Source organism: Eptesicus fuscus, chromosome 9, assembly GCF_027574615.1.
Source record: "Eptesicus fuscus isolate TK198812 chromosome 9, DD_ASM_mEF_20220401, whole genome shotgun sequence".
In the NCBI taxonomy this organism is placed as follows: domain Eukaryota; kingdom Metazoa; phylum Chordata; class Mammalia; order Chiroptera; family Vespertilionidae; genus Eptesicus; species Eptesicus fuscus.
In genome coordinates this window covers 30525807-30636392 of record NC_072481.1, presented here as the reverse complement: position 1 = coordinate 30636392, position 110586 = coordinate 30525807, and the positions used below count along the sequence as shown (strand labels likewise).

Sequence of the window (110586 nt, the reverse complement as noted above, 5' to 3'; positions counted from 1 at the left end):
GGGGAAGCGGGCGGTCAGTGCGGGTTCCGGCGGCCCCCAGGCTCCGAGCGCCCGCCCCCGGCCCCGGCGAGGCCCCTGCCCGGACCCTAGCCCCCGCTGCCTGCGCCCTCCCCGGGCCGCCCCGCCGGCCTCGGGTCCGAGCCATGTGCCGCTAAGCGCCCCGCGCGCGCGCCCCCGCCCCGACCGGCCCCGGCCCCGGCCCCCGTCAGGCGCCTTCCATGGCCGAGGCCCCCCCGCGCCGCCTCGGCCTGGCCCCCCCGCCCGGGGACGCCCCCCGCGCCGAGCTGGTAGCTCTCACAGCCGTGCAGAGCGAGCAGGGCGAGGCGGGCGGGGGCGGCTCCCCGCGCCGCCTGGGCCTCCTGGGCAGCCCCCTGCCTCCGGGTGCGCCCCTCCCGGGGCCGGGCTCCGGCTCGGGCTCCGCCTGCGGCCAGCGCTCCTCGGCCTCTCAGAAGCGCTACCGCCGCCTGCAGAACTGGGTCTACAACGTGCTGGAGCGACCCCGCGGCTGGGCCTTCGTCTACCACGTCTTCATGTGAGTTTGCCGACCCGCGCCCCCGGCCTTACCCCGCGCTCTCGCTCCACCCGGCGCCCGCGGGAGCCTGGACTCCCCTGGGTCCGCCGCCGGACCCTGGCTCCGCCTTCTGTCCCCAACCCCCACGGCCGACCCTCATTTTCACCCGGTCCCCTAGGCCTGAGCTCCATGACTGATTCCCCCAGCCTGACCCTAACCCCCAATCTCCAAGCCTTGATCCCGACTTCAACTCGCTTCTGACCTCTCCCACTGCAACTCCTTATTTCCATCTTGACCTCCACCCCCCTGCTCCTCTGTCCCAGGTGCTCCCACATGCAGTTTCTTGTCCGTCATCGTCTCTGCAATCTGGAGCCGCTACAGTGGGGCTCCCCTTTCCTCGTCCTCACCTCTGTCCCCGCGTCCCAGACACAAAGAGGGCCCTTTGGCCCCCACACACTTCCGGTCACCTTCTCCCCAGCTCTGTCACTACACTGGACTCCCACCTGGGCTCCCCTTGGAGATACCCCTCCCCAGGGAAGGTGTCCACCCTATCCCAGGGCAGGCTCCCGATTATAGGTGTTTGGGGGTCCCGGTGAGCCCCCCAGCCCTGACACTCATGTGTGCTGTCTGACTTATCTGACTCTTCACTCAGTCTCCCCCCCCCACCCTCAACTTTCCAGCAGCAGCAGGCTGCCCTGTCTGCCTGCGGCCTGGCTGGCCAGCCTGCCCAGCTCACTGGCCGCTGCACCAGGCCTGGCTCTGGGCACCCCAGGGGAAAAAGAAAGAGGAGAGGGGTAGGTTTGGAAACACTGACGCTGTTGCCTCCCTCCTCCCCCCCTCACCAGCTCCTACAACTTTCAAAAACACTGACCCCTCTTGGATGTAAAGAGTGAATTTTGGCAGCTCAGAGCGCAGTCTTGGGGGACGGCCTGGCTGGCCGGGAACATGAGAGGCCCCACCGATATCAGTTGAAGGGCCAGGCCTGGCTCTGGGACGCTGGGAGGTGCCGGATAGAGACCTCCGGTTCCTGGAAAATGTGCTGCTGTTAATCCCTCCTTACTGCCCCCAGAGAGGACCCGTTGGTCTTGGGGTCTCCTGAGTGGTCTCCTTGCCTGTCTTCCTGACTTCGGACAGTTCTGCCTGCCTGGCTGTCCCTCCGCCAGACTGAGTTTCCACCTGTGTGCGAATTGGCCTGTCCATTCATCTCTCCACCCAATTGTGCGGCAGTCCTTCTCCTTGTCTGCGTCCCTCCCTCTGTAGACCTGTCCAGTTATCTGTGTGCCTGTCTGCCCATCTGTCTATCTGCTTGTCCACCTGATTATCTCGTTCTTCTACTTGTCGGTTCCCATCATCTTTCGGTCTGTCTTCCTTCCTGTCCCTGCTTGCTGCCTCTGCCCAGTCCTAACAGAATTTCAAAGGTGGAGGGGAGAAATGCTGGCAAAGGATGCCCTGTCCGCAGGGAGGGTAGAGGAAGCTTACCCTCAGCCATAAGCTCCTGGGGTGGCAGCCTTGGCTTCATGCAGCGACCCCTGCTAGGCTAGGCCGGGGGCAGAGAGTTAAGATTGCGGAGGACCTGAGGTTAGACTCGGGGTCAGGGTCACAGTTAAGAGAAGCCTGACCCCCAGTGCCCACTGAGAGGCCTTGGATGAGTATCTTTGCTGCCGAGAGAGCTGTGGGAGTGACGGGGGTTCTGTGCTGGGATAATGCGAGATGGTGGGGTTGGGGGTGAGGGGCGGGGACTGCTAGTAAGAGTGGCTGCATTCTGGTGCCCTTGCCCACACTGCAGCCTGGGATGCCCAAGAAGGGTGAGATACCCCGCAGGGAGCAGCTGCGCCCTCCGTGGGACCCTCTTGGGAGACGACATTTTCCCAAGCCATGGCTGGGCCTGGGGAAGCCGACAGGGACTGAGGTGGGGTCCTTAGCCTTCAGGCCTTGTCTCTCAGCCCTCACAAGGATCACTGAAGGCGAAGGACCCGCCTCATGGCCCCCAGCCGGCCACGGTCTTCACCTCCTCTGGAAGGGCCTCTCCTTCCTCCCTAGGAGCTAAATCCGCTGGTACCTTTGCCCCACATCCTGCCTTACTGGATGCCAGGAATGCCCTGGCCAGGGGCGTGCTTGTTCTGACCACTTGTCTCCAGGAGCCCGGAGTGGAGGCATCTCTGAGGAGTTCTGGGGGAGCAAATGCGCCGAGATCTCAGGGGATTGGTCACTTGTCTTAGAGATCAAAGGAGTTGGGGGATCAGGAGCCCCACCTCTTGCGTGCTGTGTGATCTTGGGCTGATCACTGGGCCTCTCTGAGCTCTAGAACTCTAGGCCATGAAAGTAGGAAGCATCCCCAGCCTTGTGTCCTCCCTCTTGGACGAGGTAATGGGTGGGAAAGAGCTGGGTGAGCGGCAAGAGCCAGTTGGAGCCCGAGGGATGGGTGTTCTTCAAGAGCTTCAGAGGTGGGGTTTCTCGGTCACGCATGGCTGGGTCATGGGTGAGCCAGGAAGTGCCTCCTGCCGTTGGACTTTAGTCCTACAGGGGCACTTTTGGTCAAATCCTTCCCCCTTCCCCAGTGACGCTCAGAGGCAGCCCAAGTGAGGGGAGTCCAGTGAGCACAGCTAGCGGACCCCCTTCCAGAGCCTCTGGCCCTGGTAGGAGGGGCCCAACAGAAAAGCCTGGTAGAGAAGGGCAGAGGAAGGAGGGAATTGGGGTGAGCTGGGTTCATTCACCCCAGGAGACACCTCCCTCACACCTGCTAGCCAGGTCCCACTGGGCCCCCACAGACCTGCGGCTTTTCTGGCACCGAGGTGTGGGAGATTGCCCAGAGGACAAGTCCTGAGTCCACCTCTCCTCCCAGCAGCTGCGGCTCTGGCAAGTGGGAACCACTGACTCCTGTCTTCTCCGTGGTGAGGTCTAGAATGAGGGATTGCTGGCCCCTCTCCGAGCTCTTCCTCCTCTCGGTAGGCCCTTCATCTTGTCACCGAGCCCCTGCCTCCTCCCTGTACCCTGGCCCCTGATTTAAGCCCTCAGCCCTTCCCCGGCCCTCTTTCTCTCTGAATTTTGAGCAATAGCACATCGCTGCCCATGATGCTTTCCAAGCCTTCGGAGGAATGCTCACCTTGCTGCACCCTGTCAAGGGCCACCCTGCCTTCCCTTTGGAAGTCAGAGGCTGAAAGGGGCTGGGATGGAGCACAGCCCCAGGCGCCCCGTCTTCCTCGAGCCCCTGTGAGACTCTGCGGCTCCCAGCCCCCAGCGGCCCAGCAGACTTTCTCTATGTGAAGGTTTACGCTCTGTAAACATCCTCCGTCAGCCTTGTCCCTGGGGTCAAAAGCTGTGGGAATGGGGAGGAGAGGAGGTGGTGGCTGCTCCTGGGCCCTCAGGCTCCTAATCCCGGCCCACCAAAGCTCCCCCTGACCATCTGTGGAGGCACATCACCTGGGTTGGAAATAATCCAGCAAAGGTACCCACAGCCCTCAGGCATCCCTGCTAGGTGGGTCCTCACCGGTGACAGCCCCATTTTGCTTCTGAGAAAACTGAGGCTCTAGAGATCATAGTCGCACAGTAAATCAGTGGCAGATACAGGACCAGACCCGAAAACTCCTGACTCCCTGTCAGGGACCTGCCCTCTCCCTGCCGCCACCTGGGTTGGCTCCTGAAGTTTGACCTGCAATCTCTGATGGCGCGTGGAACGTCAGCCCTGTGCTGGGCACCGTGCTGAGTGCTCTGTATAGACCACGCACGCGTCCTTCAGCAGGGCTGAGGTGGGCGCGGTCATCCTCCTCATTTGCAGGCGAGGAAACTGAGGCTCAGAAGTCTCCCAGTGCGCTTGGCGGAGCCCGGCACAGAGCTGGGTCTGACTGGGAGCGGTCTTTCTCCTGCACCTCAGCTTCAGCAGCACCCCACCTCCAGGCTCCTCAGGAGCCGCACTCCTGTGTCATTCGTCCTTCTGTCCCCAGCACCCAGTGCACAGGAGGCAGGTAGTGGCAGGATTTTGTGGAATTGAGTGGAAACTGCCCAGCCTCACCCAATGCAATCACACTTTTGCCGCGCAAGGCTTTGCACACACACACATCCCTCCAACACACCCGTCTGTCTGTCTCATGCACTGCAACGTGGACACGCATAGCCGTGAATGTCCCAAAGGCCCAGAAATCTAATGCACGGCTGCTCCCACGTTTTCACGGACTTCACACACATACTTGGTTCTTGGCCCTAGCCTCGACTTTTAGGACAGAACGGAGTGGGCCATTCCGTGGGTGTGTTGCCTTCGCCTGTCCACACTGCAGGGTTGCCCTGCAGCCACCTGGGTTGGCTCTTAAAGTTTGAACTGCAATCTCTGCTGGAGGGTGGAGCACCAGCTCTGTGCTGGGCACCGTGCTAAGTGCTCTCTACCAACCCCTTCCTGCGTCCTTCCGCAGGGCTGAGGTGGGCGTGGCTATCCTCACCTTGCGGGTCTGTGTATGCATCCACCTCAGACCGTGTGCGAGCCGGGTGGCTGGCTTCCTAGAACTTTGCTGGTCTTTGCTCCTCCTGAAGGGCCCTCTGAGAGCCTCTGTCCAGCCCTGTGGTGGACTGGTGGCTGTGTCCAGGCACAGAGAGGGGCAGATCCTTAGCTAAGGTCACACTTGGTGGTCAGGGTAGAACTGTGTGAGGAACCCAGGCCTTCTGCCTCCCAGATCAGGACTTTTGATAATATGTTTCCTCACCCCAATCAATGGAGAAGAGGGATGCTCCAAGAACTGGGCCTTGTGATGGGAAAAGTCTCGGAGTGTGACGCAAACTCCAGTTTCGTGCTGCCGTTTTTCAGCCCCTGACCTTTTGTTTGTAAGAAAGCGTGAGTGAAGAGACCATCCTGCCAGCCTTCTAGCCCTTTCCCTCTCCCTTACACCCCTTTGCTCCCCGCTTCCTGAGTTCTGCTTTGGGGATCACTGGAGCAGGTTAGACTTCTCATTGTGGGTCACCCCACCCCAGCTCCATAGTACATTCATTCTGGCCATTGAGGAAGCCCTGCTGGTGTCTGACTTCAATCCCTATTGCTGCAGAAGCCTCTGTTCTCAGAAGGCTGGAGCCAAGAATGTTTCAAGACGTGATCATTCTTGGGCGATGGCAGCACCTTGAGTGGGTGATTAATTGAAGGTTCTCTGAGCCAGTCAAGGGAGCAGAAAACGCAGGGAGCGGGGCGAGAGCAAGGCTCTGCAGGTCCCTAAGGCCCTGCCCCTGTCCCCACCCCCAGAGGGAGGCCGAGCTGGGAATGTCCCTGGCTAGAAGTTTCCTCCCCTGCACCCATGTGGGTGGGCCTTTGGCCCTCTGTGGGCTAGGGGGCCCAGCAGGGAATTCTGTGTGTCTGACCTGGCGGCAGCGCCTCATTATGGCCCCTGCTGTGGGATTTGTGGGGCTGGAGTGGAGGAAGAGGAGGGACTTACCATTTCTCCAGAGACTGCCCTGCAGGGGGTTAAGCGCATGGGGTCCGAGTCTGACAGATTTGGGTTCGTTTCTGGTTCTACCCTTAGTAGTTACGTGCCCTTGGGCAAGTTACTTAAACTCTCTGCGCTTCCGTTTTCTCATCTGTAAAAAGGGAATAATAATAGCCGCCTCTAGGATTGTCAGAGCTAAATGAGTTAAAGCACCTGACTCAAATGCTCGCCATCATCATCATCACCATTGTTATCGTGGTCGTGATTGTCATTCCCTTCCCAGGCAGCGGTCTGCCGGTGTCCTTGGCTCAGCACAATGAGGCGAGTGTCTGGGTGTGCGGGAGAGAGTAGGGGCTGTGCGCTGGGTGAGCAGCTCTCCGTGGGAAGCCTGGGGATGCGGCTTTGTGCACTTCTGAGGAGCATCTAGAACGTGCCGCGCCCGATAGCAGGCGGGCATGATTATTACCCTAATTTCACACGTGACTAAAGCGAGGCTGGAGTGTGGTCCTCACCCACCTGCCCGAGGTCACACAGCTAGTGCATGGCGGCACCAGGACTCCAGCCTGGGTCCTTAGGACTTTATTCATTTACTCCTTCCTTCATGTGACAAATATAAAGAGCGTTCACTGTGTACCAGGCCTGGGGAGGCAGAGGGAGGTAGACCGTGCGTGGGCCCTTCCTGGGAGCGGGGAGGGGGCACAGCGAGGAGACTGCTGAGCCTCTCCTGCCTTCCCTCCCAGGCACTTGCAGAGAGGTCCGGGCGTGGGCGTGAGCCTGCCGGTGTGTAGGGGAGGAGCATGTATGTGAGAGTGTCGCTGGGAGGCCAAGGTGTGGGCCTTATTGTCAGATGGTGCGGCTAGCGTGGCCCCAGGGAGGTGGAAGTGGAGCCTTGGGGCTCGGGGACAGCCAGGGACCCCTGGGAAAAGAGGGCAATCCCCACTCTCTCCTGGGGAATGGGGTCAGGGAACCCCAAAGGAGATTTAGGGATCTCAGTCCCAACACTTACTGAAAAGGTGCCCCCTCTACCCCAACCCCAGCCTCACTATCCCCTCTGTCAAGTGGGATAAACCGGGGAGTGGACACGCAGGGCTGCTGGCCACAGAGGGACTCTGGATGAATGGGAGCCGATGCGGCCCCCCTCTTGTAGGACTGGGGGTAGGGAGTTCTTTCAGCACCTTCTTCCTGGCTTTCTCAGAGATCAGGCAATACCCAGAGGGCTGCCTGCTCCCCAGCCCCGGCTCGGAGGGTTTGGGGAGAGGATGCAGGTCAGACCTCTGAGACCCCCCAGAAAGCCCCCCACCCCCCCAAGACTCCAGGCTTTCTGGGCAACTCTGTCCCCAGGGCAGGATCTGTGTGCCCTGGGGGTTGGCACCTGGGAGGTGAGGAAGGAGGGGCAGCCCCAGGCAGCAGACTAATTGGGCTGGGAATCCGTGGGCAGCGCCTGAGGGAGGGAAGGAGGCAAAGGGAGCAGGGAGCTCAGCGATTCCTTCTCTCTTCCCTCCCTTCTGGAGATTTGGGCGACAGTGGGTGGAGTGGGGTCAACCCCAATCCCTGCAGGAAAATCTGGGGCACTTTATTCTGAGACTCCTTGGACATCTAGGGCAGGCTGGTAGGACAGGGGGAAAGCTTGCTGGAAACAAATGGACCAAAGTTCCCACTGAAGCAAAAGGGATGGAGGTCAGACAGCAGGAGGGACTGCCCAATAACCAGGAGGTAGAGTGAGATTCCCTGGGGTACTCTTTCCAAAACTCGGGGGCTCGTGTCCAGCGGGACTGGACGAGAGTTACTCTGACTACTGTCCCTGTGAAGTGAGTGGCACCCTGCCCTTACACTAGGAAGGATGGGGAGCAGATAGAGCCTCCCAGGGAGGGGAACGGATCAGATCAAGCACTTGGCTTTGGAGGGTGGGTGGGCACGGGCTGCCTCCCCTCCACCCTCCCTTCCCTGTCCTCCTCCCTGGGAGCCTCAGCCCGTCCAGGTCATCGTCTTCGGGTTTATTTTTTGCTGGGCTCGGCTGTCCCCAGGGAGGGGAGGGGGTAGGGAGGAAAGGAGGGGAGAAGGAACAGCTTTGTCAGCACAATCCCCAGCGCCTCTGCTCTTGCCCTCCTTGGCCTGGCTGCCACCCTCTTCCGGAGGGACCAGTCCCTGGGCGCAAAGGGGACCCAGACCCCTGTGGGACCTCCTTCCTTCAGGCAGGACCAGCAGCTCGGGAATACCCTCACCCCTTTGCCATTCGTACTGCTGCAGAGCCCAGAGCCAGAGGGGCCTCAGAGCCAAAGCAGATCCACAGCTTCATTTCACAGATGGGCAAACTGAGGCCAGGAGAAAGGACATGTTGCCCAAGGACACAGCACACATGGGCTTCTCCACCTCCCTTTCTCATGCTGGAGTAGCCGAGAGCCCAGGAAAGCTGCCTCCCACTTCCGCCCTGATCTCAGCGGGAAGGAGCAGCCCCCTGATTTCATTCACTCATCCAGTTCTTGTCCTCTGGGGACTGGTGGCAGTCTGCTGGGAGAGACAGAAGATGGGGGAGGAGAGTGTGGCCCAGGGATTGGCAGAGGGAGGGAGGCTCAGCCTGGGGATGCTGTCAAGGCCCATGGAGGGTGCCAGCCCCTCCCCCTACTTCAGCCTCCTTTTTTGTTACAAAATATTAGCCCTGCCCTAGCCGATTTGGCTCAGTGGATAGAGCGACGGCCTGCGGACTGAAGGGTCCCAGGTTTGATTCCGGCCAGAGGCATGTGCCTGGGTTGTGGGCTCGATCCCCAGTAGGGGGCGTGCAGGAGGCAGCCGATCAGTGATTCTCTCTCATCATTGATGTTTCTCTCTCTCCCTCTCTGAAATCAATAAATATATTAAAAATATATATTAGCCCTATTTTACAGATAGACAAATTAGGGCCCGTGGTTAACGTAGTAATAGTTGTATAGAAGGGATTCAAACCCAGAGTCCCCTGGGCTCCCCATTCTTGAACACGCTCTTCCCTTGACTCTGGTCAACTTGTCTGGCTCTTTCCATTCAGTTCTGTCAGCAACTCTGCCTGCTCTTTCTGCCCCAGGAATGTTGGGGCTCCTCAGGCCTCTGTCCTGGGCCCTCCTCTCTCTGCAGTTTCCATGGAGGGGGTTCTCATACACTCTTGTGACATTCGGGGTCACCTCTGTGACGACCTCCTCCCTCTCTGCAGTTTCCTCCCTGAGCTTTACCGTGTAGTTGCCTGTGGACACCTCACCTCCTCACTCCCTTCCTCAAAATCATCATTGCCTTCCAACCCGCTCCCCCTGCCCCCAGTGACTCCTCCACCCCCAGTGCCCAAGTCAGGAACGCCCTCCCTCAAGTTCCTTTTGCTCTTTCCCTAAGAAACAACTTGTGGTGCCCCCAAATGTGCTACTTAAGGCTCCAGGTACTTTTCCTTCTGCCTTAAACTCCTGCCCCTCTCACCCACCCCATCATCTAGCAAATCTAGCAAACTCCTATTTATCCTTCAAATCCCAGTTTGAGCATCACCTCTTCATGGATGTGCTCCCTGCCCACGCCCACTCTGGGCTGGATTGGGAGCCTTCGGAGTCCCCAGAGCTCTGCTCAGCCACCCCTGTGTGCTCCTCGGCGCTCTCTCGCATCAGATGATGAGGTCTGAGTGGTGGGGGTTGAGCACAGTGCTTGGCACATGGCTGGTAATTAGTGAGTGTTTGCTGAGCCAGGAAATAAAGGTGGCATTGGAGCTGGCTGTTAGGATGAGAAGGGTTTTGCCAACTAGAGAGAAATCGGATAAAGGACCCTTAGGTCCTCTGCGTGCAGGCACTGAGCTGGCAGCTCTCATGGTTTTAGTCCTGAGTGCACTCCGGGGGGAGGCAGAAGCTAGAACATCGGCTTTGGGGTGGGACTCTCTTCCCCTACCCTCTTCGCTTCAGGATCTGCAGAGTCAGAACAGGGAAGTGCCACTGGCTGGGAAGCAGAGCCTGACTGATCTCTTCCCATGAGCTCATGCTCTACAAACACGAGGCCATTTAGTTCTCCCACCACCTCTGTGTGGCAGGCCCTGTTATTGTTCCCATTTCGCAGATAGGAAACTGAGGCTCAGAGGAGAAATAATGTGTACCAGCTTGTCCAAGGTGGAGCTGGGAATGGAATCCATGTCAGTGTGACTCCCGAGCCCAAGCTCCAAGTGGTTCTCAGAGGCGTCAGCAGACCCGTGGCAGTTTTCAGTGGCCTAAGGCGAAACAGAGGGAAATAAGGACAGCAGGATGACTCTCAGAAAGCTAAATTTATTCCATTTAAAGGACTGTCTTTTCGTCTGAGATTATGTCCTTTCTTTTATGAAACGATGGGGCTGGGAGTTTTTTTAAATGTCCTTACTTGGCAAAATAAAAAGTTGACAACCTTACGCAGTCCCCAAAGTGTTTTTGAAAATTTTACCGGTGCGTGAAATCCCTGGGCTTGGGCGCCTTCCTGCCTCCTCCCTCCAGAGCGCTGGGGCCAGAGTGGGAGGAGTCTGGCTGGGAATGGAAGGATTAAAGGCATGGAGCCCCAGTCTCCACTGGATACTCTGAGCCTTGGGGCCTGCCCGCCCCGGAGTGCACTGAGGACCAGCCTAGGCAGGACTCTTATCAAGGGGGTAGAGTCAGCCAGAATCAGCGCTCACCCCTCACTCAGTTAAAGGAGCACCGGACGGGGAGTCAGCAGGCTGGGGTTTGGTTCCCGCCTCTGCTTCCTAAAAGCTGTGTGACCCCAGGCAGGTGACTGAACCTTTCTGAGGCTCCAGCTTCTGTCCATGTAGAATGACGATTATCATCTCTGCCTGCCCACCTCACCAGGCTGCCTCCTGCATCAAGTGCTTCCTTAACTACAGGTGCTGTGAAGAACAGAGGGCTTAGTGTGCTTTTGCTGTTCGTATCTTCCTCTTCTCTTGGGTCCTGGCCTGAGGTTTGAGCCCTGAGGAAGGGACTTTGTGGGCGTGGGTGGGGGTACAAGGCCCTGTAAGAGCACCTCGATCAGACTGGCGAGGCCTTTCCTCAGGAGTCCCAGACAGGCCGGAGGCCTGGGGACCTCCAAGGCAGCACAACGCTCCTGCCGGGAGCCAGGCTCTGTTCTAACAGAGCTCTCATGCAGTGATAAGATTCATGGTCCAATCTGTACCAGGTATTGTGCCAGGTGTTCTCCACATGCCACTTCATTTAATTCTTGCAAGAGCCTTAGGAGGTAGGCACTGTCATTACTCCATTGTACAGAAGGGGACACTGAAGCCTAAAGGTTCAGCCTGTATGCTGCCACACAGCCAGGAGGCAGTGAATAAGCCCGAGCGTGCAGGGAGTCTGTGGTGTGAGGGGCCTGAGTGTGCAGGGAGTCTGTGGTGTGAGAGGCCCTGAGTGTGCAGGGAGTCTGTGGTGTGAGAGGCCCTGAGTGTGCAGGGAGTCTGTGGTGTGAGAGGCCCTGAGTGTGCAGGGAGTCTGTGGTGTGAGGGGCCTGAGTGTGCAAGGAGTCTGTGGCGTGAGAGGGCCCGAGTGTGCAGGGAGTCTGTGGCGTGAGAGGCCCTGAGTGTGCAGGGAGTCTGTGGCGTGAGAGGGCCTGAGTGTGCAAGGTGTTTGTAGTGTGAATACCTGAGTGTGCAAGGAGTTTGTGGTGTGAGAGGGCCCGAGTGTGCAGGGAGTCTGTGGCATGAGGGGCCTGAGTGTGCAAGGAATCTATGGTGTGAGAGGGCCTGAGTGTGCAAGGTGTTTGTAGTGTGAAGGACTGAGTGTGCAAGGAGTCTGTGGTGTGAGAGGGCCTGAGTGTGCAAGGAGTCTGTGGTGTGAGAGGCCCTGAGTGTGCAAGGAGTCTGTGGTGCAAGATGGTGGGAGCGGATTTGCAGGGCTGCAGTAGGCGGGGTAGCTGAGGGCACCCAAGGTATACGTGGGGGGGAGGGTGTGTGGGGGGTGAGAAGGCAAAAGACACCTTCCTGCTGGGTGGCTTCCAGTGTTACCTCCCTCTCTTCCTTCTCTGAGTCTCCCCTCCCCCTCTTGCTGTGACTCTCAGTAACAAAGATAATAGCGAATGCTTATTAAGCCCTTACAGTGTGCCAGACACTGCTCTGAGAACGTGCCAGGCCTTCTCTCACCTTTTCCTCTCATCAACCCAGTGAGGTGGGTACTAGTGTTATGCCCATTGAGGAGACCGAGGCAGAGAGGTTGAGTAACTTGTCTGGGTTTAGATGTGCGGCCAGCGTTTCGACTCCAGAAGTCCAGCTCTAGGGGCTATGATCTCACCTGCTATCCTGCACCATATTGCACCTTATTTGCCTTGATGGGCCTGCCTACTGGGGGGCTGATATGAGGACCAGTTGAGGCTTAAAGTTCAAGGTCCTGTCCCCCACCCCAAATTTACTCCTCTTTTCCCTTTAAAAAAAAATTTTTTTTTTATTGATTTCAGAGAGGAAGGGAGAGGGAGAGAGAGATAGAAACATCAATGATGAAAGAGAATCATTGATTGGCTGCTTCCTGCACTGGAAATCGAGCCCGCAAGCAACAGCAACTTGGGCATGTGCCCTGACCAGGAATTGAACTGTGACCTCCTGGTTCATAGGTCAACACTCAACCACTGAGCCACGCCAGCCGGGCCATTTTTTTCCTTCTTGCACTCTCTCATTTGGGAAGCCTTTCCTTCAGTCCATGCTCTATCCCAGATGCCGGGGACAGAGCGGTGAATCCGACGCTCCCCTGCTCCCTGGAGGAGATGGGCCGGCAGGTTGGCAGTGTCAGGGCACCATGGAGACCTGTAGGAGCCCAGCACAGAGGGGCCAGCCCCAGCCCCCACATGGACAAGGTTGGGAAGGTTTCCCTGAGAAGGTGGTTTAAGTTGAAACCCAAAAAATAAGAAGGAGTAGGAGTCGACCCTGCAAAAAGGAGCAGGGAACAGCATTCCAGGAAGAGAGACCAGCATGGGCAAGCCCAGAGGTACGGCCGAATGTGGCATTTGCAGAGATTTTCAAGACGTCAGGAGATGGGGAGCCTAGAGGGGCGAGAGGGGTGCCAAGAAGAGGCTGGGACATGAGCAAGGCCAGGCTGAGGAGCAGTGACTTCCTGGAAGACCCCGCGTTCAGGAAAAGGAACTGACGGTGGGAGTGCCGTGGGCATTTTAGTGTTTTAGAAACAGCTCTCTGGGTCTGGCAAGGAGATAGGGGAGGGGACTCTGGCAGGGAGCTCTGGGAATGCCATCCACTTGGCCTCTTCTTCCCTCTGCCTTCCCCTCCTGGCCCAGCCCTCTGAGCGGCTCCTCCGGAGCTGCCCACTAACCCTGCCAGGCCTGGCTGGACCTGGCCTGGAACCCTAGGACTTTGCCTATAGGGAAAGTACAGCTGCTTATGCAAAGCCTGGCCTGGGAAAGGTGTGTGTGGCTGAGCTGAGGGGGCCTTGGAGGCAGAGGGGGTGGGTACAGGCACAGAAGCTGCCTGCCAAGGAACTCTAGGGGATACAGGCCTGGGGCCTAGGGGGATCGCCAGAGTAGTGGCCTTAGAACTGCCCCATGAGGACACCCAGGGATTTGGCTCAGCTAATGGTGGGGTGCCCTGGGCAGCGGCCAGGTGGCTCAGCCTACTTCAGTTTCCCTCTCCCTCCCTCTCTCGCAGCTCAACAGGGAATAGAAGTCACCGGTCTCACCCAGCCCCCTCATTCTACTGATGGAGAAACTGAGGCCCAGAACAGGGCATGGACTAAGGTCCGGTGACAGAGCCCGGACTGGAACCCAGGCTCAGCCCAAGAATCTCAGTTGTACCCAACAACAGTAAACAACAGTGGAAGCCCTGCCATGGAGCTGGCAGTTCTGGCCCCTCTGGGTAGTGTTAGGCAGTCTCTTCACAACTCTGAGCATCAGCCTCTGGATCCAAAATGCTACCTCCAACTGGGAAGGATGTCCCCTCTCCCACCTGGTGGTTCACAAAGCACTTGAAGGCATGCCTGGCCCAGGATGGGGCTTAATTGTTTGCTCAGTGAATCTCACTGAATTCTCATAACTACCCTAGAGGAAGATAGCATGACACTATTTTACACTGAGGATCAGAAAAGAGGAATGACTCGCCCAAGGTCGTTCAGCTGAGAAATGACCGATATGGGGCTGGAGCCCAGGTGTCTATTCACCTGTCTAAGACCCTGGACCAACACAGCCTCACATATGAGCCTCTGCTCTCGGTGAAAATCAGCTGATGCCCCAAGCAAGACCCATTCGTTGGCTGGACAGAGGATGTTTGTGTGTGTGTGCAGGTGTGTGAGCAACCTGGCCCGCAGCTCACATCAACCCCTGTGCCTCAGTGCTCCCGAGGCTGCAGCTGCTGCCCCAGGGGAAGGGGATCTTCCCGCTTTCCGTCCTGCTTTGAGGGTTTTTTTCTCTTGGCTTGGCTGGCTGGGACAGAAGCTGGCTGTGGTGTGACCAAGGACGGGGTCTGGCCATCTAATACCCTGCACATGACAGGCACGGGGTGGGCACCAGGCTGGGAGAGGGATTTGCACTCTCCTAATCCGGGGGCTGCAGCCCTCCTCTGTCTTGGCCAGGGCCGTGGGAGAGGTTCGTCCCTGCCCCCATGCCCAGCAGCCCCAGCTCAGATCCCTGGCACACACCCAGCTCCTCTACTTGGGGCCTTCTCCTGCCCTGCTCATGCTCCACACCCTCCCACGAAGTGAGCAGCATTGGGACTCATGGGGGCAACACTGGGCCATTTGGATCTGATGAAATGCAATGCTGTGCAGCATTTGGGCTGAAAAAGGAGGGCAATGTCAGGCAGGTTGAGAGCCCACGCTGGAGCAGAGTTAGGGGGGAAGACCTGGTAGGGGTGCAGAGCTGGAGTGTTTGGGGCTTATCCTGGGCCACCCCTTCTGGGAGAAATTTGGCTACAAGTCAGGGAGGCAAATGTGTGGGCCATGCCCCCCTTCGCTGGGCAGTAAACACACAGCCGTCTCCCAGGAGACAGCCCAAACATCCCGGCCCCCCACAGTTATTTATACCAGGACTCCCTCTCCTCCTGGGCCTGGTCTGGGCCTCTCAGTCCCCTCCTCAGCTGGGCGACCTGAGTTGAGGACGCAACCCTGTCAAGGCTGGAGGCCTCAGCAGCAGGCCAGCTCTGGACTGGGCACTCACTACCTCCCCATGGCCTGTCCATTGGAGGCCCTGGATCAGAAATGTGCTCATGGAGGCCAAGGCCTGGGCGGCAGGCAGGAGTCTGAGGCTTGAGCCCTGGACATGCTGTCATCGGCTACAGGACTGTGGTTCTTGGCACCCCTGTGTTCAGTAGGAGGGAAAGGTCTAGACGAGTGCTTTGCAAACTGTTTTAAGCAGCAGATCTGGTTCTTTAAATGAAAAGTGACACGGGAGCACAGTGTATAAAACAGACCAAAACACCCTGACTGGTGTTCTCAGTAGTTAGAGTCTCGGCCCATGCACCAAAGGGTCACAGATTTAATTTCTGGTCAAGGGCACATACCTGGGTTGCAGGTTTGATCCCCTGCCCCGGTCAGGGTGTGTGCAGGAGGCAACTAACTGATCCATATGTCTTTCTCACATCGACGTTTCTCTCTCTCTCTCTTTCCCCTGCCCTCCCTCCCTTCCACTCTCTCTAAAAATCAATGGAAAAGATATCCTTGGGTGAGGATTAACAAACAAAACAAAACAAAACAAAACAAAGCAGGGTTGCTCTGGGTGGAGTCCAGGGTGAGGGCCCAGAATTCTGCCCACTCAGCCTGTGTGGCCCCGTATACCACCATCCTGGAGCCTGTACATGGCCCTTCTTATTCTAGAACACATTCCAGGTAGCCCTGGAGTTCCCTGGCCAAATCCCATGCCTGTTTCCAGGGCTTTCACAGGCCTCTTTCCTGCCTCATCGGCCCAAGGGTCACTGTCGTGCGCGAGCACTCACAGGCTCAAGGGCAGCTGTTGGCAGCCAGTGTGGATAAAGCCTGGATGAGCAGGCTGGCAGCCACAGAGTGTAACCAAGGCCCCTCCTGGTGAGGATGAGCCCAGTGTGGGAACAGAAGAGGGACACCGTGCAGCTGACCTCAGCTTCCAGCATGGGACTCCAGGGTACCCAAGGTTTTAAATTCAAACTTGGCCTTCCAGATCCTCCGAAGGTATATGTGTCAGGAAGGATAGGACACATTTTATTTAATAGCTTGTTAGCTTGATTTAAACTTTTGAATATTTAGACTTATAGTATACTAGAGGCCCGGTGCACGAAATTCATGCATGGGGGGGGTCCCCTCAGCCCAGCCTGCACCCTCTCCAATCCGGGACCCCTGGGGGTATGTCCGACTGCCAGTTTAGGCCTGATCCCTGGGATTGGGCCTAAACCATCAGTCAGACATCCCTCTCACAATCCTGGACCTCTGGCTCCTAATCGCTCACCTGCCTGGTCGCCCTAAATTGCCCCCAACTGCCCCCTCCCTGCCAGCCTGGTCACCCCTCAGCCCCCCACCCCCCCCGCTGGCCTGGTCATGCCTTACTGCCCCCTCTGCCGGCATGGTCACCCCCAACTGCCCCCCTCTGCCGGCCTGGTCACCCCTAACTGCCCCCCCCTGCCGGCCTGGTGGCCCCACACAGCCTGCTTGTTCAGTCGTTTGGTCATCCCTCACTAACCCCCCTGCCAGCCTGGTCGCTCCACGCAGCCTGCTGTTCAATCATTTGGTCGTCCCTCACTAACCCTCCTGCCGGCCTGGTGGTAGGCAGCCATCTTGTGAGGGTGTGAGGGTTAATTTGCATATTACCTCTTTATTATATAGGATGGGTCTACATTTGTATTCTTCCCCAGCTCTGCCAGTGTTTGGGGTGGGCTCACATCAGCCCTCCCTTCACCCACCCACCTCTGTAGCAACCCTAAGCAAGACGTCCTTTCTCAGAACTCTTGGGGTTCACAGGACAGTGGGAGAAATCCAACTCACTAGTGCTCAAGGCCCTCGCAACCTGGGTCTTTCTGTTCCCTCCCAGATACTGTCTGACTATCCACCAGGCCAGCCTGGGGGACGGGAGGGGTACAGAGTTGGCCTTGCCCTTGGTGGATGGATCCCAATGAGATGGTGGTGGGTGGCAGACGGAATTAGAAACAGCCTCAGCATAAGGAGAGGGCCAGGAGTCTCAACCAGACTGAGAGCACACTTCTCGCCAAGGCAGATCAGAGATTGGGGCGGGGCCGGGCAGGAAGGGGGGGCCGCCCAAGGAGAGGAGAGAACAGGAGAGTCACCAAGGTGGAAATGCACAAGGTATGGAGGGGTGCAGTGTGGCTGAGGCTTAGTGTGGGTGCACCTCATGCTGAGCCGAGGAGCTTGGTTTTGGGGCTGTAAACAGCAAGGGGCCACTGTAGGACTGTAACGAGGAGAGGGGCACTTGGACTGCAGGGTAAATGGACTGGGGGTGGGGATGGGGTGGATCTGGAATCTGGTGGACAGTGAGGAGGTGGCTGGAGGAAGGGGGAATGGAGTGAGTCCAGGGCTGGACAAGAGTGGGAAGTAAGGGTCCAGGAAGAAAAGGGTGATCTCAACTCTGCCTTCTAGAACATCTTCTATCTCCTCCTCCCTTACTCTGTCTTGGTTCTTGTCTCCTCTCATCATTCCATTGCCTGGGTCTGCAGGCTGGGGAGAGGGGCACCCCGCCCCAACAAAGCAGTCCATTTTACATAGGTGGTGGAGTGGGAGACCACAGCTGTATGAAAGAACCTGTTCATTCACTTTTCATTCATTCATTCACTCAACAAATATTTATTGAGAACCTACAATGCACCAAGCCCTATTCCAGAAGTGGGAGAGAGAGTGGTGAACAAGAGAGATGAAGTGGCTGCATTCAAGAAACTTATATTCTGGGGGACCCAGGCTGGGCAGTATCCACCGTCTGGCTTTCTGGTCCATGCCCCTGGGTGCCTGAGGGTGGAGACCCCTCTGTTACTCATTTGTTCCAGCTGCCGGGGTGTTAACGCTCATCTCTCAGGGCACTAAGGACAGGGGTCCAAGGCCCAGGGCCTCAACCCCAGGGACCACCTGTCTCGATCAGAAGAGGCCTGGGCTCAGGCCCTCGTTCTTTTCACTCACATGTTCTTGAAGCCCCTTACTTACCTTCCTGGCCTCAGTTTCTCTGCCAAGCGGGACTTGGGGGAGCCCTAAGGAAGTGAGGGAAAGGCAGTCCGCTCCAGCATTGCCCACTGGTGGACAGCTCCTCTGTGCGTGGAGATGCCAGGGACAAGGTATCATCATCATTATCAGCAAAAGATAATAATAGCCGCTGCCTATTGTGTCCACTGTGGGTCAGCCTCATGCATCTTCTCACTTAATTTATTCCTCCCAAGCAGCTCATTATGGCCAACTACCTTCCCTCCCCGCTTTCCGGACGAGGAAATTGAGTCTCAGGGAGGTAAAATGACTGGCTTGGGGTGCGATGGCTGGCTCAGTAAGGTGAAATGACACGCGAACCTACCCGACTCTGGGAGCCCTTAAGGACGGCGCTGTGAGGGTGCTGCCTGGCACCTGCCCCTCCTGGGCATTCAGCCTCCAGAGTGGTAATCCAGCCTCAGTGCCTCCCGGACCCCCTTTGGGGGCTGGCACCATCCTGAGCCTGGGCACTGGGTGCTGCGACACTGGCCAGGGCAGCACCAGGGGCCGGATCAGGCCAGGACCCGACTTAGAGGCTAGGTGCCCCGGACCCCGGGGGCACTCCGCCCTGCACCCAGCGTGAGTGGGTGGGCGGACGAGCCCTGGGCAGAAGGGCATTGCGCCCCCTTCCGCGCCCCCGTCCTCGGGACGCGGCGGCACCTTCACACTTTCCGCTTGGCCCGCTGCTCGCCTTTCAGGCCGCCGCGTTTTCAATTGTTAATTTGGAAACGGAAAAAGAAGCCGGCGGGCTGGGGAGGCCGCGGGGAGGTAATCGGAGCCGCGGCGCCGCCCGCCCCTCCAGCGTGCGGTGCCGGGTGTCGCCGAATCTCCGCCCTTCCCGGGCCCGGAGCCCCGCCCACCACGGTGTCCCACCCCCGTCGTGCCCCTCCCCTTCCAGTTTGCCCCTCCCCGCGCCGAAACCTGGGGCCAGCCTGGCAGACCCGGGGGCGCAGACCCGGGCGCAGACCGCGGCGCCTCCGCGGGAGAAGAGGGGCCCCTGCGGGGAAGGAGGCCGCGGCCCTGCCGGGGGAGGAGTCCCCAGGAGCCCTCCTCTCCAGGATCCCCTCCCTCTCCGAGGAGCCCCGCCTGGTGTCAGCCTCCTCTGCGTCCCCAAGTGAACCCAGGCCTTTCCCCAACCCCTTGGCGCGGGAGTTCTTCCGGGCCAGGCCCCTGCCTGCAGACTGCCGCACCAGGGCTCCTGGGCTCCCTTGACAGAGAAACTGAGTCCCAAGGAGGGACAGTCCACTTACTCAGGGTCAGGCAGCCTAGGCTGAATTCTTGAGCCTGGCAGGGGTCAGGGTCAGAGCTGAATTCAAGCCAGTTCTTTTGGCTCCGAAAGGGGTCTGTCTCTCTCAGAAGAGGTGGGGGCATCAGGACCAGAGGTGCAATCGGTCCTCTTCTCCTGACCCCCAGCAGCCTTTCTGTGGTTAATGAGCTATTGGAAGTTCTGCCTTGGTCTACCCCGACTCCTCCTTGCTATCATTTATATATTCAATTATAGGGGAGTTTTGGAGGTAGAAGGGCTCTCTAGACTTTGCAGACACACAAGGAGCACCATGCAAATGAAACGTAAAAGACCCTCCTCTGGAGACTGGAGAAGTCCCCCGGACTAACAGCTTCAGGAGCTGCCCATTTGGGAAGCTGAAATCACCAGTCCCAGAGGGATCAGCGAAAAATAGGGCCCTCCTTTCTCATCCCTTCCTTAGGCTGAGGAATAAACTGAGACACCACTGTAGTTTCCCAGCTCCTCAGCTGAGTGCTGACAGAGTCAGGCTAGAGGGCCCATTGATGCAGAGCCCCGGCTCTGCCCACATCCTGTGCCTCCCCTTCTGCTGTCGCCAACTCTGACACCTCTTCCAGAGCCACCAAACAGGCTGCTGCCTTTTAGAGGACTCTGAATCAGCTGGGGCCTCAGGCTGGGCAGCCTCTCCCCTTAAAGGCCAAAGAAATGGAGAGGGCCTGCGAGTGTGCTTCCAGCGTCCAGCCTCAGACCCTCTTAACCAGCCTTCCACCTTGGCTGTGAAACAGGCCCAGAGAAGTTGCTCTCCTGGCCCAAGGTCACACAGCAAGCCTTTCCCAGCTGAAAGAGTACATTAGAGTCAGTCTTGCTGGATTCAGTCTGGCTGGTCCTGGACTTGGGGTTCCAATGAGAAGCAAGGCTCTAGGGCAGCTCTAACCCACTGCCCCAGGTGTGGCCTGTGAATTTGCATGCTGCTTTGCTTGTTAGTAGCAAAGGCATCGAAATGCCCCTTTCCCATCATGCCCCCTAAACCTCCCACTGCCGGGGATCCTCAATGGCTGAGTCTGCAGGACTCCCAGGCTGAGCTGTCTTAGGGCCTGCACTCTCCTGGGGGCCCAGCCCTCCCCGCAGATCCCGTTCCACCTTGTCAGCTCTCGGTGTGCCCTCTCTGCTCCTGGAGTGCCGAGAACCAAGGTGGGGGACTAAGCTCTTTCCCTGTTTTGGACGCTTCCCTCCCTCCTCCCTCCCCTCTTTGCACAGGTTCTGCTGATTCAGAGCATAGAAGGCTCCTTAGAGGTGACCCTGACCCCTGCCAGGCTCAAGTAGCTGGAGGCCTGGTCAATCCTCGAACCCAGTGCCACCCTGTCACACGCAGCAGGGAGGGCAACAAGAGGAGGGCATTTTTGAGGTGGGGGTGAGTGGCAGGTGCCTGGGTCCTTCTACAGAAGGAGGAAAAAAATCAAAAGAAATGACCATAGGAAGTGGGAAATCTGGGCCCAGGCCCAGCTCTGTCTCTGGTCTACTGTATGATCACCGGTAGGTCATGTCCCTCTTTGGGACTCCGTGTCCCATCTATATAGTAAACAAGGTGGTTGATGGACTAAGGGATTTTTCAGTGCCAAAGTGTAGTCAGGATTTGATAACCTCTTGCCACCTCCACTTCCCCCTTGTACAAGTCACCATTATCTCTTACTCGATTTATACTATTAGCTTCCTGACAGATATCATTGCCCCCTCCCCCGCCCCCGCCCCGCCCCACTCAGCAGCCGGTGTGATGACCTGCTTCCCACCTCCACTGCCTCTCTGCCCTCGCAGCCTCCCCCCCCCCCCCCCCTTGCTTACTCGCTCCGGAGCACTATGGCTCTGGAACACACCAGGCACCCTCTGGCTCGGGTCTCTCATACTTGCTTCTCCCTCTCCTCCCAGATACCCACATGGCTCACCCCCCCATTTCCTTCAGATCTCTGCTCACATGTCACCTTCTCAAGCCTGTGTTCCCCGGCCACTCTCTGTACGGTGACCTCCCTTGACTCCCACACCAATGTTCCTCCGTCCTTTCTTCCCACCTAATTGTTCTCCATCATCCTCTGGCACTTTTGTCGATGTAAGAAACGTCCAAACCTATAGAGAATTTTATTCGTTTATTTGATCCAAACTGATGACATGTGCTGAGCTCGGAGTCCCAATGACATCTTAACGCCCAGCTCAGCACGTAAAACTGAGGCGCCCAAATCCGTATGAAGCTGGTCAGGTGGAACTGGGGGGACGGCTTCCATTGGCCATCGTGTTTAAGGTTCTAAAACCCCGGCTGCCCGTATTCCACCCCTTAGTTCACTCCTACTTTGCTGGCCTCCTTCTTGGTTTTCCCGCGCTCCGTTTATTTGAGGAGGCAGCACCGTCTGACCAGCCCTGAGCAGCTGGACGGCCCCTGCTCCCCCTTGGTCCCGCCCTTGGCTCCTGTTGAGGAGTTGCTCAGCCCACTTACCTGATACACCAGGTAGTCTGGCTGGCATGGCAGAGGGAAGCAGTGAGAACCAAGTAGGAGGGGTTGGAGCAGGTCCAGGTGAGCAAGGACCAGGCTCTGGCTCATTAAACACCTGCTCCAGAAGACACCGCCTTCCATGCCTTAGTGGGACCGAGACCATTCACCCCCAAGGAAAATGGGCATGTGGTGGCGAGGCTGCCGCTGCCAGGAAGGGGCAGGCTTCCGGAGCATCCGGGCAGGCGCACATGTGGGCTTCATGGAGTGGAGGAGGGGTGATGGCTCTGGAGCATCAGTCTCCGCTCCACTTCTCCGCACCCCTGCCAACTTTCCTCTGTGGTTCTCAAAAAGGCGGTCCGATTCGCTGAGCCTGACGGAGGGGGGCACCTTTCTTGGGTCAGTGTCCAGTTCTAGACGAACCAGTGGCAGCAGGAGAGGAGCGTGGAGCCCTGTGGTACCACATGAAGTTGGCCTTTCCAGGGCTGGGGTGGCTGTCAGGGCTGCCCCAGGGCTGCCCTGGTCCTCGGGCATCCTGTGCCTGCCAAGGGCCTGGCCGAGAGGATGCCAGGGGTGCTGAAATCGAGACTGTGCCCAGGGCTGGGTCAGCCCAGGGGAAGGGCCATTTCTAATGGGGCCGTCGAGAGGAGTCAACTTTGTATAATTTTTCAGGCGAAAGAGAATGCCTTTTTCCAGCTGGTCCTCCAAGAGGGGCATTTTTTTCATAGTTTGTATATGTGCTGGTGGCTGCTGTCCCTCCAGGGACATCCTCAGAGAATCTGGAACCCAGCTGAGGGACAGTCCTCTCCCCTCCACCCCACAGCGGGAGGGTCGTAAGGCGGAAGGGACTTCATCCCGCATTGAGCTGTCCCTCACCTTCATGTTTCAGCCAGGGAAACTGAGGCTCCGGGGAGACCTCATCCCTGACCCTGAGCCCCCACGCCAGCCCCTGGCCCAGAGGAGCTGCGGCCGCACAGCAGCCCTGGTGTGGGGCCCTGGGTCACATGCTTTTGCTCCCTTGGCCATATTTAGAATCGCTGGATCAGGGGAAACTTCTGGTCCCAGCCCCTGAGGATTCTTGGAAAGAGCCTTGCTCTGAGGCCTGGCTGACTGCCCCTCCCCTGGGCCCCCCTGCAAGAGAAAGTAAAGCCCGTTCTTCCCAGAGGAGCCCGGGCCCTCCAGGCCCCCTGCACCCCATCAGGAAGTGCCTCTCAGATCTAGCTGAGGTCCCGTCTGTCGTATCAGCTCTGGTTTGGGGCTTACGAAGCCCTTTTCCACCCAAAGGCGGTGAGGGCATGGCCTCCGCCCTCCAGGAACCTTGGCTGAATGGAACAGATTGGACCCACCTTCCCCCCACCCCGGAGGGAAGACAGCACCTTGCCTTTGGGGTCCTGGTCTGGGGGCTGAGGAAGGGGCCACTTCCTCCCAAGACCAGATGAGGGTGCCAGCTGGTGGCCAAGCAGGTGGCAGACATGGGCAGGGCTGTCTGGGAGGAGGGACACTGGAGAGAGGGGAGGAAGGAAGGAGCAAGGTCTGGTTCTGCATTCACTTTAGCCTGATTTGGGGGTGGGGGGTGGTCCCCTCATCCTACATAGTCTGCTTCCCCCTCGAGATCATCAAGGCTTAAAAACAAAAACAAAACCCAAAATCCTCTAACCAAATAAAACCAAAAATGTATGTGAGGAGCACCTACGATATTCTAGATCTTTCCTCCCCCTTCGCTGTGGGGGATAATGGTCCTGTGTTCCCAAGGGATCCCTCTCCAGGGCCTGGTCAGTTCCCCTCCCATCCTTGACACAGGCTGACTCGAACCTCTTCAGACCCTCCCACCCACCCTGCTCTGTACCTCTGACCAGTGGACCTGACCTCCTCTTCACAGAGCAAGTCAAACCCCCGTGGGAGCTCTCTGAGCACCCCCTATCCCCCACCCTCCTCTCCCACCTCGTCTCTCCCCCTTCCCGCCTGTGCCAGGGAAGCTGGCTAGGTCCTTTCTGCTCCACACTAGCCCTTCGTCTCTCTGGGGCAGCATCCACTGACACTCCCGCTCTCCCCCACCTCTCAACTTCTCCCTCTCTCCTTCCATCTGCCTCTCTCGTGTTAAAAAAATAAAATAAAAAATTCCCTGTGCTCTGTATCCTTCTCCAGCTTACCGATCTCAGCCACTACTCTTTGCATCAAACTTTTAAAATAGTTACACCTACACTCTCTGTCTCCACGTCCTCACTGCCCCTCTCCCTTCCCCACCCGCTGGGCCTGCTCTGGTCCTTTCCTCCTCCGAGGCTGCCCTTGCCAAGGCACCCAGTGACCAGCTTCCATGAGCATTTTTCAGGCTTATCTCGCTTGACCTCTTGGCAGCATTTGACACTGTCGTCCATGCCCTCTTCCTGGAAACACTTTCTCCTCCTGGCCTGGCACCTCTCTCTCCTGGTTCCCTCCCAACTTGTTGGCTGTTCCTTCCCAGTCTGGGCGGAGGGTCTCCCCTCCCATCTGGAGTTCCGCTGGGCCCTCCTCTAAATTCACCACATGCTCGCTGGGCTGTCTCAGCTGCTCCCGTGGCCTGTTACCACCTTTACCCTGATGTCCCCCAAGTCTGCATTTCCGGCTCAGGTCTCTCTCTTCGTACCTCCTGAGTGTTTGCTCAGTGTCCCATGGTCCTCTCCGTCTCAGCATGTCCACCGTGGAACTCGCCACCCCCACGCCCCACCTCTCCTGGGGTCTCCCATCATAGTTTGCTCATGGTGTCTTCACCATCCTGGTGCCCACTCAAATATGAGTCCTTCTCCCAATTAATCACGCAAAAGTTCTACTTCCTAAAACATTCTCCAGACCACCCACTTCTCTCTAGTGCTCCCACCATCATCTCTGTATAATCTGAATTATTGTAGAGCCTTCTACTTGCCTTTCCTCTAATCCACACTCTGCACTGCCCCTGAGTGGTGATCCCGAAACACAAATCAGACCTTGTCCTTCTCTCTCTTAAAATCCTTCAATGGCTCCCCATTGCCTTTAGGATAATGTTCATAATGCCTAAGGGGGCCACTCAAGGCCTCTGGGTCTGGCCCTGTCTGGTTTCCCCAGAGACCCTTTATTTGGGGCCATCACCATCCAGAACTGCTGACTGCTGGCTGCCCTGGGCTTGCACTGCTTCCTGTGCTTGGGGCACCCTCACTCCTGAACTCGTCACCTCCTGCAACAAGTCTTCACTGATCCCCCCACTTTGTCTCTGCTAAAGCTGCCTTGGGTTCCCCCCACCCCCTGGGCACACTGTCATCACCTTGTCCATCATGTCACTGCTGTGAGAGACTTGGTTAATTGTTGAGGGGCCTGGATTATTCATTTCTAGCTTCACAATACACCTGGCTGTGCATAGATAGTGATTAAAGTTTCTTAAGTGAATGTGGCTCTGAGAGGCTAGGCGATAACCTCTTTTCTGCTGTGTACCCCCCCTCCACACACACACACGCACACACCATATCCCCAACTGTCTGGCCTCCAGCACCTGTTTCTTCAGGGAACATCTCAGAGAATCTGGAACTGAGCTCAGGGCTGACCTTCTCCCTCTACCCCATTGCTGGAGAGTCATAAGGCTGACACCCCACCTCATGTGGCAGACATGGAACTGAGGCCCAGAGTGGTAGTATGGCTTGGTGGTCCTGGTGGACTTTGGTTCGGGTTCAAGCCTTATGACTTTGGACAACCTAATATAACTTTCTTCCTGTCTTTTTTCCTTTGGAATAACCTACCATAACCCCCCCCTTTAAAGTGTATAATTCAATGGCTTTAGTATATTCGTAGAGCTGTACAACCATCATAGCACACCATTCTGAGCCTCCAGGTCCTCGTGGGTCTGCCTTGGGTAGTTACAAGACTGCCTTTGTGGGGTGGTGAGGAGTGATGAAGAATATGCATGCAGAGGGCCTGGCACGGCCCCTGGCAACAGGAACCCTGGGCCAGCAGGAGCGGTTACAGGGTCACAGGGGAATCAGGGGAAAAGCCAATGTTGGCAGGATACCCGCCTCCCCAGCACGGCTTCCCTCGCTCCCCTGTTCTGTGGCTGCTTCTGGACAAAGATTTGAGCTAGGCTGGGAGTGTTGGGGGAAGAGAGGCAGATAAGGCAATGAATACAGTTGTTTAAAAAGCCTTGAGGTAGCTAATAATTGGTCAACCATAACCACTCCCATTAGCCAAGTCAGTGGTTTTTCAAAGTGTGGTCCCCAGAGGAGCAACATTAGCATCACCAGGGAACTTTGTAGAAAAGCAACTTCTCAGGCCCCACTTCACACTTACTGAAGCAGACACACTAGGAGTGGGGCCCACACATCAGCATTTTACCAAGCCCTCTATGTGATTCTGCTGCCTGCTATAGTTTCAGAAAAACAGTTCTAAGCAAACCATTCGCTTGTTCCTTGCTGCCATCCTGAATGGCTGGGATAGTCACAGGATGGTGGGGTTTGGGGTTAGGGAGGAGGGGCTGTGATCAGTCTCACTATAAGCCCCAGCCAGGGAGAGCCAGCCCGGCAGCGCCCACCTGTCCCAGCTCTGCCTCGTGGGCTGGGCAAGGGCTCCACATTGCCAGACACGATGGGCAAAGATGCTCCAGAAAGTGGCTGCCAGTTTGGCCTCTCTGCTGGGGCGGTTATAGAGGCCCAAGTCAGCCAGCTCCCGTGTGCCATCTACTCTTGTATAGATGGAGAAACTGAGGCCCCAGACGGGGCCAGAGACAACCCTTGCAGACCTTATTTGTTGCATGAATGAAGTCACACTCTGGTTCTGGCAGACACAATCACACCCCAGCTCAGGGCTCCTTCCCTCATCTCTCCCTCCCTAAGCTCCAGACATTGATCTCTCTTCTGCTGTCCGAAGAGTGGGTGTCTGTGTGAGCACCCCCTCAAGAAGGCCAAGGCAGCTTGGAGGTCAACCTGAGCTGGGCTTCTAGCCCCAGCTTGGTCACTGATTCACTGTGTGATCTTGAGCAAGTGTGTCCCTTCCTGGGCCCTGTTTCTTCATCTGGAAGGTGGGAACAGTTATGCAGGTGCCTGGAACACACACGGGATGCTCTCTCTCAGGCCAAAGGCATCTGCTTGGCTGTATTGAGCATCTAGGTTGAGGAAACTCCCACCCAGTGCATAAAGGCAGAGGGAGGTGAAGTTCAGGGGCTATTTATTTCTTTATATTTTATTTATTTATTTTTAATATTTTTATTTATTTCAGAGAGGAGGAGAGAGGGAGAGAGAGACAGGAACATCAATGATAAGAGAGAATCATGGATCAGCTGCCTTCTGCACGCCCCCTGCTGGGGATTGAGCCCAAAACCCAGGCATGAGCCCCTGACTGGAATCAAACCTGGGACTCTTCAGTCCACAGGCTCTATTCACTGAGCCAAACCAGCCAGCAGGGGCTTTTTAAACAGCATCTATCAAATGGAGCTGGTCAGGGTCAGAGGACTGCCTTCTCTTTCCTTCTCATGAAGATGTTGGGGAGACTGACGGTTCAGAGATGGATGTGCTAAAAGCTTTGGGTACCTCTTCAGCGGGTACAAACTGGGGGCTTTGGTGACATGGTGTCCTGATGTTTGTTTAACGTGCAATTCTGCTATTCATTTACTCCGTCTTTCAACAATGCTATGAAAAATAAATAAAGCAGGGTAAAGGGAGAGAGAGTGCAGATGAATTGCTATTTTGGAGGGGGGGGGGGGGATTGGGGACTCCAAGGAAGTGATGTTTGAACAGAGAGCTGGATGAGTAAGGAGCAATAAATAGGCAGAGAAAACAGCTAAGTAAGTGCAAAGCCTGGAGGTGGAAATACGTTCGGTGTGTTCCCGGAAGGGCAAGGACAGCAGAATGCTGGAGCCCAGTGATCCAGGGTTGAAAGGGGAGATCAAGTTGAAGAGGTGGGGGTGCAGGCCGGATCTCAGAGGGCCTTGCTGGACATGCTGAGGGGGTGGACTTCGCCCTTGAAGTGCCAGGGGAGGTCAGTGGAGGCTTTGAGGAGAATGATGGCTTCTGGCTTTGTATCCCAGGAAGATCACTCTGGCTGCTTGGAAGAGAGTGGTGACAATAGGGCCAGTGTGGAGACAGGGAGACCAGTCAGGGGCCAGGAGGTGATGGCTGGTGGTGAGCCGTGGCCTCTACAGGAATATATTTTGAAGGTAGAGCCCATAGAAACTTCTAAAGGACAGGATGTGGAGGGTGAGGAAAAGGAGAATCAAGGCTTCACTCAGATCTGCAGCCTGAGCCCCTGGGTGGTGCCATTATTGAAATGGGGAGACTGGAGAGGAGCAAGATTTGAGGGCAAACTGAGAGTGTGTTTTTGGACACATTTGGTTTGAGAAGCCATTAGACATCCAAGGAGAAACGTTGAGTAGGCAGTTGGACATGTGAGCTGGACTCTGGGGAGAGGCTGCCCCCACCCCCACCCCTCCCCTCACATACACACACACCTGCTTGATGGCAAAGACTATTGTGTAAAGGGCTGGGGCAGGATTCACAGAGGGTTTTCCCCCATTTGTATTTTTAAGGAAATATATTTTAAATTTTATATTAGATTGTGATTACCTCTTTCTTTCTTTCCTTCTTTCTTTCCTTCTTTCTTTCCTTCTTCCCCTTCCTTCCTTCCTTCCTTCCTTCCTTCCTTTCTCTCTTTCTTTCTTTCTTTCTTTCTTTCTTTCTTTCTTTCTTTCTTTCTTTCTTTCTTTCTTTTCTTCCTCTTTCTTTCTTTCTTTTCTTCCTCTTTCTTTCTTCCTAGTATGTGAGGAGCCCCTGTCAGCAAATCCCTGCTAGGCTCTTATTTATGAAATTTAGACCCTCCATTGACCATGGGAAGTCCATTTCAGCAGATCAATTTCTTCTCAGGGTTCACATCAAATGAATGTTTCTTCTCGGGTTCACAATTTTAATATTTAATGGCTAGAACACTGTCAGTTTTTGAATTTACATTAATTCAAAACTTGATAAAGTTGTTTACATTTTAAATGTAGGGATACAGATGAGTCACCCCAAGATGTGCTACTGTAGCAGGCAGGTTCTTTCAAGCTAAAAACATTAAAAGCCCAGAAGGCTCAGGAAGAACCTTTTGACCTTATTGCCTAAAAGGAATTTAGACAATGGACTTGCTCCAGGAGGGGAGCCATCATCTTAGATGAACGACTGTATTTTAATATCTAAAATATTAGGTGTAATTGACAGGGAAGAGCCTAGCAAGACCCTTTGGTCAAAGTCCTTTTTGTGACCTATTGTTTCAAGATGGCTCAATGTGCTAAACAATAACTCTTTCCGTCTCCCTGTGGATTACTTCTCCCTCCTTAGCGCTGAATGACATTTATACCTCATTTTGTTTTACGTCTTTGGAATTTTCATGCTTATGTGAATTCCCCAAGTGCATGTGTTGGCGGTGAAATGGCACCAGGTGTTAAACTGATGGAGTCAGACTAGACCTCAGTGCTTGAGTTCTGGCTAAGAAATAATTCAGAGCCAAGACTCAAACCATAAGAGAAAGTTTATTTAGAAAGTCATAGAGGTAGAAGTGAGTTGGAGAAGAAATGGGCTCAGGAGACAAGTTACAGAGGCAAGAGAATACCCATGTTTATTCTAAAAAATATTAGGAAATGCAGAAAAGCAAAACGCAAAACAAAAACCAAGTTACTCTTAACTTTGCCACCCAGAGGTAACTCCCACTGAAGCAACCAGAATGACCGGTTGCTTTGATGTGCACTGCGGCTGCGATCAGGCGCCCCCCATCCCTGTGGCCAGCCCCGCCCCCGATCGGCCCCCTCACCCTGATGTGGGGGCAAGGCTAGCTGGTCGACCTCCCGCAGCCCCCCGTCCCCCATGCTGGCCAGGCCCCAGTCAGCCCCAATTGGCCCCAATCAGACCGGGCCAGCCAGACCCCATCTGTGCACGAATTCATGCACCAGGCCTCTAGTACAGTATATAAAAGACACCTGCATGTTAAAAATTTTGATCACACTGCCCTTAAGGTTCTATAAACTACTTTTTAAAATTAACCTATTGTGAAGTGGACATTTATAGATGTGTACCTATTGGCATCGAAAGAAAAATGTTGAGAAAAAAAATTTTTTGAAACAGCCAGTAGGCAGCCCCTAGAGTGGCTGAGCAATGGGGACTGAAGGATTACTGTCCAGCAGTGGGATAAAGGCCCATCAAGATTTGGCTGCAGCCCTTCCCAGAGGAGGGGGCTGGATGAGAAGACCTCAGGGAGGACCCTCTGCCCTGTGTCTCTCTTCCCAGTGGACGTGGCTGCTGCGTTTTCATTGGTTAATTATTGAACAGGAGGAGCCGGTGCGGGAGAGCACCGTGCCTTCTGTCTTCGCTGACTTACCTCTTGTCTGGAACTGGCTAAGGAGGCCTCCTCCTCCTTCATTCATTCAAAACTCTTTATTGACATCTGCCACCTACCTCCTCCACCCAGGGGCATGTGCTGGGACGCAGCCCTATACCTGCCCTCCAAGCAGGCCGGGAGCCCCTGTCCAAGGAGGTGTAAGGGGGTCAGGGTATAGCCATACCCTTTCCATGTTTCTGTCCTGTCAGTCCTGCTTTACAGATGAGGAGACTGTCTCGGGAAGGTGGGTGACTTTCCCAGGGCCACACACTTGGCAAGATTGGAATTCGGACCCAGGTCTCTCTGATTCCTAGCCCATGCCCCTGTCACCAGGAAACATGAACACAAAGCTATGTTGAAAGTGATTTGGGCCCCATACAGGGAGACCAGCATTGGGAGGGGGCGGTGCATCCAGAGGGCTCCTGGGAGCAGCGAGAGTTGTGTGGGGGAAGGGAGCAGTCTCAGCAGGCTACCATGGTGAGGTATTTTAGGCAGAATGCAGCATCAGCAGACCCGGGTGGGGAGACTCTGGGAACATTTGGGGGAGGCTTGTGGGTCAATCCACAAGGGATGTGTTTCCAGAGAAGTCCATTCCCTCAGGTGTATCTTCCAGGGCACATGCATGTCCTGTAACCACTCCCTCCCTCCTACCCCACCCCCAAAAGGAGAGCTTCCGGGAGTCCAGCGTTCCCTGTTGCTGCATCTGCAGCCCTGCCCCTCATTCTGCCTCCCTCACGCACTCACATCCTCCGGGGGCCACCAGCTCCTGTCCTCATGCCCTTTCCCTTCTGCCCATCCACCGAAACATTCGAAACCTGGTTCTAACCTCATCCTGGACACACTGAGCAACCTTTGGCCGTTTGTTCTCTGGGCCTCAGTTCCCTTATGTGTGAAATTGGGGCTGGGGGCGTGGTGGGAGAGTTGGGTTCTAAAGTTCCTTCCTCGTCTAAACATCTGGCTCTGGGCCACTCAGTCGCTTCCCACTTCCTTCAGGGGAGTTCCAGGCCTCCACCTCATGGCTCCTGGATGCCTGAGTCCCTTCACACCCTCTCCCCCTCTGCACTCTGTATTCTTCTCTCTCTACCTGTTCTCCCTAGTCCCCTTTCCTCCCATAGCTATCAGATTATTTAGTTCCTTAAGTGCTCACAAAGGTAGAGGCAACTGACCCCATTCTGCAGATGAAGCCATGCTTCTGGCACCTCAGGTGTCATAGGGAATCGGGGTCCCTCCCTCCCTCAGCTGCTGACCTTCCCTTTCCCCTCCCCCAATCTCTGGAGCACTTCTCTCAAGACAACCTCTGAGCCAGGGGCTGAGGTTGTGAATGGCTGAGCCTGGAGGTGTTCCTGACGGTGGGACCCTGGGCCAGTCCAGATCAACCTGCCTCTCAAAGCTGAGTGACCACCTCTCTGAACTGCAGCCTGACTCTGGAGCCTGGGGGCTCCTCCCTTTGGTGTTCAGCACAAGCCACGATTCCAGGGAACTCTGATTCCGAATCCTCTCTCCGCTCTGCAGATAACTCTTCTCAAACAATGCTTCCCTCCTCTGACTCTACAGCCCCCTGCTGAGGCTCCTTGGCTGTCCTGCCCACCCAGCAGTCTAACCCTCCCCTTCATGCTGCTATTGCAGATTTTTGCTGGTGTTCACCTGCCTGGTGTTGTCCGTGCTGTCCACTATCCAGGAGCACCAGGAACTTGCCAATGAGTGTCTCCTCATCTTGGTGAGTGCTGGAGTCCCTGTCTGAGGGAGGCTGTGTCGGAGAGAGGCCTTTTATACCATGGCTCAGAGAGCGGCTTGCTGTGCTGTGTTCCCTGCACTGGTGGCTGCCCATCTCTGGGTTTCATCTCCTGCTTTATAGCAGGTGTTGGGGACCTCCTGCCTCTATGCCAGGGCTTATGATGGGCCGAGAGGAGGTGAGTAGGTCCCACTCCTTCTCAGGACCCAAACTGCTAACTCCGCCCTCAAACAAACATCTCTGAGGGGACAGCTGACAGACAGCCGCCCTTTATGTCACTCAGTCTGCTTTAGAGTCTGGGATGACTAGAAGTGGGAGGGTGGGGTGAGGAGAAAAACCCCGACAGCCCATGGGGACAGAGAGGACAGACTTGGATTTCAGTCTCTTTGGAAGGGGCCACCTGCCTTCGAGAATCCTCCTCGGCTCACCCAGGTGTAAGAACCTCCAGGAGAAGTGGGCCGAGGAAATCCTAGTACCCCTAACCCAGGGACTCCAGGCTGTTTCAGGGCTGGAGACTGGGGAGAGCTCAGGCCCCTGGCCCCACAGGAATTTGTGATGATCGTGGTGTTTGGCCTGGAGTACATCATCCGTGTCTGGTCGGCGGGATGCTGCTGCCGCTACCGAGGATGGCAGGGCCGCTTCCGCTTTGCCAGAAAACCCTTCTGTGTCATAGGTAATAAGGCCTGTCCCCCCTCTACCCCTTTACCTGACCTGTGACCCCCAAGCCCCAGGGTTGACACCCTGACCCCATATCTGACCCGGACCCTGGCTGCTGGCACAGACTCAAGGGACACACACACACACACACACACACACACACACACACACACACACACCATGGCCCCACTGTCTCAGGAATCCCCAACCTCGGGTTTCTGACGCGGGTGGGTTGGGTTATTGGCGGTGGCCGTGACCGCACCATCCCCGCCCCTGCAGACTTCATCGTGTTCGTGGCCTCGGTGGCCGTCATCGCCGCGGGCACGCAGGGCAACATCTTCGCCACGTCTGCGCTGCGCAGCATGCGCTTCCTGCAGATCCTGCGCATGGTGCGCATGGACCGCCGCGGCGGCACCTGGAAGCTGCTGGGCTCCGTGGTCATGGCGCACAGCAAGGTGGGCGCGCGGGGCAGGAGGGCGGGGCCGGAGTGGAGCCCGGGAGGGAGGCGTGGCGGGGTGGGGACCTGGAAGTCCGGACCCACCGCCAATGGGCGGGACAAGGTGAGGCCGTGGCTGGGTCCGGGATGGATCGAGGAGGCTTGACCAGGCTAGGAGGCGGGGCCTGAGGGGAAGGGCCTGAGGGTCTCATTTAGAAACTTCTGGTTGCAGGGTCTACGTGCACAGCAAAGTGGGGAGCTGGGGCGAGGCTAGATGTGGGGCCAGATCGAAGCCTAAAAGTGGGGTTTGGGGGCGGGGCAAGATGGGTCTGAGGGCGGAGGTCTGAGCGTGGAACCTGGATGGTCAAGGGCGGGGGCGGGCGTGCCCTGCGGTTTTAAGGGCCTGGCCGATTCGGGAAGGAGGGGCAGAGCCTCCCTGAGGGGAGGAGTAGAGAAAGGCGCCTGGGAACTGCAAAGGGTGGGGTACTTTTTATCCCCTTCCCAACACCTCTCAGGGGCCATTCTGGGGCCTCCCACCTCCCCACGTCTCCCAGATGGGCTCAGCGCCCCCCACTTCCCCACGCCTTTCCGCCTCGGTCCCACCGGTGGTCTCACCTGTTGCTGCTCCCGCAGGAGCTGATCACCGCCTGGTACATCGGGTTCCTGGTGCTCATCTTCGCCTCCTTCCTGGTCTATCTGGCCGAGAAGGACGCCAACTCTGACTTCTCCTCCTACGCTGACTCGCTTTGGTGGGGAACGGTACGTGAGGGTCTGTGTGAGGCCGCCCTTCCCCTTAGGGCCCTCTCTCACCCTTGTGGCCTCCGATTCAGGGTTGGGCGGGCCTGTCCCTGTTCTCTCTGCTACAGCTGGGACCCCTATGACCAGTCTGTATGCTAGCTCCCCAATTTGCCCCAGTGGACCTGCTTGTGCCCCCATCTAATCCCAGATGCCAAGCCCTGTGGCCTGTATCCCTGCATGGGGCTGGGGGGTGGTGGGGTGGGGCGGGATTTGTCTGTGCCCCTAGCCAATCCCCATGACAAGTCCTTGTGACTAGCCCCTGATGGGCAACTATGGGGGCCCTTCCCTCACGATCAGGCCTTCATCTCTGTGCCCCCAACAAGTTCTTGTGGGTGGCCACGGCGACCAGCCCTGTGGGTGACCTATTTGTTTTCCCAGATCACCCTGACAACCATCGGCTATGGTGACAAGACGCCTCACACGTGGCTGGGCAGGGTCCTGGCTGCCGGCTTCGCCTTACTAGGCATCTCCTTCTTTGCCTTGCCTGCCGTGAGTCCCTCTCTGCCTAGGATTGCCCAGCCTGGGATAGGGGTCCTGGGGCCAAGCCTGCTAAGTCCCTATCCCACACGGAGAGCGTCTCAGATGGGCAGAGACTGCCTTTTGTTGTCCCCACGACCACGTTCCCCCAACCATGCCTGTCCCCTAGGGCATCCTCGGCTCTGGCTTTGCCCTGAAGGTGCAGGAGCAGCATCGGCAGAAGCACTTCGAGAAGCGGAGGATGCCGGCAGCCAACCTCATTCAGGTACCGGCTGCCTAGGAAGCCCCTGAACTGAATTGGCGTGTCAACACGGTGTGCTGACTCCTGTGTCCCAGCTTCACAACGGTGACTCCGCTTTGAAGCTCAGAGAGGAAATGTGACTTTTCTGGGTCATATGCCAAGCCAGGAACAGAGCTGGGATGCTGACTCAGATTGTCGAAAATGTCCCTCTGTACCAAGTGCCCAGTTTAGGATTAGCCAGAGCTGCCCCACTGGCCGACTCCGGTCCCAGCGCGGCATGGCCTGAAGTGGAAGACAGGCTGGCTGAGAGGCCCGAGGTGCTTGGTAGGGACACCCATCAGCTGTGCAGCCAGCAGGGCGCTTGTTCCACTCCAAACACCTTCATTCATTCATTCATTTTACAAGCACTCACACGAATGAATATTGTAACTACAAACGGAGATCGATGTCTTGAAAGAAATAAATGGTTCTCTGAAGAGCTTTTAACAGGGGACCTTGAAGGGGGATTCAGGCAAGACTACCCTGGGAAAATGATACTTGAGCAGAGAGCTGGATGATGGGCAGGTGTTAACTGGTGAAGAGGTGAAGGGGGTAGACTCAGGGTAAGGGGACAGCAGGTGCAACGGTCCTGGTGTGTTTGACGAGCTTGAAGAAAGCTAGCAGGGCCAGCCCAGAAAGCTGAAGGAGGCGTGGATAGTGGATAGGTGGGCCAGGCCCAGACGCGGGGCCAGAGGGAGGAGTGTAACTTTTTCCTAAGAGCCATGGGGGCAGGTCTGAAGGAGGGGAGTGGGTGACATGATCAGATTTGTGTTTTGAAAAGTGGTGAATGGATTGGACGGTGACTCGGGTAAGTGTGGGAGACCAGAAAAGAGACTCTGGCAGCAGTCTGGGCGAGGCAGGTTGCTGGGTGACGTGAAATAGGTGAAATGGAAAGAAATGGGCAGATTCTGCATATTTAGGAGGTGAGATTAGTGACATCAGGAGTGAGGGTGAGGGAGATGGCAGGATGACTTCCAGGCGGGGTGACACCTCCGGGTTTGCTCAACTGGGTGGTGAATGGCCCTGCTCCCTGGAGTGGGAGCAGATGTGGAGCCCGAAGAATGCGAGTTGGCCTGGAGCGTGTGGAGTCTGAGGGTCTTCTGAGCCCCTGGAAGGCGATGCTGAGCCGGCAGCTGGATGTGCAGATGTGCCTCTGAGAGGAGAGAAGTGGGTGGGGCAGAAGTGGACAGCTGTTGCATGTAGACATAACAAAGCCCTGGGCCTGGACGAGCTCACCTCGTGGGTAAAGAGGGAGCAGAGAAAGATGGTCCAGAACTGGGCTTTTTGGAGCCTCAACATTTCGTGGCTGGGCAGGCAAAGTTGAGCCAGCCAAGGAGACAGAAGCAGCAGCCAGAAGAGTGGGGTAAAACTAGCAGTGTGTGGCCTCAGTTTCCGCACTGTGCTGAGGCCTTCTGATGGGGCACGGGCTGAGACAAGGACTCTGATTTGGGTGACTCGGTGACTCAGCCTTGGCTTCTCCCTGGTCAAATGTGTGTGCAAGAGACACCCCTGCGGGGAATGTAGGCACAGCCCACATCGGCGTCCCCTCCAGCATGCCACTCTCTGACCCCTCCCACCCCCAACCCAAGTTTGACTCAACCCCTCCTTATCTCTCCTCCCCAGGGTGGAATTCCGCTCCCCATCCCCGCTATCTCCCAGCCACCAGCCTAGCCTTTCCCTTTCTGTGTCCCCTGGGGCACAATGGACACTGTCCCCTGGGAGCTGGCCTTTGGAGGGGCATTGGAGGGGCAGGCAGCTGGCACTTCCAGGCCGAGAGACAGCTGGTATTGTGGTGCCCATAATTAATGAGACAGTCTGGCAGCTGCTCCCCACCCTACTATGCCAGGGGCCTAGGCAAGCAGGAAGTAAAAATATTCCTGTCCTGGGAGGGTGCCCGGCTGGTAAGTTCATCAGTGGGCAGTCCCTTCAGGACAACAGGCACCCAAAAAAGGGGGGCCTCCAGGGCCAGTTCTGCTTTGTCCTGTGTAACAGCTTCCATGCCTCCCTGCCCTCACGGATCGCCCCGCTCAGTCCCTCCCCGGCTCTTCTCCTTCCTCTGGTCTGACCCTCATTCCTCCTGCTGCCAGGAAACCCCGCAAGTCCATGAATGCTGAGGGAGGTGATGCTTTGTCTTCCCCTCCTCAACCCTTGGGCAGTGACAGGCAGCTGGGAGAGAGCGGATGGGTTGTTGTTAGTAATAATGATTCACTCAGTCAGCATTCATTCCTTGAACATTTGCAGAATACTCACATGTGCCAGAGGATGCCGTGGTGATCAAAACACAGCTTACACTCTAGGAGGAGAGAAAGACATTAATCAAATACACAATGAATAGATATCTATCAGTGGTAGTAAGGGAGATAGCAGGAGGCTTTAACAGAGGAACTTGGCATTAACTGCCAACTATATGCCAGGTACTACACTTGACATATCACATACACTCACCTATGGAATCCTCCCAACACCCAGTTAGGTAAGTAGTATTACGCCCATTTTACAGATGAGGTAACTGAGGCTCTGCAGCTTTACTTAACTTGCCCATAAGGGGCACAGCTAGGATTGGAGACCCGTCTACCTGATGACAGAACCCCAGCTCTTAGCTGCTGTACTCCAAGGTCCCTTGGCTTTGAGGCTGATCTGCTCATCACCTTGGGAAAGTCATTTCCCTCTAGGCCACCATTTCTTTGGCTGCCCCTGCTGATAGCTATGGAGTTGAAACTGGCTTATGGTTCTGCGTGCCCTTCTGCTGGCCCAGGCCTGGGTTGTCTCGGGGGCAGAGGGCTGGTGGGGGGCTGAGAGGCCGCACTGATGCCTTGTCTCCCGTTTCCCTTCCCTCATACCACCAGGCTGCATGGCGCCTGTACTCCACCGACAGGAACCGGGCTTACCTGACGGCCACCTGGTACTACTATGACAGTATCCTCCCATCCTTCAGGTAGGCCCTGGTGCAGGGGGAAGGCGGGGGAGGGGGCTGCCAGCAATGCCCCGTGAGGACAAATGGCTGGCATTCAGCCCTGGAGGGTGGGAAAGGGATGATGGCTCCTAAGGGAGCCTCTGGGCTGGCTCTGCAGATCCTGCCTTCCTCAGAGCCTGGAGTGTCTTCTCTCCCACTCTCTATGCCCCGGGAAGACTGTGGGCACTGAGCACAGGGTGTGGAGTGAGCCCTGCCTGCCCCTCTGGATGAACCCTGAGCCCCGGAGTGCTGGCAGTCTGCATGCTTCCCCAGAGTCGATGCCACCCAGGGTAGTGGCACAGCCAGCTCATCTCCCCTTGGTCTGAGTTGGGGGCAGTGTTAGCCTTTGCCAGCTTGACGTATTGCAATGGATCGAGAGAAATTATGGGCTGGGCCTGAATGGGCATGCTGGAGTTGGGTGCAAGGGCCCACATAGTACCTCTGTGTGCGAATATGTACCTACTTTTACTATAGAGGCAGCAGCTTTAGGGCCCAGCAGTGAGTTCACCCACTGACCCAGGTTGGGGTAAGAGTGCACAGGGTGGCTCCATGCAGGTCTGCATCAACAAGGTTTGTGTGGCCAGGTGCCTGGCCAAGGCCTTAGGTAGGAATGAAGACCATGGAGCACAGCTCGGTCCCGCGGGCAGGCGGGCGTCAAGGCAGGCCAGGCTGCTGTGCTCAGCGCTTCTGCTGGCGCCTTTTTTCTTTTTGCCTCATTAGTTCTCCAAGAGCAGCTGTTGCATGATCCCACTCATCCCTACACCTGGCTGCCTCCCTCCCTACTTCCTCCCAGCCCCAGGGGGCTCCCAGGGGAGGAGCAGGAGAGAAGGGGCTGGGAAGGGGAGCTCCCAGAATCACACTGGTTTCCCCATCTCTCCACCTGGCAGAGGCAAGCTCCCGCCTCAGAGACCAGGAGGGTCGTTAGTTTAGGAGGAGCCCTAAGGACCCAAGGCCAGGCCTTGGGGAATGGCGCAGGGGCTGGTTTGTTAGAAATACTATGTGTGTGGAGGAGGGCGGGGGAGATTTTGGGTTGGGGTGGTGTTGGGACCTCTGATGAGAGGAACAGAGCTTGGGTTGGAGATTCTGGGTCGACTAGGTCTCCCACTCCTTGGACCGCAGTTTCTTCATCTACATAACGGGAAGGCAGAAAGGGGAGTGTCTTCCTTGGGTTACGGAAACAGGCAGTGCCTGGAGAATTATAAAGAAGCTGAGCCCCAAATCTGGTCTCCAATAGCCCAGAGCTTCAGGGGAAGGAACTGGCTAGCCACCCTGTCACGTCTCCCTCTTCAGCCTTAGTTTCTCCCTAAAATTCGGAGTCAACTCTGGAGGCGGAGGATTTCAGGGCTGCCGCTGGCCTCCGGGCAGGCACGGCTCCAGATCCCTGTGCACAGCTTGATGGGCAGAGTAAGCTGCATTTGAGCTCCCACTTGCCCCCTCGTGGGGGTGCTCTGGAGTGTGCCCAGCCTGTACAACCATACTTGGCATCCCTGAGGACTTCCCAGGAACTGAGTGTAGAAAGAGAGGGAGGGAGGCTAGTCTCGCCCGCACTGTACCCTGCCTGCTCTGGCCTGGCGTGTTTGCTGAGCCCCTGGAGAGAGGCAGGGCCCAGCTGGATGTGAGCTCAGGAGCTCAGTGCCCACCGGGTGAGGGGGTGGTGCCAGGGCCCTGCCTGCCGCTGATGGCACCCTCTCCTGCAGAGAGCTGGCCCTCTTGTTTGAGCACGTGCAACGGGCCCGCAATGGGGGCCTACGGCCCCTGGAGGTGCGGCGGGCGCCAGTACCCGACGGAGCGCCCTCCCGTTACCCGCCCGTTGCCACCTGCCACCGGCCGGGCAGCGCCTCCTTCTGCCCTGGGGAAAGGTAGGGGCCCTCTGGGGCCACCGCCTCCTCTTGCTTCTCCTCCTCTTCCATTCTCTGTCTCATCCTCTCTCAGACTTGTGTCCAGCCTCTACATGGCTGTCTGGGCCTGTTCTGGGGACTCCGAGGCCTTGTCATGAGGCCTGGGCAGTTGTCGAACAGCCTGACAGATACAGACTGAGAGCCTCTCTGGAGGGGTCAGGCTGGACTCGCCTTTTTTGTCATGTGGGGGATCTGTCCCCACCATCCTTTCCTAACTCCTCCTCCATTCATTCTGTTGTCCTTTCTTTCTCTGTTTCCACGCCGCCCCCCCCCTCACTCTTCCATCCCTGCACCCCCATCCCTCCCGGGAAGCTGGAGAGAGGAGGAGGCCGCTGGCCACAGGTGCTTACGGCTCAGGTAATCGTGGGCACCATCCTGGGGTGTGAGGGCAGGGGCCCCTCCCCCAGCATGTTCCTCTAGAAAGGGCTTGACACTGAACTCGCCTCTCGGGAACAAGACGCCAGCTGGAAAGAGAGCTCTGTGACTAAGAACCGCTGTAGGACCTACGTAAACTCAACCAATGACTAATGCTCTTGTCTTGTGTAACCCTTGTCCACAGCTTTGCTAATCCCAGAGGATCCTCCTGGGATTCTCCCACAATGCCTTTCTTCTTTTCTGAGGGACAGTTTGCTGCTCCCAGCAGTCTTCTACCCCTTGACCTGACTTGCCTGGAGCTTTTGCATCTTGAAATTACAAAGAAATAATGTTTGCCCCCCCTCCCCCCCCCGCCACATACACACACATAAATGTTCATAATAGTGGATTTTCAAGCCTATTTGGATAAGGGAAGCCCCCTAACTCACAGTATGGGAAAGTGGCTGCTCCGTGGAAGGTTAGCTCTGAGGTCAAGGATTCAATCCCCCTCATTTCTCACCTGTCCTCTACCCATCTCTTTGTTTTGTCGCATCTTCACACATCATCCCTGCATCAGCCAGCTGGGCATCTGGGCCTTGAGCCTCAGGTGTGGTGCTGAGCCTGCGGCCCAGAACAAGGGAGGGGAGAAGAGGTGAACCACTCTGTGGTCAGGAGGAGGAAGTGCGGTGCAAGCTCACCTACGCCACCTGAGGCTGTGTGTCCTTGAGAAAGCCATCAAGTCTCCCTGAGCCTCTCGGTCCTGGGCAGAAAGTCAGTGATGTTTTAGCTGATAAGGAGCTCTTGGTTCTCTTGGTTTCTGGGCAGAAAAGCTTGGGGAACCGGGAGGAGGTGGTTTTAGTGCAGGGGACGTTAGGAGCAGCATTTCTTCCCTGTACTGAGTAGGGACACTTTTTTTTGGAGGGGGGGGTGGGAAGGTGCTTAACAAAGAGTGACAGAGAGGCAGAGCCAGCCCTCCACGTCTGGGGCTGGAGGGAGGGGCCAGGCCAGGCTGGCAGCTCCCTGGAAGAGCATCCGAGGTGCATCGTGTTCAAATTCTCTGTCATGGCCTAAAGGCCGTCATTATTTCCCTGGCCTCCAGGAAGAAACTCAAAAGATTTTGGCATCGGTGCGACCCTGCCCTGCTAAGCCAGGGTTAGCTTTCAGTTCACTCTGGCCTCACCTTATCGAAATAGGGAGGCTCTGGGGATGGAGATTAGCCTGTGACCAGCACCTGTGCCACCCCTCACAGCTGCTCTGGGTCTCTAGGCCCCCCAAGGCCTAGGAACAGATTATTAGTGAGTGCTTGGCTGTCACTAACTCCAAGCCTTAGGTCTGTCTGCCCTGGAGTGTCTGCATGGCTGGGACTCGTGGTGCTGATGGTGGGGTATTCCTTCAACTAAGGGACCCCACGGAGCTGAGCTGTGACTTCTAGGCAGTCAGGCACCAGCCTCAGGCTAAATGGCCATATCCTTAATCTTGGCTGTCTGGGACCCATGGGGGGGCGGTGCCCCAGATGGGAGCACACACATACACTTACACACACCTGAATGCTCACACCCTCCGTGCTGCTTGTGGATGGACTAGGCCACGCACATTCCCAGGACTACAGGAGCAGGACTACAGGGGCAGTAGCTGCCCCATGCCAGGCCCGCACTAGGGACTCTGTGATGAATAAAACATGGTGCCTGGAGAGTTGCAGAGTAACTCTGGAGCACCCATTGTTAGGGCCAGAGCCTCCTCTCTTCGGGGTTGCGTGATGAGGTGCTAAAGCAGTGTTTCTCAAAGCCTGGTCCACTGACCTCTTGCATCGGCATCCGGTGGGGTATTTGTTGAAAATGCAGACAGCTGGATCTCTGCCCAGGTCCCCAGGAGGAGAACCTCTGGAGAACAGACACAGATTCTGCATATTTAACCTGCTCCCAGGAGATCCTCATGCAAAGCTTGAGAACGTCTGGGAATGTGGGCCAGAGGATGTCTGGGTCGGGGGGCCTTCTCTCACCAGCAACAGGAGGCTGGCCCCATCCTGGCAGTTCCCCGTGCTCTGCCCACCTGTCTCCGTCCCACTAACCTCTGTTTGTGTCTTGTTCTCAACTTTCCAGCCAGATGTTTAGTAATAAACGGAGTTTCTTTCGGATCCACGCCAGCTGGAGACCGAGGTACCCCTTACCTGCTCCTCCTGTCCCTACTCCTCCGTGCCCCACCCAGTTTGGGGGCTGAAGAGGGGGACAGGATGGGCCAAGGACAAGGTGCATGTGCCTGCCGCCTGCCATCTGTCTTGGGGCCCCGATGAGCCCCTCGCCTTCCTGGGGATGCCTCTGCCAAGTCTGGGGCCTGGGCCTGGCGCCCAGCCTGCCAGGAGGGACACTTACAGGAGGCTTGGGATGAGTGCTGGCTCTGCTGCTGACCCCTTGTGTGATCTTGGCCAAATTGCTTTTCTTCTCTGGACCTCGGTTTCCCATCTGTGGAATGGGCACATTGAACTAGAGGCTCTATGAGGGTCCCTCCCACTCTGACTTGGGTTTAGCTTCCCCACTGCCCACGAAGGGACCTAGCAGATGCCTGAAGGAGTGGGATTGGCACCTCCCTTGCTAACGCCAGAGCCCGGCTCTTTTAGCCACGTCACCACCACATTCCTTGGTAGCTGCCCCAGGCCAGGCCCGCACTAGGGACTCTGTGATGAATAAAACATGGTGCCTGGAGAGTTGCAGAGTAATTGCTATTCGGTGTGATAAGTGAAGCAAAAGAGGAAGCAGAGGGCCTGTGGAGCCTGGGTCAGGCACTTCACCCCCAGGAGGTCCAAAACACAGTGGGTGTGAGGGAGGGCATCATAGGCCAAGGAGATGAGGAGGCGAGAGAGAGAGAGCACAGCTATGGCAAAGGACCAGGTAGCCCAGCGTGGCCAGATCTGAGAGTGGGAGATCAGGAACTGAGGTTGGGGGCAGAGCGCGGCCATGAAGAACCCCAAAGCCCAGTGTGGGCCTCATCCTCTTGGCAGCTTGGGCTCATGGAGTCCCGGGTTTCCCAAAAGTGCCCCTGGAGCCTTGTGGACTGGGGGCCCATGAGTAGGAGGTGAGTGCCAGAGCTAGAGGCGGTGCTTCTTAGAAACACGGATTCTAGGTCTGAACCTGGCTGCCACTCACTCGCTCAGGGACCTTGGACATAAGCCCTCTGTGCCTCAGTTTCCTCAGATGTAAACTGTGGATGATAATAGAATCTACTTCTGCACAAACTTCCTGACTCATAGGAAGTGCTACATGGATATTGGCCTCATTTGATTTGGCATGTCGAGCAGTCAAGACCTTACTTATTTTAAAAAAGAGTTGGGAAACCATGGCTGTAGGAAGGGTTAAGCTGAGAGTCTCCAGATCTGCCCTTTTCAAGATGACTTTGGCCCGGTGGGCCTGAGAGTCAGGAGGGGTAAGGCCAGGGCAGATGGGCCAGTGGGGAGGCTGTTTCCACAGTCCTGAAAAGAGGTGCTGTTTGCAGCACCAGAAAGAGTAGGCTGCCTCTCTTTCCCCATGACCTTGGCCTTGGGCAGGCAAAGGGTGAGCCCTTAAAGAAATCCCTTGTGGGAGTAAGTACAGGGGTTGGGTCCAAGCCAGTCAGAGGGCAGCCTGTGCTCAGAGCTTGCCCCCCTCCGTCCCCCAATAGGACAGCCCTAGTCAAGCCCACCCCGTCCATCTCCCAGGCACCAACAGATCACGTAGACCAGAGTTTCTTGATTTCAACAACATTGGCATTTTGGGCCCAATAATTCCTTGTTACCAGGAGCTGCCACATGCATCGCTGGCTATTTAGCAGCATCCCTGTCCTCTCCTCAGTAGGCGCCAGGAGCACGCCCCAGTGTGACAACCAGAAATGTCTCAGGCATTGCCAAGTGTCCCCTAGCGAGCAAAACTTCCCCAGTGTGGGTGATTGCTTGTCCCAGAGAAAGAACACAGTGTGCATAGCCAGAGAAGACTGGGTTCCAGGCCTTGCTCCATCCGCAGGAGCTCTGCCACCTCGGGCAAGTCATTTCACCTCCCTCTGCATCTATAAAACAGGGATGGAAAATACGGAACCCACCACGCGAAGTGGCTGAGAGCTGGAGGGCTGAGGCAGTGAGACAGGACCTTGCGTGTTCGAAGGAGCCTGGGAAAGGAAGGCGCTCTTTCCATGTCCACCGTGTGCCAGGTTTCTTTCCATTTTCTTTGAGCTTTTAGGCTCCAGAGAGGCTCACAGGAGCCATTTTCTGGGCCCTGTCCAAGGAGCTGGAATCTAGCCCCCCCCTGGGGAAACAGCCTTCTTACATCAAAGAAGAGCCCAGGGCCTCTGGCTCGCTGGAAAGTTACAGAACCCACAACCCACCAACCGTCACAGAATCAGAGCTGGAAAGGGACCTTTCAAGGCCTCTAGTACAAGCCCCCAGACCTTCCCTGGATAAATCCTGCTGAGTGCAAGCTGTCTTGCTTGCACACTTGTCATGACAGGGAGGTCCCCCCTTCCCCCAGAATACCACTGGAGTGATGTGTTGGGTGCAGAGATCTGGAGTTCCAGGCCCTTGGCTGAGTGTCAGGGTCTTCTCCAGCTCCCTCTCTTCCTCTCCCCATTGGAGGAGTGGAGGACAGGAGGAGGGGTTGCACGGCCCGGGGGGGGGGGGGGGTGCTTGCCAGCATGAGGAGAGCTCGAAGGAATGGCTCTGCAGAGGAAAGTTTGGGAGAGCCAACCTCAAACTTTGGTTGGAATTTTTGGGATGTGTTGAGGGGATACTGGGCCAGAAAACAGCATGCTAGATTGCGGGGGCCACCCCCCCTGTCCTTCACTTCTGATTTCAGGGCCCAAACCCTTGACCTATAACCTCTCCCCTCTGGGCAGAGGCCCCCAACCTTTAAGGATGGCTCTGTATCCTGGCTGCCTTCCTGCAGTTGCCTTTGGTTTCAAGATCTCCCTTACCGCAGTACCTAGACTCTGTACCCTAGACCCCATGTCCTGGGCATGGGGGACCCCGGCTTCCACCCAACCCTGAAACCAGAATCTATCCTCTGCCATCCCCTTGATTGGAAAGTAGGTGACACAGTCTTGTCCCCCAACTCCTGCCCCACCTCAGACTTCTCTGAGACTGGCTGATGCTCTCTGAGCCAGGGCCCTAGACATTTGGGGCAGAAGGGCCCCCAAACCTATCTGCCAGGGGCCCTCCAAAGTGGCAAAGCACAGCAGGGAGGCAGCCACAGGCATGGGATGGGGGACGTTTGCATAGGTCCTGCTCCAACAGCGATGACATGGTCCTTGAACCTCTTGGACACAGAGTTACTCTACCAGGTAATGGTTATCCAGGACCTGTTCTGGGGAACCTGAGCCCCCCAACCTACCTTCCTCCATGGCTTGGGGATGTGGTGGGGAATTGAGATGTGGAAAGGGAAGTGTGAGTACATGCAGACATGTGTGTGTGTGTGCTCACACGAGCATAGACGTGTGTAGGTGCTGTTCTCTGGGGGCTTAGTGAACGGCAATGGGTAGGGCTGTGGAGGGGGGATCCATGACCACATAGGTAGGTTATCAGCCCAGGTGGGCAGAGTTCGAGCAGGGGAGACCTCAGGAGAACAGGTTACAGACCTTCCCCGGGAGGGCAGACACCCTATGTGTCCTGGGCATACATGTGGGCCCAGCAGCTAAGCAGGGCCAAGGCCCTCAGCAGCCATCCACTGCAGGCCTCAGGCACACTTACACTGGAGTCTGTGTGGAGAGACCTCGGGAATTTTGCTACCTGTGCATCTGGACAGGTCCTAAAGCCCTGACTTGACCAGTATGGGATTAGAGAGTCCCACGAGTGGGGAAAGGAGGAAATATAAATGGACACATGTACACACACACGAACATATGTACACACACTGATACATGTGTACCCACTGTCACATGCGTGCATGCCAACACACACATACCCCCTCAACTCCGCATAGCCTGCCCCTGGGTACAGGCCCGTCCCTTGGAGCTGGAGGTTCACCTTGGTGAGCGTGGCCAGGCGAGCTTCTCCATCCTTTAACAGCCAGTCTGCCCAGGCTGGTCACCACCTCTACCCACCCACCCATCTGGGCCAGGCCAGCTCCCCTGTCCTCCTGTCCGTCTTTGACTTCCTTCTCGGGTTCTATCACTCCCTCCACTCTGACATCTGTCTCCTGTGCACCCCTTATCTGTCTGGGCACTGAGGGGTGGGATGGGGGGGTGGGGGGAGGATCTGCTCAGACTGACCCTGGATTAGCTTCTTGTAGGAGTCAGGGCCCCCCTCACCACACCCTTGTCCCATCCCAGGAAGTCTCCACTTGGTGGAGAACCATACCCAACAGCCACCCCCGAGCCCTAAGTCAGCTGTGTCTCTACTCATGCCCACCCCAGCTCCAGCTAACTTGACTCTCTCCCCCACCCGACTTGCCCTGCCAGCAGCCGAATGGGCATCAAAGACCGCATCCGCATAGGCAGCTCCCAGCGGCGGACAGGCCCCTCCAAGCAGCACCTGGCACCGCCGTCAATGGCCACTTCCCCGAGCAGCGAGCAGGTGGGTGAGGCCACCAGCCCCACCAAGGTCCAGAAGAGCTGGAGCTTCAATGACCGCACCCGCTTCCGGGCCTCTCTGAGACTCAAACCCCGCTCTTCTGCTGAGGGTGAGCCCTGGGGGCCTGGGGCCCCGGACCTGCTGAGGGTGGCAGGGTGGGGACAGAGTCCGAGCTGGGGGTGGAAAGACTTGGTTCCAGTACTGGCTCTGCACCTGATTGACTATCTTTGGGCACCTCTGGTCTGTAAAATGGGCGTCATGATACCTGCTTTGCAGGGCTCCAGACTGAGAATCGGATGAGGATGCGGAGGGTGCATCTGGTAGTGGTTAAAGGCACAGGCTTTGGAGCCTGGCTCCCTGAGGTTGAGTCCTGGCTTTACCATTTGTCTTGAGTAAAGTCCTAGAACGACTCTCTAGGACTCATTCTCGTCTTCTCCAAAATGGGGATGATAATAGTATCTACTTCCTAGGGTTATTGTGAGGATTAAAGGGGATTATCCATGGGAGGTGAACAGAAGGATCTTGGGAATATAGTAAGTGCTCATCAAAAGCTAGTCTAGCTGCAGTACAAACGTGCGTTGGAAGGAGCAGGCGTCCATACTTGCTGAGCCGGGACTGTGTACAGTCCCACGGTGGATTCTCTGCTTTACTTCTCCCGACCGCTCTGGGAAATCGGTTCTGTTTGTCTCCCCATTTCACAGACCTGGAGGCTGAGAGCTCTCAGCTAGTCAGTGGCAGAGATGTTATCCTCAACCAGGTCTGTCCCACTCCATAGCCCAGGCTCCACATCCCGCCCCTCTTCACCCGGCCCAGCCAGAGACACCAGGCGGTGGACCTGGTGGGGGGCACTTTTTAACCAGAAAGGTCCCTTTTGTGAGTCCTAGCTCTGCTCCTGACTTGCACTGTGACTTAGGCAAGATACTGCCCCTTTCTGTGACCCAATGTCCTCTTCCGGACAACGAGAGGGCTGGACCGAGTTCCCCGGAAGAGTTTTCCCAGCGTTGACATGCTTCAGACCCCTGGGTGCGAAAAGGAGGGGGTGGGTGAACAAGGACGCAGGATGGGGACAGGAAGCCCCTTTGACCTTGGAGGGAGAGGACTCAGCTATGCTGCCTCTGTCTGTGCTGGGTCAGCCCCTAATGCGCTGCTGGCTGACAACTCGGAGAGGTCTTTCCTGGATCCACACAAACCAGTCTTTGGGAGGTGCTGACCCAATAGAGCCTGGGCAAGGCTGGTGCCTGGAGCCTCCTTTCCATGCCCAAGAACATACCTGGCCTCCCACCACCTTGTGCCCTGAGGCCCAGGAGAGCATCCCCACTCTGTGCAGTGCAGGGCAGCAGCCTTGGAAAAGCCATGTCTCTCATCCGGAAGGAAATGACTTGATTTAGGGGGCCTTCCCCCGTGGCAGAGCCAAGCAGGGGAGCCAGCCCCTTGACTTCCTTCCCTCTTGGCTGAAGGATTAGACTGTGTGCATGATTGTGTGCAGAGGCCACAAGCCCCTTTTCTTTGGGACTCCCCATCCTGGGTGATGGAACTAGTGGGGCTTCCTCTAGGGCTCTGTGCCATTCGCCCCAGGCCAGACCAGATGTGCTTCCACCTGGCCCACCAGGTAAGTGTTCACCCTGTCTGGCCACAGGAAGATGCCGTGCCAGCAACTGGGGGTTTCCCCTCTGGGTCGGGCATTGAGGGAGGCTGGAATCTGGTCTGCCTTGTGCCCCCAGGAAGGTTCTGGGCCCTTTCTGGGCCTTGGTCTCCCTGCCAACACTTCTAAGCATAATTTGGCATGTGGTGGGAGCGGCCCCTTCTGCTGCCACCACCTGGGTCCCCTGACTTTCCAGAGGGCCCCTCCGAGGAAGTGGCAGAGGAGAAGAGCTACCAGTGTGAGCTCACGGTGGATGACGTCATGCCTGCGGTGAAGACGGTCATCCGCTCTGTCAGGTGAGACTTACTAAGGTGGGTCCTCCCCCCATTCACCTGCCACCCATTGCTGCTCCCCATCTGGGGCCTGCCCTCAGGGCCAGGCCTGGCCTGGATCCCGGGCACACCAGCTGCTGCCCGCCTGGCACCCTTGTGTGGGTGGGTGCGGAGGTGGCATATGGCTCCCAGCAGGGTTTCCGCATACTCTTACGATGGGAGGGCTGGCTGGGTGGGGCGGCTGGCTCGGCTGCCCATCATGGTCGTTCTCCTCACGCCCGCAGCATCCTCTTTGCTCCTCTCCCCAGCCTCTTGCTCGCTTTACGTCAGGCTCTTTTCTCTTTACTTCTCTCTCCCTGGCGTGCATCAGCATCTGCCTGCCTCGCCCGTGTCTGTCTTAGATGCTCTTTCCTCCGCCTGTGTCTCCGACTGTCTCTCTCTCCTTGTGTCTTGACTTCACCCTGTCTGTGCCCCCAGGGCTGGGCAATGGTTTTCAAACCACAGGTCACAGCAATTTGAAGTCAACTTAGTGAAATCAATTTAGTGGGCCATGGGAAACATAGAAAAAAAAAAAAAAGAATAGGAAATATCAGTGTGCGTCCTAGTAGTGAGGGTAAAAAATGTGTATGAAACGTGTGTTTTTAGTTATGTGCCTGTGAGTATGTGTGTACTGGTTTCTGAAGTAAAATATATTTCTTATGGTAGGTCTAGGACAAGAAGTTTGAAAACCCCTGCCCTCCTGACTCTACTGGCTGTCTCCTTGCCTCCACACTTAAGGGGTGACCAGAGTCTCCTGAGCCCTTTAGTCCCGGCCCAGCATGGATCTGGCCCCCCGGCTCCTTGGCGTGGTCTCTGTCTCCAGCCCGAGTTCCAGAGATGCCTTCACCCCCAGGCCTCCCAGACGCACTCCTCTTCCCTGGCTGATGCACCTGCCCACAAGCCTCTTCCCTTTGGGTTCCTTTAAAAACCAGAGTCAGCTGGATTCCTCCCCAACCCCCGAGAACCTGCGTTCTCTTCTCACCCTCTTTTTGCACATCCCATCTCTCCCCTCCAAGTGACTAGCTTCCAGAAAACAACGCCTGAGCTGCCACCTGGCCCGGGCCCACACTCCTTGGCCACCCACAGACTCCTTACCCCCAGCATGCCCCAGACCTGTTCTTCTTCCTGGTCTCCATTTCAGGCGGTGGCACTGCCCCAGCCACGGGAGTCAACTTGGTGAAATCAACTCAGACTTAGGAGTCTTTCAGTCCGGAATTGCTTACAGCTGTCCCGTATCTCACCCCACCGCCCCCTTCCAGCTCAGGCCCGTCCCTTGGAGCTGGCGTTCCTGCCTAAATTTCTTTTGGGGAAATAAGCCCCGGGTTCCCAGGTTCCCTCCAAGGCTGGCAGAATAGACCCTTCCCCACCACCCAACTTCCCATCGCCCAATCTCGGCCAGGGATTCAGGGCTCTGCGGAGTACCCTCCTCAGCCTCTACCTCAAGGCCAATCCCTTTCCGTCTTCCCATACTCCCCACCCCACCTCCCTTTCCTTCCCAGCTTGTTTCGGCTGCTTTGACCTGACTCACTCACACAGGGTCCTGCCTGCCTATGTCCAGAAAGCCTCCCTCCGTCCCCCTCCCAAGACTTGTCCCCTGACGCACCGGCCAATGCCTCCCTTGTCATGGCCCCCAGCCCTCTTTCTCTACTCCTTGACATGGCCCCGTCAGCCCATAATAGTTTATGTCCTCCGGCGTCCCCCTCAGACCAGGGCTCCTGAGGCCAGCAATTGGATCTGACACCCTTTTGGGTGCCCAGGGTCCAGCACAGCTGTGCTAACAAGCATTTGCTGAGGGATGCAAAAAATATCTTTGTCCAGCCCTAGCTGGTTTGGCTCAGTGGGTAGAGTGTCAGCCTGCGGACTAAAGGGTCCCGGGTTCGACTCCAGGCAGGGGCACATGCCAAGGTTGTGGGCTCCTTCCCCAGTAGGGGGCATGCAGGAGGCAGCCGATCAATGATTCTCTCTCATCATTGATGTTTCTATCTCTCTCTGTCTCTCCCTTCCTCTTTGAAATATATATATATAATGTCTTTGTCCAAGCTGTCATCAGCAAAAGTGTCACACCTCGCAGGGAGCAACCAGGTCCAGTCCCTGCCCTCCCAGGAAAATGTGACTGCACATATAGGCACCTTCAAGAATATTACCAAACTCTGGGTCCCGGGGCATGGTGGGTAGGGAGGGAGGCTGAGAGACTCAGCAGAGGCTGTTTGCTGGGGTCCAAGCAGGAGGAGCTTTGGTACTGGACAAGGAGGCAGCAAAGGGACGGTGACGGGGCTGGAAAAGAATTCCTCTGAGACACTCCCCCCCCCCCCCCCCCCCCGCCCCCCTTCCCTCTACAGGATCCTGAAGTTCCTGGTGGCCAAAAGGAAATTCAAGGAGACGCTGCGACCGTACGACGTGAAGGACGTCATAGAGCAGTACTCGGCAGGGCACCTGGACATGCTGGGTCGGATCAAGAGCCTGCAGACCCGGTGGGTGCGCCTGCTCCCAACCCAGGAGCCGGGCAAGGAGGCCTTGGCCCCAGATTCCGCGCTGGGTCCCAAGTCCAAAGCCGGAACGAAGACCGAGTGCCCCCTAGGGGCCGCTACGGAGGCTGGAGTTTCTGGAGGCTGAGGCCAGACCCTTTGCTTGTTTTGAACCTGAAGAATGAGCCAGCGGCAGGTCCTCTGTGAGAACCCTATTGGCCTGCACAATTCAGGAGACGTCTTTAGATGACTGTTTCCTGGTCATAAAATAATGGGCTTAAAATAATAACCTCCCACCTGCCAAGGGGACGGTCCTCCATACTGCCCACCTCTTACCTCTGGAATTCCCTGGCACTTTTCCCCACCCAGCATATAGGAAGAACTCTCATACCAAGACCCCAAATCACCTACATTTTGCCCTTCGGTGTCCAGAATTCTCACTGCCTGTTCATTCATTTGTTCTCCCAAGAAATAGTCATTGGTATTTGTTACTTGCCAGGCAGTGGGATATGGTAGAAGGCAAAACAGAGTCCCTGCCCTCTTGGGGCCTTCATTCTAGTGGAAGGAGAACAGACGGAGTATGTCAGACAATAATAAATGCTAAGAAAAAAAGGGGGCTAAATTTTGGTGTTTGCTATCCTATATAATAATAGACAAATATGCAAATTGACCATACCTCCGACACATCCACAGGCCACGCCCACAAGCCACGCCCACCATCCAATCAGAGCAAGCATGCAAATTAACCCAAACCAAGATGGCTACAGCCACAGAGAGCAAGGTTTCCTAGGTAACAGAGGAAGCCAAGCTTTCTGCCAGCCGTTGCAGGCCTAAGCCTCCACTCAAGCTACAAAGTTTCAATTATAGAAGGTAAACAAATTCAAACAAATGGCGGCAGAATGGAGCTTGAGAGAGCAGGCCAGGGTTGCTGCCGGCAACAGGGGAAGCAAAGCTTTCCACACTCCCTGGCCAGGCCCACCCGCTTAAGGCAACAAAGTTTCAATTATAAACCCAACACAAATGCCTGCGGGCCTTGGAGGGAGCCCCAGGCTTCGCTCTGCTCCAGGCTACAAAGTTTCAATTGTAGAAGGAAAATAAATTCCAGATACCAGGGCCTCTGCTTGGGTTGCCAGGGGGCGTGGCCTGCCTGCAAACCACCACAGGCCCCTCACTCAGGCCGACCCACGCCCCAAGGGTACCCCACCCTGATCAGGGACACCCTTCAAGGCAAACCAGCTGTCCTGCCCCCATGTGGACACAGGATGGCCACCACAAGATGGCCAGCAGGAGAAGGCAGTTGGGAGGCACCCGGCCTGCAAGGGAGGGCAGTTGAGAAGGACCAGGCCCCAAGGGAGGGCAGTTGGAGGTGATCAACCCTGCAGGAGAGGGCAGTTAGGGGTGACCAGGCCGGCAGAGGAGGGAAGTTGGGTGCAAACAGGCTGGCAGCAGAGTGGTTATGGGGTGATCAGGCTGGCAGGCAGAAGTGGTTAGGGGCAATCAGGAAGGCAGGCAGGCAAGCATTTGGGAGCCAGCAGTCCTGGATTGTGAGAGGGATGTCCGACTGCCCGTTTAGGCCCGATCCCAGGGATCGGGCCTAAACGGGCAGTCGGACATCCCTTGAGGGGTCCCAGATTTGAGAGGGTACAGGCTGGGCTGAGGGACAACCCCCGTCCGTGCACGAATTTCGTGCACCAGGCCTCTAGTTTTAAATAGGAGAGAAGGTGATGTTTGAGAAAAAATTGAAGGCGAGGCAAGCAGCCCTGTGGCTGTTTAAATGTTTTCCTGAGGGAACAGCAAGGGCAAAGGCTTTGAGATGGGCATGCGGCTGGAGTGGTTGTTCTAGGGACAGCAAGGAGCCTACTGTGCCTGAGGAGAGAGAAGTGGCAGATGAGGTTAGAAGGCTAATGGCACGTGGACTGTATAAAGCCCTGTAGGCCACAGTGAAGACGTTGGTGTTCATCCAAAGCGAGATGCAAGCATTGGAGGGCTTTGCGCAAGGACTGATGAGATCTGAGTTATAATTTAAAAGGATCATCCTAGGTCCGTGGTCGGCAACCTGCGGCTCGCCAGCCACATGCGGCTCTTTGGCCCCTTGAGTGTGGCTCTTCCACAAAATACCACGGCCTGGGCGAGTCTATTTTGAAGAAGTGGTGTTAGAAGACGTTTAAGTTTAAAAAATTTGGCTCTCAAAAGAAATTTCAATCATTGTACTGTAGATATTTGGCTCTGTTGACTAATGAGTTTGCCGACCACTGTCCAAGGTGGTGTGTTGCAAATGGCTTATAAGGGAACTTAGGATGGAAGCAGGGAGACCATTGAGGATGCTACTTCAGACATCCAGGCAAGTGATGATGGGGACCTGGGCCAAGGGTAGACATGGTTAGATTCTAGATATACAGTATTTTGAAGATATACAGTATTTTGAAGAGCTGACAGGGTTTTCTGATGGTGTGCAAGAGGGGGAGAAACGGTGTCCAAGATGAAGCCAGGGTTTTTGGGCTGAAGCAAGAGGGAAAAGTTGCTGTCTATTGACATGGGGAAGGCAATGAGTGGAGCAAGTTTTGATCAGAAAAATTGGGACATGTTGGGTTTGTGACGCCTATCAGGCATCAAATGGAGTGATGATCTGGCAGTTAGAAGGGTGTGGGGTTCAGAGGAGAGGTATGGTGCTGGAGATATAGATTTGGTGTGGACAGTGTGTAGTGGAATGAACATCTGGAACGGAAGACATCACAGAGAATGAGAGTTAAATGCATAGGAGAGGTTCCAGGAGTGAACCTTGGGTCCTGCAGTATTCAGAGGTTGTAGGGATAAAGGAGCCAGCGCAGGAGACTCAGGGAGGTAGGAGAACCAGGAGAGGGTGGTGTTTGGGAACCCAAATGAAGAAAGTACTGGAAGAAGGGGTGCTCAGATGTGCCCAGCGCTGCCAATAGGGCGAGTATAATGAGGACTGGGAGATGATCATTGAATCTAGCAACATGGAGGTCATTTGGGATTTTGACAGCAGTAGAGTTGATGAAGTAGTGGAAATGAAAGCCTGACTGGAGTAGCCTTTAGAACGGAAGGAGCGAAATTGGAGATAGCGGGTAGAGAAAACACTTTCAGGAATTTCGCTGTAAAGGAGAGCAGAAAAGTAAGGTGGGGCCAGCTCCAGCCTTGTCTACCTTATCACTCACATCCCCACTTGTGCCTCTTCCTCTTTTCCCAGTCCATTTCCCACCTGTCCGCCCACTAGGTGGCTGTGTCACTTGTCGTGCTTCTGTGTGCTGCCTTTGCTCAGCTCACTGGAACACCCTCCAAGCAGTGGCCAGTCCCTCCGTTTGGCAAGGCCCCCTCCCTCAGGACACCGGTGCAGGCCGTGTCTCCCCTTGCAGCAGGCAACCTCGAGATCTTGTGGGAAGGAGTGTCTGAGCCCTCTGACGGGAAGAGTGGCGTGTGTCTGAGCCCTCTGACGGCTCCCTTTCCCCCACAGTGTGGACCAGATTGTGGGCAGGTGCCCCGGGGACCGAAAGGCCCGGGAGAAGGGCGACAAGGGGACCTCGGACACGGAGGCGGCGGATGAAATCAGCATGCTGGGCCGCGTGGTCAAGGTGGAGAAGCAGGTGAGTGTGCAGAGGGCGTTTCATGGGTGTGGCAGACCTAGTCCTGCAACCGGACGCTCTGGAAAGCCGCGGGGACAAGCGCGCAAGGGGAGGGTGCGCTTCTCTAGAGCCGCAACCCTGACCTCTCACCAGCCGGGGAGGCCCGAGCAGGACCCTCGCGGCGGGGGCCCAGCGGAGCCCCGCCCCACAGCTAAGCCCTGCCCCCCAGTAAGCCCGCCCCCGAGAAACCCACGCGCTCCTGCCCAGCCCCGCCCCAGGTTGCTCTAGTCTCAGCTAAACCCAACTAAGTCCCACCTAACTTAATTTAACCCCGCCTGGCGTCTCTCCATCGCCCGGATTATTCCATCCAGACGCAATTTAATTTTGTTCGGAGGCAAAAGCCCCAGGTTCCAGCATCGTCCCGCCCTCCGAGCTCCGCCTTTCCAGACGCGCCCCTCCCGGGCCAAGCCCCTCCTCCAGCTTCCGGTCCCGGCCCGGCCCTCCGCGCAGCCGCGCTCCTCCCAAGCCCCACCTGTAGCGTCGCCCGGTCCCGGCCCCAAGCCCCGCCTCCAGGCCCGGCCCAGACCCGCCTCCACCCGCGCCCCGCCCCCAGGTGCAGTCCATCGAGCACAAGCTGGACCTGCTTTTGGGCTTCTACTCGAGGTGCCTGCGCTCCGGCACCTCGGCCAGCCTGGGCACCGTGCAAATGCCGCTGTTAGACCCCGACATCACCTCGGATTACCACAGCCCCGTGGACCACGAGGACATCTCCATCTCCGCACAGACGCTCAGCATCTCCCGCTCGGTCAGCACCAACATGGACTGAGGGGCTTCTCAGCGTCGGGACGCACTCGGCCAGCCCCTCGGCCTGGCGCTCGGACCCGCCCCCGGAGGCCTGGGGACTCTGCTCTTACTTGAACTCGCCCCTCGCGGGGAGAGAGGCCATGCGCAGCATTGAGCTGCCTGGGTAGGCGAGATTCGGGCTGTGGGCCCCACCTCAGGAGCGTGAGATGCCAGGCCGCACAGAGGGCAGCAGCAGCGCTGCCCCGCGACCTCTGGGCCCCCCGTGCCCTGCCCGTTCCATCAAGGCCCAACCCGCCCGCGGCAGGGGCACTGCTCGGAGAGTGGGAGCGGGTCGCTGGGGCTCTGGGTCTTGAACCAGCTTCCAGCTATGCAAGGTGAGGTCTCTCGGCCCGCCCTTCGGACAGAGCAGGGAAGCCCTCCCGCCAAGTCCCCGCCCCCTTGGGGGTGGGCCCAAGGTGCCCTCACAGGTACCCACAAGCACAGGACCCTGCCATAAGGCAGGTGGGCACCATATATGCAAACTATGTTAAATATGCAACTTTGGGGACCCCCATGGGGTCCCTCTGCCCATCCCTCATTGGGAGATGGGCCCCCAGCAGTAGCTGGTCTCAGGCTGCTTGGCCATGGTCCCCATTTCCAATCTTTGGCTTATCACCCCTCTCCACCCAGCATGGGGCCTGTTTCTCCCTTACCCCCTCCAAGAGCAGCATCTGGGCCTCTCTTCCCTTTTCAGTGTCCCCTCCCAGGAGCACCCTCTTCCTGCCAGGTGTCCACTCCTCTCTCTGGCCCTCCACTCACATTCGACAGCACACGTTTCTGTGTTCTCCACCAAATCTCCCACAGACAATGCTCCCACATCACACGAACATGTCTCTTTCGTTTCCCCAGACATGCAGAAAGTCTCTCACACTCACACTGACACACAATGACACACATGGAGACATTAGCACAGAGCCACTTAGCCTTCCCGGGGCCCCTGCAGCTGATGCCAGTGGACTGTCCTTGCAGGATGATGTCCACTAAGTGGTGCCCCCCACTCCATCCAGGTAGGAGAGGGAGCACTGAAGTGACCCCAGGTCTCTCTAGGCCCCACCCCAGAGCTTTACCAGCTCTCCTTTCTCAAGAAGATCTACTCCTCACTGGTCCAGGAGCCCTAACTGCTGCCTCTGCCTGTCCCCAAGGGCCCTCCTCGACGTCCCCACAGCACAACTCAGGCCTAGGCCTCTGGGGCCTGGATAGCACTGGAAAGACCCCAGGCCCCTCCCCAGATGGTTATCAGGCCCGCTTCTATCTAGGCTTGCTGCCTTCCTAGTCACTGTAACTCCCAGAGAGAAAAATAATGCACCTAGCAACCACCATTGTTCAGGCACCAACTGTGCATCCAGCACTCACATGCATTGTTTCCCCTCCTTCCATACCCCACTGTTCACTTTAATTGGCAGCCCCTATACTGGCATAAACCCCCATCCACTCCAGGCCCCCAGCACCTCTTTGGTATCCCTACTCTGTGTCCCTCTTCTGCAAAGCTATTGCAGGTGGCAGGAGAGTGATGTGTAGGGAGACCCTCTATGGGGTACCAGTGAACAAGGGGCTCAGGCCCAGCCACCTGCATCTCATGACTGGGGACCTGCATGCACCAGCGCCAGGGCTGGGGTTGGATCTTGCTCAGCCCCATGGTGCCCAGCCTCTGCCCAACATGCCCTCTGCATGTCACCATCATGCCCTGGATGGAGCCTCTCCTGGCTAACCTCACCTGCGCTGCACTGTCCCCAGAGAGCCACCCCTTGGCCCCTCAGAGACAGAGCTGTGGAGAGGGGCAGGAGAATGGGATTACCCTCCGACTAAGGAGACTGGGGAAGAAGCCCTCGCTCCTTCCGCAATCAAGGTTCTCCACCAAACCGGTTCTCAGATATGCAAGTACCTCACTTTGTTAACTTATTAACTTATTGGTTTCATTAAAGTTTTCTGTAGGATGTGGTTGGCCTTGGCTGTTTGGTGGCTGTGGTGTGGGGCACCTGGCCTGGGGATGGGAGGAGGTGATTTGGATTAGTCAGGACTCTCGGTTGTAACAACAAAAACTCAATCCATTATAGCTTATGCAAAAATGAAACTTATTGGCCCAGATAATGAAAAGTCCAAGGGCTGGATTTGGCTCAATGCATAGTTAGATCCAGGTAATAAAACACGTCAGCTTTCTGTCTTCTGTCTCAGCCTTCCTCTCAGGCAAGCTGACCTCTCATGATGACCCCCTGCACCTTCAAATTAACTTTCTTTTGGCTCAGCACCTCAGTGAAGAGTGGTGCCACTTTCCTAATGGTGTACATCAGTCAGGGCCCAGTCAGGGAAACAGAAACGATGCTAGGTTTTTCAGCAAAGAGAATTTTCTATAGGGAATGGGTTACACTTGTTTTACTCTTGAACACAAGAGAACACTGAGACAACCTGGAGAAAAATCACTGCAGAAAGCAGCTACTGCTCCTAAAGCAGCGACACAAGGGAGGAGGTGGGGTTAGCAGAAACCACAAGCTTGATTGGGGATGCGCCCTAAAGTGCTGGGCTCAGAGGTCTGAAGAGGGGCTGCTATCTGGTTGGTGATAGTCCCTCTTAGGGGATGCAGTGAAGATTGGGAGTGCAGAAAAATGCCGGAGGCTGCAATCAACTGTTGCTACCGGGCTGTGGCTGATAAGGTTGGTAAGCGAAGGAAGAAGGAGGTTTCCACTCCTCCTGCCTTCCAGTGTTTCCCTAGTGTCCCTTATTGTCAAGGGCAGCTAACAAAGGAGTAATGTGGTTTGAGGAGTCCCAGTCCTCATATGACAGACTACAGAGCCTGCATTTGGCACTAAAAGACAATCCTAATACATAAAAAGCCAGGATCCGTCATGACCTAAATGACTGGACAGACGACCAAACACCAGGCTAGGGTCCTGGCCAGCGTGGCGGGAGCGAGTCCTGGGTCCCAACCGCCCGTGGCGCGGCGCAGGTGAGGGAGCTGTGGGAATGGAGCCATGCTGCCATCAGACTGGTCTCTGAGTCCCTCCCCCTGCCCACAGGCTCTGGTGAACCAGAGCCATGCTGCCATGGGACTGGCCTCTTGGTCCCTCCCCCCCGCCCCCCACAGCCTGCAGGCCCAGGGAACCAGAGCCATGCTGCCATGGGACTGGACCCTACCCGAGGGGTCCTAGATTGTGAGAGCATGCAGGCTGGGCTGAGAGACACCACCCCTCCGTCCCCCCTCCCCCGCCTCCCCCGAGTGTAAGAATTTTTGTGCACCGGGCCTCTAGTAGCTTAATAACTGCTACAGTCCACCCCTTTGGACATTCAGTATACAAACACATCAATCCACACATATTTGAATCTGCATATAGCAACAGTAACTTCCACCTAATAAGATGAAAGCACTAACTCTCTCCCCCCAAAATGGGAAAAACACAAAGTCCCACTATCCAATAGATGTTTCCATCTCTAGGCGTTAGTTGTTGAATCCACATTTGGGTAATGTTAATTTCTCCCCTCCTGCAACTGAACAATAAGCTTTTAAGGTAGCCATCACAATCTATATAAAACAACAGGGGAAAAGAAGAAGGGAGGAAAAATAAATTAATACATAATGCACGTGTACACACACACACACACACACACACACACACACCAAGCAAGGAAGAAAATATGCATGCAGGCCTTTTGGTAACTCATCACAATGCCATGGTTGATCTATACTGTATATCTGTTGATCATATATATCTTTTTTTCTTCTACTGCCCTTCTATGTTCCCTTTGCCCTCAGCCAGGACCTCAGCTGCTTAGGGTTCTTTACATGGTAGAGTGACCCAAATAGTCATTCTTGAAGGTTCTGAATCCTCAATGGCCCTGCATGGTTTGGGGTGCCATAGCTTTCATTAACTTCTATTACTGTACATGGAAGCACTAAGAGGGACTGTAGAGATTCCCCTGGGTTGTAGACCTTGTCCTCCTCACCCTTATCCTCCTGCAGCAAGTTTCCCCTGGGTAATGAAGATCAGTAAGGCAGCCAATACATTAATTGTTCTTTCCCTGCTGGTTTAGTAGCATGAGGAGCCCAAAATGGCCAGTTAGAAGTTTCAACTTCCAATTCAATGAAAACTGTGTTGCTTCCCTTCCCTTGAGAACTAAGACCTCCAAACTAGCAGAGCCCAACATTGTGGGCACAAGAAGCAAACGTTTTGTGAGTGGGTGCAGTAGCCTGAATAACAGCCACCCAAAATATCAGGTCCCAATCTCTGGAATTTATAAAATGTTACCTTATAAGGAAAAAAGATCTTTGCAAATGCAATTAAGTTAATGATCTTGACATGAGGAGATTATCCCGGATTAACCAGCAAATCCGAAATCCAATTGCAAGTGTCCTCTTAAGAAAGAGACCGAGGGAGATTTCATACACAGAAGAGGAGGAGGCAATACGAAGACAGAAGCAGAGACAGGAGTCACGTGTCCACAGCAAGGGGATGCCAGCAGCCGCCAGAAGCTGGAAGAGTCAGGGTACAGAGATTCTCCCCCAGAGTCTAGGGAGGGCAGCCCTGTTGACACCTTGATTTAGGCCCAGAGAGACGACTGCAGTTCTGGCCTCCAGAACTGTGAGAGAATAAATTCTGTTGTGTTAAGTCACCAAGTAATTTGTCCCAGTACCCACAGGAAACTAATACTGTGGGGCTTTGTGTGTGAGAAATAATAGTGAGAAAACCACTCTCATGACCTCCCATTGATTCCTGGAAACATATTCTGGCTGTGTTAATAAGGACAAATCACTGCTCTCTCCGTGTTGGAAAGAATCCAGTGGAATCAACCTGGCACCAGGTAGTCAGAGGAACCCTTCTGAGTGGTGATATATCGGATAGTCAACATTGTCTCTGTGGATGGTAAGTCGGGCATACAGTAGTGGCATTAGCCAGATCGGCCTTGGTGAGGCAAGTCCATATTGTTGAACCCATAAGTAGTGTCCATTTTTCCCACCATCACCCCGTTGCTCAAGAGTGTGTTGAGGAAGCCCTGGAGGGACTACAGAACGAGGCTGACTGACGTCCCCAGGATGTGCCTTCTGGCTACCTGATTATCCAGAGCCTCCCCTGCCATGATGCCCTCTGATGAGACTTCACTTGGGTCAGAAATACCTTCACTCTCTGTGCCCATTTCTGAAAGTCCATTTAAGTACCTCTTCCTAAGTCTTCCTTATCACAAATCCTCCAATTCTGTGCTTTCTGAGTTCCTGAACATCCAGCCAAACCATTAGCCACTGCCCAGGAACCAGTGTAGATCTGTACTTCTTGTCATTGCTCAATCCAGGCAAAACGGACAACTGAAGCATGAGTAGGATTTAGCCACACGTGGAGATTGGGGTTTGGGGTGGGGGTAGATGTTCCAGCTAGAGGGCATAGTATGTGTAAAGGTCCAGAGGCACCAGAGAGTGTGGTACATGAAAGGAACTGAAAGAAATCCCTGTGACTGGGCCTAGACGGCAAGGAAGAGAGTGATGCAAAATGGGACTTGACAATTCAATAGGGGTCAAGGTTTGCTGGATGTCATAACTCCCTCCAAAGAGATAGGACTTAACTGTGAGGGCAGTGGGGAACCAGTGAGAGATTCTGATCAGGGATCAAACCAGGGTAGATCTGTATTTTAGAAAGTTTTCTTCCTAGGACGGAAGATGGATTTGAGGGAGCAAGTCTGGGTGCAGGGAGACCAGTTAGGAAGCAGGAGATGTTGGTAACCAAGTCCCATGGCATTTCACTAATTGAGTAAATGGCTGTGGAGCGCCTGCTGTAAATCAGACACCGACTCAGCATAATACACGGGAACAACACAGGAGACCCAGGTATGGCCCTGAGGTCATCCAGCCCCTGGGGAAAACAGATGCACAATTAACCAATGCACATACCACTCTACATCTTCTCATTTTGTCTGGCTCAGCAAGGAGGGTTTGCAGGTGGCTATGGGAGTCCCAAAACTGTCATCAAATGTGGTCTCAAGAGCAGATATGATTTTAGCTTAGTGTACCATTTATCTATTGCTATATAACAAATCACCCTAAAATTTAATAGCTTAAAGCAACCATTTTATTTACTCTTGATTCTGTAGGTCAGCGATTTGGGCTGGACTCAGCTGAGCAGTTTCTGCTGGTCTCACCTGGGATCACGAATGAAGTTGCAATCACCTGGCATCTTGGCTGGGGCTGGATGGTCTAAGACGGCCTCACTTACATGTCTGGTGTTTGGTGCTGGCTGTCAGCACCCTGGTTGGTCCACGTGTGGGATGGCTCGTCTCTGCTCTATGTGCCTTCCCATGCTCCAAAGACTGGGCTTCTTCCCACAACAAGAGGGCAAAGGCAGAAGCTCCATGGCTTCTTGAGGGCCCCGGCTCAGTGCTGTAAGGGGCTCAGCTTGCCTTGGGGTGGGGTGCTCTGAATCTTTCAATGTTTACACTCTTACAGGTCAAAGAAAACCATGCCGCATACTTCCCAATTTAGTGAACTTGTGTCACGTACTTTGGAACGTTGCTGTTGCTCAGACAATTTCTCTGTTTCCCCCCTGAGAGAGCGAGTGGCACCCCTTCCTTCCGTACCCACTTCTTGTGTGAACAGGATTGTGAAGGCTGCCACCCTGGTGTAGAAGTTGGCCGGAGCCCTCACAACAAATGCTACATACCGGGTGCCTGAAACCACAGCACATGATTTCCTCACATTCTAGAGGCTGGAAGTCCAAGGCCAAGGTGCCAGCAGGGCTGGTTTCATTCTGATGCCTTTCCTCTTGGCTCGTAGATGGTCCATCTCCTTCCCAGGTCTTCCCAGGATGGTTTCCCTGTGTGTAAACATGTCTGTTCTCTCTCCTAATCATCTCTTCTCATAAGGACACCACTCATATTGGATTAGGGCCTGCCCTGAGGCAGGTTAGAGAGAAGCTAGGAAAATTCCTTGGCAAGTGGAATGGGGCAACGAAGGCAGATAGCTGAACAAACTGGTGAGCAATTTACAGCCAGATAATAAACCCAAGGACTTATCTTCCCTGAACAAGGACACTTAGGAGCAAATAGTTTCCACATTCTAGACTGTGTTGGGACAGACCTGCCTGGTCCCGGTCCCTCTTCAGTGACATTCTTTGAAGGTGAGGCTGACCAGAACATGACCCAGTCCCTCTATGAGCTCAGTTTGGTACATCAACATATTGAAAAACTCACCTGGAAAACTGATGAATATTCTGCTGAGACCCTCCCCCGAGACCACCCTAGGATTCCCTCCTGCAGAAGACAGATACACGCCCCCCTCCCAAACAAAGGATTCTGGCAGATCTCTAGGAACCCCCTTGGGACTTGCAACCAGGGCAACAGTGGGCAGCGAAACCCCTGGACCTGCCTCCAAGGCCCTCCTTTCTCTGACTTCCCTGTGAGCTGACAGCAGCCCCACCTTGGCTCACTTCTTTCCTATAACATTCCTAGAGAGCCAGAGCCACCTGCCTAGGTCTCTCCTGTTGCTTCTTCTATCCTAGGCCCTTCCTTGTTTCACTGTCCCCAGCTTTCATAAACATCCTCTCAAAATCACCTGGACTCCTGTTGTGAAATCTTTCCTGCCTGAAGTCAAGAACCCACGCACCACTGGCCAGCCTGAGGTAGACCCGCTCTGGGCCAGTCCCTGCCTGTCAGGTAACAGCCCTAAGAACCCCCTTTTAACTTAATCACTTCTTTAAAGGCCATTTCTCTAAATGGTCACATTTTGAAATACTGGGGGGTTAGGGCTTCAACAGATGAATTTTGAAAGCCACAGTTCAGCCCATAGCACCTGGAGTGGAGTTTGACCGCCATCCTGGCCCCCTTTCTGCTGTAAACACTCAGGGCTGAGAATCCATTCTGGGGCTTGCTCATTCTCAGCTGTACAGACCTAAACACGTGTCTAGATATAACAGAACCAGGTGGTTTGGAAACCTTTCTCTAGCCCCACAACCTTTGCTACAACAGAGGAAAAGATAAAATCATCCCAACCAAAAACTGGTGGACTAATTCTCACCTTGCATACACATTGAGCACGTGTCTAATAAGTCAGATCTGTCTCCATGATACATTCTTTCATGATGGTATTAGATTGTATTATTCCTCTGAAGGCCTTCCTTCCTCATCGTTACCATGGCTACCTTTGGGCAGAGTGTAATTTCCTACCTGTCTTACAATGGGTTTCCTACAGACAGGTTCGGAGACAGACAGTGGCGTGCAGGTTTATTGGGGAGTGCTCTCCGGAGGCTGTAAGGCTGTCAGGAAGGCAGGACCCGGCAGAGGGAGAGGGGGATCTGTAATGTGATTTCAACCTAGGTATCTGCTGACCTTCAGGAGCTCTGGAGCTCAAATAGCCCTTCAGAGTTGTACCAAAGTGAGGGAAGGATGTTTCTATGCATCAGCTAACCACTGGCCACGGGATGGTCCTGACTTTGGCGGTTCCCTAAGGCCAAGCTTGATTCCCAGACTGTGGTGAGTCAGCAGCTGAGATCCCCAGCATGTGGGGAATGGGTGCACTGGCCCTGAGGGGGGCATCTGAGAACCACAGCATCTATTCCCCACTGACTGTGGGGCTGGCCATGGGATTTACCCTAGCCAGCGGAACGTGTGCAGAAAAACAGTGTGCTTATTCTAGGGTAAGGTCATAAGGGGCATGGCAGGTTCTGCCAGACCTCTGGGTGCTTCCTTCCTCCAACATGAGAAGACTCAGCTGTTGTTCCTTCATCCTGGGCCCAGAATGTAGTCATGTGAAGTAGGCCTGAGCCAGACTGGAAGTCAGGAAGGAGGCCAGCCTGGCCCAGCCAGCATCCGCTGAACTGCAATTGACTTACAGTTCAATTAAGCAGTGTGCAATAATATTTGATTTTCTTGGCCACTGAGACTTGGGGCTTGCTTGTTTCACAGCATTATCACAGCAAGACCTGACTAACACAGCTAGTCAGGTGGATTTTATTTGAAGCAGCGAGGTGGAAGGTTTCATTAAACATTACAAAGCAGAACATTCTTTTTACTTTCCTGAAACATCTTTGTTTTGTCCCAAGTGGCTTCCCTGGCACCAGACACCTTCTCTTCTCTTTTTTTCCTCCCCCCATCCCCTCCCCTTCAACTTCCCAACAGCCTCTAAAGTTGGTGGGAGATGTGCACGACTTCTAGGAGGGAGCAAACATTACTTTGGGAGGATCCTGAGGCCTGAGAGCCAGGCTGCCCTGCCTGCTCAGAACCTGGGTGGGCTCTGCCCTTTCCTTTTACCCTTACCCTCACCAGACTCCCCCTCAGCTCCTGTCCAGGACCTTATGGCTTGCCACCTCCCTTACCCAGGTGTCACTTCAGCTCCTGGGAGGCACGAAGCATCATCCTCTGCACATGGCTGGGCACAAAGGTGACTATCAACTGCTGTTTGGCAGAACAAGAGGAAAGCGGGGCCACCTGGGATCTCACCTCCCGCCTGGGAATCCTCCTGGCACCTGTTGTGTGAGCCCACAGCCACAAGGCGTCAGTAAATACCTTGGCTTGGTGTTGTGAGGCCAGCCTGGAGCCAAGATAGCGGCCTCTCCAACTCACAAAGTCCCTGTTCACAAGGGGTACACAGTGCATTACTGTCTAGACAGAAAAAAAAAAACACAAAACACAAGATAATTTCAGAGAGTGATACATGCTGTGAAGAAAACAGAATGGAAATGGGATGGTGACAGCATTGGGAGGCAACTTTACTGGAGCAGGGGATCAGGGAAGCTCAAGGGGAAGCAAAAGCTCTTATAATGGTCTGAGCTGCCAGGCTCCCAGGGGCTGGCTGTTCCAACTGCCCCATTTTGCAGATGGGGAAACTGAGGCCCAGTCAGCCAGGCCAGAGCCTAGAGCTGAGCCCACGTCTCTTGATCTTTAGACTTGTCCTTGGGTGACCTTCCTCCTCTCAGCTCCTTAATTTGCCTCTTATGACCTCCGGGGGAAAGGAGAAGATTTGGGGGGCACTCTCAGAATGTGTGGGCTAAGTAGGACCAGAGGAGAGGGACACCTTCAGAAGTCCTAAGTGCAGACAACACAAAACCACACTGTAGTGGCAAAGAAGTCCCACAGAGTTCTGTTTTCCCCATGATGCAACCTCAATGCTTCAAAAAAAAAAATTAAGCATCAAATTCTTTTCGACATTTTGGTTTTGATGCCTGTGCCTGTTTGAGGGGGGTGACCCTGGGAAAGTCATTTCCCCTCTGTGTGGGCCTGAATTCCCTCAGCTGCAAAATCTGAACCCAGTTTTCCTGACTTCAAAACCACTGCTCCATCCAACACCCCCTCCCCCTGGGAGGAGAAAAAAAGAAAAAGATATAAAAAAACTACTGCGCCATTAAAAAAAAAAAAGGAAAAGAAAAGAAAGCAAGCACTGCTTTGGCCAGTCCTTGTGAGACCACAGGCTGCCTCCTCGGGTCTGGATCCCTCCCTTTGCTTCCGAGCCTGTCCTTGCCACCCACCTCTGCCCTAAATATGCCCACAAGACCACCAGACACAACCACACTCGGTTAGAGACTCCCAGTGACCCGAGAGGTAGGTTAGGGCTTGTTATCCTCAGTTTGCCAACCAGGAAGCAGGGCTTGCTCAAGGTCACTCAGCCAGTAGCAACAGAGCCAAGATCTGAATCAAAAGTTACATCCCGTTTCCTCTGCCCAAGGCTCTCATGCAAGAGTGTGACTCCCCCACAAAAAGTTTTTATGTTGGGGAAACTAAGCTTCATTTCCCTGCAAAGATGTTTGTGTTCATTAGGTTGGTCCAGGAGGTGTCACTTGGTGTGGTGCTGCCACCTCCTGAGCAAAGGGAGGTGGTGCACCCCATCTCTGGCTGGCGCTATCTGGGCCAAACCCAGGGGTAACATCCCCCTCAAAGAAGTCCCAGACATGGGTCACTCCACCCACAAAAACATGGAGGTCCCAAAGATGACCGAAACAAGCCACTTACATGTGATGATCCTTCTTCCTCTTTTCCCACCTCCTGCTGATCCCTGCAGTTGGACCCACACCCTGTTCTCCCCAGAACTGCTCTGCATTGCATGGTTGCCACATTGAACAGCCTCTTTTCAGCCCTCATTTTACTTGACTTTTCAGCAGCATTAGACACTGCTGACCGCACCTCCTTCAGGAAACACCTCCCGTGGCTTGCACGGCATCTTCTTTGCTGGTTCGCCTCCTGCCTTCCCAGAGGCTCCTTCTCAGTCTCTGTCCTTCCTTCTCTTACATGTCTGTTCCCCCAAGGTGCTGTCCTTGCCCACCTTCATCATTCCCATGGCAATCACAGATATGCTAGTAACTCCACAACATGTTATTCTCAGTCCAGACATCACTATTGAGTGCTTGGCCCATTTACCTGGCTTGCCTCCACCTGGACATCAACCCCAGATGACCAACTTATTACTTCTGTTTTTATAATCTCTCCCATCTGCCTCACCTTGTCACCACTTACTTATCCTAGGCCCCTCGTGGCTACCTGAATCAGTGTGAGTCTTCTCAGAATTCTCCAATGTCTCAAATCCATTCTACTCACAGCAGTCAGAGTGATTTTTCCTAAACACAAATCTAATCCTTTTCCCATCCTGCTCATTACTCCATGGCTCTCCATTACCAACAGGATCAAGTTCAAGCTCCTCAACCTGCCACTCAAGGGTCGTCATCTTTCAAATATATCCTTTGCCCCTCTGAACATCCACCCTACATGCTAACCACACTGGACTTGTTGCTTTTCCCAGTCAAGCCTTATTCATTCATGCCACTTAGCCATTGCACACATTGTCACCTCCCCTGGAATTTCCTTCTTTTGTGTGCTCAAGTCCAGATTCTACCCCCTCCATTCCACCATATGAGTACCTAGTATGTGTCACAAACTTTGGTAAGTGCTTCCACAGCAGCAACCCATGGGTAAGTCCCATTGTTATTCCCATTTTACAGATAAAGAAACTGAGACTCAAAGAAGGGAAGTGAATTACTCAAGGTGCGCATTCAGAGTGATGAATGACTCATACCAATTCTTTTAAGTTCCAACTGTTTTCTTTATATAAGACTCAGACCTCTGACATCTTCCCCACCCCTACCAAATACCCAGAGGCATAGGAGACTTGAGTTCTAATCTCAAGTGAGCTACTTATTACTACTACTCACTGTGGTAGAGACTGCTGGTTGTTCACCAAAATCCAGCCTTCCCATCTTCCATAGTATCTGAGTTGTTGATGAATACATGGTTGCCAGGTAGAAACCATATTTCCCAGCCTCTCTTGCAGCTAAATGTGGTCATGTGATTAAATTCTTGTCAAGAGAATCTGAATGGAAGTGATGTGCATATCTGGTCCTAAAAATATTGGGTGTGCTCACCTCCTCATTCTCCTCTCCCTAAAAGCTGCATGTGTAGGTGTCCATGACCCAACTTTCAGTCCATAGAAAGATAGTTAAAAAAGCCACCTCAGACTTTGAGCATGTATGTTGGCTCATGAGGTCAGGGTCATGAATGGCAGAGCAACAAGAAAGGAAGGAGTCTGGGTCTTGGTGAGGCTAGAAAAAAATACATTTTGCTCTAAGCCACTTTTACATTTTCTGGTTCCCTTTGTTACAGCAGCTGAGCTAATACTTAAATATCTCTTGCTATGTGTACTATCCCAAGTACATTAAATATTTTAACTCAGTGAATTACTAGCTCTGTGGTAGTAGGCAAGTCACTTTACCTCTATGAGCCTTGGTTTCCTTGCCTCTACATAACATGAAATAATAATATATTAAGTCAGATCATTGAGAGTATTAGGTGAGATGTTATAAGTCAGTACTGAATAACTTACCTAGCAGACAGCTCAGGTAATTAGGGCACTAGCTGAAATTTTGAAAAACTTTGAGGTGAAGAAGAAGAGGAAGAGGTAAAGCATTGCTATTTCAAAAAAGTCATGGAAAACTGAAGATTTGGGGGGATTTCTTACATTAATTTTATAGTTTAGTATTATTTTATTTTGAATCACATATAGGGGAACAGGCAAACTTAGCCAAATTAAATGAGGGAGAGGTGGTTCCCCAAAGGAAATATTGGGAAACCTTCCACCAGGAGAAGGGCGATTGGATGTTGGAAGGCATGAACAGCAGTTGCCCACTTGTACTTTTGGGTCTCCCCCTGCAAGCTGAAGAGCCCCAGTCTTCTGCCACTTACAGGGGACGTGCTTTGAAGTGATCCTCCCACCCTGGACCCCTTTTCTGGATACTTTTAATAGCTTTCTCAACACCGATAGTATTAACGTTGGAAACAACTATCACTTATTGGGAACTTACAGTGTGTCAGGCACTGGGCTGAGCTCGTCAGATCATTGATCTGACCAGTTGGGTGTGTGTGTAATGGGATGCATTTTAGATCAGAATGAAAAACAAAAACAGAGGTTCAGAGTGTAAAGTGGCTTTGACAGATGTCATATATGTAGTTTGAGGTCAGAATTTAAACCCAGGTCTGTATGACCCCAAGATCTGGGCTTGTCCTTCAACCCCTGTGGCCAGTCTATTGACCTTGCTCTGAGTGAGGATCCCAGGTAGATGTACACTCTACTCATGTCTCCAACTAGCTCTGAGGTGAGCCAAACCATTCCTGTCCTTAATTTAAACCCAGAAGCTATGGAGGGAAAAAAATGGAGAGATCTGGTGACATAAAAATTGTTAACTTCCAAAAGGCAAAAGATACCATAAACAACATCAAATAAGCAGCAAGGGTTTGGGAGAGAATATTTGCAACATTTACAAAAGACAAAGGTTTACCATTCACAATAGAATATGAGCTCTTATAAATCAATAACAAAAAGACAAACAACCCAGTAGAAACATGGGCCTGGGCCAGGATGTGAACAAGTAATTCTTAGAAGAAATACAAATACGCAGTTAATGTCTTCATTGATAATCAAAGAAATAGAAATAATCTTTTTTCATTTATAGAGGTAAAAATTGAAGACATTGCTAATGTCTAGTGTAGTCAAGGGTATGAGCCAACAGCGCTGGCAGGAAGGTGGATGAATCAGCCACTCAGAGAACTATTTGGCAGTGACTATCACAATTGTATTTGCTCATATCTTCTAATCCAGCAATTCCCCTTCGAGGAATCGTTCTACAGAGATATCCCCACAGGTGTCTAAAGGTAAATATACAAGGAAGCTCCTTGTAGCATTACTGGTGACAGTGGAATTTGGGAAACAAGCTAAAGTTCCATCAATAGGAAACCAGTTAAGTAGATTATACACAATTCAGTCATTAAAAAGATTAAGGTAGAGCCATATTTACTGATGTGGGAAGATTTCCAAAATATATTAAGTGAAGTAAGTCCAATTAGATAAAATAATATAATCTCATTTATGTAAAAAAAGAGATGTATGTTATGTATATGCATATAATGTATGGTACATAATGTACACATCATATATGTGTGTGTGAAAAAACTTGAGGGGGGGCTCTGAAGCATGTATTTTATTATTTTTTTAAAAAATATTTTTATTGCCGAAACCGGTTTGGCTCAGTGGATAGAGCGTCGGTCTGTGGACTGAAAGGTCCCAGGTTCGATTCCGGTCAAGGGCATATACATTGGTTGCGGGCACGTCCCCAGTGGGGGATGTGCAGGAGGCAGCTGGTCGATGTATCTCTCTCATCAATGTTTCTAACTCTCTATCCCTCTCCCTTTCTCTCTGTAAAAAATCAATAAAATATATTTAAAAAATATTTTTATTGATTTCAGAGAGGAAGAGTGAGAGAGAAAAAAATAAAAACATCAAAGATGAGAGAGAATCATTGATCAGCTGCCTCCTACATGCCCCACACACTGGGAATCGAGTCCGCAACCCAGGCATATGCCCTGACTGGGAATTGAACCATGATCTCCTGGTTCATAGGTTGATGCTTAATCACTGAGCCACGCCAGCCCTGCTCAAGCAAGTATTTTAAAAACAAACGAATAATAATAGGCTCATACTCTGTGTTGGCCAGAGTAGGCTGAGGTGCCCAAGCGGGAGGTGCTGCCTGGATGTGCCAATTTTATGGCAGAGCCCCCAGCTATAGCTGCTCACTAGGAGGAGGCAAAGGAGAAAGTCCCTCTGCACACCACCTTCTAACGAGCTGTGTAGGACTCCCTGTCCTGGCCGTACCCCTGCTCTCTGTGGCATATCTGGACCTCTCTTCATCCTGAAAATAAGAACACCCTCTTCTGAACAGCCGTGTGTGTGGTTGAGTAGGTTGCTTAGCCTCCATAGTACAAGGCCAAAACCTACACCCAACTCCCAGAGCTACAGTGAGGACTGAAGGAGAAAATGCACGTCAGGCCTGCTGCCCTCACAGTGCTGGCCCACCGACATGCTAGGGAAGGGCTGTGTTTCCCTGCCCCCCTTCCTCAGCGCAGCTTCACTGCCCCCCAGCACGTGTGAGGGGTGAGGAATGTGGTCCTGTCTACAAAGTTTAGAGAGCTCACAAGTTCATGGTTGAGCTGGGACTAGAGCTCAGAGCTCCCAACTCCAACTCGGACTCCAGCCCAGGGCCGTCTTTCAGCCGCAGCTCCCAGTCAGGGCTGGGAGCAGCCACTCGGCTCCAGTGCTTTCCAACACCCACACTGAGCCACATGTGGGATGGAGGTGGGGACAAGGTTCTGTCCTCAAAACCTCAGTCTAGGGGTAAAGACTCCTCATCCACCCCAATATGTGATGAAATGGGCCTTTTCACAGGTGGGAAAGGGCCTGGGGAGGGCTGAGGCCCAGGAGCTGAGGCATAAGGAACGCTGTGTATCCGGGGTGGCTGGAGTGGAGGCTGGGGAGGCCCTGGAGGCTGGCGGGGACAAGGCTCTCTCCTCCTTGTCCTTGTGGTCATGTTTCCCAACAACAGCTCCTATATTTCCTGTATTGCCTCTATCTGCAGGGCACACTTCCGGCCTCGGGCCTTTACCTGGATGTCCTCCCCTACCTTTCATCACCACCAGCTCTCAGGGCTTCTCAGACCTGAGCTACGTGGCAGCACCTGCCCAGGCCCCCCCAACATGTGTCTCTACATTGCACACTCCAGGCAGGCCCAGATCTCAAGTCCCAAAGTATGTGCCTGTCTCCTCTCTTCAGACCAGGGGCCTAGGGATGGAGGGCATGGCTATTCACCCCAACTCACCCCAACCAAACAGCACTGCGCTGTTGGTACTGTGCTCTCGGAAACGGGTCTCATTTGAATCCTTGCGCACACACCTCTGACGTTGGGAGTATTCTTCCCCATTGTATAGAGGAAGAAACTGAGGCCTAAAGAGGCTCAGTGACTTCCTCTGTATCCATGGCCACAAAGTGGCAAAATCAGGTCTGGGACCCTGCTCTTGTTCCACGCAGATCCTTGGCCAGCCTCAGCTTGGGAAGGGAAGGGTCCTGGATATACTAGAGTGGGCATGCTCACCCCACTTGGAGGAGTAATTTACTGTCTGAGCCCCAATTTCCTGACTTCTGGAATGGGGATGAAACTACCTAGCAGTGCTAATTTACAGGGCTGGGTGGCAGTTAAAGGAGAGGTTGCACGAGAAAGAGCACCTACTGGGTGCTGTTAGGCCCCATCAGACCTGCACACAGTAGGACTCAACAAATTCTGACTTAGTCCTGAAATCAGCAGTAATCCTGACCCAGCATTTCTAACAGCAGGGCATAGAATTAGGCAAGAATGGATTAAGAAATTCAAGAGGATTACTTCATAATCCGCTAAATGATCTAAGCAGCCTGGGAAAAGACTAGGACCAGACTGTTCATTTAATTTGTCCAACAAATGGTTATTGAACACCGAGCTGAGCTGGAATGGTGATGGTGATGGTGATGATGATGAAGATGATTATAGCAGCTGCTCTCAATTATTAAGAATCTACCATGTACCAGGTACTTTATATAGAATCTTATTATATCAACCTGTAAGGTTGATATTTCCTAGAAAGAATGTATTTTCTCTAATAGGGAGGTGCTAGTCAGGACAGGGGAGAGGCAAACCAGGCAGCCACAGCACAAGTTTAAGGAGCACTTGTTGTTATGACTCTAATGACACCTGCCTTACCCTAGTCCCTACCCCTGGCTTGTGCTGGACCCTATGATGTGCCTCCCAGGTCCAAAGACCCGGACAAGGTATGAGAGTGAAATCAACAGGACAGAGGGAGGCGGGTTGCTTTAAGGAGGCAGCCCCAGGGAAGAGGTGAGAAATACCTGTTGAATCCATAGGAAGCTGGTGGGATTACAAACATACCCCGACTTATTACACTTCGCTTTATTGCATTTCATAGATGTTACATTTTTACAAACGGAAGGCAAGCAAAACGATTACGACTCACTTTATTGCAGCGATCTACTGAACCTGCAGTGTGCCTGTACAGTAGGAGAGCCGAGACTCAGAAGGTAAGTTGATTTGCTTGAGGTCAGGCAGCTAAGTAAGAGCTGCTTCTGGAGCTGGACCCTGAGGCTCTCCATCAAGCCTCTACATCAAGCCTGTCAAACTCAAAGGCTAACATGGGCCAAACAAACAAGGTTTAAGTTTAGGTGGGCCGCAAAAACACAACAGCTTCAATTTTCATAGAAACGTAGGTTTGTTTCGATAGAGACATGCTGAATGCAAAGGGCTGAAATAAATGAGTAATCGTTAACATAAAATAATAAACATTTTAATAAAATTGAACTTTTCTCGAACATTAACTTACTAGACACTGAATAACTGCACAAATTAATAAGCGTAACGCAAATAAGCCTATTTTCCTTGTTCTCCGAAAGCGAAATATTTCCTGTTGCGCACACCAAACAAGTCAGTCCAAGACTAATGACGTGGCAATGGGCTTCTAAAATATCCGCTGCTAGTATTAGTGGAGAGAAATGGTGCGCCTGCGCGTAAGGTGCGTAAGGGAAACTAATGCAACATGATTATAGTAATCAGTCATGAACGAACATTGTAGTTCGTTATTAATAATTATGTATAACAGGATATTGTAAAAATTAAGTTACGAAATTTTTATTAAAACATTTCTTACATACCGTTATATTGGTTGGGCAGCAAAAATATTCATTGTGGGCCACATGCGGCCTGCGGGCTGTGAGTCTGACATGCTTGCTTTACATTCTGGCAGGGTCACTTCATCTTTCCCTCCAGCTGGGAGGGTCAGACCCTCCATAGGTCAGAGGTTTGGGGATCCAGATGGTGGGCTGCCCCAGCCTTACCTTCTCCTCTGGCCACCTGTCAGTTGTCCAACTTGTCAGCCGCCCTTTTGGGAGGGATAGGGGATGGGAAGTCACTCAGCAGCTGGACTCCCTCTTCTACCTCCCCTCTGAACTCTAGAAAGAGGCAGGTGTTGGGTTTTCATTGGAATCCCTTCCATATGGAGAGGACTTGTTCCACTCAGGCTCAAGTCGAGAGGAGAGAACACAGTTTGTCAATTGCTTATCTACCCATCCCCGAATTTGCTGCTCACTTATTGTGAGGCTTAATGCCTTGTGAAATAGCAGATCAGGGATATTAAGCCCATTTTACTAATGGAGAAACTGAGGCCCAGAGAGAAGAGAATCAGAACAGTGTCTAGTCCAATCCAGCCCTCCAGCTTCTGTCTCTGGTCTGGGGTCCTGGGCAAAGCCAGGGCAAACAGTGGCCTTTGTGAGCCCAGAGCTCAGGCCAGTCCCTTTTCAGAGGCCTCTCAACCCTTCCACCCCATCCTGCCCCAGAAAGCCCCATTATCTTAGGGGAGACCTTTATTCATTTGCCAAACACTCCTGTCACCCATACCTGAACTGCTGGCTCCAGAGCTGGTGCCAGTCAGCCTCCTTCCTGCCTCAGTCTCTCTTCCAGCCTTTCTCCTACATCATGGAAACACCTAAGGATCTTTCCAGAATCAACAGCAAAGGGTGGCCATGAGCTCACAATGGTGATCAGGATCGAGGCCAAATCCTGCCAGGCCTGAGCAAGCTCCATGTCCCTCGTCTGTTGAGTGGGGACTCTGCCTACATCACAATGTTGCTGCAAAGCCATTAGGCCTTTTTGCTTCTAGACATGCCTCCTCTGTACATGCCCTGTACCTGTATAACCTCCCTGCCTTAGAACGGGCTCTTCCCTTGCATGTCACCTCCTCCAACTCCTCAAGATGTGCTCACCACCACAGCAAATGTCACCACCTCCCTAAAGCTTGAACTGACCCCATCCCCAACCAGCTGACACCATTCCCTCCTTTGGGTTTACCTGCTGGAATGTCCTGTTTTCTAGTCCTTATCACAGTCTTGTACCAACCTGAGTTGATGTCTAGTCCTATCATCCCCTAGTCCTACCTGACCTGTGACCCCATAACGGCATGTAACAGTTGGCCCAGGGACTGGAATAAAGGTAGCACCAACCTGGAGAATAACCATCACTATCATTTATCGAGGTCTGCCTCGGTGTCAGGCCCTGCGCTGAAGGCCTCACATTGCATTTGATCCTCATAACCACCCGAGACTGGGACCATCTCTCCCTGAGCACACAGCCTCAGAAATCTGAACGTGCGGACAAGGGAGAGCACCATGGCTCAAAGCCAGGGTTTTCTGAATCCTCACGTCCCACCCACCTCCCCTCTAACCTTCTGTGCAGTCTTCTTCCAGCAACATGTGGGGGCAGCACCACCAAGCTCCCCCTCCCAGGAGCTGGGAAATCCAATGGTGCCCTTGGCTTACCCTGCCCTCTGGCGGTGGCAGCGTCTGCCTTTCCAGATTATGACATAACAGTTGCACAACTCAGATATTTTGAAAGAAACTGTCAGTTTCCTCTCCTGGGCACTGCCAGGGGTTGTGGTCTCCATCCCACCCCAAGTCCCTAACAGCCTCAGGACTCTAGAAGCCAAATATAGCCAAGGGTTGGACTGATAAGGAAATGAAAATGCAAGACTGTAAAGTGACCCAGTTTTATTTTGTTTTTTTGGAGGCCAGATGGGGCATTGCTCCACTCTGCAGGGGCTGTATGTACAATCGTCCCCTCCCCAAGGCGGGAGGCCCAGCGACCTCAGGGCCCAGGCGGAGGGAGTAGAAGCCCCAGTAAATGCGCAGCTCCAGGGACCCAAAGGAGAGAGGGGGAACCAGGCAGAGACCTGGAATGGCTCAGATTGGGGGTGGAGGAGGGTGGGAGAGTCGGGAGGAGAGGACACAGAATCCAAGAACGTGGAGTCCTAACGGGGGTCCAGTGCCCTTTTTACCGACGAGGCTCCTAGTCAGAGACGTGATGCCCAATTTTCATCCAGCAGGAGGCAGGGCCCGGAGCGACGCCAGGTGTCACAGCCGGCGTTACCGCCGCGCACTAGCCCGCTGCCTCCACCCTCACGGAGGGCGCGTGCGGGCCCAGACGGCGGGTGAGCGGTCTGGCGGGCGGACTCCGTTCTCCTCTCGGGCACACCCGGGAAGCGGCGGGCCGGGCTCAGCAGCTCACAGAGCCGGCGGGCGGCCCAGACCCCAAGTCCGAGAAGCAGTCGAACTCGCTCTGGCCCAGGAAGAGCTCGGGCAGCTCACGCACGCGGTGCAGTCCGAGTTCGAGCTCCAGCGACGTCAGCGCCTCCTCGTCGATGAGTTCGGCGTCCATGCCGCCCAGGGCGTGCACGGGCGGCGGCGGGGCCGGGGATCCCGGCGCCGGCTGCAGACCCGGGGGACATCCCGGAGCGCCGGAGGGCGCGGGCGCGCGGCCGGGGTACATCGTCGTCACGGGCTGCAGGTGCGCGCTGCCGGCGGCCGCCGGCGGCCCCGCCGCGAAGGGCTGAAAGGCAGGCGGCGGCCCGAAGGCCCCGTACGCCAGGGCCCCAGGTTGGGGTGGCGGCGGGCCCAGCGGAGCCCCCCGTGGCCGCAACCCGCTGTCCAAGCCCGGGCCCGCGTAGGGCTGCAGCGTCCGGAGCGCCTGGGGGCCGTGGGCGGGCACAGCGGGCGGCGGTCGCTGCACCAGGCGGTAACCTTCGGCGAGCATCAGGTGGTCGGTCATGACGGCGGGCTGGCTGCCTGCGGGGACGACGGGCGGACGGTCAGCGCAGGCCGCCCCTTGACCCGGCCAGCTGTTCTACTGCCACAAGGAATCCGGGTCCCTTGCCCTCCCCGCAACCCACCCGGACAAAAGGAAACAGAACCGGACCGCTGCCTCTGCCAGGACGCACGAACTCAGAGCTCCTGTGCGCCCGTGGCCGCCACGCGCGGCGACGAGGAGAGCGCACTGCCCACCGGCTCGGGTTCGGAGACCTCTGCGCCGCGCCGGGTCCTCCGCGACTTATATCCAGAGGCGGGGCCGCCCCGCTCCCGCGCGCTCATTGGCTGGATGAGACGCGCTGGGAAGACCGCGCCGCGCCTCCGGGAGGTCTCAGCCCCGCCCCCGCCGGAGCTCCGCCCTTTGGACCCCCAGCCGCGCTGCGGGCCCGAAGTGCTGCACTGTGCTGGGTGGTCAGCGCCTTTCAAGGGTCCTGGTCTGAATGTCCCAGGCTCAGCCTCGGTACTAGCTGGGCCGAAGCTGGACTGACCAGAGGTGTGGACTCCCAGCTGCAGGATCACAAACCCAATCTCCTGATTTCTCAGGTGGAAGCCCAGGCTCAGTAGCAGAAGGCGTTTCCTTGGGAATACACAGCAGAGCCTTGACAGAAGCGACACTTGAACCCAGGCCTTGTGATCGCCATCACGGCTCCTTAGCAGTGCAGGGTCCCGAGGAAGGTCAGCTGCTCTTCCCCATAACCCCAGGGAACCAGTTGCCCCTTCCCTGGCTCTCACTTGTCTGTGGAAGCATGTACTGAGTTGTTATTAAAGTAATTTATGGGCATGTCTCCTGGAAGGACTAGTTCATCTTCGTGACCTCAGCACTTGGCCCAGAGCCTGGCCCAGAGCAGGCTTTTGTAAAAGTTACGTGAATAAACAAAACGATGGGATGAATTGCAACTCATTCTCCTGAACTTGAGTTTCTTCATCTGTAAAATGGGGACAACAGTGGCTCCAACCCCACTGGGTTGTTGGAGGGTTAAATGAGGCCATGTATGGACAGTGCCCAGCACGGTGCCTGATACATAGTATCTCAAATGAATGAAAGGCCGGATGTAGCTCTGTCCCTGGAGATCTGAGTGGGGGATGTTGCACCTTTCCTAATAATAACTGAAATGTTCAGAGTGCTTTACATTCTACAAGCTTCTCATTGGGGGCAGGGCATGGATTATCAACCCCATTTTGCAGATAAGGCGACGGAGTGAGCACGTGAATGCCTGTGTTCTTAGAGCAGCTGGAGTCTCTCCCAGAGGCCAGGAGACAGCCTCTCTGGACCTTGCTCTCCAGTTTGCCACCCTACCCCTCCCTAAGTTGCTCCCCTGCCCTGGTAGTGGCCTTGGACTTCCTGGAACTTGGGTTTATCCAGTTGGTGCAGAGGGGAGAGCGCTAGAGTGAGAGTCCAGAGGCCCTAGTTCTAATCATATCTCCACCACCTGCAGACAGTATGACCTTTGTGTGTTGGGAGGAGGGTGTCATGCGGTTCCCAGGGCCTCAGCTTTGTGTTCAGGGAAAGGGAGATTGTAGTTTCTGCCTTGTCACCCTGAGCGTTTGTGAGAAGGTCACAACTGACCATAAGGGTGTTCACATTTTTTGCAAAGTGTAAAGGCGGCACATCAGAACTGATTGTCCTGAGTCTCTCTCCAGTTAAGGCCTCACACAGAAATTCCTAAACCTGGCCACACCTCAGACTCACCTGGGATGTATGAGGGTGGAGGGGAGGGGGCTTTGAAAAGTACCGAATCGCCCTAACCCGTTTGGCTCAGTGGATAGAGCATCGGCCTGCGGACTGAAGGGACCCAGGTTCGATTCCGGTCAAGGGCATGTACCTTGGTTGCGGGCACATCCCTATTAGGGGGTGTGTAGGAGGCAGCTAGCTGATCGATGTTTCTCTCTCATCGATGTTTCTAACTCTCCCTTCCTCTCTGTAAAAAAAATCAATAAACTATATTTTTAAGAAAAAGAAAAGTACCGAATCTCTGGCCCCACCCCACCCCCCTGACTCGGACTTTCTGAGGGTATTTTGAATAATAAGAATTTATACTTTTCAAAGTAATCTTGTTATTCTGACATAGTTGGTCCAAGGGCACCAACATTTGGGAGCCATTATACCACTATACAGTTTTCCTTGTTTTAAAAAAAAAAGTGTGTGTGAATAATGTTAAAAAGGCTCTTTAATTTAGTCAACAAATATTTTTTTGAACAACTGCTCTATGCCAAGCATTTATCTGTTAGTGGTTTTTAAGATTTCAGGATCAAGTAATTCTTTGAGAATCCAATGAAAGCTACAGACATCATGGTCACAAACTATTACATAGAAATTTGACTGGTTAAATTTGGCTCTCTGTGGGATCCATGAGACAGCCAGGGATTCATGGAGTCTGGGTTAAGAACCCTTCTTAGGTTCTTGGGGACATATAGTTAGCAGGGATCTAAGTAAAATAATTATCCACATGTTCAAAAGTAGCAGGTACTATGGAAAAAAGGAGGAGTAGGGAAGAGACTGGGGGTACAGGGGGTGCGTTGCAGTATTGCACAGGATGGTCAGAGTAGGCCTCACTGAGACTGTTTGGTTTGAGCAAAGACTTGAAAGAGGAGGAGGTATTAGTCACATGGTGTTTGGGCCAGAGTGATCCTAGCAGAGGGAACACTGGACTGTGCTTGTCAAATTGTAGTATCAAGGGCCTTGTTAGAAATGGACATTCTGGGACCCCACCCCAGACTGAATCAACTTCTGAAACAGTAGCTGGGCTGAGGCTCAGCTATCTGCACTTTAATAAGCCCTGCAGGTGATTCTGAGCCCCTGAGTTAGAGTAACGTCTCAAGGCAGGTGTAACAGCCATGGGGGAGTGTGGCTGGAGAAGGGGGAGCTTGGAAGTGTTGGAGATGTGCGTGTGTGTGTGTGTGTGTGTGTGTGTGTGTGTAGTGAGGAGCATCACGAGGGGCCTTAGAGGGCCCTGTAAGGACTTTGGCAGAGGAATGACATGGTCTAAGTTATGCTGTGACAGCATTGCTCAGGTTGGATCCCACCTGTTCCTAGCATTTCCCGAACTGTTTCCTTGCACATTCATTTCTCGGGTCTCCTGCTCTTCCCTTGCTTGGAATGCTCTTTCCCAAACATCCACATGATTCACCCCTTCCTTTGTTCAGAACTCCAGGTAAAAGTCACGCCCTCAAGCGACCTCTCCTGACCAGCCCTCTCTGTCCCTCACCCTGCTCTGCTTTTCCTCCACCACTGTTATTTCAAAGAACGTCTCCTCACGAGCAGCTCGGCTCCCTGAGAGCGGAGGCCTTGACTGCCTTGTACAAGTGTTTTGCATGGTATTTCTAAGGCATCAGAACAGTGCTGGGCATATAGTAGGGGCTTTACGCATCTGTTGATGAATAAATTAGGCAGAGTAGAAGTTATATCCTTTTTGACAAAGAAGCAACCCAAGGATATGAAAACAATTCAGGAACTTGGCTGAGGTCACAAGGTGTGTGGTGGAGCCAGGGTCAAAAGCAACATTTATAGTTCTAGGAGCACAGTGCTCCCCACTGATCCAAGCTGCTTTCGCCTGGACCCAAGTCTTTATGAGCCCATTGGGTTGGGAGGGGGCTTGAGGAGTCCTTGAGTCCACCTGGCATGACTTGACAGGGCCACACTAGTGCTTGGACCAGGTGGACACTGATAGGGCCTAGGGACAGTTGTGTGCCACCACCTGAGGATGCAGTTCTTCCTGCCCCTTTCTTATGTCCAGTCCCCTTTCTTGAGGACAAACAGAAGGATCCACCCCAAGTGGCTTCTGCCTCTCCCACAGGTCCTGGTTGGCAGGATCTCTTGGGTGTCACTCTTGCTGACAGGCCCATTTCCAGTAACCAATACAAAACGAGGCTCACACAGGGCCCAGCAAATACTCTTCCATGGATTGACTGAGACTGAGCAGTCAGGAGAGGTACCTGAGAAGACCTTGGTCTAGAAACTCTGAGCTGGCTCCCTGGTCCCTGCTTGAGCCTCTCCTAGCCTAGCAGCTTGGCAGGCTTGGCACTTAAACCTGGAGACTCGAACCTGAGGTCCATGCTCTGACCGGCAGGCAAAGTTTGTCTCTTTGCAGCTTTTTCTTTAGATTTCAGCGGAGGCAAGGAGTTTCTACTAGATCCCTGAAGGGTCATGTCCTCCAAGAGCCCCCAGCTGATGATTTGCACCAGTGTGTCTGATGCCCAGATGGCAAACGTGAGGCTACTATCCGGATTGTTACAAGAATAATATTAACTAATGTTTTATTGAATATTTACTATGTACCAGCCATGGCTGCGTGATTTACATGTATTATCTTATTTGATCCTCATAAGAAACCTGTGAGTAGTTACTTCTTTATTTCTATCATTCCTATTTCACAGAGAAGAGAAACCGGAACTCTGAGAGGGAAGTGACTTGCCCAAGGTCATGCAGCTAGTAATGGAGAAAGGAGTGTAGTAGCCCCACTAGTTGTTCCCAGTGTTCCCTCTCTCTCTCTCTTTCTTCTTTACCAGCGTGCCAGGTAAGCTTTACTCCAAAGGCTCTAGCTGTTTCCCTTGCCCAGAACACTCTCCTCCCCACCACTACATCTGCTTGGCTGATTCCCTCACCTCCTTCAAGTCTTTGCTTAAGTAGGACTTTTCTTTTATCCCAACTCTCCTATTTCATTGTAGTGGTTTCCAAAAATATCCCCAAATTCTTTAATACTCATTCTTAAACTCTCCTCTCCTTAAATGTGGGCTGGACATAGTGACTTGCTTTGAACAAATGGAATATAGCAGAAGTGATAGTGTCATTTCCAAGACGAGGCCATAAAAGGTAGTGTGAGTTTCTCCTTGCTCTCTCTCTTGAATCATTTGCTCTGGTGAAGCGAAGACGCTCAAGGATCCCTATGGAGGTGCCCACATGGCAAGAAACCAAGCCTCTTGCCAACAGCCAGTGAGAAACTAAGGCCTTTTGCCAATAGCCATATGTGTGAGCCATCTCAGAAGCAGACTTTCTAGCCCCAGTCAAGCTTTCAGATGACCATGCACCAGCTGACATCTACTTTGCAACTTTGTGAGTGACCTTGAGCCAGAATGACCTAACTAAGGCATTCTTAGATTCCTGACCCACAGAAACTGAGATATAAGTATTTGTTGTTTTAAGCAGCTAAGTTTTGGAGTGATTTGTTACACAGCAATAGATAAATAATACATTAATACAGCAACCAGTCTCTATTTCATCCCCCATATGGGCCTTACTTTGCTCTACTTTTGTTTCTTCTAAACATTTATCGTTTTCTGAGACATTAAGCAATTCACTATGTGTATTTATCTTCCACCAATAGAATGTCAGCTCCATGAGGGCAGGGGTCTGTGTCTATTTCATTTATTAATTTATCCCCGGCATCTAGAACAGTGGCTGACACATACCATATTTCATTAAAAATGAGATAGCGTCAATATAAGATGATTTCTATTTGAAAAAGTTAAAATGTAAAAAAGAATTCATGGGTCTGAGAATCAGGAAATATGGTTGCAGGAGCTCAGTAAGAAGTAGAATATAGAATGACAGAATGCTGATTGTGTTGAGGACGGCAATGTGCCCAGACAAAAATCAGACACATTCCTGGCCAATGAGACGTGAGCCGAAGAGTTGGGAGGAGCTTCCTGGAAAGCTCTTTAAAAATAGATGGAATTATGCAGAGTAGGTAAATCCACAGAGACAACACAAAGGTTGGTGGTTTCCAAGCCCTGGGGGGAGGGGAGAATGGGGCAACTGCTTAATGGTAGGGGTTCCTTTTGCGTAATAAATATGGTTTGGAACTAGACAGTTGGTGGGTTGCACAACATTGAATGTATTAAATGCCACTGAATTGTGAATTTTTAAATGGCTAATTTTATGTTATATGAATTTCACCTCTATTAAAAACAAAAACAACAGATGGATTTGGCCAGCACTCACTTTTAGTGCTTTGCCTTTTTTCCTTTCCTGCCAAGGATGAGAATGTGATGCCTAGAGGGACAGCAGCTATTTTTTTCACTATAAGAAAATAATAATAACTAAGTTATAGAGAACAACATGTGCCGATACTGTTTTAAGCTCTTTATATATATCAACTCACTTAACCTTTAACCTTTATTTATTGTATCTTCCTTATAAGGGAGGTAGTTATTCCCAATTTCTAGATGAGAAAACTGGTACAGAGAACAAAAAGAATGGTACATGCTAAGGATAGCAGCGTGGAATCTGGAGAGGTCAGGGCTGGCCCTCCATGCATCATGGCAGTCCTAGAAGGCCTACTTTGGTCTTCTTACTACTTGAACACACACACACACACACACACACACACACACACACACACACACACACACACTTGCCCTACTTAGTTAAGTAGTTAGGTTTCTATTCCATGAATCTTGAGATTCAAAGCCAGGTGTGTGTAACTTTAGTGCAAGCGCACTTACCCATTGTGCTCTCCTCGCTTGCCAATCAGTTACCAAGTGGTCTTTGGTCCCTCTGATACAGCTAGATAGTGATCATCTGAAGGGTAGAGATGGGGTCTCCTTCCACGCTGAAGCCCCGTTTGCCCACCTGGGTTCTGGTCTGTACAGTGTGATATTGGGATTAGCAGTTGGAATCAGGGAAAGGAGCTTGCATGCAGGAGAGATACCTACATGCCCAGGAGTAACACAGACATCAATGACGCAGTGAGCCTGAGCCCGGAGGGGGAGGAAGAGGTCACGGAGGAGTGAGCCTTCTCAAATGGGCAGGATCTGGACAAACCAAGTCAGGGAAACGGGCTTTGTCGACAAAGAGCACAGCTTTGACATGAAAGCACCAAGGCGTGAATGAACAGGGTGAAGTTCAGGAATTACCAGGTAGCTGGGTGGGGCAGAATAATGACCATTTGTGTCTGGAGAGGGAGAGATCAGGCCTGGGCTATGAAGGCTCTTGACTGTTAGTCCTCAGAAACACTGAAAAGCATCTGTGTAGAGTTTCTACATCTTCTCATATCAACCCAAGAAAAAGAGAAGCCAGGAAGCGTTTCACCCATTTTACAGAAAGCAATTGAGATAGAGGGAGGTGGATCGATCATCTGGCTAACGTTGCATAGCTAGCAAGTGGCAAGGGTGGACTTGAACCTGGGTCTTTTAACTTCATGTCTTACACTTGCCTGCTCAAGCAAGGGATTGCTAGTGACTGTGGACAGGGGAAGGCCATGGGAGGGAGAGTGATGGTTCTCTTTTTGGAACTTTCTCTCCTGCCAGTGGAAAGGACAGGATGGATTTGAGAGGTAAACTGCTGAGGCATAGCAACAGACCCACTCAATCATTCATTCATTCATTCATTCACTCAACAAATAATTACTGAGCTCCTACTGTGTGCCAGGCACTTCCTGACATCATTATAATTTAGTGACGACAGAGACAAGAAGCAAGTCAAAAACAATTACAAACCGTCAAGGCTAGGAAGGAAACAAGCAAGGTGATTGGAACTCACTTTGGCAAGAGGGGTCAGGGCTGGCCTCCCAGACAGGTGGCGTTAGGTTGAACCTGATGGAGACGAGGAGCCAGTTCTGTAAAGAACAGGGAAGATGCTCTGGGCAAGAGGCAGCACGTACGAAGACTAGGATGGGAAAGAGCTGGTGGGTTTGAGGAACGAACTAAAGGCCCTGAGGCTGGAGGTTGGTGAGCTTTGGGTCAACAGTCAGACAGGTAGGCATTGAGGGGCTGAGTCAAGGGGTTGGATGTGTTTCAAGTGGGATTGGAAGCCCCGAGAGCAGGAGGTTCGTTCCCCTTGGTGCCCTGGTCAGGATGGGAACCCTGTAACCCTGTGGAAGAGGGAGGTTAGGAGGGATGAAGAAGCTCAACCACTTACAGTAGAGTCATATTTAATAAGGATGAGGGCATCATGTTCTAAAATCAGCATGTAAAGCAAAAAGCACACATAGTCCTTAAGAATCCCTTATGGGACTTATTACATCTTTATAGTAATAGGTTATTTGTATGGACTCTATATGGTGATACACAGTATATGAAAAATATCCAATATATAATTTAGTATTACCCTTCAACATGTAAAAGGGAGAGGTGAGGGCAAGAGTCAGCTAGTGCCCATATGTGTTTGTGTGAGGCTTCCTGTAATGGATGATGTTGGTGTCTCCCCTGAACCCCCGTTCCTGCCTCCCGACTGCTGAGATGATGGCTGCTAACATTCACAGCTGCCCTCTTCTCTCTTTTTTAAAAATATTTTTTATTGATTCCAGAGAGGAAGGGAGAGAGAGTGAGTTAGAAACATCAATGAGGAGAGAGAATCATCGATCAGCTGCCTCCTGCACACCCCCCACTGGGGATCTAGCCAGCAACCCGGGCATGTGACCTTGACCAGAATCAAACCCGGGACCCTTCAATCCACAGACCGATGCTCTACCCACTGAGCCAAACAGGATAGGGCATGCTCCCTTCTCTTGAGACTTGCCCTCAGCCAGAGGGAAGCCACCCCTCTCCCCTCCCCAGTCCTGAGGTCAGATTGGTGAGGGCACAATAGACTAGTCCCCTGGCCTCAATGTGAGACTGATTTTTGCGGGGCAAGTGGTGCTCCAGAGCTCCCCGTGGGACGGGCTGGGACTGCATCCTCTGAACGACCCCCCTTCTCTTCCTCACTTCTCTTCTGAGAGCTCTGCTTCTAGGGAACCTGACTGGAGGCCCTCCCTGGGAAGGCATCTCACTTTGCCTGGCAGGGGCCAGGCTGTTGGTGTTTGTTGACTTAGTTAATCCTCACAGTAACTCCTGGGGGATCTGCCTGGCTCACGGCGACATTCCTTCTTTGAGAAGTGCCCCCTTCCTCACTTTACTGGTGGGGGTCCCCAGGTGTGCTCTGTGACCACCTTTGCTAGACATAGTCCCCTGTGCCACGGACCACGCTGGGCCAGATGTTTTTTCTCCTAAAAATTTGTAATTAAGATGGAAAGACAGCAGCCAGACTGAATGAAGCTGGGACAGTCTCACATAAACCTATGTGTGAGCCATGGGGCAGCCAGCTTTTGCTACAGACTCCAGATAAACGGAAGAAGCCCATCTGCAGAAGGAAAAAGATGAGGCAAGCATGGCAGGCAAAGAAATGAGAGGGGAGATAGAGAGGAGTCCTGACTGAATTTCTGGAGGCTTTTCCAAGTGCAGTGCCAGGCTCCCGTGGCCCTCTGCCCTGGACTTTCAAGTCTCCTCCTGAGACTGATTTTGCTTAAGCTGGCCTGAGACACAGAAAGTGTTGGCTAAGAAGGGGAGTTCTGTTCCCGTTTTACAGATGATGAGAAGGATGCCCAGGAAGGGTAGCTCACCAGCTCACGGGAACACAGCCAGAAACGGATGCAGCTGAGCTCCCAGCTCACCCTGCCTTTCCAGTGCTCATGCCTGTCCTTTGGGGCCAGGGCTCTGGGCATGTGGCTGCTGCATCTCGGAGCATCCCAGCTCTGGGCCGGCAGAAATTCCTTCCTTGGACTCAGGAATTCCCGAGTCCAGGGGTTGGAAGATGGCAAGGGTGTCACCTCACCCTGTAGGCTGCTACTTCTGGCCTGACATCCACAGATATCCTGCAAACAAGTAGCTTGTACCCAGCTTTGTAGCCAGGCTCTAAGGATGGCCTGAGAGCCCTTGACCCTCCCCGTGAGGATGGCCTTGACCTTTGATTGCTGTCTAACTGGGACTCTGAGACCCTGCACATCTGAGGGAAGGGGGGTTTAGCTCGAACTGCATTTCCTCACCAGCATCACGCATCCCTTAAGATTCAAGCTGATAAGAGTCAACGCTGAGCCCAAACCAGGCATGATTAATCATTTCCTCCTCCACGCTGCTGCTGCTGCTGCATCCTGTGTCTGAGTCATTTCCACAAACCTACTACCTAACACGGTGCCTGGCACAAAATAGGCACTGGGCAATTTGCGAGTGGCATTGGATCTTACGTGGTTGGATGTTGTGTCCACCCAGTCCCATTGCCAACTCTTAAAGCAGCGTGAGGGTAGGGCCAGCCTTGACTCTGTGATGTGGGAAGGGCCAGGATGAGGCAGTGCAAGAGTGGGCTCTGCAGGCACTCAGGAGTCCTTGGCTTGAATTCCAACTCTGTCGCTTTGGGTCTTGAAACCTTAGACAAGTTATCCCTCTTTTCTCAGCCTCAGTTTCCTCATCTGTAAAATGGAGGTGATCATAATAACAACTATCTGGCCACGTCATCAGGAGGGTTAAGTGAGATAATACGCCTAAAATTTCCGTCACTGGCCTAACACAAAGTAGGATGTCAGTAAATGTTACTTTTCTCCACTCAGGTCTTTGCCACAGTGCCTGGCATACGGCAGACATTCAGTCTGGTAAAAGCAGTCCCGGTCAACCAACCAGCTGACTGCAACTGCATGGATGGGCCAGCCCAGACCAGCAGAGTTCCCAAATCAGGAGCTAATAAATGATTGCTGCTTTAAGCCCGAAGTTGTTTTTATTTTTCATTGATTTTTAGAGAGAGAGAGGAAGGAAGAGGGAGAGAGAAACATCAATGCAAGAGGGAAACACCAATTGGCTGCCTCCTGCCTGCCCCCCTATTGGGGATCAAGCCTGAAATTCGGGCATGGGCCCTGAGCAGGAATTGAACTGGCAACCTTTTGGTGCATGGGACAATGCCCAACCAACTGAGCCACACTGGCCAGGGCTAAATCCTAAGTTTTGAGGTAGTCGTTACACAGCAAAAGCTTACTGAGACCAACAATGAAGTTATAAGAAGGGCTGGGATGGAGCTGGTCTTTGGGAGAAACGGAAACCAGAACTCTTTCTTGTCTTTGCTTTTTTTCTGAGCAATACTTTTTTTCTATGTCACAGCACACTAATTTTCTTCCTGGTATAGAAAACATGGCTGTGTTCTACACCTTGCACCTTTAGCTAATGTAGAAAAATGAACTCCTTTCTCTACCTCCCAGGTCTAAAAACCCCTGGGTAAAGGCTCATGGGCCCAGCTTGGGTCAGGTATCCACCAGCCCTCCCCCAGTCAACTGGTGATGGGTGGGGGAGGCAGGATCACAAAACAATCCTAGATGACACATGCTGAGCACAGCATTGCCAAGCACTGTTTTAAGGCTTAATGTGTTAACTGATGTCATCCCCATAACAACAATCCTATCTGAGCTGTTATTATCTCTACTTTGAGGTGAGGAAACTGAAGACTGAGGCACACAGAGCTGAAGTAACGTGTTACAGCCAGAAAGCAGTGTGGCCGGGAATCCCATCAAGACTGTCTACCTCCAGAGCTCTCACCCTTGCCAGCCACACTCTGCTCCTGGAAGGGATCTAAGAACGGAGGGGCAGGCAGGGTGGAGGCCCTCTAAGGAAGGAACTGGATTGTTTAGCCCAGAGAAGGGAAGCCTCGAGGGGCCCTTAAATCATGCTGCCTTCAGATCTCTCAATGCCTGTCCTTGGCAGCGAGAGTGCAAGGTTCTGGGTGACCTCTGAAAATGAATCCGGGGCCAGAGGGGCGTGGGTAGACATCGCCAGGTGGTGGGTTTCAGTTCAATGGAGGGAAGTTCTTCAGGGTCGGAGGTGTGTGAGGATGGTATAGGAGCCTTGGAAATGTGAGTGCCTCGTTGCCAGGAGTTGGAGGAGGCCCCTTGCTAGGGGTGGGGGTTGTGGTTGTGGGAATTCCTGCCGTCCTGTCTCTGAGGGTACGTAAAGCCAGTGCAGGACAAGGAAGGAGCTCAGCGGGCTGGAGGCTGGACGGGGGCAGGGGTCCCAGATCTTTGGATCAGTAAACCATCCCCTTTCAAATTTTAGGAACAGATGTAAGGTGGCCAGTTTTTTACTTTTCTAAACAGCCAGACAAACTAACCTAAAGTAACTACCAGACACGTCACCACTCCATAGAAGGGAAGTCCTTTTTTTAAAATCCTCACTTGAGAATATTTTTCTATTGATTTTATTATTTTATTATTATTATTATTATTATTTTTAGAGAGAGGGAAAGATAGAGGGAAAGACAGAAAGGAACATCAATGTGAAAGAAGCCCATTGATTGGTTGCCTCCTGCACTTGCCCTGACCAGGGCCCTGGCCAGGGAGGAACCTGCAACGGAAGTATATGGCCTTGACTGGAATCGAACCCAGAACCCTTCGGTCTGCAGGCCGACGCTCTATCCACTGAGCCAAACCCGCTAGGGCAGGAAAGGCCATTTTTAACATCAAAAAATCCAAATGGACAATAGCTCAGAATAAACTATTGTTTTCTGTCAAGGAAGAGCAGTTGACAAGGGTACATCAACATAACAAAAAAGGTTATATGAAAAGCCAATTTGAAGGCATAAAAATTCGGGCATAACATTTTGTACTAATATGAGTAGTTTCTGTCTCTCTCTGTGTGTGTACGGTTAATATTTAATAGCACAACCGACCAAGGACCCTGCTGTGAAGTTATCATGTTCAAGAAACGGGGTAGGCCCGGCCAGCATGGCTCAGTGGTTGAGCGTCGGCCTATGAACCAGGAGGTCATGGTTTGATTCCCAGTCAGGGCACATGCCTGGGTTTCAGGCTTGGTTCCCAGTGTGGGGCATGCAGGAGGCAGCCGACCAATGTTTCTCTCTCATCATTGATGTTTCTATCTCTCTCTCCCTCTCTCTTCCTCTTTGAAATAAATAAAAATATATTTTTTTAAAAAGAAACAGGGTGAGAATCACTCTATAAACTAATTATATACACTGAGTGGCCAGATTATTATGATCTCTGAACACATAATAATCTGGCCACTCAGTGTATATTCTATAAAATAAAAGGCTAATATGCAAATTGTCCCCTGGACCAGGAGTTCAACCAGCAGGCAGGCCAGCCAACCGCCCATGTCCCCTCCCCCTGGCCAGGCTGGCCAGACCCCACCCATGCACATATTCATGCACCAGGCCTCTCTCTCTCTCTCTCTCTCTCTCTCTCTCTCTCTATATATATATATATATATATATATGTATATATATATACATATATATATACATATATATGTATATATATATGTATGTGTGTGTATATATATATATATATATATATATATATATATATACACATACATACAGAGTGGCCAGATTATTATGCATTCAGAGATCATAATAACCTGGCCACTCAGTGTAGTATGTGATAAGGAGAATGCACACTTATAACACCTGTCTACACATAGTAGTTAGTTGCAAAAAAGCCATTTGGTCTTCTCTTGGCTTGTAAGCACAATGTTCCAGATTTCAGTGTACATTAGCAACCTCCAACTCTTTTGTGTAACCATGGTCTTATTTTCACCTTCCAGTTCTTCCACCCCAGCCTGTCATGAGGTCTGCAATGTGTTTCTCCAGGTCATCAAGGTGACTGCTCGTGTCTCAGTTCTTCCAACGATCTGGTCGGACATGGCCTGACATTGGTCTTGCACCAGCTGCAGGAGTGTCTGCACCACCGAAGTGAGGTCCTACTGAGTCTTGTTTAAAATATTGATTTCTTAATTTGGGGTTGGAAAAGTGGGGGTCGTCTTATACATGGAAAAATACCGTATGTGAATGAGGACAGATTCTGTTACTAATGATAGTAACAGTAACTGGTGTTTGGTGAGCACTTGCCCTGTCCGGCAGTGTACATGCATTATTAGCTCACTGAATTATTACAATAACCCTGCAAAGTGTGTACTCTGTTGCCATTTTACAGTTGAGGAGAATGAGGCCCAGGGAGGTTAACACTCAAGGTCATACAGCAAGCAGCTGGTCAAACTGAGGTTTACACCTATGCCTGAAGGAGTGCTAAGCGTTCACTATCAACCACTGTGTCCTATTCTTTACTCTCTTCTCAAAATGCAGAGAGGAATATTGGTGGGGGAGAGGCCCATACCTACTCATATCTCATCAGAGGTCTGCTGTTTCCCAGCAGATGCAGGCTGCTGTGTGATCATCTCGTTACTCTGTGGGTGTGACTTGCTTCCTTGGTGTGTAAATTCCCTGGGGGAGAGTCATGTGCCCCCTTGAATGCCCAGCCTGGTGCTGTCCTGGCTGGGGGCTAAGGCATGGGGATGCCCCCTGAGCCTGGCTGAGACTTAGGGAGCAGGGTTGGGCCAGGCAGGAAGAGGCAGCCAGGGGTTTCCTCTGGGTGGGCCAGCCTGGCTCTTGCTGGGCCAGAAGCCAGCCCAGAAAGGAATTTCCCGGCCACGTCTTACCTGTGTCTTCTTTGTGGAAGGCGCATAGCATTGGAGGATGGGCTCTGCTCCTCAGAACCCAGCAGTCAAGGGGAAAGAGGAGACCCCGCAGGGGGCCTTCATTTGGGGGGAGGAGGCAGCACTTTCTCCTAAAGCATCAGGGCCTGGTTCTTCCCTGTAATGAAAAGAGTAAGGCCCAACACCCCCAGAGCTCATGGGAGTCCAGGCAGGAAGGCTTGGCTTAGCTGGGTGACCACCTGCTCTTTAGCCACTGCTGTGTAATAGAAACAGAAGGTGAGTCACATATGAAATTGTAGATGGTCTAGTAACCATGTTTGTGTTTTTAAAGTAAAAGAAACAAGAGAAATTAATTCTAATAACCAATTTATTTAACCCAATATACACTGAATGGCCAGGTTATTATGACCTCTGAACACATAATAACCTGGCCACTCAGTGTATATCCTATATAATAAAAGGCTAATATGCAAATTTCCCCCTCAACCAGGAGTTCGACCAGCAGGCAGGTCGGCCAACCCTCCCCCTGGCCAGGCTGGCCGGACCCCACCCATGCACGAATTCATGCACCGGGCCTCTAATATATATACATATACACTGAGTGGCCAGATTATTATGTGTTCAGAGATCATAATAATCTGGCCACTCAGTGTACATAAAATTGTATCATTGCAACACATAATAGAAAAATTAATGAGACATTTCACATTTTCTGTATTAAGTCTTTGGATTCTGGGGTGTGTTTTATACTATGGCTCAATTTGAAGTAGCCACATATCAAGAGCTCTGTTGCCACATCATGTGGCTAGTGGCTACCATATCAGCTAGAGGAGCTTTACACCATGGATGCTGGATACAAAGAACCAAAAGTCTCGGAATTTCTGCAAGGACTTGGGAAGGACTTTGAGGTCATCTGGGCAAGCCCCTCACACACAAGGAACTGACTTTCCTCCAGGAGATCCACTGCTCCCAGCAGAGCTGGTGTCTGCACCTGGGTGTCTATGTCCCTGCGGCCCCTTACCAGTGGAGATGGGTTGCTGACGGCCACTGTCAAGGTGTATAACGGGGGCAAGAGGAAGACACTGGAAGGAGGTAGTATGTACCCTACCCTAGTAGACATCCTCCCATCTGTCCCCTTATCCCTTTCTGGAGGGGAATGTCACAGCCTGGGCACAGGGTGGGCAGGAATCCCGATGATAACTTTCAAAACCTGAACAGACGCAGGCCTTCCGATTCTCTTCTCTTCGTTCCATATTTATTGCCACTTACGATGAGCTTGGGTGCAGATAAAGGCAGGTCAGACTTCCTTGGGGAAAAAGCAGTTAAATGCCCGGGCCACCAGGGCAGGCTTCCCTGCTGCGTAGAGACAAAGGAGCAGTGGGGCTGGTGGTGTGGCGGTGGGGGGCGAAAGATGAAGGGGAAGGGTGACCAGGCAGAGGGTGACAGAGAGTGGGGACGAGCGAAGGAACTGGCCTCCTATTTTCTTTTTTTTCTTTTTTTTTTTTTTTAATTTCTTTATTGATTAAGGTGTCACATATTTGTCCTCATCCCCCCATTCCCATCCCACCCCTCTCCCCACGCATGCCCCAATCCCCTGTTGAACTTAACCGTTGGATAGGCTTATATGCATGCATACAGGTCCTTTGGTTGAACTCTCCCCCTCCCCCCACCCTCCCCCTACCCTCCCGTATCCTCCCTCTGAGGCCCGATAGTCCGATCGATGCCTCCTTGCTTCTGGTTCTGTTCTTGTTCCTCAGTCTATGTTGTTCATCATTTCCTCTAGATGAACGAGATCAAATGTCACTAGATATATACTAATAAGAACTGAATGTGAGACGAGCAATAATATTTATGCTGACAGGCAAATGAATCAATCTGTAGCGAGCTTCCCCCTGGACCAACAGTTCTTTTGAGACCCAATTTCGATGTCCAGTAGTTCCTTATGTGTACATGTCAGCACTGACCCCTCAGCTCTGGATGGTGGACAAATGGTGGTAATGGAGGTCTGACTCCCTCTGGTTTGGTCTCGGCCGATCCCAGGGGGACGGCGTCACCTGGACTAAGGGGCACGTGGCCTCACCCATATCCAAGGGGCGCGTGGTCTCACCCGGGCCTGGGACCCAGCCTCACCCGGATGGATCCAGGGGCGCACTGCCTCACCCGGACCCAGGATCTGGCTTCACCCGTACCCAAGGACACTTGGCCTCTCCCAGACCCAGGGGCACGTGGCCTCACCCGGGCTTAGTTGCACAAGGCCTCACCTGGATCCAGGGACACATGGTCTCTCCCGGACCCAGGGATGCTTGGCCTCTCCCAGACCCAGGGCCACTTGGGCTCACCCGGGCCTAGGTGCACGAGGCCTCATCCGGATCCAGGGACGCATGGTCTCACCCGGACCCAGGGACGTTTGGCCTCTCCCAGACCCAGGGGCACGTGGCCTCACCCGGGCCTAGGTTCACGAGGCCTCACTCGGATCCAGGGACACATGGTCACACCCAGACCCAGGAACGTTTGGCCACTCCCAGACCCAGGGCCACTTGGGCTCACCCGGGCCTAGGTGCACGAGGCCTCATCCGAATCCAGGGACACATGGTCTCACCCGGACCCAGGGACGCTTGGCCTCTCCCAGACCCAGGGCCTCTTGGGCTCACCCGGGCCTAGGTGCACGAGGCCTCACCCGGATCCAGGGACACTGGTCTCACCCGGACCCAGGGACGCTTGGCCTCTCCCAGACCCAGGGCCACTTGGGCTCACCCGGGCCTAGGTGCACGAACTGGCCTCCTATTTTCCCAGGACCCTCAGCTCCTGCTACTCTTTCTCCTCCCCACCTCCTGGGGTCTCCTGAGTCACCATGGCTTCCCACAAAAAAAGAAAAATCCCATTTTTTTTAATATGTCTGCCCGACCTGAGGTCCTAAGAAGACCAGCACGTGGTGGGTACCCAGTGAGTGGGAGGAAGAGGGGGACGCAGGGGGCGCGTGCAGGCCAGCTGGGCAGGAGGACCCAGGGACCGAGAAAGGGGCAGGAAGGGAACTGGTGTGTCTTGAGCACCGGTTTGCCCCCTTGTCTCCGTAGCTCATTCATGACCCCAACAGCGGGAGACGGTACTGCTCCCGAGCTACAGGTGAGGAAAACAAGGCTCAGACAGGTCCAGTCGCGTGCTGGGGTTAATGTCCATTCTGTCTCGTTCCAAAGGATGATCTTTCTAGGTTCTTTCTGGCACGTTCTCACCTGGCTACTGCCAAGAACCCAGCAGTGACCAAGTTCTTGGCAGGCACCCCCGCCTTTGCAGAGACCTGCTTTGCTGGGAGTTCCTGGTGAAGTGGAGGGTTCCTGGAAGGCCCCCTGTGACGGCAGGTACTACCACACCAGATCTGGAGGTCACCCAGCCAGCACTACACTCCCACCCCTGTGCCCCCCTAGGTCAGAACTGGAGGCAGTTCTGAAGGGGTAAGGTGGCTTGCTCACGGCCATAGAGCAAGCGGGTGGGATTGGCCACGCCTGCCCCTGGGCGCTGACTCATGGCAGCTGCTGTGGGAAAGCCACCAGCAGCCTTCCAGCCGTGGCTTTCCCAGCCAGGCAATGGGCAGGCTTGCTTTGACATAGCCGCCTGGGCCTGGAGCCAGGGAACCGGGGAAACGCTGAGCGTGGCGCATCACCAGGACGCCTCACCCTCGCCCTGTTCCGGTGCCAACATTCCCATGGGGCATCCCTCCCTGTGGGCAGGAGTCTTTCCAGTTCTCAGATGGACCAGGCCAGGCTCTGGTGTGGCTCACATCCAGCGCCCAGCTCCGGCGGGGTGACCGGCATCCTGGGTTTGCTATCTCAGTCTTAGCATCCCAAGTCCTGCATCCTAGGGACCCCTCAGTCCTGGACCAACAATGGGTCACCCTAGTTCTGGCACCAAGCTCCCCGTTGGCGCTCAAGTGAAGGAACACCATCAGTGAGTGAAGAACAATGAAAGAGCAGCAGTGCCGGGCGGGAGTCAGATGGGGGCCGCTGTCCCCATTTTAGGGATGAACTGAGGCACAGAGAGTTTAAACCTTCAGGTTGCTTGAATTTTTTTTTTTTTAATTGATTTTAGGGACAGAGAAAAACCGACTTGTTGTTCCACTTGGTTACGCATTCATTGGTTGATTCTTATGTGTTCCCTGACCAGGGATGGAACCTGGAGCCTGCTGTATCATCCCAGATTGGTGTATGCTCTCAGGCCCTTCAGCAGCCCCAGGTCTCCTCTGCACTGTCCCCTGAGTGAGGGGACGAACAAGGGAATGGCGCATGGGGTCCTCCCCCGCCCCGAGCTTGGCCACCCGGCTCCGCCTCTTGCCCCCCTCCTCCCCCGCTGCTCCCACCCAGGAGTGGGACTGGGGATTGATGGGCGCGGGGAGAAGGTAGATGAAAGGCGCCGCGATCGCGCTGACCGCCGCCCCGTCATTAGCCGGTGGGCTGGCTTATCAGCCATCGCGGGCTCCCGGACTGGCTCCCCACGCGGCCGCCACCGCCTCCCGGGGCGGAGAGCGCGGCGGTTCCCACGCTCGGCCGGGCCGGGGGCGTTCTCCGCTCGGCGTGGCCGCGCTCGCCACCGCCGCGAAGGCCGGGCTATAATTATGGTAATTGCGCGGCTCCCCGCCCGCCCGCGGCAGTTCAGGACCCCTGCTGTCCCGAGCTGGCCCCGGAGGAGCCCAGGGCGCCCCAGCCGCTGCCCCCCACTTTTCCAGGCGAGCGAGTCGGCACTCTGGGCGGCCCGAGAGAAGGGGCTCCTGGAATGGGCTTTGTGGGGACAGGAGGGGAGGGGGGAGAGCTAACCTTGATGGAGCACCTGCTGTCTGCGCGTGGTTGGCCAGGCTGTGCCATTCCTGCTCAACACTAGGGTGGTGTCTGGAGCAGATGAGAACATCTGGACCACAGCAGATGCTGACGATAGGGAACAGCTTCCTGTTCCGCCCAGGAGTGTAACAGGTGGGCTTGGAGGCCCATCAGGGTTAAGTGGGCGTGTCCAACATCACACAGCGAGTACCCCCACGCTCACGAGGGGAGGGAAAGGCAGACCCCACACAGCAAATACTGGTTTAGCTTCCTCCGGGACTTTGATGTTACTGCGCTTGAGTCTCAACCCTAAAGCCAGTCCCTGATCCTTAGGTTCTTGGCAGCCCTAACCCCAGGACCTTATCACTGAGACGGGTCACTCGAAATCCTTTTGGGAAAAGGCAGGTGAAAACGAAATGACTGGATTTCAAGCTCCCATCTTTCATCCTAAACCCAATCCAAACTTTAACCCTGCTCCACACCGAATTCCTAAATTAATTTTGACTTTGCCCCCCTGCCCATGTCTCTAACCTTCGCCCCCCGGTGACCCCCCGCCATTCCTCTCATCCTCCGCAGCTACCCTCCTTCTGGAAGCTCTGCGTAAGGTCTCCAGCAGCTGGTTGAGCTTCTGGGCCCTTCCACACCCTGCAGTCTCAGGTGCGACATCCTTTTCCCGGGGCCACCGGGCTGGGCTCTCGCCTCTCAGGAGCCACGGTGAGCCCTGTGGGTTCCACTCCCGGCCCTGTGCCACCCTGTGTCCTGGCCAGGCTCGCTGGGTTCTTAGAATGTAGGTCTGAGTCTGCTGGGAGTAGAAATTGGAAGTAGAAACAGCTGGTTGATTGTGAATGAAGGAGTGAATGAGAGTGAGTCAGAGAATGAGGGAGTAAGTGAAGAAGGAGTGAATGAATTGTTGCGTAAACAAGTGAAGACCTATCCTCGGCCTAAACCTTTAACCCTCTCCCTAGCCTGGATGCCTTCCTGAGTAAGGAACAATGGAAAGACCAAGGGACTCCCCCACCCTAGGTGCCCTGAGATTGTTAAGCGTGTGTGGGTGTGTACGTGTGCATGTGCGTGCGTGTGCGTGTGTGTGTGTGTGTGTGTGTGTGCATGCACAGGTGTGCGTCTGCATTTGCACCCAGTACTTTGAATCAGACAAGCCTGAAGTCCACTCCTGGCCCCAGTGATACCAGCTGAGTGACCTGGGTGAGTGACTTCACCTCTCTGGGCCTCTGTTTGCTGATCTAAAATATAGTAACAACAATAAAACCTGTCATAGAGAATCACCTTGCCCCAACCCCTGGCCCGTGGCAGGCTCCGTGTTCAATGGTGCAGGAATAGGAATAGAAGGAACACAATCTTTCTTTCTCCCCCCTTCCCAATATTTCTCTCGCTCTCAATCTTTAGTCTCAGTTCCTTGTGGTTATCCAGGTAATTAATAAAAATCAACCATGAAAAACTGAATCCCACCCTCTCCTTTTGCTCCCAGCCCCTCTCTGTTGTGGGCACAGGTCTGAGATGGGAGGTAGGGAGTGGCTAATGCCACAGGAAGGAAATGAAAACTGGCTCAGAGGGGGGAAACCTCAAAAGAAAGAGAAATAAATTAAAAGCCAGGGTTCAGAGTTTCCTTACCCCCTTCGCGCCCCCCGCTCCCCCGCCCTCTACACACCCAGGGAGCAGTGAGTGCAGCAGCTCAATGGGAAGGTAGGAGGTAGAGCCCCCTGGATGGCAGGGGAGCCCTGGGAGGAGGGAGGCCTCGTGGAGAATGTGAGAATCAGCCGGAGTTTGCTGCTGGACAAGTCACAGCAGAGGCAGCTGCATGTTCAAAGACACTAAGCTGTCAACAAAGGGTTCCTATTATTGCTGGAGGTGGGTGGTGGAGGCAGAAATCGGGCTAGTGAGGGTGGCTGTGGCTGTGGTACTTTACATTGTAGGTTATAGGGAGCCATTGCAGGTTTAAGCAGGGAGGGATGGCCAAATATGGGCGTTAGAAAGATCACTGACCAGCAGTGAGGAGGTCGGCATGGAGGTGGCCCTGGGCAGAAGCAGGGAGGCCAGTTGGGAAGCTAGTGGGGGAGTCTAAGTGACTTAAAATGATATTGGTGATTAGTTAACCTTTATCGAGTGCCTACTATGTGCCAGGCACTGTTCTAACTGCTTATATGTTTTAATTCATTTAATCCCCACAACATCCATACAAAGTAGGTGCTCTCATGATCTTTTCGAAATTCCACCTATCCCCTAAAGTCTCCCACATGCACTCCAGCCTGCACCTCCCCTCTCTTGGACCTATATGGCTCAGGCCCACTGGCTTCTCCACTGGATGTCTAATAGGAATCTTAACCTTCATGTGCCTAGAAATGACTTTTCCCAGACCTGCTCCTCCCTCTGCCTTCCCCATATCATAAAACAGCAATTTCATCCTTGCATTTGCTCAGGCTAAAAACGTAGCAGTCATCCCTGTGTGTCCTCTCCCTCTACCACCCCCACCCCCCCCCGCCCTCAGCACCCTTTCTCACTCCCCACATCTAATCTATCTGTGAATCTTATTGATTCTGACTTCAGCAGCATTCTCAACCTGACCTCTGCTCGCCTCCCCACTTTGGCCGGCTGGGCCAGACCCCACTGTTTCTTGCCTGGCTTACTGCAGCGGCCCATTTCTGACTGCTGTCCCTGCCGCTATCCTTGCTCCGGCCAGTGTGACCTTAAAACATAAAGTCAGATCCAGTCTCTCCTCTGCTCAAATCTGCCTCATCTCCCTTTGTGAGTCAAAGTCAAGGTCCTCACAAAAGCAGATAGATCCCTACATGATCTATCCAGTTCCTTTCTCCCCAGCTCCCTATCAGACCCCCATGTTTCTCCTCCATCCCTCTCCTACCTCCACACTGACCTCTTCGTCAATCCTTCAAGACTCCAAGTAGCCGTTCGGCTCAGAATGTTTGCCCTTGCCGTTCCCTCCACCTGGAATGCCGTCTCCCCAGATATCCATGAAGTTTGCTCCTTCCATTTTCTGCTCAAGTGTCACCTTATTAGTGGGACCTTCCTTAGCCCACCCCCCCACCCCCGTTTAAAATGACAACACTCCTTTCTCCCCCATAGGTGCTGCCTACCCCCGTCTCACCAGAACGCGGAGGCCAGTTGGGAAGCTAGTGGGGGAGTCTAAGTGACTTAAAATGATATTGGTGATTTCTTAACCTTTATCTAAGGTTGTTGTTTCAAGAGAACAGGGTTGTTGTTTCACTGCCACAGCCCAGTGCCTAGAATAGTGTAGGTGCCCAAGAAACTGTTTTCAAAACTGAATGTGGAGTCCTCATTTTACACATGAGGAAACTGAGTAACCTGCCCAAGATTGCACACTTGTAAGCGCTCGGGCGGGCGTGATGAGACCAGAACATGGGCGGTGACTTCAATGAGGGTGGAGGGGAGGGATGGATGAAATGACACTGCGGATGGGCCCAGGGGACTGGGTCCAGAATCTACGGGCTGACTGCTGCTCCAGGGGGTGAACTTGATATTGTGGGACCTCTTGGGGTTGGCATGAAGGTGAAATCAGTCTGGAATCGAAAACACATTGTCTATACGTATAGTGAAAAGGATTTTTGAGAAGCTATCTCATGAAGTTTTAATTCCCAGCAGCTTTTCTGTCCTTCCTCACCCTTGACACCGAGGCATCTATTGCTTCTGGGGGAACAGATTCAGCCGCCAACAAGAAGCTGACCCTCGGGTCCTGGCTGGTGTGGCTCAGTTGGTTGGGGCATCATCCTGTGCAGCCAAGGGTCGCCGGTTCAATTCCACTCAGGGCACATGCCCATGATCTTTTTGAAATTCCACCTATCTGGTTTGTGGAAGGCAACTGATTGAACTGATTGATGCTTCTCTCTCTCTCTCTCTCTCTCTTCTCTCTCTCTCTCTCTCTCTCCATGTCTCTCTATAAAATAAATAAAAACATATATTAAAAAAAAAGAAACTGAGCCTCGGCTTTGACTTTCTAAATAGACATTTTGAAAGTTGAGCAGTCATAACAGTTTCAGAATCCAGAATTTCAATTTCAAGACCTACACACTCGGGAGGGATAAAGAGTTTTTCTGAAACTTCCTTTTACAGCTCAAGACCTGGAGTCTGGCCACGTTGGAGCATGGACTTCTCACTATGAGCCCTGGTGGGAGGAAAGCTGTGAGGCGGGGCAGTGCCTCCCATTTGAGTGTGCGTCTGAATCACCCGGAGGGCTTGTTCCCACGTGGATGGCTAGCTGGCCCCAAGCCCAGAGTTGCTGATTCAGTAGCTCTGGGTCAGGCCTGAGAATTTGCATTTCTGACAAGTCCCCAGGTCATGTTGACCACACTTTGAATAGCCCTGGTGTAGGGGTTCTCAGCTACGTAGGGCAACCTTGTGGAGCCCACCCCTCCAAGATGGAGAGATGCAGAGGGGAAGGCAACAGAGGACTCCTGGGACCCGGAGAGACGGGGATACAGAAATGCTTAGGAAGACTGTGGACCAGAGGGAGCCGGGGTCGGAAAAGAGGGTGCGGAAGCTGTGGCAGGAGCAGTCATGGGCCAGGGGACCTGCCTGGAGGACAGGTGGGATGTTTATATCGGGGCAGCTGTAGAGGGTGGACACCCCAGGGAAGAGACAAAGCTGGAGGCAACACTGGGACCACAGACCGCTCCCCTCGCTGGGGTTGTCCAAGTCCTTCTTTCATCCTCCCCGCTTCAGATAGATGTTGCCCAAGAGAATAAAAGGGAGTGAAAAATCCTGAAAGACTGAGCATTTTACCCCAAAGAACCCGAATGCCCCAGGAGTGGCACAATTTAGAATTTCTTGCCAAATCTGTGTTGATTAATCCCTCAGCGGCCCCGAGAGCATGGGGAAGTGGCCCATGGTTGTCACGTGATGGTTCAGAAGACAGGCTGTGGAGTCATTCACTCGCTATGCAACACTGGGCAGGAGACACCCTCTTCAAACCCTAGTCTCCTCTAATGCAAGCTGAAGATGAAAATGTTCATCTCGTGGGACTGAGAGGCTTAAGGGAGATGGCACATGCATTCGAACGCAGAGCAAGTGGCTGGCACAGGGCAAACATTTAATAAATGGTATTTATTGTATAATTCTTTCCTCCAACTTTTCCTTCTCTCTTCCTCCTTCCTTAACCAATTACTGGCACCTACTAAGCCCCTGACATAGATTTTGCCTTCTAAGAGGGAAGCAGGCAGGTCAACAGGCAATTGCAAGTGGTAGGCTGGTGTGGTGTTGGGGTTGGCCCAGAGGACAGGGAATCAGGGTGGGATTCCTGAGGAGGGGACAGAATGCTTATGTAGCTGGCTTTGTAGAAGCTGGTAACATAGCAAAAAGGGTTTTTAAAAAAATATATAATCACACCTGGGAAGGAAGGAGTAAAGATTATGAAATTTCTCCCGTAGTCAAGGTTCAGAAATATAATTCTAATGTGCAGCAGTTTATAATGGAAGACAGAAGAGCATGGTGGAATTTGGAAGTAGACAGACTAAGTTGCAATCCAGACTCTGACATTTAATAAACTATATGACCTTGGGCTCATTACTTAACCTCTCTGTGCCTCCGTTTTCCTTGCCTGTAACATGAGATTAAAGGTATCTCACTGAAATATGGGTTTGCCATAAGAATGAAAGGAGGCAGACTATGTCAGACTCCTGGCATGTAGTTATGTGCTCATTAATTCCGAGCCCAGGGCTGGAAAGTGGTTCAGAGCTGTTTGCTCTCCATTCTGCACCAAAGCGGGGCTGTCGCTTGGCACTCTGAATCGTGATGAACTGATGATCACCTGTCTTCCACACCCACTCTGGATGCCCCTTGAGGACAGGGTCTGATTCAGACTCTGTTTAGTGTGTCCTCTTTGGGGAATAGTTTGGCATTATTAGTAAACCTGAAGACAACTTGCCTCATCACTCAGCAATTCCCTACTTTGATATTTACTTTAGAGAAACACTTTTAGGTATGTGCAAAAGTGTTCATAGCAGCCTGTTTGTAAGAGCAAAAAACTGGAACATTTCAAATACTAATCACCAGCAGACTGTATAAATGACTGTGGCATATTCTACAGCGAGTGATTCACCCCAGCCGTGAGGTGAATAGAAGACTTACATACAGCTCATGACATCCAGGAACCCCAGAATGATAATGTTGAACCAATAAGGTCAGTCACAGCAGAATACCTTCAGTGTGATCCCTGTATACACATGGCAAATATGCAAAACTAAACAGTGTATTTTTAGGGCTATATACACATAGGGGAAAATCTACATTATAAAAAGCCAGTGGCCAGAACGACCAAACGACCAGTCACCAGGAGGTGCATTGATGGGTCCTGCAACGGCGGCAGGAGGAACTCTGGGTCCCACCAGCATGGCGGGTTTCTGGGTCTCACGCGATTTCACGTGCTGGGCCTCTAGTATCTATAATAATAAAAACATAATATGCTCATTAGACTGGGCAGCTGAACAGTGGAATGACTGTCTGGACGACCTTCCAGACAAAGCCGGGGCTGTGAGGGCTGAGCCCCTTGCGCAAATTTTGTGCATTGGTCCTCTAGTCTATAATAATAAAAGTGTAATATGCTAATTAGACTGGACGTCCTTCTGGACAAAGCCAGGGCTGCGAGGGAAGCCTGGGTCCCTGGTGCCAGAGGGAAGCTGGTGCCAGCAGCTGGAGGACGGAAGGCCTACTCTTGCACGAGTTTCCTGCATCGGGCCTCTAGTTTTTAAATAAGGGACTGACAGACACAATTCAGGATAGTAGTTTCCTTATCCTGAAGGAGGGAGGGCCCAGAGCAGAAAGACACACAGGTGACATAAGGGTAGCTGGGCTGGGGGAGGGGTGCAGGAGTCTCCTCAGTTTCTCTCATCTTTATAACATGCACACATATTATAAAAATATTTTTCCATACTTACCTAATATTTAATAGAACAGGGTGAAATCTCAACTAAGAAGCTTTGTGGCGGGGGTGGGGGGTGGCACTGGGCGAGAGAAGATGCAAGTGGCTCAGAGCAGAGAAGGAGCCACTTGGGACTGTAGGACTTTGGGTCTACAAGACCTGCCTTACAAGGAAGAGTGGGGGATGTTTCTCTGAAGATGACCCTTCCCTTTGCTATAATTCCATTATCCATTATTGTCATGGAACTCTCATATTTCCCTTCCCAAGACTCTGGATCCAGAAAAACGGAGGGCTCTGGGTCAGGGAGAGAAGGAAAGGGATGTCCTCCCCGATGAAGAGGCTTCTGCGTTTTCCATCAGGGTCTTGCGGCTTTCACTGCTTTCTGGCTGTGACAGGACTGTTGGGAAGAGTTAAGGAGATAAGCCTTGCAGTGCCCCAAGTGGAGTGCCTGGTGCCCAGTGGGTGGGTGCTCAATAAATGTCAGCTCAGAAAAAGGAACTGTGCCTTTGCACGATTCCCTGCTGTCTCTGCTCCCAGCAGCATGAAGGGGAAGTGATTGCTGCTTTATGACCCCAGAGTTCGGAGGGAGTATGGTAGGAATGCATAAGCAGGGAGCAGCTGAACGTGCTCAGGTCTTTAATTTCGGAAACCCCTGCTTTTGCTGGTTATGGGGCCCAGTCAGATCTCCTTCCCACTGAGCCTCAAATTCATCAATGATAAAATGGGGGAAGCAATGCCTACTCTTCACAGGGGAGCTGTGAGGGATGAAAATGTCCACAAAGTGCTGAGGACAGTGCCAGCTCAGGCAGAGGCTCATCAAAGAGTGCCCCACCCCTTCCCTCACTCCAGGCTGGAGAGATGGAGCTGGGAAGTTTCTCAGTTAGAACCAATGAGGAGGCTCAAAAATTGACCCTTGAACCTGTAACTGGAACCCAAGTTTTGCTGCCTGCTGCCACAAAAACCAAACCGGTGAGGCAGATGCTGGTGAAAAAGGAAAGTGGTTTATTCAAGTGCCAGCCACTTAAGGAGATGGGGGACTCTTGTTGCAAAGCCCATCTCAACATTTCATTGCAGGCAGAGATTTGATTTTGTTTTTTGTTTTTGTTTTTTAATGTTGTGCATTGTTGTTGTTTTTTCATTGATTTCAGAGAGGGGAAGGGGAAAGGAGAGGGAGATAGAAACATTAATGAGAGCGAAACATTGATCGGCTGCCTTCTGCACACCCCCTACTGGGGATGGAGCCTGCAACCTGGGCATGTGCCCTGACCAGAAATGGAACCAGCAACCTCCTGGTGCATGGGAGGACACTCTACCAACTGAGTCACACAGGCTGGGTCCAGGCAGAGATTTTTATAAGAAGGGAGACAGCAGAGCACAGTCCATTCCAATAAAGACCTTGAAATCAGTCAAGGGGTGGTCTGTTGTGCATCATCCTGGTCTTTCTCATCCTTGTTCTACCTCATTCTGTTTTTTTGGTTGAAGGTCAGCAAATCTCTGGGAACCGGGATGACTGAAGGTCAGAGTCTATATCTTCTTTTTTTTTTTTTATAATATATTTTATTGATTTTTTACAGAGAGGAAGAGAGAGAGATAGAGAGTTAGAAACATCGATGAGAGAGAAACATCGATTAGCTGCCTCTTGCACACCCCATACTGGGGATGTGCCCACAACCAAGGTACATGTCCTTGACTGGAATCGAACCTGGGACCCTTGAGTCTGCAGGCTGGCGCTCTATCCACTGAGCCAAACCGGTTTCGGCAGAGTCTATATCTTCTGAAGTTAGTGTTTAAGATTCTTATATAAACACTAGAGGTCCGATGCATGAAATTCATGTAACAGTAGGCCTTTTCAGTCCCGGTTGCTGGGGTTCTTATAGCCCCAGCTACCTCATGGCCCTGGCTGCCTCATGGCCCCAAGGCCCTTCCCCCTGCCGACACCTGCCTTGGCCTGCTGCTGCCCGCATCCACCACCACCACCACCCCGGCTCCCTAGTTCCAGAGAGCCCCCCAATTGATCACCCACAGAGGGTGGCCTGGGCCTCCCTCTTTGGGGCAATCACAGAGCCCCCTGATTAATCGCCCACCAGCTGCCCCCTGGTGGTCAGTGTGCGTCATAGCGACCAGTCGTTCCAAGTCCTTCTGCCATTAGGGTCAATTTGCATATTACCCTTTTATTATATAGGATGCCATTTATCTACAATCTACATGTTAGTCAGAGTCAGTATTTACAGAAACAATGTCAGAAGAATAGTGGAGTGGGTTACAATTCCCACTGTTACAAACCTTCCTCCCTCTTCCTTTAACACCATCCATTCTCATTTCAGCTCCCCTTTCACCTTCTCTCATTCTCTACCTTGTCCCTCCTCCCTAGCTTCTCCAGTTTGGTGGCTGTGGGGGACATACATTTGTCCTCGGGTAGGTCATGCTGGTCCACCAACTTGATGACATCATGCAAATAAGACTCAGTGGGCAGGAAGTAGCAGACACCCTAAACCCCCCTGGTAAGATACATGCTTGCTGGAGGTAGGAGATCAATGCCACAAAATTTCAGGGACTGGTACCTCAATGATATTTCTGGAGGTCTAGAGGTCTAGGGCATGTCATGTTGTCTCCTCCAAAATAAAAGGCAAGTTGCTATATTATTACCCCAGTACTAAAAGAGAAGCATGGATTTGGAGGCATGGTTTTCCATATTTGGGTGTGTTATTCCTACCCATTTACCAAGTTACCCACAAGGCTTCTATTTGGAGAAGGGCCCAGAGAAAGAAGATTCCAGGTGGTACAGGCTGCAGGCAGGCAGCTCCGTCAGTTGGGCCTTTTGACCCAGGAGAAGCGATGTGCTCAATTAGATGGGTGTGTTAGGATGTTGTATGAAACTTGTGGCAAGCCCTGGATAGATGACTCATGGGGAAGGCCCTGGGTTGTTGTGTGTTGTTTTTTTTCAAGCAGCTTTACTGAGGTTTAATATACACATGTAATAAATGCATGTGTTTAAAGTATAGAAATTTATATTATGATAGATACCTGTGAAGGCATCACCATAATAAACATACTCATTGCTCCCAAAAGATTCCTTGTGTCCTTTTGTAATCCCTCCCTCCAACCATTTTCCCCTGTCCCCAGGCAACCACCAATCTGCTGTCCATTTTTGAGACATTTATGTAAATACTAGAGGCCTGGTGCATGAAATTTGTGAACTCAGAGGTGGGGGGTCCCTCAGCCTGACCTGTGCCCTCTTGCAGTCCAGAAGCCCTTGGGGAGCGGGTCTAAGCCATGAGCCGGACATCCTTAGTGCTGCCGTGGAGGCAGGAGAGGCTCCCACCACCACTGCTGCATTCCCCAGCTGTGAGCCCGGCTTCTGGCTGAGCGCTCCCCCTGTGGGAGCACACTGACCACCAGGGAGTGGAGGGGACAGCTCCTACATTGAACATCTACCCCCTGGTGGTCAGTGCGCGTCATAGCGACTAGTCTTTCCACCATTCGGTTGATTTGCATATTAGCCTTTTCTTATATAGGATAATCGAGCAATAAATACTTTTTATGTGTGGGTTTTTTCATTCAGCATAATTGTGTTGAGATTTATGCATCTTATTGCATCTATTAATAACTCATTCTTTTTTTATTGCTGAGTAGTATGCTCTGTGTGGATATACCACAGTTTGTTTATCCACTTATCTGTTGATGGACAGTTGGGTTTCCAGCCTTTGACTATTACAAATGAAGCTGCTGTGAACATTTATGTACAAGTCATTGCATGGATTTATGCTTTCACTTCTCTCGAGTATATCCCTAGGATGGGAATGACCAAGCCATGCGTATGTTTAAGTTTTTAAGAAACTGCCAAACTGTTTTCCAAAGCGGTTGTACCATTTTATATCCCCACCAGCAATGGATGAGAGTTCCAGTTCCTCCACATCCTCACCAACCTTAGTATGGTTAGTTTTTTTCAACTTTAGTCAGGCTAATAGACATGTAATGGCATCTCTTTATGGCTTTAGTTTTCATTTCCCTAATGACTAATGATGTTGAGGATACTATTACATGCTTATTTGCAATTCATATATCTCTTTGGTGAAGTGTCTGCTCAATTATTTCCCCCAGTTTTTAATTGGGTTACTTGTTTTCTAATTATTAAGTTTTGAGTTCTTTATATATTTTGAGTACAAGTCCTTTATAAAATATATCATTTGCAAGTATTTTCTCCCAGATTGTCTTTTATTTCTTTTAACAGTATCTTTAAAAAAGCAGACAATTTTAATTTTTTTTATGAATTCCAATTGATTCTTTTTCTTTTATGGAAGATTATTGTGTATGTGTGTTTTTTAACATATGGATGAATAGTTGTCCCAGGACCATTTGTTAAAAAGACTACCTTTTCTCCACAGAGATGCCTATGTACCTTTGTAAAAAATAAGTTGTACTTATGTGCATATTTCTGGACTCTCAATTCTGCTCCATTGATGTATTTCTCTGTCTTTGCACCAATATCACAAACTTGATTACTGTAGCTTACTCTACTCCAAACAAAGCCATAACTGATAAGAACAGGGAAATATTTGTCTAGATATATGTGGGTGTTTTCTTCAAATAAGCGTACTTGCCAAGAAAGAATTTTTATTTTCCTTGGAAAGGGAGAGGTTCAGGCCCACTTCCAGGGCTCTACTTCTTTTCCATCTCCAGGTGCTATCTGATTAGGGCTGAGGGCTAACACCTCCCATCTTCTAGGGTGAGTCAACCCTCTGCACTGACCGGTGTGCACTTTTTAATGCATAATTTTTTTATTAATAATTATGTGTCAAGGCTCATGCTGGGCACTTTACATAACAAATTGCTATTACGTCTACCATATGCTGAGCACTTTTTACCATGGGCCCGATATTGTTTGAAACATTTTTTTTCAATGTCGTAATGTTTCACAGGAATTTCTTGGCTTATGTAACTCAATTGTCTAGGGATTATAGAGCTTCTGGCACGGTTTGATCAGGCTATGCACTAAACATTTTGCATCCTTCCTCCGAGCCTTGCAGCAATCAGTTAAAACAGGCTTTATTAGCCCCACTCTAGTGTTGAAAACGCTGAGGCTTTTAGAAATCACGTCACGTTCCAAAGGTCATCGGCCAGTAGGTGGAAGAGCCAAGAGAAGTTGGCTCCAGGTCCACACTGTCCTGCTTTCTAGTCTGTGAACATAAGGAAGTGAGGCTCAGGGAGGCTCAATAACTTGCCCAAAGTCATATAGGTAGTAAGTGAGCGATAAATAGGGACCAGGACGCAGGCCTGCCCGGCTCCAGAGCTAGGTGATTCCCCCGATGGTCCTGAGAGAGGAGCTTGAGCGCGAGTAGTTCCGGGGCAAGTTCTCTAAGGCTGGAACTAAGGACTCCTATGTTAGGGACATTTGGTTGTTGTTAATCCTCACTGGAGGGTATTTTTTCCCATTGATCTTCTTTAGAGAAAGTGGAAGGGATGGGGAGAGACAGAGAGAGAGAAATATTGATGTGAGAGAGACACACCAATTGGTTTGACTGGAGATCTAGTCTGCAACCGAGGTACGTGCCTTTGGGAATTGAACTTGAGACACTTCAGTCCGTGGGCTCTAACCGCTGGGGAAAACCGGCCAGGGCATGTTAAGAACTTTTGAAGTTACAAAGCACCAATCAAATGTAAAGGGGAGGGGGTGTCATTGTTATCATTATCGTTACCCTGGCTTGTAAAGTCTAACTCAGAAGACTAAAGGGCCAGCTTTACTAGATCAATAATCATTTTACGTGAAACAGAAGCCCACTCAGTTTAAGCAAAAAGTCTAAGTCAATATAAAGAGTCAGGGCTATCTCACAGATCTCAAAGGCAGGCAGGTCACAGAAGGACCTTACTATGGGGACTGACAAGGCATCAGGACACAAGGCTCTCTGGGGGCGAGCGCCAGCTCCCCCTGTGCTTCTCTCAGAACCTGATTTCCTTCATCTGAGGATGGGTGTTCCAGGCAGGTCTTCTCAGAGAGTCTGTGTTACCTACCCGACCTGTACCCATACCTAATCATGATCCTCGTCCTAATGCACATGTTTAGGAGTGGTTCCCTCTGAGGCTGGTGCCTACCTCTGGTCAGTTAGCTGGACAAGAAGGGGCTGCCCAGGATCCCTCTGGGTTGGAGTCAAATACGGACTTTTGGCCTGAGCAGGTGCCCAAGAAGGAACCCACTTCCCTCTTGCCTACTCTAGGGACTCGGAGGAGGCCAGTCAGGTCATCTTTCTGCCCCGTCATTTCTTAGTGCCAGACTTCTTCAGTGTAAACTCCTCCGTCTGGGATGCCAGTGCCTCTGGAAACTTCAGAAGATTCTAGAAGAGTCTAGTGAGGAGTGTGTAACTCATGCTTTTGGGGCTGTTTGGCTCCTGGGGACTTGCTTACTTGTTTTTCTTAGGGGTGTTTTACAGATCAATCCCAAGGGATTTCCTGACCTGCCTCCTGAGTCACTGCTCAGCCTCAGAAACATGACAGATAAACATGTTTCACCAGCCTATCTCTCCCACTGATTCCATCTGGTCTCCAGGTTTTCCTCCCCTGGATGTGTGTGACTCTTGGAAACATAGATGCCCAGAATGTCAGGGGTGGAAGGTCATCGTGTCCAAATGCTGTCCACTTCTTGGATGCAGAAACTGAGATGCACCGAGGAGAGATGAATGGACGCAATGGTGGTGCAAGAGAGGGTTTTAGCTGATACATGGGCAACTATGTTGTTGTCATTGATATATTTAATTAAACTATTGCTTAGGCTGAGGCTAAATGACTTTAAGTAAAATAGTCAAATAAAGAAAAAATGAAGTAAATACGCTTACAGGTTGTATTGGATAAGTGAAACTTAGGAAACAGTACATTGATGGATGAGTGAGTGAGTGAGTGAACGGGTGGATGAATAAATGAAGAAATAATGGGCAAGTAGACATTTCAGGTTTCATTTTTTTTATGGACTCAGAATGATTTCCCAGTCCTTGCATTTCAAGTCAGAGACTCATAGGGCCTACAAAATGGGCCCAGCTTCTGGCAAGCACTACTTCTTAGAACAAGAACTGTTTACCACGCTGTTCTCATTTTCCAGGTCAGCCAATCCCAGCCTCAGAAGCCACTAAGTCTACCTTTTAAGGTAAATGTATTGAGGTCTGGTTTCCCAGCTTCCTTTGGGCCCTTGTCCCTAATCTTACAGAGGGGAGGGTCTTTGGCTTCCTGTGGGGATCTTCAAATGCAGCGCTCCTTCTTGGTAAAACTCTGGCCCCACGCCAAGACTGAGTAATAGAGGGGAAACCACCCTGGGTGGACGTTGAACAGGCCTAAGTAACCTTGGGCAAGTCCCTTTCCTCCAGCACTGGGTCTCAGATGCTTCCTCTGATAAACGGTTTTAACCCCACCCCATCAGTGTGTTCATCCAAAAAACATCTACCGAACTCCCACCACATTCCTGGCATTTGCTTGGCATGCAGGCAGATAAATAGAGGACTTGGACCCAGTGCCTGGAAGAACCCACATTCAGGTGGGGTGGGGGAGAAGGCACCTATGACATAATTACAGATACGTCTGGTCAGTGTAGGTGACATGGACAGTCCCATCAGATACGGGATCCCCAGGGTGTGTCAATCCAGGGAGAGGAATATGTGAATGACTTGTGAGGTCACAGGACTGCACCCAGAAAGGTGTTGGTCCTTGACGGTAAGTTCAGCCTTTGGCCCAGCTTCAGATCCTTCTTCCATGCCACAGGGAACCCGGTGAACGTGGGTTTCAGAATCAAGCAGGTCCAGGCTTCAATCCTGAGCAGACGCCAACTAAAGAAAGTAGCTTCATTCTCTGGGCCTTGGTTTTCTTCTTTCTCCCCAGGACTTACGAGGGCTCCATAAGATAATACAAGTATAATGTCGAGAGCTTGACACACAAGGCCTGGCACGTAGTGTGTGGTTCTACCATCCAGGCAGGAGGTGGGAGAGCTGGGCATCTGCCCCCCTCTGGGAACACACCCACCTCTTGCCTCATTTGCTGAGGGCCTCCGGCTCCAAGAGGTCTTGCCCAGGCCTTTCTTGACCCTGTGAATGCTATGGTGGGCTTTCTTCCTCCCAGGCCAGAGCCCTTTCCACTAAGCCTCTCTGCTCTCCTGATCTGATCATGAACTTGGTACATGCCTGAGACAGGGAGGAGACTGGAGGGGCTGCCGCCCTGGGACTCCGCGGATGAAAGCCTGCCAGGCCTGCAGATTCCTTCTCTTCCCAGCACTGGCGCTGCCCTCTCTTGCCCAACAACATGCCCAGGACAAGGTGATGTCCTTCTTCCCTTCTTGGAGGCAGGACTGAGTGGCTTCCTAGAAGAAGGCAGGCGGGACCAGCCCAGCATCAGACGCACCCGGGGAAGGAGGAGAAAGCCCGGCTGGGGAGAGAGCCCCAGGGCAGCAGTGGGAGAACAGGTTTGCCCGCATTGTTGGCAGGCCTCAGGATTCCAAAGCACGGTCTGTTTTTGTCACTGTCAGCCAATCACTTACTCTGCCAAGGCCACAGTGTACCAGGCTTTTCAGACCGCCTAGCCCTTCCATCTGCAACTCTCATTCTTCTCATGCCGAGAGATGGGTTATTCCTGGCTCTGTTTCACAGATGAAGAAATTGAGGTCTCAAGAGAAAGTCACATGCACAAACCAGAAGGGCTGATGCCAAGGAATTAGCCTTTCATTGAGGACCTGCTGTGAGCCAGGCCTTTCTGAACAAGCATCATTCTTCCTT

The 110586-nt window shown here is 53.1% G+C and overlaps 2 protein-coding genes and 1 long non-coding RNA gene across 6 annotated transcripts; 1 reads left to right on the top strand and 2 right to left on the bottom strand.

The window, feature by feature from the left end:
- Positions 1–218: 218 nt before the first annotated feature.
- On the top strand, positions 219–55062 carry KCNQ4 (potassium voltage-gated channel subfamily Q member 4). Of its 2 annotated transcripts, XM_008151298.3 has the most exons (14): positions 219–532; positions 31679–31769; positions 32331–32457; positions 32721–32896; positions 33511–33636; positions 34054–34164; positions 34322–34417; positions 37279–37367; positions 39083–39244; positions 46052–46272; positions 48002–48101; positions 50456–50587; positions 54054–54183; positions 54776–55062. In XM_008151298.3, exons 1-14 carry the CDS (start codon positions 219–221, stop codon positions 54986–54988), a joined length of 2088 nt encoding a protein of 695 aa, XP_008149520.2. In that variant the 3' UTR covers positions 54989–55062. The 2 variants fall into 2 exon arrangements, with proteins under 2 accessions (XP_008149520.2, XP_054576444.1); XM_054720469.1 differs by lacking the exon at positions 39083–39244.
- A 5998-nt stretch (positions 55063–61060) lies between these two features.
- On the bottom strand, positions 61061–74589 carry LOC114234978 (uncharacterized). Of its 3 annotated transcripts, none has more exons than XR_008556893.1 (4): positions 74542–74589; positions 72977–73273; positions 64414–64575; positions 61061–61793 (listed from the first exon to the last, which is right to left on the bottom strand). It is a non-coding gene; the product is annotated as an uncharacterized LOC114234978 (long non-coding RNA). The 3 variants fall into 3 exon arrangements; XR_008556892.1 differs by lacking the exon at positions 74542–74589 and adding an exon at positions 73719–74136; XR_008556891.1 differs by lacking the exon at positions 74542–74589 and adding an exon at positions 73719–74136 and having other exon boundaries at positions 72977–73203.
- A 257-nt stretch (positions 74590–74846) lies between these two features.
- Positions 74847–76074, bottom strand: CITED4 (Cbp/p300 interacting transactivator with Glu/Asp rich carboxy-terminal domain 4). The gene has a single exon (XM_028160289.2). It carries the CDS (start codon positions 75918–75920, stop codon positions 75369–75371), a length of 552 nt encoding a protein of 183 aa, XP_028016090.1. The 5' UTR covers positions 75921–76074; the 3' UTR covers positions 74847–75368.
- Positions 76075–110586: the final 34512 nt, after the last annotated feature.

Bases quoted from the DNA above. Each gene is read 5' to 3' on its own strand.
- KCNQ4 (XM_008151298.3), top strand. From the start codon at position 219: ATGGCCGAGGCCCCCCCGCGCCGCCTCGGCCTGGCCCCCCCGCCCGGG. The intron at 31,770-32,330 runs GTGAGTGCTGGA...CTGGCCCCACAG, and splicing joins ATGAGTGTCTCCTCATCTTG to GAATTTGTGATGATCGTGGT. The intron at 46,273-48,001 runs GTGAGCCCTGGG...CTGACTTTCCAG, and splicing joins ACCCCGCTCTTCTGCTGAGG to AGGGCCCCTCCGAGGAAGTG.
- CITED4 (XM_028160289.2), bottom strand. From the start codon at position 75,920: ATGACCGACCACCTGATGCTCGCCGAAGGTTACCGCCTGGTGCAGCGA.